The 144,179-nt window shown below is 38.4% G+C and overlaps 1 protein-coding gene across 4 annotated transcripts; it reads left to right on the forward strand.

The window, feature by feature from the left end:
• The first annotated feature begins 1,117 nt into the window (after nucleotides 1–1,117).
• CUL3 (cullin 3) lies at nucleotides 1,118–98,341 on the forward strand. 4 transcript variants are annotated; one of them, XM_061148626.1, is made up of 16 exons: nucleotides 1,118–1,297; nucleotides 30,230–30,427; nucleotides 49,710–49,823; nucleotides 67,712–67,872; nucleotides 68,524–68,638; nucleotides 70,827–71,055; nucleotides 75,776–75,921; nucleotides 76,667–76,843; nucleotides 78,240–78,410; nucleotides 79,026–79,133; nucleotides 82,543–82,667; nucleotides 83,256–83,352; nucleotides 84,859–84,993; nucleotides 91,573–91,759; nucleotides 95,507–95,652; nucleotides 97,864–98,341. In XM_061148626.1, the coding sequence occupies exons 1-16, from the start codon at nucleotides 1,232–1,234 to the stop codon at nucleotides 97,993–97,995; spliced, it is 2,307 nt and encodes a 768-aa protein (XP_061004609.1). In that variant the 5' UTR covers nucleotides 1,118–1,231; the 3' UTR covers nucleotides 97,996–98,341. The 4 variants fall into 4 exon arrangements, with proteins under 4 accessions (XP_061004609.1, XP_061004612.1, XP_061004610.1 ...); XM_061148629.1 differs by lacking the exons at nucleotides 95,507–95,652; nucleotides 97,864–98,341 and adding an exon at nucleotides 91,098–91,122 and having other exon boundaries at nucleotides 1,120–1,297; nucleotides 91,573–91,734; XM_061148627.1 differs by lacking the exons at nucleotides 95,507–95,652; nucleotides 97,864–98,341 and adding an exon at nucleotides 91,158–91,223 and having other exon boundaries at nucleotides 1,120–1,297; nucleotides 91,573–91,734.
• Nucleotides 98,342–144,179: the final 45,838 nt, after the last annotated feature.

Genomic DNA, 144,179 nt, shown 5'->3' on the forward strand with positions numbered 1-144,179 from the left:
GTTAAGGGAGTTATTTCAATGGCAACGAAATACAAATTTTAATACTAGTAAGTTCTAGGTCTCTCAGAAAATAGTGAATGAAGAGCTTATGCAGTTTAAGGAAATTTTATGGATTTCCACCCCTCAATCCTGACAGCTGGAGTGTGCACATCCAATCCGAATACCTTGTTAGGCATACAGGACTCTACTTTCTGACACTGCATATATTAATAACTCCTGCACAAACTCTTCTTTCAACTTTCTGGCTTCTGGTCAAGTACCCATCCCTAGTCCACATGCCCTAGAAAAACACACGAACCAGTTTCAGGACGTGGTTATGCATCTAGCACCCTACGCTCCACCCCGAGACTACCCTCCTCCCGCTCTAGCCCAGCCCAGGCAGGTCCGCCCAGCCAAGCCGAGCCGAACACTGCCTACTACAGTCCGGCTCCGGCTCTCGGAACTTCCCCCGCCCACTCCGTCCACGTGAACAGGACCCCGCCCCCTCACCCGGCGCTCCACCAATCAGCAGCCCCCTCAACCAGGATCCGGTCTCCAACGCTCCCCTTTCAAAAAGTCAGCTTACTCCTCCAGCCTCAGTCCCGCCCCTTTCCTACCTCTCCGCCCCGCTGGCCCCTCCCACCTCCCCAAATCCCCGTTCCCTTCCTCCTCTCCCTTTGCCCCCTCCCGCTCTCAGGCTTCGCCCCGCCCCACCCGGGAAAGCGCGCTCGCTCTCTTCTCGCGAGATTTGAGCGTCCCCCTCCTCCTGCCGCGGCCGCCCGCCTCCCCCTCCTGTCCCCCCACCCCCCCTCCCCCCAATCTCTCCACTCTCAGGCTCTCCTCCCTCCCTCCTCCCCCCTCCACCCTCTGGGCCGGATCTCGTCTCGCTGAGGCGGAGGAGGAGAAGGAGGAGGAGGAGGACGTTCGGCCTGCGCAGTGAGATGTTTGTCCGTCGCCGCCGCCGCCGCCATCGCGGAGGAGCGCGATAAAGGGAGCCGAGCCGGGCGTGAGGGGGACCCCGCGGAGCCGCCGCACCAGCGCAGTCCCCCAGCCGAGCCCGAGCCGCCGGAGGCCGAGCCGCCGCTGTCCCCGCCGCGGCCGCCCAGGGGCCAGCCAGCTCCCCAGCCCAGCCCGGGGCCCGCGTCGCCGCCGCCGCCCCCAGCGTCGCCCCTCGCCTGCCCGCCCGCCTTAAATGTGACACCGGCGCCTCGGAGTGCGACCCGAAGCCGCCGCCGGGGAGGGGACGAGCACCATGTCGAATCTGAGCAAAGGCACGGGCAGCCGGAAGGACACCAAGATGCGGATCCGGGCCTTTCCGGTGAGTCTCTTCTCGGCGCCTGGGACCCCGGGTCGGGGGGCCCGGCCGACAGCCGCACGCGAGGCCCGGGCTGAACTCCCCCCACAACAGGCCGCAGGCCCGGCCTCCCATCCCCCACGCCGCCGGCCGCGGGGCTCGAGCCTTCCCGACAACGGGGCGGCGCGGGGCCCCGGCGCGGCCGCCCTCCCGGGCCGTTCCCCGCGCCCCCGGCGTCCGAGGCCGGCGCCGCGCCCCCGCCCCGGAGCTGCGCCTCCAGTCGCCCCGCGGGCGTCGGCTGCGGCCGGGGCCCCTCGGCCGGTCCCGGCACCTCGCCGCGCTCCTGGGGTGTAGGCCCAACCCCTAGCACCCCGCTCCTGCTCGGTCCCCGGGACTCCCAGTCCTGCGAGAACGGGGACCGTCTACGTTCTCCCGGTGTGGGGCGTGTGTGTAACTTTTCACGTGAGGTTTCGCAGCAGTTGAAAAAAATCACCATGCCTAAAGGATGGCCTGGCAAAAGATGCCGGGGACGGACCTCTCCCGCTCTTCCCCTCCCCAGGAAGAGCTCTGCCGTCCACCTACCCTCGACGCGGTGACAGATGTTCCGCGTAATGCTCTGTAGTAATACACTAACAACGCCGGTGTGTTTACAGAATCTTTCATCCGCAACCTTCCAATGCACTTTACAAACTCCCCTGTGCAGGAATGGCCTAGCCACTCAAGGGGAAGTAAGAGAAAACAAATGGGACGATTGGTTCTTCATTTCCTAGCCATGGAAGCCCAAAAGAATAAGTAGTCACCACCGTGAGTTGCTTTACTCTAGGTTTTAGTGACAGCAAAAGTATTTTTGCTTATAAACTTTTTTGGTCTTAAATCATACCCCTTTGGTGTTAAGTATTATAGGGTATAACTTTGGATGTCATATCTGAATCAGATAGCCAATGGCAAGCAATTAGAGTGTACTCTTGGGACAGAGAAACTGGACATACTTGCTCATGTCTCTTCTGTAACAGGTAGACGTCAAGGTGGACAAACTAGCAATTGAATAGCAGATTTTAAACCAGGACAACTAGAGAAGAAGCTGTGGTTTCCTGTCTTAGAATCACAAGCACGTTATATTGTGTGGTGGGGGGCGGTGAAGAGAGGGTTTGTATTCACTTCTTAAAGCATGCTTTTTCTAAAGTGTAGTTTGCACTTTAGAGGAAAGATTAATATAATTGTCCTAGTTGAGTAAGAAACCGACCTAGAGAACTTGAGGACCTCCCTGAATTCTAAAAATTTAGAAGGAAAAAATACACCTGGTGCAGAATTCCCAGATGGTAATAAGAAAAATGTTAATGCCTATGTGAAGACTCTTAAGACTTTATGTAAATAAAGGTAGGATATAATCAGGAGAATTAGATGTTTTAATGCACATTAAAGGGATTTTGAATATCTGAAGTTTTTTCCCTAGGTAATCGTGAGAAAGTACAAAGAAAGTAACAAATGTTGACAGAAGAGCTCTAATGAAGCTCACTTGCACGTTTTCCTTTATGATAAACAATGAACTGGGTTTATGAATTTGTGAGTAGTGATAGTTTTCCTACTGAAGCAATTCCTACTAAATGAGCAGAATCTAGAATTATTCAGAATTTCAAATAGTTTTATACATTTTAAAGAAAAGTTTGATGTTCTTGAAGTCTGTCTTCTAACACAGATTACTGTTAAAAAGTGGAATAGCTCACATTTGACGTCAACTCACTGTTGTGGATATTCTGATTAATCAGCTCTACCTTTATCTATGTGTAATCAACTCTTTGATCTCTTGTTTTGCCTGTCCCTACCTGTTCTTCCACTCCTTCATTCATTTAGGAAATACTGAGGACTGTGTGCCAGGTACTGTTCTGGGGTCTTGGGATGTATCAGTATAGCCTCAGAGACCAATATCCCTCCTTTCTGAATCTTGTATTGTTGGGAAGAAGCTGTGGGAGAGAATTTTGTTCTTCTTTTAGCTAAAGAGTATCAGAGTATGTGACAGGTTACCACACAGCACTGAAACTGACTTTTTTTTTCAGGAGCATTATGGTCATGAGCTAATTTAGGCCTTTTCTTATCTGTAACTTGTTGCCCTCTTAAGTTTCTCTAAAATCCTTAAATGAAGTTTGCAAGTAGCTAGTGTTTGATATTCAGTACTTAGTATCTGCTAATTTTTAAAAGTGTCTAAGAGTTTTAAATTTTCTCATGGGTATTAACATCACTCATAAGTAGTTCCTACTGAAAGGAACCATTGCATTTTTTAATATATAAATTTAAAAACCGTAGTTCTTTGAACTTTAATTAAGGATGGCTACATAAAACATCAGTGGTGTGATATTTCACTGATTTATTTGGTAAATAAACACTTACAGAATTTCAGAATTTTTTTTTCCTTCCAGGTTAGCAGTTATTTACATAACTGTAGTCTGCATGGATTGCAAGTCAGAAGTAATAAATGCATCTTATGCCATAAAGAAAATATTTTTTGTGTATTCATGTGTGCACACTTAAATTACTGTATTTTACCATTTGAGATAAACAACTACTCTAAGGGAAATTGTAGTGTAAGCAGAGGCCTCAAATACTTCTTTCAGAGTGTGTTTTATAAAACTGATGTGTGAAAAAGTATAAAAATATGTTTGAAGATTGTTTTGTTATCTTTACAAAATAGTAAGTGATGGTACAGGATATTTTGTAAATGTGTAAACCTGCAACAGCTGCAGTCTCATCAGTAAAATCAGGTTCTGAGAAGTTGGTTCTTTTTAAGACGGAAAACAATGAAGGACTCTTTCTGTATGTAACAGATTGACGATGGAGGAAATATTTTATTCCAGTTTGTAAACTTTGCTGCAGTGGACAAAATACATAGTATCTCATATCTTTTGGGGGTTTTTGGTACCCAAAGTGACAGCAAGGGACACAAAACTTTTTAAAGAAAGGAAGCTGTAGTTGTGAAACTCCTGGAAACTGTGGCTTTGGACCAAAGAACGCTGACCCAAGAAGTTCCTGCCCTTTTTTCCTTGCTGTTGCCATGTGTCTCACTCCTGCACTTTTGTTTCACTCTATAGGATTAGTTGCTGTCAGGTGAACTTTTTGTTCTTATCTTTGTAATAGTCGTTCCTCACTGTCTGTACTGTAGTTGGGTAGTTTGTCCACATGGGCTTGAAAAGCTTGGTTGTATTGGAGGGGATATGGTTGAATGGGAATACTGGTCTCTCCTCTGATTTGCCTTTTTTGACTTAGACCTCAGAGTTTAGGAGACAAGTGGTGAAAGTGATTGTCATTAGAATGTGATCTGAAAATGGTTTCACTTATTGGTTTATAGAAGCATCCTCAGTCATGATAAGGAATCTGGCTGTGATGTGCATGCAGTAATTCTAGATGAGCACCACCTGTGTGGTATGGACAATTAATGGTAGAGAAGTTATTGTTAGATGGAACCCGCAGAATGACTGATACTCATTTGTTATATTCTTAAATACTTAAGAGCACAAGAATTTAAGGACAAGAGGGAAAGTTAATGTTTTTGTTTCTCCTAGCTGTAGTGATATTTGTTAGATTTAAGGGAACAGCTTTGATGTTCAAAATAGGTTTCTCTTACTTAGAGTAAGTAGCTGTTGCCTAAACTACCTGGACTGTACATACAGAAAGATTGAATGAGTTGTGCAAATCACACAGGGTGCGGAATTAACCTTTTAAGTTTGGTTTGTTTTTTATTTAATATTTTCTTATAGGGATGTTATGGAGATATAGCATTCATTAAAGTATTGCTTTCACTTAGACTGGTTTTTTTTCTATTTAATAGTTTCAGGCAGCTAAAACAGCTGGTTTTAGCTAGCTGTGTTATAGTTAGTACCTCACAGGCTTTAGAAGCTGAAAAATAAAAAGATACAGTAGTTATAAAGTGTCTATTTTGTATTGTCTTAGAAAGCAGTTCTGAGGAGCCAAGAAAATTATTACTACCAAATTATTAGTGCTCAAGTTATCGAATTTGAAACAGTTTTAATAGTATAGAGTATAATGTGAGAATTTGACTTGTTAAATAATACAGTAGTCACACAGTAAGTTCATTGAAACAAAATAGAGAAAGTTTCATTCATTAAATGTAGCTAGGTAATAATAGTGTTTTCTCTATTGCAACAAGATTATATAATTAAGGCTAGAGAAAATAGTGTATCTTCCCTTTGTGTTATAAATTGGGAGACCTCAGAGATATTTTTTGCTGTTATTTGAAAAAAATTATCTGTTAATCTTAACAGGAAAAAAAATTTTGCTGTTAATCTTGGTGTTAGTTTTGCTAGATTTTTATAAAATTTATTGGACAATTTGTAGCTTTAAATAACGGAACTTTGATAATAGTTCTTGTTTATCATTATAAAGTCAACAAAAAAGGTGCTATTAGTAAGAAATCACTGAGCTAAAACATGAATTACAGTTGGTCTATAAGTATATTGTGAAAATTATTCAGTTGTAGTCTAGCAAAGCTATGAATTCATTTTAGTAGCTTTTCTAGTTATAAAAGTGATGCATATTCATGATAGAAAACTTAATAAGTATCTGAACATCTAAGTAAGGTAATAAATAATCACCTGTAACCCTGCCATTTGGAAGTAAGCCGTATTAACATTTTGATGTGTTTCCTTGTGATCTTACATATATGTGTAAGCACACAGTAAGATTGAGGTACCATCTTTTTATATACTGCCTTTTAAAAAATACAGTATCTTACTGTGCATTTATTTCCATGTTAAATGTATAAAAAACATGATTTTGAATCACTACCTACTACTCTGCAGTACTCTGACTTATCCATTTCCTTGCTGACGGGTTTGACTGACTCCAGTGAATACATGCTTTCTGTATGACAAAGAATGCACCTGTGATTATTTAGGCGCTTCCCTGGTGGCTCAGACAGGAAAGAATCTGCCTGCAATGCAGGAGACCTGGGTTGAATCCCTGGATAGGGAAGATCCCTGGAGAAGGGAATGGCCTTCTACTCCAGTATTCCTAGCCTGGAGAATTCCATGCACAAAGGAGCCTGACAGGTTATACAGTCCATGGGGTTGCAGAGAGTTGGACCTGACTGAGGGACTAAACAGTTTCACTTTTTCACTTATATGATTATGAAATTACTGGACTCAACATAACTGATACATTGACCAACCACATTGACCTCCAGAAAGGTAGGAATAATAATAGTTCCACTTGCTGAATGCTTATAATGTGCCACACGCTGCTCTCTGTGCTTTGCATGTGTAAACTAATTTAATTTGCATAACTCTATAGGATTCTGTTATCATCTTTTTTACAAAAGAGGTCTTGAGACATTAAGTAATTTGCTTAAGGTCACTTTGCTTGGAAGTAGCAGAACCTAAGGTTCTTTTTAACCTAGGCAGTCTGGGTCTAAACTGAATGCTTTAGGAATCAATTACATCTCTCAAGGTTGTATCAGTTTAACTTCTACTGTATCACAGTGTCTTAGATAAGATATCTTTAATTTCATAGGTGAAAAATAGTACTTGAATGTTTTAATTTGTATTTCTTTGCCTACTTATAAGAGTAAAACTATGGATAGTCTGTAGGGAATTTTCATTTAGTTTTACGTTAGAGTATTCAGCATAGGTTTTAGAAACCTGACCAAAAAGTGAAGAGACTAGAGAACATAATAGTTAAGAGTGTGGGCTCATACACTATCAGAGTTTGAATGTCAGCTCTACCTCTCTCTAGTTATCTTTAACAAGTTACTTCACCACTTCTAACCTCAGTTTTCTCCTCTGTAAAATGAGATTGTAGGACCTGTCTTACATTAGAACAGGACCTAACACATAGTTAACAATTGTACCAATATTTAGTCATGATTCTGCCACAGTTTTGGAGAAGGGAATGGCACCCCACTTCGGTATTCTTGCCTGGAAAATTCCATGCAAAATTCCACAGAGGAGCCTGGTGGGCCTACAGTCCATGGGATCGCCAGGGTTGGACACAACTTAGTGACTGAGCACACATGCCACAATTTATATGTTAAAATTGAAGGTTATTTTTGCAAGTAATTTTATTTACTATACAGTTATTTTTTAAGAAGCTTACAGATTCAATTTGTGGACCACATTAAGAAATCAGTCTCAAAGTATATGGGTTTGTTACTGCTGGGGTGTTTCAAAAGAATGCCACTGGCTCTTGTGGGGTGGGGGTAGATTCAAAAGAGAAAATAGAACAGTGATAGTTACTTAGTCATTGGAGTAAGTGTATAACCTTTCTTGGATAACTTTATTGAAGGAGTAAATACTCGCTTGGTGTGTACATTCTAATATGTACATTAAAGTAAGTGTTAGTCGCTCAGTCTTGTCTCAACTCTTTGCGACCCCTTTGACTGTAGCCCGCCAGGCTCCTCTGTCCGTGGGATTCTCCAGGCAAGCGGGCTGCCATTTCCTATTCCAGATATGTACATTAAGTGTTTATCTAAAACTACATTTTGTTTTTATTTCCTTCCTTCCTTTTCTTCCACCCTCTTTTTTTTTTTTTTTTGTTTCACTCATGAACTAGGTTGTGGTCCCTGCCTGAAGTTTATACCAGCTCCCCTTTTCAATCCTGAAGTATTAGACACAGTGTGGATGATTAGTGAATGATTGATTCAATGAGAAATTAGTCCTTGAAGCCAAACCACAGTAATCGATGACTTAGCTAAGTCGATTCTGGGAGTATTCCAAAATATTTGAACTCTTTCAGCTGTAAGTGAAGCCTTAATTTGTAGGTCATTAATGATCATGTGGCACTTTTCCTTAAAGGTTAGTTAGCCTAGTCTCCTAAAAACAGTGACTTGAAAGTAAAGATGTAGGTGTGTATTGGCAGTTACTTTGGATTGCATGTCAGAAGACTTACTTGCTAGCCTAGTCTTTTCTGTTTACTAGCTTTCTCTACATTTTACTCCCTCCACCGTGACGCCTTCCTCCCAGCCAGTTAACCATACCTGGCAAGGCCCTTCTTTCACGGCAGATTGACTACCATCTGTCATCTCTACCCGTTCTGGGAATTTGTCACCCTCTTTTCATCTGAAATTTACCTTTGACCTGAGGATACAGGCTTATCTTCTTGAATTGAGGTGTCCTATTCCCTTGTAGCTCAGTTGGGAAAGAATCTGCCTGCAATGCAGGAGACCCAGGTTCGATTTCTGAGTTGGGAAGATCCCATGGAGAAAGAAATGGCAAGTCACTCAGTATTCTTGCCTGGAAAACCTCATGGACAGAGGAACCTGGCAGTCCATGGGGCAACAAGAGTCGGACACAACTTAGCGACTAAACCACCACCATTTCCTTATAGTCCATGAGTCTTTGGGCCCAGATGCTAATAATTGCTGCATCTATCACTCTTGTGGCTTGGGCCCTTCTGTACTGTTCTTTGAGTGATTCCTTTGACTGTCTCCTAACTTCTTACACATGCTCCCTTAGTCATTGAAGACTTGCATGCATTCTTCACAGATATTCTCTCTAGTTTAAATTGTAACTTTATCCAGTGCATGTGGGCAGACATTTATTCATTTTAATGTATGTTTATTATGTGTTCCTACTGGCACTAAATAGTAATGATGGGACAGATCTGGCCTCTTCTCTATTACTGTGGTCTTCACTCTGTCTTGAAACTTGTTATCCAGCTACTTTAGAAATCTTAAAACTTCATACCACATTCTGTCCTGGTTCCTTCATTTATTAGATGTAGGACTTAAGCAAACCACTTAACCTCTGCCTGTTTCCTCTTTTGTAAAAGAGAAGAAAACAACAGTACCTACCTCATAAGGTGGTTGTAAGGATAGAGTCAATACATATAAAGTTCTTACAAGTGGCACATAATAAACACTATAAATAAGTGCAACCTGTTATTATTGAATTATTCTATCCTATGTGTTGCTTGCTTGCTTCTCACATTAAATGTGCTCTGGGATCTTAAGAAGACTCTCTTCATTCTCCCAGGCTCTGGGGCCTGATACCAGTTGCCACTTCTTTCCTGTTGTCTCCCAGGGCAAGGCCAGAAATACCAGCAAAAAGCGTCTTGAACCATTCCATTCATCTGTCTTCATTGCTCATATATTTTAAGACTATTGGGCACTCCTGGAGAAAATTCCAAGATTGTGGTTTCTAACCTTGCTGGACTTTCAGCGCCTCTGGGGAATTTTTTGTGTCCCTGTAAGCTCCGGCTTACTTTTTCCTCCTTGAACTATTTCAGTCATTGTCCTCAAGCTCTTTATTGAGAATTCTCTTATCTCTCTTCTACAGGAAACTTAACTACCAGCGTTATCTTGTGTAAGTACCTTTAGCTTTGATCTCTTTCAGTTTCATTCATTAACCTGTGTCTTTACTTATTCTCAACTCCTTCCCTTGGGTCTCAGAAGTAAGATGTTCCTTTTTCTGTCTTCTCTACCATGGTAACTACCATTCCATCTCCTTTCATAGCCCCATCTTCAGAGAATAGTCAGTATCTCCTTTATTAGAATATGATTTTCTTTAGAGAAGGCAGCAGATCTCTGTGTATTGATTTTTGTCACTGCTTTACAGTAGCATCCAGCAATGTTGAGTGAATGAGCTGACAGACTCTTTATAGTTTGTTTTCTCATCTTATAGATGGGCACTATAGCAATCTTTCTCACAGATTAACTGTGAGGAGTAAAATAAATAATATTAGAAAGTGCTTGCTAATAAACAGTAACATCACTGAGACTGCTAAAATCATTTTCTAATCATAAAGTTAGTATTTTCAAGCATAAAAGTAGTGTGTTCATGTAGAACAGGTATTGTCAAACTCTTATAGGGTCTCTGTGCTTAGTTGCTCAGTCATGTCCAACTCTTTGTGACCCCATGGACAGTAGCCCGCCACGCTCCTCTGTCCATGGGGATTCTCCAGGCAAGAAGACTGGAGTGGATTGCCATTCCCTTCTCCGGGGATCTTCCCAGCCGAGGGATCAAACACAGGTCTCGTGCATTGCAGGCTGAGTCTTTACCATCAGAGCCACCTGGGAAGCCTAAGAGGGGTGGAGTAGGTATCTTCAAAGATCTCCTTCTCTAGCCATTTAGAGCCATTTTTGTATTGTTCTTTGTATAGAAGATTTCATTTTAAAAAGTTCTCTTGCTTTAAAATCAGTGAGCAATCCAGCATTTTTAAAGTTCAGAGTCCTACTTTCCCAAGTTGATGCCATTAATGAGAAATTGAGAACAGATTCTGAGGTTGCTTTAACCACTAATCCAGAGCCTTTTGCTACAAGAAAACATTCCTTCTTTCTGTTTTTAAATTTGAAAATATAATTAAAATTTCTTAATTTGACTTCCATTTATTTAAGTGAACTTTGGGTAGGGTATGGACCTGAATTTGCTCTTTAGATGAGAAAGGTTATGGCTAAGCAAATAAAGACTTCAAAGAGATATCTTTTACCTAGTTTAAGAAAATACAAGATTCCTTCGAGATGCTTTTCTGTAAAAGCAAGCCATCATTTCTAAGAGGAATGCTTTAACATACTGATTGCAAGTCATTCTTATCTAAAGCAGCTCTTAGCTGAGCAATACTTAGCCTCTTCTCTTCTCCCCATCCTCTTGAAAGTAATAATGAAAAACTCTTCCGTCTTTCCTTTTCAACTTAATAGTATGAGAAGTTGATTTATAAGATTAATAACTGCATCATGTTGAATGTCTACTTTGTGCTAGGCTCTGATTTAGGCTCTTTGAACTATAGTTATCTCAAATTTTCACAACAGTCTTTAGATGTTACTTCTGAAGGACTAATGTTGAAGCTGAAACTCCAGTACTTTGGCCACCTGATGCGAAGAGCTGACTCATTTGAAAAGACCCTGATACTGGGAAAGATTGAGGGCAGGAGGGGGAGGGGACGACAGAGGATGAGATGGTTGGATGGCATCACCAACTCAATGGATGTGAGTTTGGGTGAACTCCAGGAGTTGGTGATGGACAGGGAGGCCTGATGTGCTATGGTCCACAGGGTCACAAAGAGTCAGACATGACTGAACTGAACTGTTTTAAATCTGTCCTGTGGCTCAGAGTGAAGTGAAAGTTGCTCAGTTGTGTCCGACTCTCTGCGACCTCATGGACTGTAGCCCACCAGGCTTCTCTGTCCATGGGATTCTTCAGGCAAGAATACTGGACTGGGTTGCCATTTCTAGTAAAGTAATTTGTATTACATATACACCTACGGAAGGGCAGAGCTGGGATTCAGATCCCAGGTGTATCTGACTCAGAAATTCATGTTCTTTCCATTACATCACACTGCCTTAATTATATTCAGTCAAAAACTTGCTAGATTCTGAAGAAGGAAATGGCAACCCACTCCAGTATGCTTGCCTGGTAAATCCCATGGACAGAGGAACCTGGCGGGCTACAGTCCATGGGGTCGCATGGAGTCAGAACACAACTTAGCGACTAAACTGCCTTGCAGTATATAATAAAAGTACTGGTTTAAAAAAAAGAATTTACTAGTTTCTGAAATATTTACTTTCCTAATAGGAATATATTGGGAAGTTAATTCTAAGCTTGCCATTTAAATGATTACCCAGGGGTGGATCCAGGGCCCCTGAAGCTTATGCACTTCAGTGCTGTCTTTATAAAAAGAACTTAAAATTAGTTTCCAAGTCTTGGAAGGAGCCTTTGCAAGTTTAAACCTCACTAGATTCAAAGTGTGTGTACCTCTTGCATACAAGTTATAAGAACTTTAACTCAATGGAATCCTATGTTGTTCAGTAAAATTTGACTATATATATTGCTTAAGGGGGTCCTAGTGTGTATTGACTTTAATAAAGCAGTCAAAATCATAGCCTATAAGAAAGATACATTAGTTGATGTATTTCTAAGTTAACACTTTGATTTTTAAGTTAAAGATTCATAGTACACATTTTTAAACTTTTTTCAGTTATTAGAAATTTATCTTGTTAAACATTTTAAAAAGTGATTCCTTGAAATTAGTGTGTTTAAATACTTTTATATATAATTTTTTGTGTCTGAGAATATACTAAGAAGTAGTAGGTTAAACAGTGTATGAATTTTGGAGTACAAGGATCAGATACTTTAAAATAGTTTGCTTTTCTTCATGGTATATGCAAAGGAGATATGAAAGAAGTATATTATTTTGATGAGCGTTGTTCAGTCACTAAGTCATGTCCAGCTCTTTATAGAGGACATGGCTTCCCTGTCCTTCGATATTTCTCAGACTTTGCTCAGACTCACATCCATTGTGTGGGTGATGCCATCCAACCATCTCATCCTTTGTTGCCTCTTCTTCTTCCCTCGGTCTTTTCCAGAATCAAGGTCTTTTCCAATGAGTTGCCTCTTCGCATCCAGTGGCCAAAGTATTGGAGCTTCAGCCTCAGTCCTTCCAATGACTATTCAGGACTGATTTCCTTTAGGATTGACAGTTTCAGGAGACTCTCAAGAGTTGTCTTCAGCACCACCATTTGAAAACATCAATTCTTAGACTCTCAGTCGTCTTTATGGTCCAACTCTCACATTCATACATGACTTCTGGAAAAACCATAGCTTTCACTCGATGAACCTTTGTCAGCAAAGAGATGTCTGCTTTTTTTTTTAGTGTGTGTCGTTTGTCATAGCTTTTCTTTCCAGGAGCAAGCGTCTTTTAATTTTATGGCTGCAATCATGGTCTGTGGTGATTTTGGAGCCCAAGAAAATGAAATCTGTTATTGTTTCCACTTTTTCCCCATCTGTTTGCCATGAAGTGATGGGACTGGATGCCATGATCTTAGTTTTTTGAATGTTAAGTTTTAAGCCAGCCTTTTCACTCTTTCACCCTCATCAAGAGACTCTTTAGTTCCTCTTCGGTTTCTGCCATTAGAATGGTATTATCTGCATATTTGAGGTTGTTGATATTTCTCCTGGCAATCTTGATTCCAGTTTGGGATTCATCCAGTCCAGCATTTCACATGGTGTACTCTGCAGATAAATAAGCAATGTGACGGTATACGGCCTTGATGTACTCCTTTTCCAATTTTGAACTCGTCCATTGTTCCATGTCCGGTTCTAATTGTGGCTTCTTGACCAGGTTTCTCAGGAGGCAGGTTAGGTGGTCTGATATTCCCATCTCTTGAAGAGTTTTTAAGTTTGTTGTGATCCACACAGTCAGAGTCTTTAGCATAGTCAGTGAAGCAGAAGTAGATGTTTTTCTTGAATTCCCTTGCTTTTTCTGTGAGTCAAAAGATGTTGGCAATTTGATCTCTGGTTCCTCTGGCTTTTCTAAATCCAGCTTGAATATCTGGAAGTTCTTGGTTCAAGTACTGTTGAAGCCTTTCTTGAAGGATTTTGAGCATTACCTTGCTAGCATGTGAAATGAGAATTTGAACCTTTTTTGGAATTGCCTTTCTTTGGGATTGGAATGAAAACTGACCTTTTCCGACCTGTGGCCACTGCTGAGTTTTCCAGATTTGCTGGCATAGTGAGTGCAGCAGCACTTTCACAGCATCATCTTTTAGGATTTGAAATAGCTCAACTGAAATTCCATCACCTCCACTAGCTTTGTTTGCAGTAATGCTTCCTAAGACCCATTTGACTTCACATTCCAAGATGTCTGGCTCTAGTGAGTGACTACACCATTGTGGTTATCTGGGTCTTTAAGACCTTTTTTGTATAGGTCCTCTGAGTATTCTTGCCACCTCTTGGAAGCAGATCTCTTCTGCCTCTGTTAGATCCTTGCCGTTTCTGTCCTTTATTGTGCCTGTGTTTGCATGAAATATTCCCTTGATATCTCCAGTTTTCTTGAAAAAATCTCTAGTCTAATAATTTATTTGCTCCTGTTTGTTTTCATATTTTAATTGTTAAAAGCTAAAAAGACTAGAGAGAATCTGTTCTAAATCTTATGTAATAGACGGGGAAGCGGAGAACTGGAGAGGGTGATTTACCCAGAGGATTCTCATGACTTGAATTTACAGAAGAACCATGACTTAAAAGCCTGGTTTCTGGTTAAAAACTCTTTCCTCTAGGCCAGACTAAAAAAAAAGCATATAGCCTTGGTAGTTCGGTGTTAATATTAGCCTATGAATTATTAATTGATTGTGTAGTACCAGACACTCAGGTGATTTGAGTTAACATGGTTTAACAGAAGGATCCTTAGCTCAGGACACATGGATTCCTTCATTGCTTTAACTAACTGAATAATTTTGGATAAACTCTCTAGCTTCAGTTTCTTCGTTTGTAAAATTAAGAGATTTTAAATTGGGGTTTCCTTAGGCTCATTTCTGTTCTTAAAATTTCAGTCTCGAAACTGAATGCTGGTGTGTTCTCCTGTGCCCTAGAACATTCTGTGATGTTGCAAATGTCACCTGTCTTTTCAGCTTTAAAATTTCTTTAGAATAAGAATGGTATGTTTCAGTGATGATGATTAAATGATGATTAAATGCTAATACGAAGGAGTGGAAAAGTTGATTATGTTCTTACATACTTCTTTTTGTGTAAGTTGGTAGTTTTAGAGAAATTTTGAGATGTGTTGTCAGATTTTTGTAATAATTTTATGAGCTAGGCCTTTTGCTGCATTATCACATTTGGTTTATAGTTAGAGTCATTCAAAGACAAAACTAAGTAACTGTGGCAGCTTATACTGTTATACTTTTTTTCCCCCCCTCTTTGGATTATGTGTAGCTTATTCTGGTGTCAACTAATTTATTATTGTCTAACAGTTTGTACAGCTGTACACATTATTTCCCAACCCAGGGAAGGACCCCAGGTCTCCCGCATTGCAGGTGGATTCTTTACCAGCTGAGCCACAAGGGAAGTCCACACATTATCATAGTTTTATAAAAACTGGGTTTACCCACTAAGAATAAAACTTTAGAGATGAAGCTACAGAGAAGAAAGGATTGTCATTTTTTAATTAAAATTCATAGTTTTAGATTGTAGGATAGAAATATGAAACTCAGACATGCATTTAGACATGAAGTATTTCTGTCTGAAGCATTGCTCTTACTACTTTGAGATTCCATCCAAAATATATGATCCTTGCTTTTCTATTATTTTTGTTTTCCAGGTAGATGTTTAAAGAGTTAGTTTATACTCATGACCTCTTATTATTAATGTTTGGGATTTAATGGTATATTAAGAAAATAGGAAATGTTTTTATTTTAAATTGTTGATCTTATAGATGTAATAACTAATTTTCTCAACAAGGAGAGTCTTTGAAGAGTTCCAGTGAATATAAATATTGTATTCTCTGGATAAAAGGTGTTTCAGGATGCCAAGTAACATGTCTTTATCAGAGAAGTAACACCAATAGGATAGTGACAGACTTCTTGACTCAATGAAAATACATAACAGTTGCATCTTACTTGTTGTGGTCATTATCAGACTATGAAATGTTATACATTTTTTCACATAAAATCACTCACAGAGATAGCAGTTGAAAGAATATTGTTCATATTTGTTGTCATTTGTGACTTAACCTTACAGGCTAATCTGAAAACTTAACCTACGTTTTTGAAAGAAATTATTTCAAAATTTTAAATTGATTTTTAACAGCCTACTCATGTTGAGAACTGAAATGCGGATTATAATAATTGAACTTTCTGTTGATGATTTAGCTTTCTCATTATAAATGTTACTGTTCTGTAATTTAGTGATATTAGATGCCAATTGAGTGTAGATCAGACTTAATTTGTGATTTCATAGTATTGTTCCAGTCTACTGTGCTTTTCTAATTGATAATCTTTCTTTCCTTCCTTGACATCAGTCATTACTTTTGGCAGCACAATTCCAGCACAGAAGGCTGTGTGTTTCTTCTTTGTAGGAAAGAAAGAAATTTATTGAGCAAGGGTTATATGTCAGATGCTTTCACTAACTTTCTTAATTGCTACACAGTATACCATCTTCTCCCATTTCTCTTGTTACAAGCAGATGAGGAAAGTGAAGTTGGCAAGTTTAAATAACTTGCCCAAAGTCTGAGTGTGTCCCACTGCGCTGTTTTCCTTAAAGCTTGGATCTTTGACTATCTTTTTGGTGGTTGAGGATACTTAAAGATTAAGTGATGAGCAAATGGGATTATTGTAGACATCATAAGTCGTTCTGTAGCTGTGGGTCATCAAATAAAATTCATCATTATTACTAACTCTTAATGGGACTGCCTTCAGTCCCATAATTTTAAGGCATCATGACATGTATTAAAAAGGATATGGTAAAATAAGAGAATAGATTTGATATTACTTTGAGATACTTAAAATCTGGGAGGGAGTGTCCTTACAGAATTTATGGTTTTAGTTGTATTTGTGTAGAATATTGCCATTCCACAGATATTTGTACCAAAGCAACTTTTTTTTTTTTAAGCTGAAGCTCAAAGTTAAGATCAAGCATTTTTCCTTGTTTATTTTTTTCTAGCTGTGTCATTCTGAATTGCCTGGAATTTCAAATTCTCACCCTTTTCCCCCACCCACCCTGTTCTAAATTTCTTGTTGAAAATTATTCACAGGGGACTAAAGACTTCTTGTCCTTTGTGTGTAGTGAATGTGAAGAATACAGTTTTCTTCTTTTTAGTTTTAATTGGCTCATGCTGCAGTTCTCCAGCTCTCAGTAATTACAGAACTTTCAAGATGTGTAAGTATATAATAGACTGACATCCTTTTAAGTGTAGCATTTTGAAGGTTATGTTTTTATATCTTTAAATGTAGATGGAAAGACAGATGTTTGTGAAAGAAAAGAGATTGTTAGTGTTATTTTTCTTATTTATACTTACTAGTGGGGACATTATAATCCTGGATTGGGTACAGGTAAGGGAGTGAAGCTCACTATTGTTTTTCTTTTCTCTTTTTATTACTCTTTGAAGGTCACTTAAAAAAAATTAATTTATTTATGGCCGCACGGCATGTGAAATCTTAGTTCCCCAACAAGGGATTGAAGCCATGCCCTGTGCATTGGGAGCTTGAGTCTTAACCACTGGACAATCAAGGAAGTCCCTTTTTTCTTTTTTTTTTTTTTTAATATTTTATTTTATTTGTTTGAAGGTCAGTTTTAAAAATTAGTGTTAATTTGGTTTCTAAGAGGTCTCACTAAACCTTTCTTTTCTTGCTAAATGAATTTATTTTGCTGAACACTTTGTAACTTGAACTTGTTGGGGAAGCATGCAGTATGTTCCTAAAATTGTATGTGCTTAATTGTGTCTAACTCTGTGACCCCATGGACTGTAGCCTGTCAGGCTACTCTGTTCATGGCATTCTCCAGGCAAGAATACTGGAGTGGGTTGGACTTCCTACTCCAGGGGATCTTCCCAGCACAGGGATTGAACCTGTGTCTCTTCCATTGGCAGGCAGTTTCTTTACCACTGAGCCACCTGGGAAGTTCCATATACCTAAAACTAGCGAACATTAAATGTGTATATAGATGTGTATGTGTGTGCATTTTATTGTTTTGCTGAAGCATTGTTAGCACATTCCTTCCTGAGTGTATTTGCAGTTATTGCAACCTGAGTAAGTCGGTTTCTTCAATGGGATTAAAATTCTACTCAGATAATTTGGAAAATTACTTTAAAGTGTTAGGGCTTTTAAATGACTCTGGTGTTTTTTAATGGTTAACATTGATGACTTCAGAGTTTAACATTTAGTTCCTTTAACTTTCACTGACAGTTAAAGTTGTGTTCTCTATCAAAGAAAAGTTGTGTTCTCTATCAAAGATGGGTGAGACATTCATGCATCAATTCATCACCAGTGTAGTTATCTAGCCACTGTTGTTGACATGTTCACTGATGCTAAGACCAAAGCATGTAGGAACCTGCACTTGAAGTGTATTTCCTTGGGTGTATTGTTTTTGGACTTAACTTGATTTAGGGAAAGATTGTAGTTGTGGACTCCTCCTGAAGAGCTTTTTTATCCACTATTTTTCTCCTAGTTAACAAATAAAATTAATGATTAAACGTTCTTCTGAGGCATTTAGTTAGGTGAATGGGAAAATCTGAAAATACTTGATATATGAAATTTGAGAATCCTTTGCTCGTACATTATTGGAAAAAGATAGTTGATTACTTTAAAATTAAAATTACACTATTACATAAGCACATTAAAACATTTCTGTTTCATTGTGCTTAGTAAACTCAAATGTTTGTGTTTTCAAAATTGCATTGGTATAACATAGGTAAAACAGCATTCCCCAGACATTTGTTTATGGCCTTATAAGTTTGAAGAAAAATGCACAGTCTCTTAAGTATCTCATAGTCTAATGGAGGAAAAAGATTTGTAAATGGATAATTATGGAGTAGTATGTGAGTGTAGGGAGAAGGCAATGGCACCCCACTCCGGTACTCTTGCCTGGAAAATCCCATGGACGGAGGAGCCTGGTGGGCTGCAGTCCATGGGGTCGCGAAGAGTCGTACACAACTGAGCGACTTCACTTTCACACACTGGAGAAGGAAATGGCAGCCCACTCCAGTATTCTTGTCTGGAGAATCCCAGGGACGGGAGCCTGGTGGGCTGCCGTCTGTGGGATCACACAGAGTTGGACACGACTGACGTGACTTAGCAGCAGCAGCATGTGAGTGTAGTGATAGATATAACCTGAGTGTTATGAAAAAGTTGAGAAAGAGTTGTTAGCTTTACTTGAGGATTTCAGGGAGGGATTTTTGGAGGATGTGACACTTGAACTGTGTTCAGAAGCTGTGTAAGATATCAGGAGGCAGAAGAGGGGCGTGTAAAGAAGACATGAGAGGGTGGTGTGTGGAAGGGAGGTATGACAGTGCAGGAAGTGAATGGAAGATAGGTTTCAGTGAGTGACAGATGAAGTTACAGAAGTAGGCATAGACTGGATCATCAGGTGTTGTGTTTGCTTTTAAAAGAGCCACTGCCTCCTCCCACCTGTGCTAATAGGAGCTGGGTTTTGAACAGGACCATGATGCTCATGTGTTTTATTTTAAAGGGTGGATTTTGAGGAAAATAGATTCTAAAAGGTTATTAGAGTTCAGTTCATGATGCCTGGAAGACTGTTGCAGTGATCTAGAAGAAAGTTTTAGGGCAGCAGTATTCAGGATGAAAGATTGGAAGCATGTTTGAGAAATCTCTTGAGCCTGATGTTGGTAGCCCTTGATGATTGGATGAGAGAGAGGAAGGAAGAAAAGTTAAGGCTTATGCTTTCAGCTTGTATAACTAGGTGCTTTGTGTTGGCCACTACTGAACTAGAGAATACAGAAAGATTTGGGTGGGTTTGAAGAGTGAGTTTACCAGAAAGTTTGGACATGATAAATTTGATTTGTGTCTGGAGGATTTTGTTGGGCATGTCCAGCAGGTAGTTGAATACCATAGTTTAGACTTTGGGGTTACTGCTGGGCTGACAGTATAGATTTGGGAGCAATTAACATGTAAGCCACTAATTTATCTTCTTTGAGATATGGACCAAACTTCTTCAGAAATCTGGTAATGGCTACTGACCCACCATCCAGAAAAGAAGTGCGCACACAAAATTTTGCAAAATTTTCTATGCAGTTTTAGGGGACTCCAGAATCCATTGCCGGTCTAAAACTTTGTACATTTTAGAATCCTGGGAGTGTTCATAGTAGTTGTAACCATTATAATGAATGGAAATGCATGCATACCCAGTGCAGAGTGAATAGAAGAACCAAGGACAGAGCTCTGGGGATTAAAATCATGGAAATGACACTGGAAGAATAGGCGATATGAAGTAGGAGGATACTGTTTTTGAAAGAAGGCTGCATTTTATTGACTTGCATTTAGCATAGTTGTGCTCTTGTTCAGTCCCTTAAGTTGTGTCTGACTTTTAGGCTACCTTGTGGACTGTAGCCCACTGGAAACAGTGGCAGACTTTATCTTCTTGGGCTTCAGAATCACAGTTGTGTTCTTAAGGTACTTTTGTTTTAGCTGTTTATTTGCTAAGCTTGAAAAACTATGTTTTTTCCCTGACATTTGATTTCCATAGATGAGAGTTTAAGAGATCCTGTCACTGTTGGTCAGCATGTGAGGGATTATATAGTAGTCTGTCAGTGTCCGTGGGGGACTGGTTATAGGACCCCTGCAGATACCAGGATCTGAGGGTGCTCAGTGAAGTGAAAGTCCTCAGTCATGTCCAACTCTTTGCAGCCCCATGGATTATACTATACAGTCCATGGAATTCTCCAGACTGAAATACTGGAGTGGGTAGCCTTTCCTTTCTCCAGGGGATCTTCCCAACCCAGGTATTGAACCCAGGTCTCCTGCATTGCAGGTGGATTCTTTACCAGCTGAACCACCAGGGAAGCCCAAGAATACTGGAGTGGGTAGCCTATCCCTTCTGCAGCAGATCTCACCGACCTAGGGATCAAACTGGGGTCTCCTGCATTGCAGGCAGATTCTTTACCAGCTGAACTATCAGGGAAGCCCTTGAAGGTGCTCAAGTCCCTTGTACAGAATGCCAGAGTACAGTCTGCTCTGTATCTGTGAGTTCCATGGATATGGAGGGCTGGCTATATGGTGCCCTGGCCTGGGCTAAATTTACCAATATTTGCATTTAATCCTCATGATAGTCTTTTGAGATAGATGTTGTCATTAAATTAAACCCACTTTAAAGTGAGGAAATAAAGGTTTGTTGTTAGTCAGTCAGTCATATTCAGCTCTTCTGCTACCCCGTGTACTGTAGCTTGTTAGGCTCCTCTGTCTAAAGGATTCTCCAATACTGGATTGCCATTTCTTTCGCCAGGGGATCTTCCCAACCCAGGGATTGAACCCACATGTCGTGCATTGGCAGGCGGATTTCTTACCAGTGAGCCACTAGGGAAACCTCAATAAAGATTTAGAGAAGTTAAGTAATTTTGCCCAAGGTTGCGTGGCTTGTTCATTTAGCAAAGCCATGACAAATCTAGGCATGGTGGGTAGCAAAATCTATGTTCTCTACTATGAATAATAGCTGTACTGTGTTTATCAAGATTGTCAGTGATTACTGATAGTACTGCTTCACCCAGCTAGCACAGAGGGATGCGAGGTGAGTTCAGTGGTTTGGACTAGATTTGAAAATATGGATTCTGATTCCAGCTCTCTGATTTTGGGGTAAGTCATTTAACTTCTCTGGGTCTATTTTCGTCTTTGTTTGAGCATTTTTATGCTTCAGCAATCATGAAAAGAAACATTTTGTCCTGTGTCTTCACTTCTACCTATAATGCACAAATACTGAAGAAAATATACATAACATCTTGGATTTTTAAATAATTTATATATGTGAGAAATGATTCTGTCATTATAATATGAGTATTTGTACAATACTTGAAACATTAGTTTATCTTAGTAACTTCTATATTTTATACTACAAGTATCTTAAAAATACTTTACTTTCTAATAGAAAATTTAGTAATTCATGCTGAGTAGAGACCCTCCTATATGTTTTCTTTAGCCTCAATGGGATCTTCGTTACAGATCCTGAAAAGATCATTTAAGGTTTTTCTGAACTTTTATTTAGCAGTATAATTATCTCTGGCATTTTCAGTCCACAGTAACTGCTCTTTCTTTGAAAGTGTTTTGAACATTCTTCTTTATATGTTAAGTATTTAACTTCAGGAATAGTGTCTTAGTCTGCTTTATTGTAACCTCTATATATACTGTCAGCAAACTGTTAAAAAAAAAACCACATTTCACACGTATGGACTGTTCGAGGCCATCATTATCACATTGTCTTGTGGCCTTTATTTGTGCAAAGTTGTAAAAAGCCACATCTTATTTATATTTTATATGGATGGCATCCTCTGTATGAGGGTATCAAATAGGTTGTAGTTTAGTAAAGTAGTTTCAGTAAAGTCTCTTAAGTCTCTTAAGGCTGTTTCAGAGAAGTCTCTGATAGACCTGGATTTGAATAAAGTTTGAGAAACAAGATAGTTATTGTTTTCTAAAGAGTTCATTTTAAAGCTCTCCAGAAAAGATTAGAATAATAAGACTTAGTTTGAGTCGTCTGCCTAAGAATCCTCTTGACTGGGAGTTGAACTTGTTTGACTGAAAAAACTGTTTTGCCTACCTACTCCTTCCTCTTTTCACATTCATACCCTTTGGACAGGACTTGAAGAGGATTCTTTTTTCTTTTTTTTAATAATCTCTTTATTGAGATAAGCTGTACATATTAAACATATGCAACTTGATGAGCTTGGAGGTGAGTATTCATTTGTGAAGAGATCACAATATATGCAATAAATAGATCCATCACCTCCAAGTTTTCTTCCAGCCCTCTCTGGAGAGGATTTTATTAGTTAAGTATCTTATCCATTTCAAGTCAGAAGTAGACATGAATCAGATGAGTAATTGATGTAGTGTTTCCTTGGTTGTGAAAAAGAACTTGTAGGATTTATGTGGCATGAAAACAGCTGCTTAGTCAGAGATAAGTAGAAAATTTATCAACAAGTGTTTGTTAAATGCCAGGTATTATTTTAATGGCTGAGTTTATTCAGTAGTGAGGAAAATCCCTGCTTTCATGGAACTGATACTTGACTGGGAAGAGAGAGGCCAGGAAAAGAAATAATGTGAGGTTGGAATTTGATGGTAGGAGGGACAGGCTCCCCTGGTGGCTCAGTGGTAAAGAATCTGCCTGCCAATCAATGCAGGAGACACGGTTTCCATCCCTGGGTCAGGAAGGATCCCCTGGAGAAGGAAATGGCAACCCACTCCAGTATTCTTGCCGGGGAAATCCCATGGACAGAGGATCATGATGGACTACAGTCCATGCGGTTGCAAAGAGTGGGAGACGACAACAGCAAGTAGGAGGAGGCTGCTGCTTTAAATAGAGTAGATAGTTAAAACTTAATTTTAAGGTGACTTCATTAAAGGTTGAGCAGCGTTTGTGTTTGATAAGGGCATGAGCCACACAGATATCTGGGGGAAGACCATCCCAGACAGACAGAATAGCAAAAACTACCTTGAAGTGAACTTGTTATCATGTTCCAAGGAATAACAAGGAGGCTGGTAGGGCTGGAACAGAGAGAGCAAGGAGGAAGGATAGATGAAGTCAACAGAGATTATCAGGTCGATTAAGAGTTGGTAGGATAGTGTTTAGGACTTTTACTTTAACTCCAAGAGAAGTCACCCACCGAGGGTTGTGAGCAACCAAGTGACATGATTTGGCTTGTTTTCAGAAGGGTCACTCTTGATTGCTTTATGATAGTGGGCCAAGAGCAGAAATAGACCAATTAGGAGACTGTTGTAGTAATCTGAGAGATAATGGTAGTTTGGACTAGATTAGTAACAGGGGAAGAAGTGAGGACTTAGTTTTGGGTGCATTCTGAAGATCAGTTCAGTTGCTCAGTTGTGTCCGACTCTTTGTCATGCCACAGACTGCAGCATGCCAGGCTTTCCTGTCCATCATCAACTTGCAGAGCTTGCTCAAACTCATGTCCATGAAGTCCGTAATGCCATCCATCCATCTCATCCTCTGTCATCCCCTTCTCCTCCTGCCTTCAGTCTTTCCCAGCATCAGGGTCTTTTCCATTGAGGCATTTCTTTGTATCAGGTGGCCAAAGCATTGGAGCTTCAGCATCATTCCTTCCAATGACTATTCAGGACTGATTTCCTTTAGGAGGGACTGTTTGATCTCCTTGGCAGTTCAAGGGACTGTTAAGAGTTTTCTCCAACTCCACAGTTCAAAAGTATCAATTCTTTGGCAGGCACTCAGCTTTCTTTATAGTCCAACTCTCACATCCATGCATGACTACTGGAAAAACCATAGCTTTGACTAGATGGACCTCTGTTGGCAAAGTTATGTCTCTGCTTTTTAACATGCTGTCTAGATTAGTCATAGCTTTTCTTCCAAGGAGCAAGTGTCTTTTAGTTTCATGGCTGCAATCACCATCTGCAGTGATTTTGGAGCCCAAGAAAATAAAGTCTATCACTGTTTCCATTGTTACCCATCTATTTGCCATGAAGTGATAAGACCAGATGCCATGATCTTAGTTTTTTGAATGTTGAATTTTAAGCCAACTTTTCCATTCTCCTCTTTAACTTTGATCAAGAAACTCTTTAGTAGTTCTTCACTTTTTGACATAAGGGTGGTGTTATTTGCATAACTGAGGTTATTGATACTTCTCCAGCAATCTTGATTCCAGCTTGAGCTTCATCCAGCTGGCATTTCGCATGATGTACTCTGCGTGGAGGTTGAAAAAACAGGGTGACAATATACCAGCTTGACATACTCCTTTCCTGATTTGGAACCAGTCAGTTGTTCCATGTCTGGTTCTTACTGTTGCTTCTTGCCTTGCATACAGGTTTCTCGGGAGGCAGGTCAGGTGGTCTGGTATTCCCATCTCTTTGAGAATTTTCCACAGTTTGTTGTGATCCACACAGTCAAAGGCTTTGGCATAGTTATTAAAGCAGAAGTAGATGTTTTTCTGGAACTTTCTTGCTTTTATGATGATGTAACAGACGCTGGTCATTTGATCTCTGGTTCCTCTGCCTTTTCTAAATCTAGCGTGAACATCTGGAAGTTCTTGGTTTATGTACTGTTGAAGTCTCGCTTGGAGAATTTTGAGTATTAACTTTGCTAGTGTGTGAGATGAGTGCAATTGTGCAGTAGTTTGAGCATTTTTTGGCATTGCCTTTCTTTGGGATTGGAATGAAAACTGACCTTTTCCAGTCCTGAGGCCACTGCTGTGAAGTTACTCAGTCGTGTCCGACTCTTTGCGACCCCATGGACTGTAGCCCACCAGACTTCTCCATCCATGGAATTTTCTAGGCAAGAGTACTGGAGTGGGTTGCCATTTCCTTCTCCAGGGGATCTTCCCAACGCAGGAATAGAACCCAAGTCTCCCGCATTGCAGGTAGACGCTTTACCGTCTGAGCCACCAGGGACACTGCTGAGTTTTCAAAATTTGCTGGCATATTGAGTGCAACATTTTCACAGCATCACCTTTTAGGATTTGAAAGAGCTCAACTGGAATTCCGTCACCTCCACTAGCTTTGTTTGTGGTTATGCTTCTCAAGGCCCACTTGACTTGGCACTCCAGGATGTCTGGCTCTAGGTGAGTGATCACACCGTTGTGGATATCTGGGTCATAAAGATCTTTTTTGTATAGTTTTTCTGTGTATTCTTGCTGTCTCTTCTTAATATCTTCTACTTCTGTTAGGTCCATACTGTTTCTGTCTTTTATTGTGCCCATCTTTGCATGAAATGTTTTCTTGGTATCTGAATTTTCTTGAAGAGCTCTCTAGTCTTTCCCATTTCTGTTGTTTTCCTCCATTTCTTTACATTGATCACTGAGGAAGGCTTTCTTACCTCTCCTTGCTGTTCTTTGGAACTCTGCATTCAGATGGGTATATATATCTTTCCTTTTCTCCTTGCCTTTTGCTTTTCATCTTTTGTTGGCTATTTGTAAGGCCTCCTTAGACAACCATTTTGCCTTTCTTTTTCTTGGGGGTAGTCTTGATCACTGCTTCCTTCCTATACAGTGTCACAAACCTCCATCCATAGTTCTTCAGGCACTCTTACTAGATTTAATCTTGAATTCATTTGTCACTTCCACTGTATAATCATAAGGGATTTGATTTAGGTCATACCTGAATGGTTTTGTGGTTTTCCCTACTTTCTTCAATTAAAGTCTAAACTTGGCAATAAGGAGTTCATGATCTGAGCCACAGTCAGCTCCTGGTCTTGTTTTTGCTCACTGTATAGTTTCTCCATCTTTGGCTGCAAAGAATATAATCAGTCTGATTTTGTATTGACCATCTTGTGATGTCCACGTGTAGAATCTTCTCTTGTGTTGTTGGAAGAGGGTGTTTGCCGTGACCAGTGCATTCTCTTGGTAGAACTCTGTTAGCCTTTGCTCTGCTTTATTTCATACTCTGAGGCCAAACTTGCCTGTTATTCCATGTAACTCTTGACTTCTTACTTTTGCATTCCAGGCCCCTATGATGTAAAGGACATCTTCTTTTGATGTTAGTTCTAGAAGGTCTTGTAGGTCTTCATAGAACCGTTCAACTTGGCTTCTTCAGCATTACTGGTTGGGGCATAGACTTGCATTACTGTGAGATTGAATGGTTTGCCTTGGAAACGAACAGAGATCATTCTGTCGTTTTTGAGATGGCATCCAAGTACTACATTTCAGACTCCTTGGTTAACTATGAGGGCTGCTCCATTTCTTCTAAGGGATTCTAGCCCACAGTAGTAGATACAATGGTCATTTGAATTAAATTCACCATTCCAGTCCATTTTAGTCACTGATGCCTAAAATGTTGATGTTCCCTCTTGCCGTCTCTTGTTTGACCAGTTCCAATTTACCTTGAGTCATGGACCTAACATTCCAGGTTCCTATGCTATATTGTTCTTTACAGCATGGAACTTTACTTCCATCACCAGTTACATCCACTACTGGGCATTGTTTCCGTATTGGCTCTGTCTCTTCATTCTTTCTGGAGTTATTTCTCCACTGATCTCCAGTAATATATGGGCACCTACTGACCTGGGGGGTTCATCTTTCAGTGTCCCATCTTTCTGCCTTTGCATACTGTTCATGGGGTTCTCAAGGCAAGAATACTGAAGTGGTTTGCCATTTCCTTCTTCAGTGGACCACATTTTGTCAGAACTCTCCACCATGACCTGTCTGTCTTGGGTGGCCTTACAGGGTATGGCTCATAGTTTGGTTGAATTAGATAAGGCTGTGGTCCATGTGATCAATTTGGTTATTTTTTTGTGATTGTGGTGTTTCTTCTGTCTACCCTGTGATAGATAAGGATAAGAGTCTTGTGGAAGCTTCCTGTTGGGAGAGACTGACTGTGGGGGAAGGTCTTGTTTGATGTGAGAGGCTAAGCTCAGTAAATCTTTAATCCAGTTGTCTGTTGGTGGGCGGGGCTGTGTTCCCTCTCTGTTGTTTGTAACCTGAGGCCAAGCTATGGTAGGGGCGTTACAGTCTCGGTGGCCTCCTTCAGAAGGACTTGTGTAGGCACTGTTGTACTCAGTGTCCCTGACTCTGCAGCAGTCCACTGTTGACCCACGCTTCTGCTGGAGACTCCTGGACTCTCACAGGGAATTCTGGCTCAGTCTTCTGTGGGGACACTGCTCCTTTCTCCTGGGGTGCAGAGTTTTGTTTGTGCCTTCCAGGAGTCTATTTCCCTAGTCCGGTGGAAGTTCTATAATCAAATCCCACTGGCATCCAAAGTCAAATTCCCTGGGCGTTCTCAGTCCCTTAGCTGGATCCCCAGATTAGGGAGTCTGTTGTGGGTTCTAGAACTTTCTTAAGAGTGCTAGACTTTCTTTTGTATAATTGTTCTGCAGCTTGTGGGTCGTCTGCTCGGCGGCTCTGTGGTGGGGCTAATGGCGCCCTCCTCCAAGAGGGCTTAACATCACACGCTGTGTAACCCAGGTCTGCTTCATCCAGAGCCCCGTCCCCACGGCAGGCCGCTGCTGACCCGTGCCTCCACAGGAGACACTCAAACACTCATAGGCAGGTCTGGCTCAGTCTCTGTAGGGTCTGGGTCCTGGTGCGCACAAGGTTTTGTTTGTGACCTCTGAGCGTCTCTGGTGGGTATGGGGTTTGGTTATAAATGTGATTTCACCCCTCCTACCATCTTCTTGGGACTTCTCCTTTGCCCTTGGACGTGGGGTATCTTTTCTTGGTGGGATTCAACTTTCTCCTGTCGATGATTGTTCTTCAGCAGGTTGCAGTTTTGGAGTTCTTGCAGGAGATTAGTGCACATCCTTTTACTCTGCCATCTTGAAGACTGAAGATAGAGACAATAGAATTTCCTCTTGGATTAGTAGTGAGGTTATGGACTACAGAGCACTGACTGCAGACTTTCTGGCCTTAGCACCAGGAAAGATGGAGTGGGTGTCTTCTCAGCTGGAGAAGACTGTAGAGATGCCAGCTTAGGGGAAAAGATTAGCCATTCTGTTCTACATGTGATTGAGTTGCTTAGTAGATTTTCAAGGACAAATATTGAGTTAGAGGGCTGGATATCAGAGTTTGGTATTAAGCAGTTGGTGGGAGAGGGTGGCTCCAAACAGGATATGTAAATTTTGAGGTTGACTTAAAGCCAGGAGACCAGATGAGTTAACTTCACCTGAAAACTGAGTTTGGATAGATAAGAGATTCTGACAAGAGTTGGAGGTTGTGGTGATGAGTAAAAATCAGTAAGCAGGCTGGCAAAATAGGAGCAAGTGGAATAGAAAGAAAAAGAAGAGATGGTAGTGCTTGAAAGGCAAGGGAGGAATCTGTATCAATCTGAATAATTGGCTGTTTGAATTGCTACCAGAGTGGTCAAGTAAGATGAGAAGTGAGACTTTGTTAGAGATAGCAGTGTGGAAGGTCACTGCTGACCTTCTATAGAGTAATTTCTGTGAAATGGTAGAGCGTGCGTGCATGCGTGCTGAATTGCTTCAGTCGTGTCCGACTCTTTGCGAATCTATGGACTGTAGCCCGTCAGGCTCCTCTGCCCAAGGGATTCTCTAGGCAAGAATGCTGGAGTGGGTTGCTTTATTCTTCTCCATGGAATCTTCCCGAGCCAGGGATTGAACCTACATCTCTGATGTCTGCTGCATTGGCAGGCGAGTTCTTTACCACTAGCACCACCTGGGCTGGTAAAATGGTAGAGATGAAAGCCTTATTAGAATGGATTCAGGATACAGTGGGGAAAATGTTACCTGGGGATAGTAAATATAGAAGTTTTCTCCCCAGCTCTCCCCAGATTGTGTTGTAAATGAAAAAGAAGGTTTTCTGGTGGTGCTGGAGAAATAGGTGGGATTGTGAGGATTTGTTTTTAAGATGGGAAGTTGAGGATATTAAATGCAGATGGAAATTCCTTAGCACAGAGGAAACTTTTGATGGTGCTGGAAAGGTAGATTGCTATAGGGAGGTCCTTGAATAGGTGACTTGGGATGGACCTAGGGTAGTACTTGTTAAACTTTGTTTTGTTTAGGTACCACCTGGGGTGCTTGTTAAACTGCAGATGTGGTTACGTTGGTCTGGGACGGGGCCTGAAATTCTGCATTTCTGAGTCCCTGGATGATGTCTGTTTCTGGCCCTCTGCTGTAACTTGCATGTAAGAACTTGGCCCTTCACACGCAGCAGCTGGCAGGTCATGCTGGTGTGTGGTCACACGGGTTAGTGGGTGTGACTCTGTGCAGGCGCTTTCTGTTTTCTCAGTGGGACAGGAAGCAAGTCATTATCCTAGCGTTGGGGATGGAGGAGACAGTGTAAAGTCATCTAGGAAAGAAGAGCTAGACTAGAAAGGTAGAACCGCGGGCTTGTACCAATGGGCTTGTACTAAGGGCCCATTTACGGTTAGTGGGTATGAATTTAAATTGAGATGTATTGAATACGGTTGTATGTATGTATATCTGTAGTTACGTTCAGCTGTGTGGGTACTTGTGAGGATAGGTGGGCAGTTGGGGTATAGAATGGCAAGTACTTTGAAGTGGGGGAAAGGAGCAATTTATTTATGGCTGTATGCAACAGTGCTCAGAAATGACAGACCATGGAATCTAAACTGGGAAAGGAGGAAAATGAGAGAATACTAGGTTAAACAAAGAAAATGTGTGGATTTATTGTTGCTTTGTTTTTTAATTGCAGATGTCCTTATCATCTTTAATTTGCTAAGGAGCTCTGCAGATCTTCAGGAGAGGAAAATAGTGTTCATGTCCCCAATGTTTTTTCATCAGGGAACCTTTTCTGTTTTTCTGAGCTTGTATTCTACTAAATAAAGTTAGGGAAAAGATGTCTTATATTTTTGGCTAAAACAAGTATTAACATCAGGAATTATGATTTTATTTAAAGCAGAGAGTTGTGCTGCAGATAAGGAAGGAGGGCGGTCTTAAAATGATATTTTAAAATCGCTTCTTTCAGCTCTAAAAATTATTTTAAATGTATCCCATTGTTTCTGTTAAAATAGATTGTTAGCATCCTTGTAAGTCATGGAGATATGTAATCATAATCATATAATAAAATACTTACTATATGGACAAATACAGAAAGATTTTCAACCATTGGTTTTTTCTCTTTTTTTGTCTCTTTCTCTCTTGGATATTACAGATGACCATGGATGAAAAATATGTAAACAGCATTTGGGACCTTCTGAAAAATGCAATTCAAGAAATCCAGCGTAAGAATAACAGTGGTCTTAGTTTTGAGGAGCTCTATAGAAATGCGTATACAATGGTTTTGCATAAACATGGAGAAAAGCTCTACACTGGACTAAGAGAAGTTGTTACCGAACATCTCATAAATAAGGTATCCAACTTTTAAAGAACTGTTGCTAACTGTATTGAATCTAGAAGTATTATTTTTAAAGGTTCCAGGAAATCTATAGAAATAATAGTAGCTATGTTGTAAAACCTCACTTAAAAACTTACAATCAGCTAAACTAGAATTTTTGATAATTGAGGGAAGGTGGAATTTGTGATCTTTGATAAACATAATTTCAGAAATTAATTTACATATGGTTGTTTATGAATAAGTTAATTATAGATCATTATTTTCTTTAAAATGCTAATCAGCCCATTTTAGCTTTGTATTCTTTGTATATTTGAAAATAAGATGACTACATTGTTTTAAAAATATTGTCTAAGACTTTTTAACCAAATGAAATTTGCCTTATTTCATTTTAACTGAGTTTTATTACAATGAATAGGAATTTTTTAAGATAAATTAGTGTTGGACTGTTAACATTATAAAATGGTTCTTTGGTTCCAAAAAGATGTATTTGTTTTTTTAGAACAAGTGTTTTTTATAAAGCAGACTCTTCCACTACAAGTATGTCCTGCTTTAAGATTGTCAGATAAGATGTAAAATACCACAGATAAATAAAAACTTCTCAGAGTTTTTTCGTGGTATTAGGGTATTTGTTTTTTAAATTTTGTTTTGAAAAAAATGGAAAACTTGCATCAATAGTACAATGATTTCTTTATATTGTAGATTTACCAGTTGTCAAGATTTTGCCACATTTTAGGCAATCTTTCTATTGGTATTTGTTATTACTATTATTGGTATTATTATTATTGCTGGACAGTTAGAGAATTAGTTTTAGATTCATTTACACTCAAATGCTTTGGAATATTTCTCCTAAGAACAAGGAAATTCTTTCAAAATCAGGCAGTTTAACATGAATATAAAACTATTATCTAATATGATCCACATTCAGATTGACGAGTTGTCCTTTGTGGCAGTGATGTCCTTTATAGCAGTTTGTTTTCTGATCCAGGAACTTAATCCAGGATCACTCACTCAATTCCTCAGCCTGCTTTTGTCTTTCAGCACATTGACATTTTTGAGAGTATAGGTCAGTTGTTTTGTAGATTGTCCCTCAGTTTTTGGTTTGTCTGATTGTTTCCTCATGACTAGTTTCAGGTTATGCATTTTTGGCAGGAATTATACATAAGTGATGTTGTGTCCTCAGTGCATCACATCAGGAGGCACATGATGTCAGTTTATCCCATTATTGGTGATGTTAACTTTGATCACTTGGTGTCCGCCAGATTTCTCCACTGTGAAGGTACCTTTTTTCCCTTTGTAATTCATAAGTAATTTGTTCAGATATATTTTGAGACTGTGTAAATATCCTGTTCCCCAAGAAACTTTTCATGTGATGGTTTTAGCATCCATTGATGATTCTTGCATGAATCATTATTTCTACAATGGTTACAAAATAATCACTTTATATTTCTACTCTTCTGTAATTCTTTTCTCTTAAATGGGATTACATGAGCAGGTAGCTAGTGTCACATGAAGCAAGGTGATTATGTTCTTCATTCATTCAATAGTTTTGTTGTTGTTGTTGTTAAGTGCCTAACTGTATACAACTTTCTAAGAAAATGTAGTAGATGCAAAGAGATACGATGCTGTCCCTTTCCAGGTTTGTTTTTGTTTTTATTCTTATGTGAGGGATGATACACACATTTAGATAACAGTGTGAGGCATTACATAATTAAAGGGCAAATGAGTTGTATAGGCAATAAATGGCTTAGTTATTCAAATGAGGGAAATATTACCCTGGGCTGTAAGATTTCATAAGAAAGGATGAAATTGAACTGAACCATGAAAAATTTCGAATGTAAGTGAATGATGCAGAAGGTGTTCCCAGGATGTCAGATGTCTCATGATTATGCAGAAATATGCTTAGTGGTAAGTAGAGTTGGATTGAGATGTGTAATAATTTATGGGGATTAGTGGAGTATAGTGTTGCAGAGTTGACTTGGGAATAGATAGGAGAAAAATTTGAATGCCAAGCTAAGGAATTTGGACTTTACATTGGAGGTTTATTGGAGGTTTTTAAGTGGATGATAATATGACAGAATATTTTAAGATTAAGATGAGAGTGCTATAAAGTAGAATAGAGGGAATGTGTGTGCTAAAAACAGGAATACCTGGAAAAAGCTAATTAAGATGATAGTCTAAAAATGTGATGTCAAAAATTCTGAAATAAGATAAAATTTAGTTACTGGGAGAGAATTACGGTGCTACCAAGAGAATTATTGTGAACTTTGGTGGAAAACTGATTTGGAATGGGTGGAGGAGATGACAAATTTTGTTTTAGGTTAATATTGGAAACTTTTATAGTTAGAAGTCAACTTAGAAATCATTTTACATGTGAGGAAATTTGTGTGAGAGCTTGTAACAAGATGTCCAAGTAGAGATATGGTGGGTTTGGAGCTTGGCAGGAACTCAGAACTGGAGAGTGAGGTCTGACATTTGGTAGCCTGCACTGTGGAATACGTGTTGGGAGTTCAAAAACAAAAATCCCAGAGACACGGGATGAATCTTCAAAAGCAAACTATGGTAAACAGGTGTGAGAAATTAAGACTAAGAATCTTGGCATCAAAAGCGAAGAAAAGTAGAGTGGGAGAGGTTTGCTTAAAGCTGTAGCAGAGACGTTTGGAGCAGCTGAAGTTGTGGATATGAAGGGAATGTGAAATGGAGCAGTGGAGAAGTAAAGGTGGAAAGGGAGCAGATTCTCACAGGGCGTGATGATAACCATCCCAGCTAAGTCTTACTTAGTGTTTACTATGTGCTAGGTCCACTTTAGTGCTCTTGGGTGTGTTCACTTAGTTAATGGTCACAACCCAAGGAGCCAGATAGTACTATTATTACCTCTATTTAAAAATGAAGAAACCCAGGCACACAGTGTTGGTTATTTGTCCAAATACACGAAGTCAGGGACTTCACGGTACCTCAGATGCTAAAGAATCCGCCTGCAATAGAGGAGACCCATGTTCGATCCCTGGGTCAGGAAAATCCTCTGGAGAAGGGATTGGCAACCCACTCCAGTATTCTTGCCTGGAGAATTCTATGGAAAGAGGAGCCTGGGAGGCTACAGCCCGTGGGGTTGCTAAGAGTTGGACACCACTGAGCGACTAACACTTCACTTTCACAAAGTTAGTAAGTAGCCTAGCTGAAACAGTGTTCAAGCAGTATGGCTTCAGGCTAAATCCCTAACTTTTCTATAAATCTGCTGCTGAGGCATAATGAATGGATGAAGATGCAGTAAATATGCTGAAATTGAGGGTGCATGTGGAGTTTCATGAAAATTTCCTCAGTGTTTATAAAACTGTAGTCCTTTAAATTTTAGTTCTTGGTTTATTTATGGTTAAAATCAAGGAGTTGGCAGCAGTATCTTTGAAATGCTTTAGTTCTAAAACTACCGCAAATCTAATAATTAAGCAGTGTATCTTCTGAAAATGAGATGAAGAGTCTTGGATTAGCTCCTGTGGGGAATATACTAAGGAATTGGCAAGTGAGGGAAAAGATATCTCTGTGGGAGTTGGCCTGAATGTATATCTTTCTTCCTTCATTTTTTTTTTTTTTTTTTAAGAAGTGCTTTGCAGCTTGGGCACAAATGCAGGAAAAAAAACCTCTATATTTATGTGCTTTGATTTCAAAAAGTGAGGAGAGGCGGGAAGGTCAGAGTGAGAGGTCAGTGTTAATGTGACAGATTTTTGGACTCTGAAACATGGTTAGGTAGAAATTGGGGTCATGTGAACAATAATTCTGTGGTAACTGTTAAGAGCTTCAGTATAGTCTCTTAAAGTGGTCCCATATCTAAGATTAACTGTTATTTCAAAATATAGCCAGTTCTCTGCAGTATATGCCAGAGAACATATATTTGAGTTGATTTTGCTAAAGAATTAAAAAATGTATATGCTGAACTTTATTTCTCCTATAAGTATTAATGAAATAGCAGCAGCATCTGAAGATGTTCTTTAATTTTTTTTTCTTTCATAAATACTCATTTGACCACCTTAAGCTAGTTAATTTTTGACTAGGAAATGTGCCAGTATCGCATATCTGATGATTTCTTTGTCTCAGTTGAATTAAGTTTTTGAACCTCTGCTGGTATCTATGCTTTCATTTTTCTGTTTCCTGTTATCTTATTTCATTTTTACTTTGATTTTATAAGACACTTTAAAAAATCGTACAAATACAGTACTGTCTGAAGGGGACACTGTTACAAGAAGTCTTAACTGACAGAGCCATCATACAGTAGCATTATGTTTGTCCTCTGATGTAGGAAGTCCATTTGTTCTACCAAATAGGACTTAGGGATGTTCTATTGTGCAGAAAGATACTTTGCATGTAAATCAATAGTGCCTGTCACTACATTGCACCTTCTGTCTGGAAGGTAAGAGAATGGTTTAGGGTTCTGTGGTATCAAAGCTATATGTCTTCAGTCTCACAGAATATATCCCTTTTTATGGTTCTGGAAGCATTCCTACAGCTTTTTGTTCACTGTGCTTTGAGCAAGTTAGCTGAACTGCCTAGCTAATGATGTATTTTTTAAAGCAAAATTATTTTCCATTAAAGTGAACCTTTTAGTGCTGTGGTATAGATAGCCAGGACTATCTTTTCACATTGAAGAAATAAGTTTGCCACGTTGCAGCAGGCATAGAAGTTAACTGCTGTTTCTTACTTCTTTCTATCTGTAGAAGAATATTTCCCCAAGAAACTGAGACCCAAAGGAATTCAGTAAATTTCTCAAGATCACAAAAACAAAACCCACTGTGTGTTGTGGTCTCTCTGCCTTGTCATAAATGTGAAAGCATTTCAGAACTCTCAGGGGCTGTCTTTTTCCTAACTCAGATACCCTTAAAGGCATGATTATATTGGAGAAAAAAGGTTATGCTACTTTTAAGTTTTAAAGGATTTTTAAATTATAGGTCATTTTGTAAAAGCCTCAAAAGTATCCTTGTAACAATAATCATCACCAAATTTAACATTCAAAAGTATTATTTGCTGGACTGGCTTGGGTGTAAGAAATACTAAATAGAATGCATTTTATATCTGCATTCATGGAACAGATAAACAAGTAAACAAATGTTCTATTACTTGTGGGCAGGGTAGGTTAGGATGGAGCCATTTTTTTTATGTTTTTGATTTTATTTTTCAGCTTTATTGAGGTATAGCTGATGAAATTGTCAGATATTTAAAGTGTTTTGTTTGGGTTTTTTTTGAGTCATGTCCTTTTAGAAGATTCCTATTTGAGATTCAGACTTCATAGAAAGTCTCTACAGAGGACTTAGTTTTTCTTCTATACACTGCTAAGAACTCCATAATAATAAATAATAATAGATATAATAATAGTTTAATAATAAATACTTTAGAAATAGATGCAGTGAAAAAAAGTACTGGATAGAAAGTAGGGAGAATGAGGCATTAGGCCTGATTCTACCACTAAATCTTGAATAAATTACTAGATTTTTCTGGACTTCAGATTATTAATGTATAAAATGATTGGGATTAGTTTTGTTAGCTTGAATGAGCATTAAATTTATATAATGATTATGTACCTTGATAATTTGGGGTTACTTAGAAAATGATAGTTTTTGAGTTTATTGTTGTCCTTTCATGTGCCATAATACATGTTTAGAATTTTTCTATTTTTAATTGTTTCTTAAGGTCAGGAGAAACTCTTTGGTTTTAATATAGAAAAAACTTTATTATCCTAATCTTGTTATGATTAACAAGTTTCTCAGATTTGTCTTAAGGTTAATTTCCCTCCTTTTCCCCCAAATTTCTACTCTATAGTCATAATAATAAGACAGCCTCATAAGTGAGTTTATAAAAGCTGAACAGAAAAGATGTTGACTTTTCAACTCTACTAGAAAGTTGATTATTGCTAAAAGGAATAGTTATCCAGTGGTTTTCAAAGTCCTTCTATCTTGTTCTTCAAATAATGTCTTACTTTGATGGAATCAGTGCGAGGAAGGCAGATTAAGAGGAGCTTCATCCTCCTCACTTTTCATTTATTCAGAAAACTGCCTATTGAGGACCTGTTAATTCCAGGCACTGGGCTATGCATTTGTGTTGAATCAAAGATCTCCACCTTTCTGGAACTTAGGTTACCGACTTACATACTTGAATCTGTGCCTTGTAATCCTGATCAGTTCTTAGCACTCTGTTTTACAGGGAGGAAAAATGATGCTTTGAAGGAGAATAATTTCAATTTTTAAGTGACTTCTTACTGATTTTGTGTGTGTGGGTGTAAATTCTCTTTGTAGAAAAACATGCTACTGTTTTTATTTTGTATGTAGGGTGACCTTTGCTGAAAATGATGTTTCTATGTAAACTACTTGTTCAGTTTGTTAATGTTTTTCCTCATCTTTAGAGGGAGAATGGGAAGAACTGGAGTTTTAAAAAGGAATTGATAGAAACACTAGGGAATACGATTTTCATTAGCAAAGACAGATTTCAGCTCAGAGGTCCCACAGATACTGAGTCTTCCTGTGTCTTATGCACCAGAAAATAATTAAGACACAGTGCCTATCATCAGGAAACCTCACCTCCCAGTTTTAGTGAGGTAATCACATTTGAAGGGGAATTATTTTGCCTTAAGAATTCAGGGCAAAGTAGAAAGGAGAGGTCATGTTAGATGAGCCTTAAAGTATTATAGAAGATTCATCATGTAAACATAGGCAAAAGATAATCTCAGTAAGGAAAATGTCATGAGTAAATAAAAAGGTAGGTAGGTAGGAGCATAGTATGGTGGACCAGTATACGTTTAAAGGGAACATAAAGGACTTCACTTGGATTTGTAGGAAATGAGAATGATAAAGTTAGTTGGCCTAACTTTGTAGGGGATTTGGCTTTTATTCTGTGGGTGCTAGGAGCTATTGGGTTTTTAATCTTCAAAAAGCCTGAAGTGGAAAAGATGGAGTAAAAGGTTTAATAGAAGTTCCATTTTCAGTCCTTCATTGCTACTTACCTTTCATTCCTGTGCCATCTTGTCCTTTTTTTTTAAATTTAAAGTTGTTGGAAGAAACTAAGAACCCACTGAATATTAGAGTCGCTTAGGGTGACCCTGACAGGAGTCAGAAAGAAGAGGAAGGCTCTCAGCTAGGTGTACAAACCCTTAAGGAATAGAATTTGAAAGAATGACTTGAATATAAATAGGATGATCCTGAAAGAGGACGAGCTTGTTAGGGATAGGGTAGGAGTAGGGATTATTGGAGAGTCAGAAAGATAGCGGGCAGAATATGAGGGGGGTAGGAAATTGAGTCGTTTCTACTTTAAAAGGATTGAAAGAGAAATACTGGGGAAGAGCCAAGTTTAGAGTGTTCTTTAGTAAGTTCACCCATGTTAAATACCAGCTATTCCTACTTAAATTGTGGAGTAGACTATAAGCTCTGTGAGGGCAGTGCTCATAGTCTTGATTGTGTTTTCTAGTGATGTTCTTTTAATATTTATTAAGCTAGGCTCTGTTTCATTCATCCTTGTGTCTTCTGTTCTCCCTATAGTTGGCATCGATCATTGTCTGTTGAAATGAATCTCTAAGAATACTAGCAGTCAAATGGAAGCCATTATGGTTTATGTCTATGAACTGCCGAGATCTGTTTTGTCTTCTGTATATGAAGTAATACTTCTCCCCACCTAAGTTCATTACTGAATCTTAACTACTATAAAGCAGTGTTTCACCATTTTAAAGTGCAGTTTAGTTTTGGAGCTGACTACCTTTGATTTCTTGAGGTTGGAGTCTGTCAGTTTGCTGGGAACTCTAGATTGTGTGATCTTGTAGAACTGTGTTTTTTCTCTTCATGATACCTAGGAGAGAGTGGTTGCTGTATTGCCATGCTTTGTGTATGTTTTACTATTTACTTTGTCAGTGTCCCTGTTCAGAGTTGAACTGTGATATTAATGCTATAATGTACTGGTGCTTTTAATGTATTTCTTACTGTCTTAAACATTGGGAATGAAGTACTTGACAAATGATAATCATATTGTCCTTCTGTGGTATACTGCTTTGTTCTTTGTTTTCCTTTCCATCCATTAGATAAAAAGCTACCATTTTTCAGGACATGACTTCATCCTTAAATCCTGGTTTTCCAAGTTGTGTTATTTTTTAAAAGTTTTTAAGACTGTTTTTGAAGTAAGAATGTATTTTTTTTTTAATCCCAAATTTAGGTGTTTTTTTAAATCTTCTTTAACATATAGCAAATTTTCTTTATGAAACTATGAAAGCCTGTTGTCCTAATAGGCATCATGTGCACCTGCTTTGACTTCTTTAGTACTGTTCATTGAATTCTACTTTGTATTGAGGTTATATGAATGCTAATATTAGGCTCCTCCCTTCTACCCTTCTTTGTAGAGATTGTTAAGTGAGTGCATTTTATATTCCCCATGGTGCCTAACACCCTGGTTGCTTGTTGAAACTAATCTTTAAATATTAGAATTGTCAGCTCAGGGAAAAAGTATTATGTGTCCTTTTAAATTAAGACCTTCATTTTGGACACTTTGTGAAATTCTTAAACTTACGTTAATAACTATGTATGCATTAGTAAACTTAGAGAAGAATCTTTTGACAGCGGTCACAAAAAAAGTTTCCCTGGAATGGCTGTCTTTAATTTTGATGATACTGGTATGAATCCTCTGATAAAGGTGGCCAACCTTTATTCTAAAAATAAATGAAGATAATGAGAACAGTACTGTGAATCTAGAAAATATCAAAAGGGCAGTGAATTTTATTCCGTTCAGGAATCTCTTGTCATTAGTGATTTCTTAGACAATTTAAAGTATCTACAAAAGTTAAAATTAATTCTCCTAACCTTTAATAGGACAAACCTACTAGACAGTGTATTGAAAGCAGAGACATTATTCTGCTGCCTGGTCAAGGCTGTGGTCTTCCTAGTGGTCACGTGCAGTTGTGAGAGCTGGACTGTAAAGAAGACAGAACACCAAAGAATTGATGCCTTTTAACTGTGGTGCTGGAGAAGACTCCTGAAAAGTGCCTTGGACAGCAAGATCAAACCAGTCAATCTTAAGGGAAATCAACCCTGAGTACTTGTTGAAAGAACTGACACTAAAACTGAAGCTCCACTATTTTGGTCATCTGATGCAAGCAGCTGGTTCATTGGAAAAGTCCTGATGCTGGGAAAGATTTAGGGCAGAAGGAGAAGAGGGCATCAGAGGGTGAGATGGCTGGAAGGCATCACCGATGCAGTGGACATGAACTTGGGCAAACTCTGGGAGACGGTGAGGGACAGGGAGGCCTGGCGTGCTGCAGACCATGGGGTTGCAAAGAGTCGGACACGACTGGTCGACTGAACAACAGCAACCTTCAGTAGAAGTTTGCTTTGAGATACAAAAGTCTTAAGGTTGTTATATGTATTGTGGATTAGCTGCATCTGTTCATCAGACTTAATGGAGGTTGGCTGCATTATGAACTCCTCAAAATATGAAATAAAGTAATTCCTTCTAGTTACGGAGAGATTTTTGTTCTGTAAAAGAAAGGAAAGCAGTAATCAAGTGGAAATTGAGAGTTGAGCATCAATACTGTATAAAATATGTGAATATCTATGTATGTGTGTTTGTGTTGTTTCAGAAAATATTCTGAGCATGTTGTTAAAATGCAGATTATGATTCGGTGTGTCAAGCTCACACATGATGAATGTGGTGATGCGGATATTGACCATGATTCTACTCTGCAGACTACACTCTCTAGTGAGATTCAAATAATTTTATAAATAATGTAACAGTAATATTTTAATGGAAGCAAATGCTTATGTAGCATTTAATGTGGGCTAGGCACTGTTCTAAGTATTTTGTGCATGTTGACTTATTTTATCCACACAATAACTCCTTGAAGTAAAGTGCTATTTTATAAAAACTGATACACAAGTGAAGGCTTCCTTGGTAGCCCGGTTGATTAAGGACCAGCCTGCAGTGCAGGAAACCCCAGTTTGATTCGTGGGTTGGGGAGATCCACTGGAGAAGGGATGGGCTATACACTGCAGTATTTGTGGGCTTCCCTGGTGGCTTGGTAAAGAATCCGCCTGAAAAAAAAAAAAAAATCTGCCTGCAGCGCGGGAGACCTGGGTTCGATTCTTGGGTTGGAAAGGTCTCCTGGAGAAGGGAACGGGTACCCACTCGAGTATTCTGGCTTGTAGAATCCCATGGACAGAGGAGCCTGGCAGGCTACAGTCCATGGGGTTGCAAAGAGTTGGACATGACTGAGCGACTAACACACACTATCACTCTCACACAAACAAAGTCGCTCAGGGTCACACATCTACCTAATGTTGGGTCTATGATTTGAATCAGGCAGATGGGCTTTTTAGTATCTGTATTCCTGTGCTGCCTTTATTTACCATGTAGTCTTTTAAATCAAGAATCTTTGCATAAGGAGAAGAGCTGTGGAGCGTTTTTTCAAAGGATGCATCAGATTAGGAGAGATACCTTCTACACTTCATGGCTTGGCTTCTGTTGAGATTCACTTACAAAGCCACGTATATTGATAGGTTTATATCACATCACTTTGTATTTTGAGATCTTCAGGAATTATTTTTTAATGACATTCTTAGGAAATCCCTGCCTGCTTGCTTAGTTGTGTCTGACTGTGACCCTTTGGACTGCAGCCCACCAGGCTCCTCTGTTCATGGAGTTCTCCAGGCAAGAATACTGGAGTGGGTTTCCACTTCCTTCTCCAGGGAATATTCCCGACCCAGCGATCGAACCTGAGTATCCTGCGACTCCTGCATTGCAGGCAAATTCTTCACCTATTGAGCGACTAGGGTAGCCCATTTTTAGGAAAAACAGGATTTATGTAACTGGTAAAATTTGCAAAATGATAAGTTCCCAGATTGTATACATAGGGCTCTGAAAAATTCAAATGTTGTGAGAACTTAAATGCTATTTTTGATCATGGTAAATGTTGCATAGTTTGGTAAATACTTGGTTTCATCAGGTGAAACAAGCAACATGTTTTGGAATTTAGAGCCAAGAGAAGGTACTTGGTGAGTATGAAGTGGCTCTGGCAGTCCCAGGCACACCTTGTTTTACTGTGCTTTTGCTTTACTGCACTTAGCAGGTAACTGCATTTTTTTACAAATTGAAGGTTTATGGCAACCCTCTTCAGTGTGTTTCTGATGAACATTCCTGATAGGTGGGAAGAGGTCAAAATACCAGTATTGACACAAGTTTGGTAGAAGTTAATTCCAACCCTCTTGGATGACTTTGAAGGGCTCACAGGGTGGAAGAAGTAACTTTAGATGTGGTGCGAGTAGCAGAAAAACTAGAATTAGTATTGGAACCTTAAAGTGTGTTAGTCGTTCAGTTATGTCCAACTCTTTATGACCCCAAGGACTGTAACCCGCCAAGCTTCTTTGTCCATGGTGTTCTCCAGACAAGAATACTGGGGTGGGTTGTCATTCCCTTCTCCAGGGGAATCTTCCCGAGCCAGGGATTGAACCTCCATCTCCTGCGTTGCTAGCATCATAGGCAGATTCTTTATTGGCCGAGCTACCAGGGAAGCCTATGGGTGAACAAAGAAAATGGTTTCTTAAGATGAAATGTACTTCTGGTACAGATACTGTGAAGGCTGTTGACATGACAACAAAGGGTTTGTTACATAAACTTAGTTGATGAAGCAGGTTTGAAAGGACTGACTCCACTTCTTACTGTTGGTAAAATGCCGTGAAACAGTGTTGCATACTACAGAGAAATCATTGTTGAAAGGAAGAGTTTATTCATGTGGCACATTTCATTGTCATCTTATTTGAAGAAATTGCCACAGCCATCCCAGCATTCACCAGCCACCCCTGATCAGTCAGCAGCCATCAACACCTTGGCAAGATCTTCACCAGCAACAAGATTATAACACTTTGAAGACTCAGATGATGGTTAGCGTTTATTTGCATCAAAGTATTTTAAAATTAAGATATGCATTGTTTATTTAGACATAATGTTACTGCCCACTTAATAGCCTATATAATGTAAACGTAAGTTTAATTTGCACTAGGAAACCAAAAAATTCATGAGACTCGCCTTAACAAAATTTGTGTGACTTGCTTTATTTCAGTGCTTGGTTTATTGCAGTGGTTTGAAATCAGAACCATGGTATCTTCAATGTATGCCTATATTTTAAAAACAGTGGAAAACCCTACTTTTAAAATCACACAAAACCAGTATAAATCATATTAATTAGGGGAAACAGCCCACCCTGGAATGGTTCTAAGGCATTGCATGAGTGCCATTGATCTGATCAACCTGTCATATTATAGGAAGAGGAACTACAGAATATATAGGTTAAGTAACTTAGTCAAAGTCCTATTTTGTAACTGCCCTGGGTAACTGCAAATACAAATTTGATTGTTTAGCTCCTGGGTGAACACTGAAATGCTCCAGATTTCTAAGAAGTCACACCTCTTAACATGATAGTGTCTCTGTGGTACCCTTAAATGTTTTCTTTTTTTTTTTTTAAAGCACGTGCACCATATTATTCATGTACCATTTGATGTTTTTAATACATGGTGTAAATAGTGTCAAATACAAATGTCTGTATTTTTCAGAGGTTTATCTATGTTGGAATTAAGTTTTGTCCTGAGTTTGAAGATTTTTAAAAAAGAAAGTCCTTTTCAGTAGTCCATATCATCATTAATTATATGGCTCAGTTCTGGTTTCAGTAAAGTTGAGAATTAAAATCTTAATTATTACTTTTACTTGATAAAATTTCTTGGTGTTACCTAGACATTAGGATTGGCTCGCTGGGATTTGCCCTAGGCATTTAAACTTAGAGGGTGAAAAAGTTTTAATTAATGATTAAAAATAAATGTGTGTGTGTTAGAGGGTGGGGAGTTAATGTATAGATTATTAATATCCTTCAGCTCTTTAGCCATGAGCTCCTGGCCCAAGGTCAGCCTCCTTGTCTGTCTTTTCAGCTCCCACTCATGCTCCTACCTGTTAGCCTCTCCTGTCATACCCTTTCCACCTTCTTCCCCTCATCAGTAATTTGATTGATTTGAGGATGTATTTCTTACAGCTTGGATGTCAGTTTATCATTGAACACAGTAAACTTATGTTATGGCATTGAAAAATAAAGGTTTTGTTTTGATTTACTAATCCACTTTAATCTTTGCTGAGGGTGTAATAAAAAGGAAAGGGAAAGCTGTGTTCACAGAAGTGGAGGATGTAGTATGTCCATTTGAATTATTGCAGAGGCCTCAGTAAAGGTTGGTGTACTCAAAATAATGATTCTTCATTGGCATTCAGGTTGCTTTTTTGAATAATGATTGTGGCATCATTGCTTATGTAAATAATAACAGTAATGAAACAGGACCCAATTTGAGAACATAAACGTTGCAAATTTTAAAAAATCAATATACAATAAAATTAACCTTTTAATTTCATGTATGGTTCTGTGAATTTTAGCCCATGTATAGGTTTATGTAATTGCTATCACAGTCAGTATGGAATATCCTTCAGCCCCAGAAAATTTCTGTTTTTCCTTTGTAGTCAACATCCTTCTTCCACTCTTAATACTTGGCAACCACTGATCTGTCAGTGTAGTTTTGTTTTGTCAATAATGTTAGAGAAATGGAATCATACAGTTCGTAGCCTTTGAGACTAACTTCTTTCATTCACATAATTATTTTGTAATTGAGCCAGTCTGTTGTGTATATCAGTAGTTTGTTTCTTGTTATTGCTGGGTGATACTCTCTTGTTATCAGCGTATCAGTTTGCTTATCCATTTACCTGTTTACTTACTGCAAGACATTTGGGTTGTATAGTTGCTTCTGGTTGTGATAGAGTTGCTGTGAACATTTTTGTGCAAGTTTTTGTGTGCATACAGGTTTTCCTTTCTCTAGGATAAATCCCTAGGGGTGGGATTGCTGGGTCATGTGGTGAGTGTGTGTTTAACTTCATGAGATACTGCCAGACTGCTTTCTTGTGGGACTGTGCCATTTGTATCCACACTAGCAATGTATGAAAGTTTTAGCTGTTCAGAATCTTTGCCAGCACTTGACACTGTCAGTATGGTAGCCATTCTCGTGGGGGTGTGTAGTGGTATCTCATCATGCTTTTAATTTGCCTTTCCTTCCTACCTAAGGTTGGTTAACATCTTTTCATGTGCCACATTGCCTTTTTATATCTTACTTGGTTGAGTGTCTTTCCCCCATTTAAAAGTTCTGTTTGCTTTCTTTCTTGAGTTGTAAGAGTTTGGGGTTTTTTGTTTTTATTCTTGGTACAAGTCATTTGATACTTTCTCCCTGTCAGTAGTTTGTCTTTTTAATTGGTTTAACAGTACTTGCAGAACAAAAGATTTCAATTTTGATGGAGCCCATTTTATCGTTTTTTTTCTTTTATGGCTCATGCTTTTGGTGTTAGGTTGAAAATTGTTTAAATCTCAGATGACATTTTTTTTCTTACATTTCATTCTGCCATACCCATTTTCTTTGAATTACTGTGGTGCTTTGGAAATGAAATGATAGAGCAAGAAATTTGTCTCCTAAAGTAAAGGTTAATGTTGAATGTTAACGATGGCTTAAGAAGATCCGGACTTAGAACCACATATAGTATGATGATTATTATTATAACTATATAAAAACATTCGTATTGAGGAACTTTTGCACAGGGAAGGAACAAAAATCGCTGGTGTGGCTCTTTAAGTCAGTGGTCCCCTAATCCTGGCTGTTACATCAGAATCACCTGGGTAGCTCTTTAAAAACAAGAATACCCAGGTTCTCTTTTAGATCCTGTGTGGGCCCCCGACTTTTTGTGTGTTAGTCTCTCAGTTGTGTTCACCTCTGCGGCCCCATGAGACTGTGGCCAGCCAGGCTGTTCTGTGTGCATGGAGTTCTCCAGATAGGAATACTGGAGTGGGTTGCTATTTCCTTTTTAAGGGGATATTCCTGACCCAGGTCTCCTGCATTGCAGGTGGATTCTTTACCATCTGAGCTACCAGAGAAGCTTTTTAAGATAGAGTTTATTTTTTACAGCAGTTTTTGGTTCACACAAAATTGAGCAAAAGGTATGGAGATTTCCTGTATGCCCACTGACACATGTACAGTCTTCCCCCACCACAAGCATCCCTGCCAGAGTGGTGCGATTGTTACAATATTGAACTTACACTGACTTATCATTATCACCTGCCGTCCATCATTTACATGATGTTTATTCTTGGTGTTGTTTATTCTATACGTTTTGGCAACTGTGTAATGAAATACCATTACAATAGCATACACAATATTTTCACTGCCCTAAAAATCCTCTATACTCTGCATATTCATTTTTCCTTTCACCCTAAGCCCTGGCAGCCACAGATTTTTTTTTTCCAGTCTCTTTAGTTATGCTTTTTGCAGAATGTCATGTGGTTGGAATCATATCGTACGTAGCCTTTTCAGATTGACTTCTTTCACGTTGTAGTATGTACTTAAGGTTCCTCTGCATCTTTTTTTTTTTTCTCATGGGCTTGATAGCTCATTTTTTTCTAGCGCTGAGTGATATTCCATTGTCTGGATGTACCGCAGTTTGTTTATTCACCTACTGAAGGACATCTTGTTTGCTTATGAGTTTTGGCAGTTACGAGTAAAGCTGCTGTAAACATATTAGTGTGGGGAATTTTATGGCGACATAAGTTGTCAACTCTTTTGGTATTTATTCTGGGGAGCATAATTTTCTGGATCACATAGTAAGAGTATGTCTAGTTTTGTAAGAAACTGCCACTGTCTTCCCAGGTGGCTGTATCATTTTGTATCCCTCTCAGCAGTGATTGAGTGTTCTGTTGCTCTGCATCCTCACCAAATTTGGTGGTGTCCTTGTTTTGGATTTTGGCCATTCTAATAGATGTGTGGTGGCATCCCATTGTTATTTTAACTCAGACTGAACATCTTTTTATATGCCTGTTTGCTATCTGAATATCTTTCTGGTGAGGTGTCCTGGTCTTGCCAGTTTTAAGAGCTGGGTGGTTTTCTTTTGCCGAGTTTTAGAAATTCTTCGTGTATTTTGGGTAACAGTCCTTTATCAGGTGTGTGTGTCTTTTGTAAATATTTTCTTCCAGTCTGTCTTATCTTCTCATTCTCTTGATTGAAATCTCTTAGTCTCTGTAGGATTCTGTCTCTTTGCCAGGTTTATGATCTATTGTTTTAAATTACTGTGTCTTGCTTTATCCTTTGCAAGGCTAGATGCTTTGCATAGTCATCAGTTTTCAGTTACTACTTTAGCCTCTTGTCACAGCTGGTACATCATCCTGCGCTCAGCTTCCATGGTCTTGTTACTTGTTCTTCATCGTCTCATTCTGCACATTCCAACTCTTCATCTGCATAATGTTCATGTAGATTTTTAAAGTAATGGATCTGGTCACAGTATGATTGGCAGGACCCTTTGGTTCTGGTACCACCTTTATCTCAGGGTTCTTCTTCCCCTTTGCCTTTGCTAGTGCAAAAACTAATTATGGTTTTGGTAGGGTGTGAGATTAATAATGTTACATATCCCACACTTTCTGTTTCAAACTTTCTGTACTGTTACGTTAATAATTTGTAAGATAAAGGTTAAATCTTTTGTCACGTTGTGTATTTTGCTTTATATGCCAGCTTAGTCTTGAAAAAGCCTGTTTTGATCTTTGTAAACATTAAATTTTCATCTCATTCCTACCATTTTATTGTATGTTTGGACAAATAATCTTTCACTTTTCATGTATCAGTACAAAGATATTTTTCTGAAACAGTTTTAGAGGGACAATTTCTTGCTCATAGAGTGATCTGAATAAGAGATGATTGCAGCAAGTGTTTTTAAGGGCATTTATCTTTCATCTTTTAATCATGTCTGTGTGTGTGATCATTCAAAAATAAATATAACAAAATTAACTCTTAATAGCAACTTCTTTTCTACTAAGTAGAATTCACTATTACTGATTTGTGAGGATAATTTTTTGAAGTATAATGCAAATAAAGCAGTGTTATCATTTATGACACGTTGTGCTGGCTGATTGCATTTTAATCTTGCTGAAAGGCAGTATCTTATACTTGCTGATAATATTTTTAGTGTATAAATTAGTGACTTTAGAAAACATGCCTTATTTTATAGCTTTTAAATTTAATAGGTAAATTTTTCATTTATTCAGCTAATATACCAAGCACGTTTTTGCATTCCAAAATCAGAATGACTTTATAAATAGAGTTAACATATAACTTGATTTTATAACAAAGGGAATATTTTCATTTAAATCCTTTCAAATGATTAATTTCTAGATTTTCTGGTGTTTAGAATGTGTAATACAGTTTCTCTAGTGTTGTCATGATTTTAATTTAATTGCTACTCAGAATTTAGAGGGTCAGTGAAAGAATATGAAGCTTGATGAAGAATTTTGTAAATAGGTACATTTTCAGCTTGCTGGGTTTTTTTGTTTGTTTAGCATATGGGAGCTTGCATATGATGTGTGGTAGTCTTAATTACTTGAAGTAGGTTTTACCACTGCATGAAAGTGTTTAACATAATACTGTCAACTGACATGGATGTTTATCACTTTTAATATTGTCAACATATTTATGGAGTAATCTCTTCATGATATATTTGAAGTCAAGTAGCTGAGTCTTGTGAACAAGAGTATATGATACAATTTTGAATTATGTGGTATAGACTAGTGGTTTTCATACTGTATGTTTGGTAGAATAGATTAATTGTCCCAACAGTAAAATCTCCCACTGTTTTTCCTCTTCATGTAAGAAAAAATAAATTACAATTTTCTCAGCTTCAGCTTTGTCTACTATGTGTTGAGAATAATGTGTGTGTGTGTTTTTAATCTTTGGCACTTAAAATCACTTTATTCTAGTTCTAATACACAATGACTTTTTATTTACATGTGTTTATAATTTGAGTTTTAGGTGTCAGAAAGCACTGTGACTTCAGATTTCTTCCCAGCCTAAAAAAGTTAAACCACTGCTGTAGATTATCTATGGTGAAGAATGTTTAGAAATTAAAAAAAAAAAAAAAAAAAATGTCGCTTTAGGCTAGAGTTACTGAGAGTTGAGGTGGACCGTGGACGATTGGTTGGATTTTAAAAACTGGCGTTAATAGTTCCAAAGTGTCATAGGAGCTTAGAGGACAGATGCAGTACTTCATGACAAAGCTAAAACCAGAGTCTAGATTCTGTTTCCTAGTCAAAGAATTTTTCCATTGGACTGATAACATAGCAGGAAGACGTAATGGTCAGTAACCTTTACTAGAGAAGGTGTGAATATACTTGCGGATTGTGGAAAAAAATTCCTGAATTCTTATCAGAATTGCCTTTAAAGGGTATTTCAGACTGGAAGGAACTTTATGCAAAGGCAGATATGGTGAAAGAACTTATGACCTTGTTGGAGGTGAATCATGGTATTGGAGGGTGGGGATGAAATAAAGGGTCTTTCATACGCCAGGCACTGTCGTAGATGTGGGAGGTACACAACGGAGGAGAGAGAAGCCCAGCTGCCGTGGAGCAGTAATAAACAGATAAATATGTAACATACTGGTAATGAGTGACGGGTACTGGGAGGAAAAACAAAGTGTAGGCTGAAGAAGTAGAGGTCTTGGTATTAAAACAGGATGGTCAGGGAAGACCTTTTTGTGGAGGTTAAACTTGAGCAGAAGAGAAGGAGGGGAGTGAGCTGTGTGAACCCAGCAGAGGAGATGGCAGAGCACATCTGCAGTATGCAGCTTCATGGTGGCTGGAGTACATTAAGTTAATGTATTTTATGCTCATTGAGTGTTAGGCGCTGTCTTATGTGTATTTCAAGTGACAGTCCTATAAAATGGATACTGTTTCAGATGTGAGGAAACTGAAGCATGGAGATGAAGTAATTTACCCAAGGTTGCACTCCTAGTCGGGGAACTGGGATTCAAGCCCAGGTAGTTTGACTCCAAAATCAGTGTTTCTGACCATTTTTCAAAGATGGGGAAGGCATAGTGTAATAGGAAGTTTAATTGGAGTGATATAGCCAGGGACCAGTTCTGTGGCACCTTTGTAGTTCTTTTGTAAGTCTTTAGGATTTTATGCTGACAAGTTACATCATTGGAGGGTTGAGAAATGCCCAGGAGGTTGCTTTATGATTCTGGAGGTCAAGAGACCAGTCTGGACTGTACAAAACGCATTTGTTAGTTATCTGTATATAGGTTATATTATAGCTTAAAATATTTCTGCTGGTCTGTAACATGTTTCTTTGATTTAAAATCAAAGATTTCACTTCATTATTTTGTTGAACAGATAATGTGCATGTATACATATGAGTGTGTGTTGGGTGTATAAACAAACTGTAATGAACCCTTCTGTTAATAGGTGCGAGAAGATGTACTAAATTCATTGAATAACAACTTTCTTCAAACGCTAAATCAAGCTTGGAATGATCATCAGACAGCTATGGTGATGATTAGAGACATACTAATGTATATGGTAAGTAGAGCTTTGTTGTTTTTCCTTGAAGCATTTCAAAACACAGTATCTTTTTTTCTGTCACATTTAGTTGGTACAACTCTGTGGAAAGCTTTTCTTCTTTTTTTTAATACCGTTTATGTCATAAGGGCCAACTTCAGCTTATATGAATAAAATCTTAGTTGTTCATATACTTAATTATTAGAAGGGAAAAGATGTAATATTTTTCTCAATATCTAGCACTTACGCTTCAATATGGGAAATACTGAAAAGCCCATCTCTCTTTGAGTGAGGGGAGTTGAGTGACAACATGAGAGATGAAAGCTAAATATTCTCTTGCATATTTTTACCTAATGTCCTTATGTTTTCAGTTACAGGAGATACTGTATTAATGCAAATATTTTTGTAATAACTGTACTCTTAGCAACTGCCGTCTCTCTCTCCTAATAGTGTGCGTGTGTGCTCAGTCATGTCCGACTCTTTGTGACCCCATGGACTGTAGCCCACCAGGCTCCTCTGTCCATGGAATTGCCCAGGCAAGAATACTAGAGTGAGTTGCCATTTCCTCCTCTAGGGATGTTTGTGTATATGTGTACACACACACACACACGTATGTATTATTCTTCAGATATGTATTCCCTTTTTCACGTATAACTTTTTTGTTTTTATCATTCAAAAAAAACACCTTGTTGATCAAAACAATTAGGAAAACATTGACTTGAGCTAGACTGTTTAATAGCTTTCAAGGAGATTAAAACTCAGGTTTTAAAAAAAAAATACAATTACCAATATTCGTCAAGCTTAATTATGTCTGCAGAATCTTCAAGCCCAGTAGCTTGTTTCTTCAGTGTTTATCTTTGGGAATTGGACTTATGTTTGGGAATTGAACTTAATGATTTTCTCCCAAGATTTTACTCTCTGCTTTGGAATTTTTGTTTTCAGTTTCTTTAGTTTTTGATAATTAGTTGTAATGGTAAGAGTGGATCCTAGTTTCTTTACTTGGTAGAATGAGGCAGTCTTTGAAAAGAATTTCCAATGAGATCAAAGAACTATAAAATTTTTTGTTCTGCTGAGTGAATTCAATCAGGCCTGTTACCCCAGGATTTGTGATGCTGGGAAAGATTGAACGCGGGAGAAGGGGACGGCAGAGGATGCGGTGGTTGGATGGCATCACTGATGCGATGGATGTGCGTTTGAGTAAGCTCCGGGGGTTGGTGATGGACAGGGAGGCCTGGAGTGCCACAGTCCATGGGGTCACAAAGAGTGGGACATGACTGAGTGACTGAACTGATTGGCAAGAGGGTCAAAGAGGGGCTACTTCATTTTTCACGGTTTTGGGAAAAGATTTAGCAGATTATTTAGCCTTTCTGAGCCTCATTTTCCTCTTCACAATAGTTATCTTAATGTGGACATTTTGAGGTAAGTGAGGTAGCCTGTGAAAACATACCATAATGTTTAGAATTTAAATGTGAAATGACTTCGCTTATTGCTGTCTTTAAGTTCCAGATTTGTTGAGTCTGAGTTTCAACACAGACACTGAGATAGAAAATCACTTGTGATTTTATAGTCCATTGCTCTATTGATAAAAGGAGTATTTTGAAATAATATATACTTATTCTTTATACCATATGATTTTTTAAAATTTCTATTTTATTTCAGCACATACACTACATTTTTTGTTGGCAGGGGCACAAAAGAAATCTCAGACTTTGAATCCTAGCTGTTATGTGATTGTAGTCAGGGAACTAATTATCGTAATCAAGGAACTAATTATTATTCCTTAGCTTCATTTATAAAGTGAAAATAATATTGTACTCATGGGTAGAGTAGTCATGAGGCTTAAAGGAGCCCTTCACGTGAAGCACTTATATGGCCTGGACTGTAGTATTGTGTTCAGTAAAAATTAGTAGTATTATTTCCCTTCATCTTTTCATCAAATCCATCTGGTAGTATAACAGCCCTGGATAAACCCAGCCACTTGTCTTCCCTGGGCTTCTGCTGGTAGAAACCCCATTTGGGAAACCTTGTACTGTGTCCATTTTCATAAACTTCCTCTATTGACATTCCACGCTGCCCAGAAGTCTCACTCTTTGTCTAGTCAGCTCATTCTACCACTTTGAAACAATTATTTCTCTTCAAGCCTGGTCCTAAAAATGCTATCCTGCTGGTCCCCTTACTCTTAGTAAACAATCTCATCTTCTGCCTTTCAGAGAAAGAGAAAGCATCAGGTGGAAGCTGTATTCATCTGTTGCCTCTGAGTCTGCAAGTTTCTGTCTGTTTTCTGCCTCTTTCTTCTCAGAATAATATCCCGCTAAATTTTCTGTTGGACCCCTCCACTGCCGCCCAGGATCTCCCATTGCTGTTCACAGCCAAATTTCTCATAGGAAGTATTGACACTTGCTGTGTCTCTTTTTCTCCTCGGTTTGAATCCGCCTGCAGTGTAGGAGACTCAGATTCAATCCCTGAGTCGGGAAGATCCCCAGGAAGAAGAAATGGCAAGCCACTCCAGTATTCTTGCCTGGGAAATCCCATGCACAGAGGAGCCTAGTGGGCTAAAGTCCATGGGGTCGCAAGAGTCAGATACGACTTGGCGACTAAACCACCACCGTTCATTTTGAGTATGTTTCAGTCACGCTTCTACCTCAGCTCTTCTGTCTTGCTCCTACTGGGATCACAATGTCTGCACATCTCTGAAAGCAAAGCTCACCGCTTATCCTCACTTGCCTTGATTTTCCAGCAGCGTTGGCACACTTGACGACTATTATTCTGGCATGGTTGGGTCCTTAATTTCTGTGATCAAGTACTCCCTTGGTATGCCTCTGCCTTTCTGACTGTTTCTTCTCAGTCACTCTTCTTTCTCTTCTTGCCCCTTAAAATAGAGCCATTCTTGGGGCTTAACCTAGGCTTCCCTCTCCTGGTACATGGTATTTACTTACCTTGACTCTCTGTAGTGCCTCTGTGCAAATGATTCCCACCTTATCTCTCCAGTCTCATGCTCTGAGATTCAGACTTGTAAATTCATTGATCTAGCTGGTGGCTCCCTTCAGTGTCTAGAAATAGTTCAAACTTGGCATTTCCAAGTGAGCTAATAATCAGTGTTATTCCATTTGGTCATGACAGGAACCTGGGAATTATTCTTGTCAGTTTCTTCTCCCTTTTTTCCTACATCATGTATTTCTAGAATCTATAATTTCTCTGTTTTCATATCTGCCACTCAAAACCAGAGCACTTTGATTTCTCAGTAGCTAGTCATACAACATTCACCATGCTCCCGTCTCTTCTTTTTCACATTGTTCCTAGAATTATTACTTTAAAGTGCATGATTCTTTCTCATCCTTCTCTCTCATCTTGGAATCTTCACACTGTCTTCTGTCGGGAAATGTTTCCATGTTTCCTCACTTTTGTCATGTGTTCCTACTTATCCTTTAAGGCTTTGCTTGGATTTCTGGTAAGCGTTCCTTGCTCCATGCTTTGTACTGCCCGTGGCCCCAGCTGCTCTCCTTGTGCCTAGCGCTGCGCCCTCTGTAGTGTTTATCATTACTAACAGCTGCTTAATGCCTCTCTTCCCCGCTAGATTGGACTGGGAGGGGTGGGGATGGGACAGGGTTTGTGTCACTGCTCTGTCTCCAACACGGCACAGCCCCCTGCGCAGCCTGGGCACTCACTACATCTCAGAATTACTATACACGTTTTTTAATAGATAGTGCTTTTTTTCAAAATGCTAATTAAAAATGCAAAATTTTAGGTTTAGAAAGAGGTTAAAGTGTTGATAATGTATTTTCATATTCCATAGGTATAATTCTTTCATCCTTCATTCTCTTCATTTTGCCTTTTTATGTGTAGTATTCTGGGCTTAATTAAATAAGTGTTTTTTAAATTTAAAGTATAATTAATTTCAATTAACATTGAAAAGTGCAGAACTAAAGTGTACAAAGTTATTTTTGACACATGTATGCACATGTGTAACCAGTGCTTCAATCAAGATAAATTCTTCTAATTTTCCAAAAACTACCCCCCCGATTTTTTTTTATATTGACATCTCCATTATTTTCTATGAAGTTTTTACCCTCATTCCAGACTTATCAGATCACTTTACCTGCTACATAAGACATACACCTAGACAGATTTCTTCTTCCTGTGAATACTGGCTCTGACTGTTGGATTTTTAGAACTTAGGCTCATGGGAGAAGAGAAGATGCTGCACTGTCTTACCACCTTCCTCCTCCTCAGCTAGCTGACTTTTACTCTGACAGGGAGATGTCTGTGTCTAAAATGCCCTGCACAAGCCTCAGTGTATAGATATCGTGGGAAACACTGGCTCTTGAAAGTGAAAATGGAATCACAGGTTACATGGAGGCAGCTGTTGGTTGAAATTTGTCCCTGAACACTTTGTTGTTGGCAGGTTCAGCATTCTAGAAAGAAAAAGTGTACACATATCTCAAAATGGAACATGTGATTCTGCTACTATATTTTTTCTAACATTTGAGACTTAATTTACCTGTTTTGTCCCTGAAAGCGTTGGAGTGTGTAACCTGCTTTGTTTTTAATTCATCCTTTTCTTTAAGAAAAGTTAACATGTTAAACTTCTAAGATTGATTTGGGGCTACTTAGTATGTTTCCTTTCCAGTTTTTTAATTTTATGAAGAAAATTTGTTATAGGTTATATAATAGCTTTAATTATCAAAATAATCCACAGGTATATTAATATTCATGCATTTCTCCCCCTGTAAACTACAAAATAGCTATAATATCAAGGGGAAAATTAAATGTATGGCTGGCATTCTGTAGATTACTTTGGAGCAATTAGAATTCATGTCAAAAGAAATAGGAAAGCATTTCTTACTGTGGTATGGAAGGTTAATAGAAGAATTTTCTGCATAAAACTCTGTGATGATTTTTAAAGATATTTTCATGTTTTTACTTGTTTATCTATATTCCCAGTCATTTTTACAAATAACAAAAATACAGTTCTATTGAGGTTATCCTTAAAGACCAGATGCTATAAATTCAAAGTCATGGAGGGAGAGTTGACCCAGGGAAAAAATGGATCACTACTTCTGTGAGTTATTAGGAAAGTCATTAGGATGGGTAAAGAGGTGAGGTGGAATGTAGGAAGAACTTTTTGAAGAGGAGAGAAGCTGAGGATGGTCTCCTTAATAAAGTAGAACATGCAACAGTCAGTTAATAGGTCGCAGAAGCATGTGAGGTACTGAGGAATGTGGTAGGCTGAGTAATAGACTCCCAGATACGCCCACGACTAATCTCTGGAACCTAGAGATTGTCACTATATATGGCAGAAGGAACTTTGCAGAGGTGATGAGGTTGAGGATCAGGAGATGATAATTGTCTTAGGTTATCCTGCTGCAGGGTCTTTATAAGAGAGTTGCAGGAGGGTCAGAATAAGAGAAGGCAGTATAATGACAGACACAGAGATTGGAGTGATCCGCTCTGAAGATGGAAGAGGGGCTACAGCCTAGGAATACAGGTGGCCACTAAAGATTGAAAGAGACAGGGAAGTGAATCCCCCTCAGAGCCTCCAGAAAGAACCAGTGCTGTTGACATCGTAATCTATCCTACTGAAACTGTTTTCAGTCTTCTCAACTCTGGAACTGTTAGAGAGTAAACGAGGTACTGAAGCTGGTCATTTGTTCAGCAACAATAGGAAACTAACACTCGGGGAGGTTTGGAATATCCCCTGTGCTGGGTCAGCCATGTAAGTGGATCATCTGTAATTGTGAGGGGATAATTTAAGTTGGCACAAAGTTTGTATAGTGATGGCAGTCAGTAGCCTTCATACTTTCTTTGGCGGGACTTAGCCGTCTCAGAGAAAAATATTCAAAAGCTAAGGAAAACCTACTAATTCAATTTGGCTTATTGGGTACAGGGAAGAATTCTAAGGTCGTAGCATTGTTAAAATTGTTGATTGTCAATCTTTGCTGTTTTCAGAAGGGGGCAACTGAATCACAAGTTCCCAGGAAACAAGTATTCGGTGTTAGGGATCAGTAGACCTGAAGTTGTAGTTGAAGTGAGGAGCTGTTGAAATGTACACAGGGAGGTGGGAGGAAAAAGAGGATCTTTAATAACAGAGATATTTGAGGTCTTCTAATGATGAGGCTGAAAGTCTGTCCATCTCAATATGTGGGTGAAGGGAATCCTGATAAGATGGGAGATGAAAATTTAGGCATCTGTAAGGAGTGTGTCAAATTGGTCATTATTATGAAAATTATAGTTATCAGAGGTGATAGATATGAAGGAACCAAGTTGAGAGATAATATAAGCTGTTTGCTAAAGCTACCAAGGATTTCTATGTCCTTGGATACCAGAAGATAGGATGAGAACATGGAGATCACAGAATTTGAGAGTTTGCATTTTTTTTTGTAGATTTTGGTACTTTTTAGATTCAAAAAAAAATTTCTTCTTTACTGTATTCTAGATTGAGCACTGAGAAAAGTTTGAAAACAGCTGTATTCTAGAAGAGCACAGATAGGTTGTTTAAGTCTTCTTGGTACTTTCTCTGCTTTCAAAATGATATCTTAGAAGAAAATAGGATGTGGCTTTTGGGGCTGTTAAGCTTCACACTTTTTCAGTTTTTTTTTTTTTTTTTTCTTTAACTTCTTTTGCAAGAAGGGCCTGTACAAGACAGGTTCCCCATATGTGCTCTAGTTTTTGCATTTGTGACTGATAATATAATACCTTGGCATCTTTTTATGGTTAGTTCAAAAGCTAAGTACTGGGCCTTTATGTAAAATAAAACCAGGGCAACATCATAAATACTGTAAAGGTTAAGAGTATTGGGCTTGATAGTTAGGATTTCTTCCTTGCCATCCACTTAAGTTCCCCTTACAGCAAATTAGTAGAACCATAAACACTTTTGATTACTTATGCCCTGTGAACTGTGTTTGCGTCTGTGCAGTGATGATGTAGCAATCCATGACATTGAGTTTAGGGAGAAGGCAAGCAGGTATTAATCCATCATGGGTAGGTCCTGTGGAGGTGCAGTCACAGAGCACAGATATCTTGGTGTAGGAAAGGGAGATGAAACTTTTGTCAATAAAGGAGACTTCTCCACACGCACTCACACACACACTTATATGTTTATGATAGTTTATTTACACAGAGTTGAGCTAACATTTATTCACGTTTGTTGCTTATGTGGATAAATTGATTCAGCAGGTATGCAGTGAATATGTATTATGTATCAAACACTATTCTAAACAACTGGGTTTCTTTTTCCAATTTCTTCTGTCATTGGGCAATTTTATGATGTGGACATCGCACTTGGGTAAATAATCCTGTTTTCCCAAGCCTATAATTTAAGAAAAGTGATTTTTATCAATGATCCAAGTGTAAGCTATGAAAGCATATTTGAAATTTTAGCACTGTTTCTTTTCTCACTTTAAAATTTTGAATCTGACAGTAAAATTCTCATTAAAGAAGTGCTTTTCTAAGGATTTAGATACCTGTCATCAGAAGTTATTTAAAACCATTATTATTAGAATAGTTAGAAATTCAGCAAAAATATGATATACTATAGCAGTTACAGCAGTTATTATAACCACTAATTCGAAAGTCCCCTTTTAATTTTTTTTAAAACACTTTATAACAGGGAGAAGGAAATGGCACTCACTCCAGTATCCTTGCCTGGAGAATCCCATGGACAGAGGAGCCTGGCAGGCTACAGTCCATAGGGTCACAAAGAGTCAGAGATGACTGAACGATGAACACTTATGTATAACAAAATAAAACTACGCATTTGCCCATTTTTTTTTTAATGTGGATTTTCTGATTTTTTAAAAAATTTGTGAGAGTTCTGGATAAAAATACTTCATCAAATAATAAATGTATTGTGAGATATTGTCTTTCATTCTAGATATGTCTTTTCTCCTAATGGTGTCTTTGAAGAGAAGTTTTTAATTTCAGTTGATTTCAGTTTTTCAATCTGCAGTTGTTGGAGAAAGTGTTGTGTATTTATCAGTTGGTCAGGTTTACTAATCAAGTTCAGATCTTACACGTCTTTACTAATTTTTTTGTCTGCATGTTCTATCAAATACCAAGAAATACTAAAACCTTCAGATTTGATTTGGGTCTTATTTCTCCTTTTAGATTATATATTTTGAAGTTTTGTTACACAGTGAATATAAATTTAGGATAATATCCTTTATCTTTCGTAATACTTCCTGTTTAAAGACTACTCTGTCTAGTATTAATATGAGGTTTCTTATAATAAATGTTTTCATAGCAAACTTCATCCCACTCTTTGCTTTTTACCTTTTTGTCTGCTTATATTTAAGGTATGTCACTTGTAAGTACCAAACAGTAACATGCTTTTTAACCCCATCTGATTATCTTTGTTTTTAAAATGAAGCATGTAGTTCTTTTGCATTTAATGTGATTACTGACAAATTTGGGTTTATGTTTGCCATCCTACTGTGGTTTTCTTTTTTCTGTCTGTCTCATCTGTTCTTTACTAATTTTTTTCTTTCAGTTTTCTTTCCTTCTTTTAGGTGAGTCAAGTACGTTTTATTACTATACCCCCTCCCCCCATTAGTTATTATTTATATATGCTTTTATTATTATTGTTTTAGGGATTTAGAGATTACAACACAGACCCTTGACTTACAGTTTACTTATATTTGTTCGTCGTTGGTTTGTTCTTAAACACTTCTGGATAGTTTGAGTGTAGAATACTTTGACTTCCTGGGGCTTTTTCCTCTTAGTTTTTAGACATTGAATCCTGGGGTGTTTGTTTTGTTGTGCTGGGGACAGACCTGGTAACTTTTCCAAAATTGTATATGAAAATTTGTGGAGGCCCTGAGTGATGATAACCTTCCTTCTTAGGAAATGCAGTTTTCTTCCGGCAGACAGGCACAGTATGGGCAGATCACCATAATCTAGATGAAACTGGCTTTTAGCCTTTGTTAAGGTTGATCTATTTTTAGTTTGCATTTTGTTTTCTTCAGACCATATTTTACTCACAGGAAAAAACCCTTGTGGGGTCTCAGTCAAAAGCCTTGAGTTGTTTACCGGTTTGATCTCCACATTGCTGTGCCTGAGGTAATACTGACTTGTCCCGCCTGCACGTCTTCCAGCAGTCTGTTCAGCTCTTTAGTCTGCCTGCGCTGCTTTCTGTTTGGAGTTTTGGTGTCTCATCCATGCTTAGATGGTGTGTCAGTAAAAGTCTCAATGAAGTTTGCTTGCACAGCTTTGGTTCTTTTCTTTAGACTTTTGCCTCAGAAGCCTTAGCTACTTGATAGCCATTCCACCTATGACTTTCTGCTTGGCCTCCAATTATTGTGATAACAACAGATGACCCAAGGGAATGTGTGAAAGCAAATATCGGACTCCTCTCAGTATACTTGCCATTTTCCCAGAATCCTGGTCCCTCAAATCCAGGTGGCTTTTGGTGCTCTTGGATGCTTTTAAACAGTATTTGTTTGTTTTATTTTAAAATACATATAACATAAAAAATTTTAAAGTGCACAGTTGAAATTCCGTGATGTTAAGTACATTCATACGTTGCACAGCTATCATTGCCTCCACTCATCTCTAGAATGTCATCTTGCAAAACTAAAATCTGATACCCATTAAATGGTAACTCCTCATTCCCCCCACCCTATTCCTCAGTCCCCTGGTCTCCACCACTGTACTTTCTGACTATGAATTAGCCCATTCTAGCTACCTCATAAAAGTGGAATCATAGAATATTGTCCTTTTGCAACTTAAGTTTCATCCATGTTGTAATCTGAGTCCGAGTTTCTTTCCTTAACAGATTAGTGGTTTACAGAGGGAAAGGGGAGTGGGGGTAAGGCAAGATGGTGAAACTAAACTTTTGTTGGTGAGCAGGTTGTAGTGTATACAGAAGTCATAATGTTTACACGTGAAATGTGTTACGTCAGTTTTAAAAATTGTCTTTCTTTTTAAGGCTAATACTCAGTCATATGGGTATGCTACAGTTGCTTATCCATGCGCAAGTCAGTGGTCTCTTGGATTTCTTTCCCACCCTTTGGCTATTTTGAATAACACTGCTATGGATAGGTGGAGAAGGCAATGGCACCCCACTCCAGTACTCTTGCCTGGAAAATCCCATGGATGGAGGAGCCTGGTAGGCTGCAGTCCATCCGGTGGCTACGAGTTGGACATGACTGAGCGACTTCACTTTCACTTTTCACTTTCACACATTGGAGAAGGAAATGGCAACCCACTCCAGTGTTCTTGCCTTGAGAATCCCAGGGACGGGGGAGCCCTGTGGGCTGCCGTCTATGGGGTCGCACAGGGTCGGACGCTGAAGTGACTTAGCAGCAGCAATTATGGATAGGAGTGTAAGAATATTTCTTTAAGACCCTTCTTGTGAGTATAAACCCAGACAGTAGAATTGCTGGATTACATGATAATTCTATTCTTAATTTTTAAGTAACTACCATCTTATTTTCCATAGCAGCTGAACAGTTTTACATACCCAGCAACAATATTCAAGAATTCCAACTTCTCCATATTCTCTCTATGCGCTTGTTCTTTTTCCTTTCTTTCCCTTTTATTTTAAAGTTGCAGTATAGTTGTTCTACAATATTGTGTTAATTTCTGCTGTACCACATTGTGAATCAGCTGTATGTGTACATTGTATATTTCCTCCTGGGCCAAACTCTTTGCTATACAACAGCTTCTTGCTAGCTGTCTGTTTTACACACGGTAAGATATATGTGTCAGCGCTGCAGTCTCGTTATCCCACTCTCTCCTGTACCTGCTATGTCTACAAGTTCATTCTCTACATGCAAATAGGTTCATCAGTATCATTTTTCTAGAGTCTAGATTATATATGTGTGTGTTAACATACAGTATTTGTTGTTCTCTTTCTGATTCTTCACTCTGTATGACAGCCACTAGGTTCTTCCATATCACTTCAAATGACTTGATTGCAATCCGGTTTATGGCTGAATAATATTCTGTTGTATATACGTACCACATTTTCTTTATCCATTCATCTGTTGATGGACATCTAGGTTGCTTCCGTGTCCTGGCTGTTGTAAATAGTGCTGCAGTGAACATTGGGGTACATGTGTCTTTTTGAATTATTATTCCTTTTTAATAGTAGCTATCTTGATGGCTGTGAGGTGGTATTATTGTAGCTTACTTTTATAGTTATTTTCAAAGGAGTTTGTTTTATAAAGGGTATTCTTTCAAGATGATAAGTGAAAGTACATGATAATAGCTTTTTGAGATAGGTGTTATTTTATATTGAAGAAACAGACACAGATGTTAAGGTCACACCTAGTAAATGGTAGAGATAGGATCGAGACAGCCTGTCTGGCTCATAAATCTGTGCTTATAAACACTGAATTATATCTCTTCTCTGATACAGGTCTTCTTTTCTAAAAATCTTATAATCTCATTATTAAAACTCTCATCGTTCTAATAGGGACAGTATTCTAGTGTTGTTGCTTTATTCCCCACCATTACATTGGTGAAATTTTGGAATAGGAAACAGTGCTTTTATTTTGTGATTTGGTACAATTTATATAGCTTTAGAGAAACATGACTAGGGGTGTGTTTTGTCACATATCATAAGGTACGGTTCTTGAGATGAACGGGAATTATTTTGAAGAAGAATTTCTTCGAGACTTCCCTGGTCGTTCCAGTGGTTAAGACTTCATTTTCCAATGCAGGACGTGTGGGTTCCATCCCTCCTCAGGGGGCTAAGATCCCACAAGCCTCATGGCCAAAAAACCAAAACATAAAACAGAAGCGATATTGTAACAAATTTAGTAAAAAGACTTTTTTAAATGATAGAATTTCTTGCAGCTGCACAGCCTTAAATGGCCTTCACATTCCCAAGAGGGAGATTGGGGCTCATTTTATATTGGTGGAGTCTATGACTTTGAACTTTAGTTGTGCAGCTAAGTTTTCAAGCCAGGTTTTTGGACACTGTATTCTGTGCTTTTTCATTCACTTTATCCATAATTAACCAGTAACATTTCTGGGCAGTTTACTATTTCATATCTTATGGATGCCTTTTCAGCAGTGTAATCAGACACAAGCATTCTGTAAAAATATTGGGACACTTCTTCAAAGGTTGCTCTGATTAGACTTTTTTACTCCTACTGTAAACTCTGCCGTAGAATCTTTTTGTTGCTTTTCTGGATTTTTGTATTGTTTTTAAATTTTCTATTTCTATCTTCATTGTGTTAAACCATCTTAACTTATGGTTAGAAAGTGAGCCCTGTTTCTGGAAACACTTAAATTTATTACTTGTTGGTAAAAGATTGCCTGGTGATTAAATTTGGGAAAGTACGTTCAAATTTACAGTAGCTACTTGTTATAGCGGTATTTTCTTGTGTGTGTGTTTTCTTTTAAATGAGTTAATTTTTCAGGATTTACCTCTAGCTGATGAGTAGGATAAATATTTAGTATTTATAAAGATTTTTAACCTAATTTACATTCCTATTTTTCTATTCTCTTGTAAAAAAAAAAAATAAATGAAAGCAGTTATAGGTCATCTTGCCTCTAGGACAGAAAAGTGAAAGAAAAATTAAATTTTATTAACCATCTTGACAATGTACTTGATAAACCAACTTTCAGAGCTATTCACTTCGATTCAAAAAGTGATCTTTGCCTAAAGAGCTGCCATTGGTCATAAGTGAGATCAAGCAAGGAAGTGTAGACTGATGAGTACTAAACCATAACTGCCCCTAGTTCCTTAGTGTTGTTATCAAAAGTGTTGAACTACTGGAATTTGAAGCAAAAAAATGATGAAGATCCACCCTAAATTTTAAAATTGAGGCAAAGGAATGTTGTATATATATTTGTAGTACTAAGTTTTCAGAGTTGAATATTACCCAAAGGTTAGAATTTGCTCCCTGAGTACCCATTTAATCTTAAATAAGAAAACATTGTTCAGTGAGACTAGATATGAATAATACTGAAAGAGCTTATAATTTGTTCTTTCCTTGGCTTTTTCGTGACATGATGACTGTTGATTAAAAATATTTCCCAAACCATTTCTTGTGGGTAAATTAAATAGTATGAGTTACTTTTTGAACTTCATTACCAAATTTTTGTTACTGTTTTATTTTTATGTATCCCTGACTTATGAAACTGTTTAGCCCACTTACACAGTCATTCCTTGACTTTGCATAGATAGATTTAGCTTTCCTAAATTTTTTTTTTTTTTATTGGCATAGTGTGTCTTGGACCATCTGAGAATACTTTTGCATTCTGAGTTTGACCTTTTATGTATTAGTTAGATATTTAGGTATCGAGGTGAATTAGGTGTCTTGGTGAAGCCATCAGTTAAGGGGAAAAGGTTTGCTTGGCGTAGGAATAGCAGTTCCTGAGAGGGAACCATAGTGATTTTAAATGTAGTTTTATCTCTGTAGTGATGAAACATGGATTTTTCAGAACATTTTCGAATTCAGAATGCCTGTATTTTGGCTTTAAAAAGTCAAATAGAAGCAACCACCAAGTTTCTACCTCTGCTCATCTCTCTAGTAGATAACTGATTGAAGTGAACTCATACAAATTACATTTTGGTAAAATTAAATATCACACAGACACATATATACAAAATAAAAAGTCCTGCAGTGATTTAAATGATTACAGCTAAATAGATACTGTATTAACATAAAGTTAGCCATTTATTTTTTAACAAAGATTCCTATTAGAATCTGTTATGAGATGCTCTTGTGTACCCACAGGCTGAAGTCCTTCTGATAGTGCCTAATAAGCAGTGAAAAGAAGATTTAGCATGTTCATTCAGTAAATATTTTAATATTTATCATGTGCAGATCACAAGTTTATTGTGAATGTGTGCGTGCGTTATTGTTCATGCACATGTAAACACCTAGATGTGTGCATGTGTAGCTTTTATTTTGCTTGATGGCTATCAATCACATGTACCAAACAATATAAATGACCATTTGGTATTACTGATTTTAAGTAGCCACGCTCAAGGTTGCAGGTTTTCCTTCTGTATTTATTAGTTCTCTGGTATCCATAGTCAAATTTCAGGGTTAACAGGTTTTCTTAATATTATGTCATTTAATTATGATCATTATATACACCTTGACAGTCTCACGTTGAAAGATAGAGTTTAGCATCAGTATTTCCCTTGTCCTCAGTCATCTTCCATGGATGTAAATTCTGTGTGATTTCCTTGAATACCCCAGCCATGTGTTCCCATTATACCTGGCTTCTTTTACTCTGAAGCATTGTTCGTCTCTGTATGCAATATACCTGAAGAGCTTATCAGCTGCACCAGGCTCCCTTTCTGTCTTTTTGCCAGAAGACTCAAGATAGCAGGTTCTATAGACCATATGGTTATAGAATGATAGCATCACCGTGTTTAGGATTGAGAAGGGAAAAACCCAGGCCAGAGGAGACTAACAGAAAGAAAAGGAGTAATAGTGGTACATGTCTTGATCCCTAGTATATGCTAAGTTTTGATCAGAGAGTTAAGCTTCAAAGGAAATCAGAGTTTTAGAGAGTGTTTTTACCAGCCCTTTGTGTTACCCAGGACCAGAGTGGATAAATGATTTACTCAAAGTCACACCAGCAGTTAATGGTAGGGCCAGGGATCTTAAGAAGAATTCTGTAACTGACATGTCCACTTTAGAAAGCAATTTGGCTATTTCCATGTGGCCCAATACTTCTGCTCATAGAAATCTATCAAAAAAAAAAAAAAAATGAAGGCATACATCCTACAAGAAGATTGTACCCAAGTGTGCATAGCAACGTTACCTGTAGTAGACTGGAAAAAACTGGTAAACTGAAACAGCCCCAGATATCCTTAGCTGATAAATGGGTAAGCTAAATGTGGAATATCCATGCGGTGGAATACTATTTAGCACTGAACAGGAATGGAATACTAATATGTATTACATTAATGAACCTTAGCAGTCTTACGCTTAGTAAAAAATCAGACTCAAAAGATTACGTATTATATGATTCCACTTCTATGAAATGTCCAGGAAAGGAAATTCTAAAAAAAAAAAAAGCAGAGGTGCTCATGGTAACGATTGAAGTTCCAGAAGGGCTGGAGGGATTTTTTTTTTTTTTTTTTTTTTTAGTGATGGAAATATATTCTATAACTGGATTATTGCAGTCATTACACAGTATAGAAATGTACTGTGAATTATTGAACCATACTGTCACAATGAGTGAATTTTATGGCATATAAATTAACTACAATAAAGCCAAAAGGGGGAATGTTAAAATTTTTCACTTTAACACTTTTAATTTACTCTGACGGTTACATTGCTGCATCTTTTGTTGTGTAATTCTTAAAGGTAATTGCCTTTCACCAAAACCAATAAAATCTGATCTAGTTCTTTGATATTTCTCTTAGCCTAAATTAGAAACATTTGGTTTCTTAAGAAAGAGGTATTTTAGAAGGTATATGTTAAATTTGCTAATATGTATTATGTATGTCTATGCTATGAATCTCCTTCAAGATGTGCTGATGGTCACAGAGGCATGTAATACATTCCCGCTTAACAGCACCTGTCAGAATTGACAGTACTTTCTGCTCTAGCTGTGAAAAGCCTGATTGATAAACGTTCTCTCAGCACTGTCCCTCTACTTTTCAGTGTATCTTCTCTGTTTTGTTCTTTTCAGTCGAGCTTTCCTTACTGAGAGTCAGTGTATTTGTTTTTAAACTTGCTTATACTAATTGTACTTGTTTCTACATAATTTTATATTGTGTCAATCAATAGAATAGTGTGTAAAACAATACAGTTTGTTATTTGGCAGACTAGATTGAATGTTTTGGAAAGACTTGACAAAGGCAAATTGCTAAATATTGGGTTATTTGGCAATTTAAAGGTCTAGGGTGGAAACTAAAAATTTAGAAGGCCTTTTACAGTTAGATTGGTTCATGGTTGTCTCTGGTCATGATCCATCTTAATAAAACTGAAAGTGGAAGTGCTAGACAATTTATACTGAATGAGTATATTTGAGAAAGACAACATTGACCTCTAAACACAGGACTCGTGTTCAAATAAAAAGTATCTTAGTGAACACACACATGTTTTAAAATAAAATGTTTAAGGTTCAAGTGTTGGGGGGGGGGTATGTGTATGTATGTATGTATGTAATGGTTTTCCTGTTTCACCACTTTAATCAATCAGTTACTGGTTTTGGTGACATTGGGTAAGAGTGATTCTGTAGTTGGTACAGATTCTGTACCATAGAAGTTTATGTTCAAAATTGAAAAAAATCAAATTTATAAATAATTTATGCTTTAATTGGAGTGACTTTTTATAATAAAAATAATTCTCATTGCTTTATGAATTAACTAGGTTTTTGTCAGTTTTCATTGAATACATTTTGTTTTATGCTTAAAAGTAGGCCAGAATCAGGATGATACTGGAGGGTGGGGGAGAGTTGGACCTGAAGATTGTGAGTAAGCTTCAGTACAAGTGAGTCTGTTAAAAAAGAGGGATGTGAAACTTATTAAGACCTCAAGGAAAGAAGTGTGAAATTCAGGAATTTATTGAAGTGACTGGTGAAAATTTTAAGTTAAGAAAACTTAACTGAAGTTGCTACCACAGTTTGAAAAATGTGGTATAAAATGTAGAAAGTGAGCACCAAAGATTAACGAAAGAGCAGCATTCCTTGTAGCCATTAGGAATGGACCATTGTTTGAGATGAATGAAAGTTGGAGGAATAGTGTCTGTGAAGAGAGGCTATTCTTCTCATGAAAAATTAGATAAAAATGTTTAGAAAGGTCATCAGTAAATGCATATTTTATGTACAACTGTAATATTTTTATATGTTTGCATTTTGTGTATTTGTATTTTTACATAAAAACAAATAGAACTGTCATTTCCTGCCATTGGGGGAAAAAAGATGGTGTGTACCATTTAATGCCTATGTGATAGAACTTCTGTTCATGTTTCCCTCCTAGTTTATTTGGTATTGCTTTTAGTACAGTGTTCTTTGAAAGTTCAGAGATACAGTTTAGTGGATCTTGTTTGGGGATTACAGATTCCTTTAAGAATCTGGTGAAAGCTATGGACTCTTTCCAAAATACTTATGTATTAATATGAACAAACACGAAACAGTTTTTAAAATTTTCAGAAGTTTCCAGACCCACCAAAGCCCAGAAAGATCCTGGTTAAGAACAGAATGGAATTCTGTTACTAATACTTTTGTGAATGAAAAAGAGTAGTTTTATTTCTGTGTATCTTGGTGTAAATACAGATTTCTAAGTATCTCACAAAACGAGACTTTTATGACCAATAATTTTGGATTATCTGTGCTATATTAAGTGAAACACTGGTAACTATGCTGGTAAGAACTTGAAAGTAAGATGACTGACTGCTAGTAAATAATCTGAAATGGCATTAGCCAGGGGTGTTTTAATTATGTAGTACTGAATGCTGCTCTATTATAAGCATTTAGGAACTTTCAACATTTACCAATAAGCAGCCAATAAGTCACATGTATCTCTATTTCATTTAGCTCTCAGTTTTATTTAAAGAATATCACCTTCAGGTACAGTATTTAGTATTTCGTATTTAGGAAAATAAGAACCATGTTCATGCAGGGTATGGCTTTGGGGAAAAGGGAAGACCTGCCTGCCTGCTGTCTACCTTTCTCCTCTCTCCTTTCTGCTGACTTGTCTCTCTCCCTGGGTGGATTGCTTTTTTTCCTCCCTTTTACTTAAGGTAAATGGGTGATCTTCACCTATCGCCATTGTTTCAGTAGCCATTGTAAATTGTAAATACGTAACTATGTATAACTTTTATATAACTTGGGAGGTACTAGAAAACTCCATGCTGCCTGAAGTGTTTCTCACTTAAAAAATTGACCACTTTTGGAATTTTATTTCCTTTGTTTTTGTAAACCAAAATGATTATTTTTTTGTTCGCAAGGGTTGTACTAATGTTTATATTATGATTTTGTTTTAACTGCAGGACCGTGTATATGTACAACAAAATAATGTGGAGAATGTCTACAATTTGGGATTAATTATTTTCCGAGATCAAGTTGTACGCTATGGGTGTATTAGGGATCATCTCCGGCAAACGCTGTTGGATATGATTGCCAGGGAGCGGAAAGGAGAGGTCGTAGACCGGTATGACAGTCTTTCTACTCTTTGGGTTTCGGTTTTTAGTGGTTATATCCTGAGAATTGATTCACTGTCTTAATTTTAAGTTTGTCTAGCATGTTATGAAAATACTCAAAAACCTTATATAACAGTTAGCAAAATTAGCTAGATTTTAACTGAAAAGCACACATTTATTTTTAGAAGAAACCATCCTAAGCTTTTGTTTAATATATCTTTAAGAAGCAAATCAACCATTAATCTTTTTTGATTTTTCCTGTATTTTTTAATGCTGACATTTTTGTTCTTCTTTTTTCCTATTTGATAACGTGTTTGTCTCTTTGTCTTTTTTTTGAGAGGCTTTTGGTTAGCATTTGTTTTTAATGTGTTTGAAGAAACAAATGTCGAACGTAGTCTAAGATGACCGAGAACTGTTGCGCCCCTTTTGTTAAGTCGTGTTCTGAGTTACGGCAGCATGAGGACAGCTAGAGATAAATAGCTATACAGTATGCTTTCCAACTGAAATCGCTCTAAATTCTTATGGTATACATTGGTTGCTTATGGGAGATTGAGCACTTGCATTAAAGTTGTTCTGAAAGTCTTCCTAGCTACTTCTGTTGCATGTTTCACGTGAATCTTTAATGTGTTTTTATTATCAAGTGGTTTAACTTCTTTTGACAGAGGCGCAATAAGAAATGCTTGCCAGATGTTAATGATTTTAGGTCTCGAAGGACGATCAGTCTATGAAGAAGATTTTGAGGCTCCTTTTTTGGAAATGTCTGCAGAGTTTTTTCAGGTAATCAGTGAAGATATAAATACATACTTATAAGATGTTCTTAAGATTACCAAATATAGTTACTAATTTAAACACTTTGACCTTTTTGTCCTGAGGCCCATTGGGGAAAAGAGTGCAAATTTTATACCCTTCAGCACACCAACCCTACATGCTCACATTCCAGTGAAGGAGCTTATTGAAAATAAATTGAAGAGGTTGGACTTAAGACACATGATTTTTTTTAATTAATTTATTTTTTAATTGAAGGATAATGCTTTATAGGATTTTGTTGTTTTATGATTTTTTAAATTACATGCATATGAACTTCCCTAATGGTTCAGTGGTCGGGACTTCGCCTTCCAGTGCAGGGGGTGTGGGTTCAGTCAGCTGATATCCCACATGCCTCTCTGCCAAAAAACAAAACATAAAACAGAAGCAGTGTTGTAACAAATTTAATTAAACCTTTAAAAATGGTCCCCATCAAAAAAAAAAAAATTTAACAAATTTTATGTATAAAACATATAAACTTAGGAATAACCTTAAGTTTTATAATATTTATATGTTACTGTAATTTGCCATAAATTCATAGGCAGTACGTCACCAATGAAGTCTCATTATTCAGGCTTTTGGTAATTTACTAGTAAAATAAATATAGATTAGATAATAGGTATGATCCCATAGTGCACATATATGTCTTAAAAGCTATTGATGAGGAAATTATAAGATACAAATTTGCAGCTGTATATAAAACCCCAAACCAACCGAATGGCCGAAAGTAAGGATAAACTAGTACTGATTTGTAATGAAATAACAATGAGTACCATGACAGACGAGACAGTCTATAGGGTCATGGTAATTGGGCATTCTTCCTGAAAGCCTCAACCATCTGAGCAGTTTATAGTAGGAGCTTTGTAGTACTGCTGAAGTAGACTCAGTAAAAACTTTACTGTTCAATTTCAGTAGTAAGCTTTATAAAAATAAACAAGCAGAAAGTTAAGTTACTCTACAGTAGGTCATTTTTAAGAGCCATTGAATGTATATAAATGTGGGACTCCTGACATTTTTCTGTCACTTACCAATAAAGAAACAAAACAACGTACTTGCACACTGCCACCCACATCACCCTACCACCACGCCCGCCACAGTTTTTAAAAATCAGTTTGTAACCTATCAGAAAGATTTTTATGGCCTGTACTGGTGAGCCTGAACATGCTTTATGAAATACTAATTTTATGATGTAGGAAACAGTCTTTATTTTCTGATAACGCAGCAACTACTTCTGGATGTTTTTGACAGTGCTTTTACATTTGCATTTGTTTTAATTTCTTTCATTACAGTGTAGAAATAAAGTTGAAAATTGTCAGGTTTCCAAAATATATTACAGTGATATATGTATTAATGTAATAGTGAAGTGGTTGTCTCACCATGATTTTTGTTTGGTGTGATGATGGGTAGTCTTAGAGACTTTATTTCAAACTACTTTTTATTAAGAGAATGGAAAATACTATTAAATTTTTACATCATTTATATTAACATGTCTAATATTATGTAAGTCTTAGATATATTTGTTAATTTTACTACTAGGTTAAAGTCAATAGGGTCAGCATTTAAAATTTACTGAGATTTCTGTGTAAGACTGGTGTTAGCAGACAAGACTGATAGTTACTGAAAAGCCCTCTTTCTCAAACTTTATATATATTCCTTTGAGAGTAGGAGTAGGGTGGCAAGAGGACTTTAGTAACTACCAGTATGCCAGCAACACTGTATGATAAATGGGATGAATCTTTTTAGGCATACTTTTACATTAAAACAAAGAAGAATTTTTCCCTCTCACTTGGGGTCAGATGCTTCATTCTACAGTTTTGACTTTTTACTGTCCTGTGCTTGCTTTGTACTGTCACTTGGGGTCAGATGCTTCATTCTGTAGTTTGAACTTTTACTGGCATGTGCTTGCTTTTTCTGCTGTTCGGAATACACTGGCAAAGTTTGAAAAGCGCTGCTTAAGGGTAGTATGTTAATTTAGTTGTATGTAATGCTTTAAAGGATATCGTTCTGATGATACGAGTATGTATAGACAGTATATAAAATGTAAATAGCTTGGGATATTTAGTTTGGTTTATGAGAAACTCTGTAGAAACCCAGTTGAAAGCAGAAACACATTTTGCTGCTCTGTTTAAAAAAAGAAAAAAATCATGCTTTTTGATTGCAGATGGAAAGCCAGAAATTTCTAGCAGAAAACAGTGCTTCAGTATATATAAAGAAAGTAGAAGCTAGAATTAATGAAGAAATAGAACGAGTGATGCACTGCCTTGACAAATCAACTGAAGAGCCAATTGTAAAGGTGGTTGAGAGGGAACTCATTTCCAAGCACATGAAAACTATAGTAGAAATGGAGAATTCGGGGCTAGTACATATGTTGAAAAATGGCAAGACAGAAGGTAAGTGTTAGCAATTGAAAAACAATTAAATTCTTGTAGGTCTTCCAGGTTCTTGGAGGGTTGTTTTTTTTTTTTTTTTCTTTTTTCTGTTGAACATTATGTATATCAGTTTTCAAGAAGTCATGATATTTGATTACTTTATCACTGTTGTTACTTTGATAGGATTTTACAGTAAAGCTTTACACTTAATAAGGTTTCTAGATGTTGCTAGTGGATTGAATAGCTTCTTTTTTCTCTCATCTTCAGTCTCCTCACTTTGTGTTTTTCTTAACCCAGAGATAAGTCTAATAATGTTGATGAGGCCTGTGAGCTCCTGACCTGCTCCTATACTTTATTTTTATATGCCAGGGCATTTAGACTTTTTTTTCATCCACACACTCCACAGTCTGAAGTTCCAGTCTTAAATTTTTGTATGCATTCCTTTAGGGAGTTGGTTGTGATAAGGGTACCAAAAATACAAAAATTTACAAGTTTTCCATGTTCATGTGTTTAGAGGAACTCTTAAGTTATAGACTGAAAAAGGAGAAAGGAGTATTGCTTACAAGTAAACATTTTGGAGATAACTAACATTTACTCTTTTTTTTTTTTTTTTTTTTTTTTACTATTTACCTTATTTCCCTAAAGTGATACTTCTTGATGAATACCCTGGGACAAATTATGACGAACAGTCATGTTGTCCTCATTCTTAATTTCTGAAGCTTTGCATTACAACTATGACTTGCTAAGTCACTGATACTGTATTGAAAGGGCTTCCTAGGTAGTGCTAATGATGGAGAATCCGCCTGCCAGTGCAGGGGACATAAGAGGTGTGGGTTCCGTCCTGTGTCAGGGAAGATCCCGTGGACACAGGAGCCTGGCGGACAGTCTGGGGGGGTGCGAAGAGTCAGGCACGGGTGAGAGTCTGAGCACACACAGTGCCTGGTATTAAAAAATAAATCTGGTGCTGGGTGAAGTCTTAGCCATATTTTAGCCACGTACTCATAAAAGAAATACATACTACCTATGACGTGTGACCCTACCGTGACTGCCTAGGTAGGGAGTGAAACAATGTTTAAGTTAATAATTTAAAAGAGAGGAAGATGTAAAAGAAGGGAGAAGAAAGATGGTAGCAGAGAGGTTGTTCCATTCTTCTTCTAGGGGAGTCTTTGTCTTGTATTTTCAGATGATTATGTTTCTATATATGTTTTAACTTCCAGAAAGGTTGTATGTAAATTTGTTGTCTTTATTAAGCTAGAGGAGGTTACTTTTAAAAAAACCCTTTGAGGGACTTCCCTAGTGGTCCAGTGGGTAAGATACCCAGCTCCCAATGCAGGGGACCTGGGTTCTATCCCTGGTCAGGGAACTAAATCCCACGTGCCACAACAGAGACCTGGAGACAGCCAAATAAATAAATGTTAAAAAAAAAAAAACCCTTTGATAGAGCTTTTCTGTAAAAGCAAAACAAAACTCATTTTTAAGGATATTTTCCAAAATAAGCTACTCCTGGATGTCCATTGTCTAAGTTGGGGATTGGCAAAATTTTTTTTTTCTAAAAGGAGAGAATAAATATTTTACGGGTGTGGACCATACAGTAAACCACCCATCTCTGCTATAATAGTGAGAAAGTAGGCATAGACAGTAACATAAATGAATAAACTTGTATTCCTATAAAACTTCAATTTTTATTTTTCAACCATTTAAAATGTGAAAAGCATTCTTATTTTGTGAACTGTATAATAACAAGCAGTGGGCTGTAGTTGTTCCATGGGCTATAGTTTGATGACCCAAATCTTAATGATCCCTGGCAGATTAGGACTTTATGTAAAGCAATTTTCCTTACTTAAACAGAATGAGAATCAATTTTCTAATGTATTGTTTAGTTACTGAGTTAATGCTTTCTTATTCATGTTTGGTGGGGGTGGCTAAGAGTGGGGAGATTAAATGGGCTTGAAGATTAAGAGGCTAGGAAATGTTTGATGGAGAGATTATTGAGCACACCTGAATTATAGTATCTGTAGCCTGCATGGAGACTTGTGTCAAAAGCATTAAGTATATCTAACACATGGCAACTGCTTAATAAGCACCTAAATGATGGAGTATCAGAATAGCCACTTACCATAGTTTCTATTTAGTGCTTAATGTTCTCAGCAAGTAAGCAGCTTTCTGTGATGCTAAATTAAACTTAAAAATCATGGCTTCAGTTTTCCTGGCTTTCCACTAGAAACCTAATTGCAAAAATGTCTTAATTATACTAGGACCTGTTCTTGAACAGTATGTAAAGAATACGTCAGAGACGCAACTTCACCATTATATGAAGCCAAATGTTTTATAGATCAGAAAGGGAAAGTTTTTTCCCACCATGAGTGGAGGATTAGTTGGATTAATAGTGAAATGCATATAGCACTATGAAATTAAGTTCAGATAGTATCATTTTACTGTTTAAGTATAAACAAATAATATTTAATTTCTTGCCACATAATTTTTCTTCTCTTTCACTTTCTCCACTATGCCATCCATTTATTTACAGTGGATTACATACAATGAAATTTTATTAGATTATATACAGTTAAATATATAACAAAACTATAACAGCATAGGAACAAGAAAGACAAAGTTGGGAACTATTTTGTTAGAGGTATTTGATAACAAAAGCTTACTGTAGTACATATCCATAAATTTCTGTTGCATTTGTAATATTTATTTTTAACATGGGCAACTTGGTTATAATTTATACCAAATGTGAGAAACTATAAGATTTGCTCCATGTAGGTTATTTTGGACATATATTGTTGATGAGAATAGTTTGTCCAAAAACTTGGCTTTTGAAAGTCATTGAAACAAATTTTGAAGCCCTTCTTACAAAAGTTGCAGTCATGTATTTTTAGGATCTAAATTGATCTTATGAATACAGACAAGGTGGGTAAGTTTTAGCCTGTCTGTCAGATCTGGCCCATTACCAGTTAGGCTGGAAAAAAAGTCAAAAGAGTAATATTTCATTACACATGAAAACTGTGTAAGTTTTAGATCTCAGTGTCTTTTTTTTCCCCATTTATTTTTTATTAGTTGGAGGCTAATTACTTTACAGTATTGTAGTGGTTTTTGTCATACATTGACATGAATCAGCCATGGATTTACATGTGTTCCCCATCCCGATCTCCCCTCCCGCCTCCCTCCCCACCCCATCCCTCTGGGTCTTCCCAGTGCACCAGGCCCGAGCACTTGTCTCATGCATCCAACCTGGACTGGTCATCTGTTTCACCATAGATAATATACATGTTTCGATGTTGTTCTCTCAAAACATCCCACCCTCGCCTTCTCCCACAGAGTCCAAAAGTCTGTTCTGTACATCTGTGTCTCTTTTTCTGTTTTGCATATAGGGTTATTGTTACCATCTTTCTAAATTCCATATATATGTGTTAGTATACTGTAATGGTCTTTATCTTTCTGGCTTACTTCACTCTGTATAATGGGCTCCAGTTTCATCCATCTCATTAGAACTGATTCAAATGAATTCTTTTTAATGGCTGAATAATATTCCATGGTGTATATGTACCACAGCTTCCTAATCCATTCGTCTGCTGATGGGCATCTAGGTTGCTTCCATGTCTTGGCTATTATAAACAGTGCTGCGATGAACGTTGGGGTGCGAGTGTCTCTTTCAGTAGATCTCAGTGTCTTATGAATCAAGGGTCATTGGAGTACAGTCATGACCCTTCGTTTCTGTATTAGCCATGGCTTCTTTGTGGCTACAATGGCACCATTGAGTAGTTGGAACAAAAACCATATGATCCACGGTTTAAAACATTTACTGTCTGATGCTTTATATAAAACAGCCCCGATCTAGAAAGTGCTGTTCTAACTCCATTTTTAAAAGTTCTCCATTTTAAAACCTTTTTGTATCATTGTAAAGTTTTGACACTGTACTCTTCCAGTAAGTTCTTATTTCAGAGATATATTAGACGTATCGAAAAGTAGTATCTTAACTCCATCTTTTATTTTTGTAAAAGGCAGTCTAGAGTCTTCATTCTAAATAAAAATAGTGTAGTGAGATAAGCCAATTTTTCAAATACATATATTGGCTTAGATCACCACCTGAAAAATATTAGGGATTGCTCCAAGAAAAATAGTAAAACAGAAATTTATACTGTAAGTTTCACATGAATTTTACCATGATGTGTAATAAAATTTATTTCTTGCCACTACTGGCATTGAACTTTTGAGATAGACATGCTTCAAAATATCTGTAAGACTTTTCTTGGTTTTTAAAGTTCCTCGTTATTACATTAACTGCCAGTTATACCACATTGATTTTTTTAATTGGACATACCAAATTTAAAGTTATTCTTTTGATAGTTGTTTTGTAGTATTACTAGTTTCTAAGTTAGAATTATATTGGATAAATTATGTAGGAACCCAGAAGTTCAGTTTTCCTTTTTTGTGACTTGTTTCTTATGCTATTTGGACATCTCTTCCATGCAAACCAAAACTTGCTACAACTGTTTATTGATGCTTAGTATCTCATCTGTACCATGTATTTGGCAAGTTGCAATAATAACCATTAACTAGCTTTCCCCACTCCACCCCCATTTTGCTGGAGTTTTGTTTTGTTTTTTAGTAGTTTTTTAATGTGGTCTACAAATAGATCATAATGGGGCTTCTTTAAATATCACAAATGAACAGATTTTATTTTTTTCTTCTTAATCTTTAATGTAGCCAATTTGTATGTTCCTTCTGATTGCAGACCTTGCTTGCATGTACAAGTTATTTAGTCGTGTGCCAAATGGTTTGAAAACAATGTGTGAGTGTATGAGTTCCTATTTGAGGGAACAAGGTAAAGCCCTTGTTTCTGAGGAAGGAGAAGGAAAGAATCCGGTAGACTATATCCAGGTAAGTAAATACAGAAGATTCTATCATAAAGTAATTTTGATGTGCTAAAAAGATCACTTTTACAGAGTGATGTAGTATGTATTTTCACTGAACTGTTCCAGTGGTAGGTTAATATGTGTAATTATCATAAATATTTCAGGAATTTTGGAAAGCATGTATGTTTATATCAGGGAGCCAAACTCAGCCACTTCTTTTTATGTATTAGCTTATCTGATGAAGACCTTATTTAAATAGTGTCAAGAATGAAAGTTCTTTCTTCTTCTTTGTATGCCTTAGTGTTTATATGCTCTCATGTGTTAGAAAAAAATAACTGTTTTAGTGACTTTTTGTTTCAAGATATTTTGCTTTCAAGCAGTACTACGAATATATTATGCTCTCAAATTTTTCGTGTTTTAGTATCAACAATCAGCTTTCTCTGTGTGTATTTTTAAAGCTGATTTTCTCAGGCTCACCCATTCAATCAAGATAGAGGAAGGTAGGGAGAAACAGGGAAAAGGATCTTTGTTTCATCTTCAGTAGAGTAATACATAAATGGAAGATAGAATACATCTCTCACCACTGATGTTTTTAATACAGGCCTAGATATAGGCTTGAAAGTAACAACATAGAATCTGTAAGTTTAACCCTGAATGCACACATTTATTACTAGCGAAATCAAAGATAAATGTGTAGTCACGCATGTATTGTATATAGAAAAGTTACTAACATGTATCCTAAGTTTCTTTTCTCTTTTTTTATTTGGAAGGGCTTGTTGGATCTGAAGAGTAGGTTTGATCGCTTCCTCCAGGAATCGTTCAATAATGACAGGCTCTTTAAACAGACTATTGCGGGTGACTTTGAGTATTTTCTCAACCTCAACTCCAGGTCCCCTGAATACCTCTCATTATTTATTGATGATAAGCTGAAAAAGGGAGTCAAAGGGGTAAGTGTTAAAGCATTTGAAAGTACATTAAGTTTTATTTGTAGATGTAACATTAGGAAATAAAATATAAGATTAGACTATTTTGTAAATATAAAATTAAACAGCCTTTTGGGTTTCTTTGATGGCTCAGAAAGTAAAGAATCTGCCTCCAATGTGAAATACCTGAGTTCGATCCCTGGGTTGGGAAGATCCTCTGGAGAAGGGAATGGCAACCCACTCCAGTGTTCTTATATGGAGAATCCCATGGACAGAGGAACCTGGCAGGCTACAGTCCATGGTGTCTGAAAGAGTTGGACAGGACTGAGCGACTGACACTTTGACTTTTCACTTTTGCTGTGCTTAAATGTGCACTGTGATATTTGAAAGGATTGTTTTAAGTGCTTGAAGTGGTCAGAAGTACTTTGACATTTCACGTAATGTGTCATTGGCATCAGAAACAACCACACAGCCATAAACTTCAGATTGTGAGGGTTATGTATGTTATAAGAAGTAATAAGAAACTAGAGAACAGCTATGCATTGCACATAGAATATTGCTTACTCTTACCTGGTTCTGGAGGTTATCTATCCAATAGTACTTGAATGTCAAGAATTTGAAGGCCTCGTCTAGAATAAATATCAGAAAATAGTTTGATAGCCTATATGGAAGCTCAGTTTCAAGTGTTTATAATATATCTGGGATCTTGGAAGTGCAGTATAGCACAGAAAATCAAAATAAGCAGATTGTGATTATGTGTAAATTGGTTTTGCTGACTTCATCTTGGGATTTGTGAGACGTTAGGGCAAAGCAGCCAGTAGGTAACAATAACACAGAAACGGGGAAGATTACCAAGGATGCCGAATAGAAAAGACACATCTAAGTAGTCTTCCATAATTTTTAATATAAACTGAATACAACCTGCCACAGTATCATCTTGCCCTTGTTTAAAAGATTAGGGGCAGAGGCCTTTTTGCTTTGGGAAATGTAACATATTGTTATGCTTCTGTTTGAACAATTTAGATTTTGAATGAGCTCATATAAAAATAACTGTCTTTTGGCCAATATGTTTTACAATGCAAGGGCACTATAAAATTCTCTTATGTGATTAAAATTTAATTTCAGCTATTCTCAGTCATCCTTTAATCCAGCCATGTATCAACCTCTCCCTTTCAGAGTTAGCCCACTGGGGAGTGGAGCACCGTTCCAACTTCTGATTCATGCTGCACTAGTTGAGGATGTGAGAGCCGAGCTGTAGGAAGTGGGCTGGCCATATTTTCTCACATTAGATCTCTTTTCTGACCTTGGTCAACCAGATATTTATGTTTGTTATTAGTGGTGTTTTAAAACCAAACTGTGATGCTGTTTTTGTAGAATTAAAGCTGTGTAATTGTTAAATTGTCTTCTAATTGATTTGCAGCTAACAGAACAAGAAGTAGAAACAATATTGGATAAGGCAATGGTCCTTTTTAGGTTTATGCAAGAAAAAGATGTATTTGAACGTTATTATAAGCAACACTTGGCCAGGAGACTTCTTACAAATAAAAGTGTTTCTGATGACTCTGAAAAAAATATGATTTCTAAGTTAAAGGTAAGGTATGTTTAGGATGGGATGGAGTGCCCTTAACTAAGGTTTATCACATAATTGAGCACCGACAAACAACTAATTGGGAAATAATTGATTTAAAATACTTGTTTCTGTAAATTAACAAAGCTAGATTCTGAGGGACTTGGGTTGTTGTTTTTTGTTTTTTTTTTAAGAGAAAGTTGTATTCAGAGATTTGTTCAAGTTCTGGGGCATTCACAGTGTACTGGAATTTCTCTTGGTGATGCAGATACATTTATGGCGATCTGGGGGAGGATCAGTACAAGGGAAGCAGTAAATGGAATATGACATACACTTCTGTTTCACAGAGTGTGATCCACAGGCCACCTGTACCCATATCACCTAAGTGTTTCTTGTTAAAAACACAGAGTTCTGGGCCCTACCTTCAGTTGGGTTTATGGAAATCTAAGAGAGAGTCTGGAAATTTACATTTTAAAATAAAATTCTTAGGTTATTAATGCCACTAAAGTTGGTGCCTACAGGCATAGAACAACTATTAGAAAGATTTAGAAAGGATGGCAGTAACAAGGGAGAATTTGTATGTTTCCTCATAACAAAATCCATCATTTGTTTGTGTATATTTGTGTTTTTCTTCTACAGACTGAATGTGGATGTCAGTTCACATCAAAACTGGAAGGAATGTTTAGGGATATGAGCATCTCAAACACAACTATGGATGAGTTCAGGCAACATCTACAGGCCACTGGGGTGAGATTCTTCATTAATTTCTACTTATATAAAATTTTTTTATATGCAGTCTTTTGTAATAGGCATTTTCATCCATTTAGATAACTGAATTGCTGGTGTCATTTCTTTAAACGTCACTAGAGACAACATATGTATTGTCTGTGAGTGCTTTAAAAATTATTTCCCCTGGATAACCTATTTTTCTAACTTTTCTAATCTTAAAATATATTCTCTTATTCTTAAATTAGTTTATCCTCCCTACTTGAAGGAATGCACTGAATATTTAATAAATGGAGCTACTCTGCTGTTATAACCATTTATAGGTCATGGAAAGAATATCAGGCTTAGGCAGACTTCTTATTGTTGGTCACTCGGTTGTGTCTGACTCTTTGTGACCTTGTGGACTCCAGCCAGCCAGGCTCCTCTATCCAAGGGATTTTCTCAGGCAAGAAGAATGGGGTGGGTTGCTATTTACTTCTCCTGGGGGTCTTCCTGACCCAGCGATTAAACCTTCTTCTGCATTGGCAGGCAGATTCTTTACTGCTGAGCCTCCGGGGAAGCTCCCTAGGCAAGCTTACTGAGTTTTAATACTTTTTCTTTACCCCAGGATGGTACTGCCTTATAATTGTTACCTGAGCTTCTTGTACCTCAGTATTCTTCTTCATGTGAAAGATCAGGGTAAAAGGGCCTGACGTCTCGGGGTTGGTAAAGGGTGACCTGAGCACAGCAACCCTGATGCTGGTGTGTTGTAGGTGTGCGTTTGTATTGTGGTTGCCAGAAGGAAGTGAGCTGCAACTCACAGTAAGACTGTGGAGTCCAGTGAAGTTTTTGAGAAGATTTCAGTGGGGTATAATGAAGTTCAGAGTTTTCTCTTTTCTTTTTTGTTAAACTGTTTCTCAACTTTGTATTTACCTTAAGTTTTTTTTTTTTCAAGTGTCCAAGTACCTTTTCTGTGATAGTTGAAGGCCTTTTGATTGAAAAATTACCGTCTTTATTTACTGTTGACCATTCTTTGGAGATCAGTCCTGGGTGTTCATTGGAAGGACTGATGTTGAAGCTGAAACTCCAGTACTTTGGCCATCTGATGTGAAGAGCTGACTCATTGGAAAAGACCCTGATGCTGGGAGAGATTGAAGGCAGGAGAAGGGGATGACAGAGGATGAGATGGTTGGATGGCATCACCGACTCAATGGACATGGGTTTGGGTGGACTGCGGCAGTTGGTGATGGACAGGGAGGCCTGGCGTGCTGCGGTTCATAGGGTCACAGAGAGCTGGACACGACTGAGCGACTGAACTGAACTGATTATTTTGCACTGGGATTGTTCAGTATGATCATTTCATCAGATTCTGTTTTCTTTCTATGAAGTTTGTATATTTTCTGTTCTTTCGTTTTGACTGTTCAGGTATATCCTGCACTTTATGGTGGAATATTCATTTCATAATTTGTTAACCATTAAGTAGAACACTTGTTGAGATGAGTAACAGAGTAATCAAAACAAATCTTGAACTCTCTGAAATCTTGGAGCCCTTTTAAAACATCACCAATCCTCAGATATTTCTGTTACTTTCTTAAAGGTTCTTTACCTGTTGAAATAGAATGACTCTTCTGTTTACTTTCAGAAGTCATATAACAAGTACTCTCTTAAAATTCTGAATACTTGTAGTATACTTTATTTAGACAAGTCATATTTATTATGCTGAAGGAAATTTAAGTATTTGTGCATTATTTCCTGTTTTACTTTTTTCATGGGGATAAGGACAGGAAAACAACCTTGCTGTCATATTTCTGTTCATTTATATCAACAAATTACATCCAGACAGACTTTTTCAGTATCTTTGTCTTTGTGTACTTGTCTCTGTCATGTACTGTGTTTGAAACTAAGCTGAATGGCTTAAAAATATTACTACAATAGCTAGAAATAAAAGGTCCAAACCATTAGAGCAATAGTTCTTTGAGGTTCTTTCTCTTTTTAATTTAACAAATAACTCACTGTTTCTGTGCCAAGCATTGTTCTAGGCACTGGGTATATAGCAGAGAATAGACAAGAATCCCTACCATGATGGAGCTTGCTTTCTAATCTGGGAGGCACGATGGTAAACAAGTAATTACAGAGCACTTCAGCTGGTGATAGGATATGTAGAGGAACACTGTAGCCAGGAGGAGTGGTCAGAGAAGGCCTCCTTTAAAAAATGACATGTTGAAGAAAGACTGAAAGATTAGGGAGCAAGATATGGGGATATGAGAAAAGAGATAAAAGACATTATTATTTGGGTGCCCCTTCTCTGCTTGCAAATGTGTAAACAGTTCTCAGGCCTCTTCCATTCATCATCTAAGCATCTTTGCTATGATCTTTCCTATGTGTCATCTAAGGTTTCTGGGTTCAGTTCTTTAAAATGGAGTAACTCATTTAAGATACATTTATGAAGAAATCTAAGTGTGGAATACTTCTTGATATTTATAAACTTGTTTTTCTTTTTTAAAAATTTCACTGAATCATTCAGGATACATAAAAATGGAACAAGCTGTGAATCTTAATGATAAAGTTGAACAGTGATTGTTGTTCAGCTGACTATTTGCGACCTCATGGAGTATAGCATCCCAGGCTCCTCTGTCCTCCACAGTCTCCTGGAATTTGCTTAAACTCATGTCCATTGAACTAATGATGTCATCCACCATCTCATCCTCTGTTGCCCCTTCACCTTTTGCCCTTAATCTTTCCCAGCATCAGGGTCTTTTCCAGTGAGTCAGCTGTTCACATCAGGTAGCCAGAGTATTGGAGCTTTTCCCCTTTAATAATTTCTGTTGATGTGCTTCGTTTCTGTTTTCTTAAAAAATTATCTTGTTAAAGATCTGTTTAAAGGGGAAAAAAAACCTCATTGTGACAGTAATGCTAGCATGTATTTTATAGAGGTAGTCAAACATTATGCAAATAGTTACAGAGCACCTACTGTGTAGAACTGGGCCTAGCGTCCTATGCAAAGATTGGTAGAATGTGAGCTACCTGTGAAAACCTGAAAGTTTTGGTCAGTTTAGTAGAAATGTGATTGAGATGTTAGAAATATGTTGTTTCTGTACTAAGATGGCAAGAGTACTTAAAAACAGAGATGAAAGGTATTCTAGAATTTTCTCTAAAATGATACTGATAAGACCCCTTGGCATTTTATCTGGAAAAAATCTTAAAGGCCACAAACTTTGTACATTTCAGTGACACCAGTAAGACTAAGCAAGCATTAAGCAAAAAAATTTGCCATAGTTAAAACATGGAAAACATTGGATGAGTCTAACTTTCAAGAAGATGTGTTTTATTTGCTGGCTGTTGGACGTGGAGATAACTACTTTGATAGCTCTGATAATTCTCACAGTGTCTCGGCAACAGATAGCACATCCTAGCTAACTTGTAGGGGGACGTTTTCTTCTCGTTCCCGCAGGTATCTTTAGGTGGTGTTGATCTCACAGTCCGGGTGCTCACAACAGGGTACTGGCCCACTCAGTCAGCCACACCAAAGTGCAACATCCCACCAGCACCAAGACACGCTTTTGAGATATTCAGAAGGTAAATGTAGATCAAACTTTGTATTTCTTAGTACAAATTGTCCAGAATTGAGATGAATTGGAGCAGTTAGTAGTGTCCCTGATTGAAGAGGAATATACTCCCATTTTTTAATCTCATTTACCCTTTATGCTTTCAATATGTAAGGATGAATTGCACAATCTTTTCAGAGGAATACGAATACCCTTCTTCAGCACTAATGCATAGTTAGGAGTATATTTTGTATTGTTGATGTTTGCCACTAGCTGGGGGTGAACTGTTTTGGGGTTAATTTTGGAGAAAAGTCATCTTATGAACCGTGATGGCTGAGCAGCAGCCAGGGCAAAAACTATACCAGTAGGAAGTGCTTAGTGCACTGCTTTATCACTGGCTGTCGGCTAGGTTTCTTAGGTCTGCCTTTCTCTGTCTCTTTTCCCCCACCCCTTAATTTATGGTTTCTTATCTATAAAAAATTGGAACTGAACTTGATTTCTAAGATTTTATTTAGCTTTTGAAGTCTCCCTTACATAAATGTTTGTTAAAGATTGGAAGTTTATAATTTCAAATAAATAAGTTACGTAATTCTCAAAAGCCTGGTTTGATTTGCTGAAGGTTTTACTTGGCCAAACACAGTGGCCGACAGCTCACACTCCAGCATCACATGGGCTCTGCAGACCTCAATGCCACCTTCTATGGACCAGTTAAAAAGGTAAATGTTAATAGTTTGGGCATATTTTTATTTAATAACTTAAAATTAGTCTATAGAACTGATGAGTGAGTTTTGTTGATTTTGGTAAATTATTTATTTCTCTTCTTTCCCTTCCTGTTTAAAATATTTAGAAGAAGGAAACATCAGCTTTGATTCTTTACTTCTATTCCTTCAGTTGGTAACTTCCTTTGACATTATGAAGACTATGCCAGTAGCCTTCCTTATGGAATAAGTAATATAGTTTATATGTTTTATTTATGCAATTAGACTTGAGAATTGCATAAGATAATAAAATGCAAGTTGATTTGAGAGCATACAAAAACCACGAGTCCCTTTTCAGAATTCTCAGTCTCCTATAATCCTTATTTCCAATAAATTGAAATCAGGAAAGCTAACAATTAAAATTTGTGAAATCTGCAAAATGTTGCCAAAGTGATTATTTAAAAGTTAGCAATACACTAGTAAATTGCCTTCATTTAAAAAAGTAATTCCTTTTTTGTATGTAAAATTGTGAGCTTTAATTTACTTTCATTGCTCGGTATAAATCAAATCACAGTCATTTGCCTTAAAATGGCAAAATAATAAAAAGAGTTTAATCATTGAAGAAAAAAATACCTAAGTTGTTATCTAGGCAGCAGGTAAGTTTCATTAAACATTTTAATTAAAATCTTAACTTTTATATTATATTGTAACACCAAAGTTTTTTTTTGTAATATTACTGAAAATGCCTACAGTTATAAAAAACTACAATATGTAGTTTTATATTTAATTGAAGTGGAAAATATTCCTTCTTAGAATTCATTCAGTTGGATTACGTTTAAGACTGTTACATGTTTATTTAGCTGTAAGTGGGAAGGTCAAGGATATTAAGGAACTCACTCAGCTTTTAATTCTTGGTTGCTTGTTTCTGTTTTAAAGGAGCAGCTTTTTTCTTAATCATGTTAGCTTCTGAAGTTTTATTAAACATATAAGTAGGTTTTGAAAGATAATTCATATGTTAATTATTGAGGACTAAATTTGTACTTTTAAATCATAGAGCAGGCAGTAGGCTTTAAGGATGACAGAAATTACCCCCTCTCCACCCTATGCTATTATTTAATCTCTTACAGTGATCAGATCACGCAAAAAGAAACCTAACCCTACTACTTTGGGTGGTAGTATAATGGCAGTGATATCTTAAAAGTGCAGTATTATCCTCGTGTGTCCTATTACCATAAATTTTAGCTGTAAATAAAAGGAATTATTGATTCGTTACTTGTTCAGATACATAAGCGTGTTCATAATGGGAAGAAATAAGACAGTTCCAAATAAAGATTGTGTGTGGTTTACACACGTATATATACATATACACTTTTAAAATAACATTTCTTTTTTGTGTAGGAATGAGTCCTGTCGTTTTGCTAAGGCGGGTTTGGGCATTGCAGAGCTTATTTCACAAACATACTGATAAAGTTATCAGAAGATAATTATATCTTGGTTCTATTTTTATGTTTAAAAATTAAACAGGAAGATGGATCTGAAGTTGGCGTTGGAGGCGCACAAGTAACTGGCTCTAATACACGGAAGCATATATTGCAAGTCTCCACTTTCCAGATGACCATATTAATGCTCTTCAATAATAGAGAAAAATACACGTTTGAGGTATGGGTTGGTTGTGTGGATTTTACCTTGTTGTGTTGTTACTTGAGTCTTTTTTGTTTGAATAACCTAATGTAGAATTATTATTGAAAAGGATTTGAGTAATAACCTTTCAGAATATAATTAGAGAAAAATGTATAGCGTAAAATTGGACTGTGGAACCATGAAGCTATATGAAGGTCATAGGCTTCTTGGGTCATGTTTCATTTGGTTTTTTAAGTCAACTTTGTTGAGTATTAAGTTTTATATAATAAAACATAACTCCATCTAAGTTCACAGTTTGATGAGTTTTAACAGATATATGCACCTCTGTAACAAGCATCATGAAATCAAAATACAGAATATTATTTTGTTCAGTCACTGAGTTGTGTCCAACTCTTTTGCGACCCTGTGTACTGTAGCCTGCTGGACTCCTCTCTCCATGGAAATTTCCAGACAAGAGTACGGAAATGGGTTTGCTCTTTGCTTCTCCACAGCATATTCCTCACCCAGGGATGGAACCCACGTTTCCTGCATTGGCAGTTGGATTCTTTACCACAGAGCCAGCAGGGAAGTCCCCATAGAATATCCTCCCCCAATTTTTATACTCTGTTGCAGTCATTTCCCTCACAGTATCTCCAGACCTCGTCAGCCAGTTGTCTACTTTGTATCACTGTAAATTAGTTTTGGCTTTCTAGAATTTCATATAATTGGAATCACATGATACATATCACTTTTGTCCAGCTTCTTTTACATAATCTAGTATTTTAAAGATTCATCCATGTTGTTGAGTGTATAGTTTCAGTAGTTTATTTTTTTATTGCTGAGTGATACTCTGCTACATGGATCTGTTATGGTTTCTTTATCTACTCACCTCTTGATAGGCATTTTGATTGTTGGGTTGAATTTAGGTTGTAGTGAATAGGCTGTATGTTTAATTTTTTTTTTTTTTTTGCACTTTGCATTACTGTGCTTTGCAAATCCATTTTTTAAAAATGATTATTTTTTTAATTGAGGAGTATAATTGCTTTACAGTGTTGTGTCGTTTCTGCAGTATAGCGTGAATCAGCTATATGTATACATAGATCCCCTACCCCTTGAAAGCCTCTCTCTCACCCCCATCCCACCCTTCTAGGTCATCACAGACCACCGAGCTACCAGGCCCATCCTGGAGTGATTTTAATGCTTGCCATTTCTACCAGCAGTGTAGGAGGGTTCTGGTTGCCCCACGTCCTCTCCAAAATCTAATATTCTGTCTTTTAAATTTTAGCCATTTTAGCTAGTGTGCAATTACACCTATTCGTTGTGGATTTAATTTCTTACCTTGACTGCTAATGGTGATGAGCAGTTTTTTGGTAATTCACATGCCACTTAATGTGTCTTGTTTGATGAGTTCTTTGTTCGTATAACTTTATTGGGTTGTTTAAAACTTCTTTATAAGGTTTGGATACAGATCCTTTGTCACTTCTATGTGCTGTGAATATTTTCTCACAGTCTGTTATTTGCCCTTTTATTTTCTTAATTTTACTAAGAGCAGAACTTTTTAATATTGACAAGGTCCAGTAGCCACTGTTTTATGATTTGTGCTTTTGATAGTCTAAGAAATTATTGGCTGGTGTGTGGTTTCAAAGATGTTCTTCTACATTTTCTTCTAAGTGATTTATAGTTTTAGCTTTTTACATTTAGGTGTATGATCAATTTCAAGTTAATTTTTTTGGTATGGTTATAGGCAGGATTAAGAATTATTTCCTCCACCCACATATATTCACTTGTTCATTCAGCATCATTTGTCAAAAGCACTAACTGTTCTTTTCTCTGAATTACCTTAGCCCCTTTATTTAGAAAACATAAAGTCAGTTGACCATATGTATGTATTTCTACACACATCTCTGTTTCATTAGTTTCTCTGTCCTTTTGCTAATTTTATACTATCTTGATAGTGTCCACTTTCTTTTTTTAGAGTAACTATAAAAATATACATTTCATTACTTTTTTTCTCCCATTAAGTCATGATTTGATTGAATTACATTCAGTTAGTCTTTTCCCATATGTTTAATGAGTAGGTTGGAGTTTAAATGAGGATCATGTGATATTTTTAAATGAAAGATAATGAATATTTTAAAAGCTGTAGAGTTACTGCCATATTTATACTTAATTGAAAATGAATTTTCAGATACAGGTGAACATTTTGGAAGTTTTAAATTTGGAATGAAGAGCAATTAAATTCTAGGCCTATTTTAATACTCATCTTCATATTCCCTCTATGTGATGATAATATAGTTGAAAGGTAACTATTTTTACGTGATAATACTTCAGAGAAATATTTTGAAACCTTAGTGTTTTAAGTCAGTGGCTAAGCCGAGAAATTTTGCTCTTGTAAATATCCAGGTGTGTATTACCTCAGGAATAACTTTAATTTCCAAACACAAAATTGTATCAAAATTGTATGTGATTGAATCCTAAGAATATTGATTTCAAGTAAGCATTAAGTACCTTACCCAAACATTGTAAAGCTTTTCAGGCAGGTCGAATTGAATTATATCTAACAGCTTGTATGTTTTAGTCAGGAGCTATCATGGATAATATATTTTAAACAAATAAGCTACTTAATAAATGCTAGATTTGGTTTTCAGAGTCCTGCTTTATAAAGAGCTGGTAAAAAATAATGGGATAAATAAAAACATAAATGCATTTTCTTAAACCATTATTGGAATTGCTAGTAATTTTAGTGGTTCAAGCTTTTCTCCTTCCCTGTCTGGTTGGGATCATTGAGGCTAACAAGAAGTGATTTAGATAGAAGGAAAAATTAAGTAGAAAATTACTCTAATATTTTAAATTTTAGCTGTGTCTTACCAGAATCCTGAGCATACGTGGCATATGTAAAATGCCATTCGTATGGCTCCAAAACCTCTGCTTGCATCTCGAACCAGACAATGGTGAAAAGGCACACACATTCACACTGTGTGCTTATAGTCAGCTGCATAAGTTCTATTAGACAGCTATTTTGCAAATATCTTCACATATTAGAGAAGATAGTTAAAAGTATTTAATAATTATTAAATGAAGCTGATCTCTTCAAATATTCTTTCTTTATGAGTTCAGTAAAATAGAGTATTTTTTATTTAATGCTCCATAACAAATCTTAGCTTCATGTTGTAAAACAGCCACTAACAATTTGTTATCTTTTGTGGTTTCTTTGGGTTGGGGATTCAGGAGGGGCTTGATTGGGTGGTTGTGGCTTGGAATCTTTAATGAGGTTATGTTAAGATGTCAGCTGGGGCTTCAGTCATCTAATGTTGTCAGGACTGGAAAATACTATTGGTTTGCACCTTTTTCCACATGACTGGAAAGTTTGTTTTGGCTGTTACCAACCTTAGGGGGTGTTAGAGCCTCTCCATGTGGGCTTTACCAGGTACGGCTGTTTGATTGTCCTTGTATCCTAGTGGCTAACGTTCCCTAGAGTGAGTGATCCAAGAGACCCCGGTAGAACCTGCAGTGCCTTTATGATCCATCCTTGAAAATCACATATTGTCACTTCCTTATTTTGTTGGTCACTAACGTCACCCCTGATACAGTGAGGGGACCACACAAGATTAAAACGTACCAGGGTCACTGTGGGCCATCTTGGAAACTACCTTCAAAAGGTAGCATTTATTACAGTATCACATTTAATCCATAGTGGTCAGGCTCCAGAGACTTTTTCCTCTTTTTATATATTTTTTGGAAAGTAGTCCATATTGAGATTTAGAACAGCTAAAATACCAAAATATATATTTAATGGTAGTCTGTACCGTAGATTTTAGTAACTAGCATTTAATTTTTGAAAGAGGTATGGATATTAATACATGTTTTTCTGAATGTTCTTTATTAATACTTATTTAAAATTTCTGAGAATGAGACTAAAAGCTAATTATTGACAGTAGCAGAGTTAATGTCAGACAGAATTTGCATAGAAAATCATTAGACACCAGTGGTATTTCATCGAGAAATTAAATCATTATTGTGACATAACGCATAAAGGAAAATGATTGAAAGTACAAGGAGAAATAGGTAACTCCATTGCTACAGAACGCCCTCACATATGTACTGACTATACAATAAAAAAGAAGGATATTAAAGATCTGAATTAACACAGCAAATTAAAATTGAAAGTTATACTGGGAACTTTGAACCCGAAAACAAAATACACAAATTGTTCTTGAGAAATACCTTAGGCTGCATGACCTTATTACTAAAACTGAACTAGGAAAATACAAAAAAGATAAGGAAGCTATAGGTTATTCAAAATAAATATATAAATCTTAAATAAAATATTATTAGCAGGTTATATTCAGCAGTGTTTTGATATAATAATCCACCCTGTCCAAGTAGGGTTTCTTCCTGGAATACAGAGGAGTTTGTTAACAGAGAGCTATTGAAATTTTATAATAATAATAGAATTAACCGAATGCCTTCCATATTACCAGACATCAGTTCAAGGAGAAAAATCAGTGATGTCTACGGATGTACACAAAGCATATGAGAAAAGTCAGTCCTGATTTCTTATTTCCTGATGGTGCACTCTTGACCACCTAAGAATAGAAAAAATGCCTTAATGGCGAAAGGGTGTACCTAATGAGAGACCTAATAAGCAAGCAATAATTAGTAGTAAAATATTAGACACCTTCCCCTTAAGGTTTGGAATGATTTATACCTGCCTTTACTCCTACTGTCCAGCCTTGTTCTGCAGGTCCTAATGAACACACTAAAAAAGAAAAAGGAATGATATTTACAGATATCAAGAGTTGACAAAGTTTACAGACAGTATGATTGTCAAATATAATAGTCAACTAAGAAATTATTTTTTGAGAATTTGGTTGAAAAATCTTTCTATAAATCAGACTTGCTTTTAGTAAGTCCCTTCTCTCTGCATCAGAATTAATCGGAAAATGACATAAGAAAAGGGATATTTTAATAATCATAGTCGTTTTGGGAATCATTCTAACACAGAAAGTGTAAGACTTAGACCAAAAAGGCAGTAAGAGTAAAGACTATGGAAGGGTAAGTGTACCTGAATGAGAAAGCTATGTGTTATAAAGGAATTCGTTGTTTTTTTTTAAGTCACCTATAAATTCAGTGTCTCAATCCAAACCTGTAGATTTATTTTCTGTGAAATTTGACAGCTGATCTCAAAATTCATCTGGGCAAGAGAATGCACAAGAATAGGCAAAGAGGGGCTGGCGTTTGGAGATGGGAAAGCCCAGTAAGAAGGAAAGGAATGTGTCTTAATACTCAAACATAACTCAAAGTTAAAATTGTTTTTGACATGTGTGACTAAATAGCTCATTTAAACAGAGAATCCAGAAACAGAGTAGTATATACAGAAGTGTTTGGGATGTGATAAATTTGCCATTTCTAATAAATGGAATTGAAGTAACTGCTAATTCATTTGTGGGAATGGAAAGAGAGTAGTTCCATATGTCATATCATTTGCAAAATCATAATCATATTCCTCTGATCTATCATGATAATGGAGATTTGAGACTCTATCAAATTTTTTTGATGGAGCATGAATTTCTACCTAAGAAGGCATTTCTGGTTCTTTGACTCTGGTTAAACAATAATGTAGGTAAATAAGTCACTTTTAGCATGTACATAATAGTTAAAACTAACATTGTTTGTTAAGAGCACATATTTAATTTGCTAGGATTGACATTGATGTGTCTAAAGTATGCAGACGTACTGAGATCATTGGAAGCTAAGGAATGGGCATCATCATCATCATCACTAAAACTGACATGTCTCTCAGTCCTCACCTCCCTGTAGTCCTCTGAAAAAGCCTGAAACTATTCCTCAGAGTCTTGTGAAGGGACTTGGCTCCAGATCTGTTACATAGTCTAAATAACACCATCTTTATGCCCATTCTTCCTGAGCTCCATTTGAGGGGAAAAAACAGCCTTATACAGTGAATCAAAATGATACATCCCATTGTGAAGACTTGAGCCACGCAGTACCTGTTGATGTATATCATATACATGTACAATTCTCTTCCTGTCCCATTGACATAAAAAGTATACGACGAATTTACTGCTTTTCATGTTTAATATAAATTACGAAGTATTTAAATTTTTTTTCATTTGGTTATACAGGCGGTAAATATGGTCAACTTGGATTGTAAGTCTTTGATACTATACTTTGCTTATTTCTAGGAAAAAGTTGCTAAGCAAAGAGTAGTATGGATGAACTTGGGAGGAAGATTGTAGAGTATTTCTAAAGTGAGCATTTGTTTGTTGGTTAACACTTTATTTTTACTTAAATATTAAAGCAGGCCCCTACTAATCTCTGTTGGATGACATTTTTAGACTGGGCTTTATATCCCTGCAGGAAAAAACACAGCTTTTCGATGTTCTGGGACTTGGACCACCTTTTTCTCTAGTGTGTTCAAATAAGTGAGATTTTAGTGAAGTGTCAGAAAGTTTTTTGTTGTGAATTATTTCTTAAATGAAATTACCTCTCTTAACTACTGCCTGGTCAATTTGACTTACTAATTAACTAATTTAATCTTTCACACAGTCTGTTAATTCAGAGAGTCTGTTAAACTCTGTTAATCTGGTGAAATTTCAGGAAATTCAACAGGAGACCGATATCCCTGAAAGAGAACTTGTTAGAGCCCTGCAATCCCTCGCCTGTGGTAAACCAACACAGCGGGTCCTCACCAAGGAGCCCAAGTCAAAGGAGATAGAAAATGGTCACATATTTACAGTTAATGATCAGTTCACGTCCAAACTACACAGAGTCAAGATTCAAACAGGTATCTGAAATTATCTTTTTCTCTTAAAAATTACATTCATATTTTTTCTTAGAAGTTCTTAATGTTGAATTTCTATTTTTTAAAAAGTAATGTTTTAATGTGTGCTGCATGATACATAGACTTAAGAGATAAAGCGACTTTTATCATTGTATGTTCCTGTCAAAATGCAGTTGAATCCAAGTTCAGTAAGCATTTGAAAAAATAATTCATAGTGTGAACAAGTATTTATTTTCATATGGTTTTCAGCAAGTGAAATACAGTTTTATGAATGTTTTCTTATAAAAAATTGTTTTTAACTGGTTGAATTAACAAATAGTCAATGAAGTCTGTTTTTAAAACTGATTTACAAATTTTTCAAAATTGTGAGTTATCTATTTAAAATTTAATCTTTAGATGCAGCTATTTATATTTTGATAAATACTTGTTAAATTTCAAAACTTTAAAAACCCATATTATTTCTCTAACTTAAAAACAGAGATAACCCTGTTGTGAACAGTTTTTGGTTCAGCTTTTTTTAGGATGACAGTAAACATCCTGTCTATTGTATATTTAACAATGTAAGGTGTATATTTCCTGTGTATTTAAGAAGGCAAAAAGGCACTTGACCTTTGCTGAATGTTTAAAACTCTTAGTGTAGGTATGCTACCTAGTTTTTAGATGAGCTTCCCAGTGATAATTCGTCCAATACAGCTAATATATCTGTGTAATAAAACCATATTTTAAAATGTTAAGCATTTAAAATGACTTCAATTTTCTGATTTTTTATATATTAATAATAAAAGAGTCTTTTAAAATTTTTAATATTAAGTATACAGTTGGCTGCCAGAATACACTGATTCAAGAACTTTGTATATACACTTTAGTTTTTCTTTTTGACTCTAAATAGGATATTTTTTTCACAGCGAAGTGGTATCTCTTTACAGCCGTGACTACTTTGTTTATTCATTGGAAACCATATCATTGATCCATATCTTTGGGATACAGATGTATGTTAAAAAATAGAACAGTGCTAAAGGGTGGCTGTGGAATAAAATATCTTTTTCACTAGTGTAAGACATAAGACTGCAATTTTGGGCAGAGATAGGTTTTGGATTTCAGAACTTACTTGTATCTCAGATTTGGAGGATGTGTGGTGATACAGATCTGAATTACCTAGCCTCAACCTGCTTAATCCTAAATAAATGTCTTTGTAATTCAAGATTCTATCATGCCCAGCTAATATTGTCAGATAGTATTATGATTATCAAAAAAAGTCATCTTCATAAATTTTTAATTTTTGGTGTTAAGTATATAGTATATATGTGTGTAGTATTTTAGGTTTCATTAAAAAAGAAATATAGTTAAATGTGATGAAAAATTTGACTAGATGACCTTTTTTAAAGTTCTTTTCAGCTATCAAATTCCGTAAAGAAAAATGTGTTTCTTTTTTGAAATGGTACTTAGATTATCTTGGCTCTTACTGATTTTTGTGGAAGTGAAAATTTTCTCTCTGGTGCTAAGTATATTCCTCCTGATACATCTAGATACTTAAGTACCAACTTACGCAGCAAATATCCTTGTTATGCTTCTCTTAAACACATAATATTATGCCAGGCTCTGGGAGTGACCTCCGTCCTCACATTTTTAAAAACATAATCCACAGTCTTGGAGTATATTTATTTAGGTGACCAAATTTAGATGAACTAAGTGAGTTGTTAAAAAAATTTTTTTTCTCTCCACTGTTTTATGTATTTTCACCTCAGCGGAAAAAGTGAAAAATACTGTAATAGATACTCGATAAAATTTTGCCACGTTTGCTTAAGCACCTTTATTTCTACCTTCCCATTCTCCCTCTCCCTTCATGTATGTTTATAGTTCCTACAGCATTTGGACTTAATTTGCAAACATCATAACACTTATCCCTTAAATACTTGAGAATATACTTATCTCAGAATTAAGATTTTACCACAAAATGGTACTATATCAGACCCAGAAATAAATTAATTAATTAGAAATCAATTCCAAACATCTATATGCATTACCCATATTTTCATGTCCACGGTTGTCTCATTTTCATATCTTATTTTTTGGGTCCAGGATTCACTCAAGAGCTCCACATTACAGTGATTTTAAGGTTTCTTTAGTTCTATTTAAACCAGTGCCTCTATCTTTGTTTTTCCCCTTACAGTATGGAATTTTTGAAGAAAAACATTTTTCCTTTAGTTGAGCATTTTAATCTAATTTTATTCTCTGTTTTGTTAAGGTGTTGATTAACTTGGGAGAAGACCCTGAAAGTAGAATTCTTAACCAAGGAATTCTAATTAGAAATAACTGAATGGGCACACCAGAATGATCTTCTAAATTGTAGTCTGCTGTCTCATGGGTGTGCCCAGGCCTAAGTCAGCAATATTTTATGTGGTTCTTTGTAATATTTCAGTTTTTACTCCAGAAACTTCACATCTATCTACTAGTGATAACCAAGTAAACTGCATCAGTTACCGCTTTTCTGTCTCTGCTACTTCAGTTAGAGCAAGGTTATAAGAGAAAGAACTTTGATACTTAATTCTTGAGAAGTTGGCTTGAAGACTGTGGGAAATAACAGAGTAAGACTACTCTGAAAGAGTGGGATGTAGTTTGCATTGTTGTTCAGTCGCTCAGTCAGTTCCGACTCTTTGTGACCCCACAGACTGCAGCATGCCAGGCTTCCCTGTCCTTCACTACCTCCCGGAGTTTGTGCAAACTCATGTCCATTGAGTCAGTGATGCCATCCAACCATTTCACCCTCTGTCACCCCCTTCTCCTCCTGCCCTCAATCTTTCCTAGCATCAGGGTCTTTTCCAGTGAGTTGGATCGTCACATCAGGTGGCCAAAGTATTGGAGCTTCAGCTTCAGCATCAGTCCTTCTAATGAATATTCAGGGTTGATTCCTTCAGGATTGACTGGTTTGATCTCCTTACAGTCCAAGAGACTCTCAAGAGTCTTCTCCAACACCACAGTTTGAAAGCATCAGTTCTTCAGTGCTCAGCCTTTTTTATTGTCCAGCTCTCATGTCTGTGCGTGATTATGTGGAAGAACCAGAGCTTTGACTATACGGACCTTTATAGGCAAAGAATGTCTCTGCTTTTTAATGTACTGTCTAGGGTTGTCATTGCTTTTATTCCAAGGAGCAAGTGTCTTTTAATTTCGTGTCTGTAGTCACCCTCCCCAGTGATTTTGGAGCCAAATTATTTGGAGCTAAATTCTAAATTAATTTAGGAATTACTAAGATAAATGACAAGAAATTGTTGAATAATTGATGAGGTGTCCAAATGGAGTTTTGTTAAGAGACATTCTGGTGGTACTGTAAAATTTTTTTATTTAGCTTGCTAAATCTTGGCAATACATGCTCTTTTGTCCTCTTAAAGTCCCCACATTTCTCCCATTTGAGGTGTTTTTGGTGAGGCTTAACTTGAAGTCATATTGGTAAGATACTAGTTAACCTTTGGAAGTCACAAGCAGTGAAACTTATTTACTGATACTTTTACTGCTAACTATATGTGGCTGCCATTTTTCTTCTAGGAAAGGAATCATTCTAGTCTATAAAAATAAAATTGGTTTTATTATCTCGATAAAATGAAGCTCCTAATATTTAAAAAGAAAAATCTAGAATTATATATTCAGAGGTTGAAATTGGTTTTTTTAGGTTAAGGTTGCTTATAAACAGTTTTTCATTGTGTGTGTGAAATTTGCATGATAATCACATGGTAAATGTCTTTGTTTCTCTTTTAGTTGCTGCCAAGCAAGGTGAATCTGACCCGGAAAGGAAAGAAACAAGGCAGAAAGTGGACGACGACAGAAAACACGAGATAGAAGCTGCTATAGTGCGGATAATGAAATCTAGGAAGAAAATGCAGCACAATGTGTTAGTAGCAGAGGTGAGGACTCTTCCAGACAGCACTGATGTGGAAAAGGCAAAGTTACTTTAACAGCTTAAATTTAGGAAAGTACTGTTGTATTTTAAAATACAATTTTCAAATTTGAAAACTGTAGTCAATTAACACAGTTTTAAAAGCCTGGCACTTTCTTGATAGTTAAACACAGCTGAGCATCAAATTATGTGCACACCTTAAAAACAAACATGCTTGTAGTAAAGATGTAAGATCATTGTGAGGCCACTGACATAGTGAGGAAAGAGGTGATTAGGGCTGAATGAAGTATTGGGTGAAGATAGAGAACTGGATGAAGACAAATGGGAAGAGAAGTTGACAGCATGGGAAATGAAAAAGAGGAGCGGAAGATGACTCCTAGGCCCCTAGCTTGATTGGCTAGATAGAGGTTGGTTTCTTTAACTGAAAAGGGAGGGGGTATGTACTGCTGTGTTCCACAGGTCAGTTAAAATCATTTTTATAAGTTGACTTTGTATTACATGACAAAGGAAGAGAATTATGGGTCAGTGGTCAGTCAGTAATTTCAAAAATCATTTAAAAACTAAATCAAGTAAATATTTAATATGTGTTGGCAGTTAGGTGACTGATTAGTTTTCCCGTTTTCATTGGACTGGTAAGAGTGAGCATTTGGCGGCCGTGCCTTGAGAAGTAAATGGAGCTAAAACTACCAGGTGAATGGCTTGTCCTTTGGGATGCTGTCTTGTGGGAAAGGGCATGAAGAATAACACTTGGAGGATTATGTGTTGAGTTTAGGGCGTCTGAACATTTTTTTTCTAGATGGGAAGACCTTGTCTTGCATTTATAGTCTAAGGATAAGGAAAGGATGCTTAAAAACAAAAGGAAAGAACAGGGATGAGGCATAATTGATGTACTAAAGTCTAGAAAAAGAAAGGCAAGAGAATTGTGTAGAGAATGCACAGGCAGTCGATGTGTTAATGGATGCTACTGAACACCTCCTCCTGAAACCCAGGGCAGGATGCAGGGGTGGTTCTAATGAAAGTGGATACATGCTTGGATAAACAGGTTACGTGCAACGTGGTGGTAGTTAGAGGAATTTCAAATGAAAATGACTTCTTTTCATATGTAAAACAGGATGTGAGGTTATGGTGCTTGGAAACTTGCTATACTTGAATACTATAAATTTGTGTTATCAGTCTGTACCAGAGATTGGCAGTCTTTTTTTAAATGGCCAGTTACAGCATGAATGCACTCATAGATAAGAAATGAGGGTGGCTGTTCCAGGAAGAATAGATAACAGGCAGTGGGCTGATTTGCCTGTAGGGTGCCATTTGTTGACTCCAGGTCCACACAAATGGTATAAAAACTACAGCTTAGTAAAGAACGGAATAGTGGCTTTTGGGGTGTTGTAGAATGGATGCTTATGGGATAGAACCAGAGGAATCAGGGAGTTGAAGGTACTGTTGCAAGTGCATCCAGAGTGATCTTACATGAAAGAAGGAGGTAAGATCAGAAGGATTTAGATTCTCCTCTCTTCTGGTTCTGTTTGCTACTTACAACTTAACCATTTTTCTTCTCTGGCTTATTTTCCACTTTTGTAAAGTGAGACCGCCAACTTTGCAGAGTTAAGCGTATCAAATAAATATATATAAAATTGACATATATATAGAGTGCATAGTCAGGTTGCGGCTACTGTGCTGTAGTTACTGTTTCATTATTACTGATGTAACAAGACCTAGAATCCTGACCGCTGTTGAAGAAAAGAATACTAACAGTAGCACTTAACTGTGGGATGGCGCATTATCTGCATCACATCTGTTAACTCATTTAATATACACAACTTCGTGAGGTTAATAATTTCCCAAGGACCCAGAGCTAGTGAGAGAGCTGGAATTTGAGTCTCTGAATTTGGATAGTAACTTAGAAGGCATTAGATTATAGCTTCAAAGTGGTTAAACTATAGGGTGGTATAAATTGATAAGAATATAGTCCAACTAATTCATCTGTTAATCCACTTGAGCATTCACATCCTCATATGAGGATATATGTTCTAGCCAGCCACACAGGACGTTTTCAGTAGTTTCTTTTTAATTTTCATAACCAAATTACTGAAGTTTGCTCTGAGTCTTAAAATGGTACATCATTTCTTTTCAAAGATAATTGTTGTGTGTTTATATGGGGATATTTTTTGTTTCTGATTTTCTGATAGAAATTAGTTTATTTTTTAACCTTCTCTTTTAGGTAACTCAGCAGTTGAAGGCGCGATTCTTACCAAGTCCAGTTGTTATTAAAAAACGTATCGAAGGACTTATTGAGAGAGAATATTTGGCACGAACACCTGAGGATCGCAAAGTATACACATATGTAGCATAAAATGCGTTCAGAAACTTGATTTATTATTGGACTGTACTCTTCGCATGGACTGGGAAGTTCTTTTAAATCATTAAATATTAAGACGACCATCTCTTCTATTAAATTACAGTACATGTTCTAGACCATTCAGATCAAGCCTTTACTCCCTTTGAGAGTTTTCAACATCAATTGATTGAGCTTCAGGCTTTACAACGTTTATCCCTGTAGAGATCATCTTTACAGTTCCTCGGGAAAATGTGAATGTGCTGAGTTTTGTTTTCAATACTGTATGAAAACAGGAAAAAATAAAACAAAATTTAGAAAATACAGCTCATTAAAATAAAAATTGTTGGATTTCATTTCCCCAGGTCTTCAGTGTTCATGTAATTGTGTTTTTGTAGTGTTGCTTAGCACTTTGCACATTGTATAAGTTGGGTAACCATAATGGTAAAAGCAGTGACACGATTCCCAGTTATCTCGCTCTGCTTAAGGCATTTCTTTAGCTCGTCTTGTTTAATTTAAAGGTTTGATTATATACAGAGACCCAAGCATAAAATTTGAGCATGCTTTATTCTACCACTTGCACTTACTAATCTAATAGCCTTATGACCAGGAACCTTTGTTTTGGGCTCAGTACACACCCTGATTTGATTTTTCCCTACTGTAATTTGAGATGTCCCAAATTCTTAACAATGATTAGGTTTTGTTCTGCATTATTTCTAGAGAAAGAAAATATTTTAGTATGTATAAATTGTACAATAATTTTTTGCTGTTGTACTCACTGCTAATAGTGGATTGTATAGGGCAGTGTTTATTTCATTTATTGTAGGCAAACATAAATGAGTTTAGTATACACATACTCACTAATTCAAGTATGTCAGAGCACAAAGTTGGCAGCTGGTTATATTTAATTCAGCCCCTCTGAAAAGCACATGTGGTCTACACTTTGTTTCTAAATATCTTAGGTTCCCCCTCTCAAATATATATTTTGGTGAAGCTGGGATGCACTGTTAATTTTCCGCTTCAGAATGCATTCTAAAGATGCAATAAATATGATTACCTTAATATTTTTTAATAAGATCTTCAGTTCTTGCAGCTGCAATTTGGAAAGTGATTAAGCAATATTTTTCAAACCTGATGATTCTTGGATGTTTAGCTCTTACAATCCAGAGAGTCATCATTTTATGTTTTCAGAGACGTGCTTTGTGCTGAAGATTCTCGTCAGTTATCCTGTGCTTCCAACTTTCACCAATATTTTTTACCTGACTGATCTGCCAAGGATTATAGTTCGCTTTATTTTAACTTCAGAGTATTTTTATCTTCAATTTTATTTAATTTTGTTTCATTTTGTTTTCATAAGACAATGTTTCAGATATGTAATTGGGGCAAACCACTATAGAGTTCTGTTGATAGAAGAATGGAATGTTACTAATAAGTTTGGGTAACCAACTGACCCTTGGTTGACTATGATAAACTGTTGATACATTTATTAGAATGTATGTCTCAGAAGATGGTATCTGTTTAAATTTATGGTCAAGTTAAAACTGAATTCTAATATGGATTAAAAACTCCACATAAATATTTTTCCCCATGCGTCTTGGGTTATAATTTTCCTTTCAAACTTGGAAATATGCTCTTATTGCATTTACTTTCGTCTCCATTTGTACTGTAGAAATACAAGCCTTATGCTCTTCTCAGTGCTTTCCAGTTTTGCATGATATAGTTAAGATACAAGTGAAAGCTATCATGAACATTATTCTCAGGATACTTTGACCATACTTGAGCAGTAGTCAGTCAGGTGTAACATGGGAAGGTGAAAGGTTTCCCTTTCAGACTTTACACAATTGGAATTTCTACAATGATAGGGTGTTTATCTACAAGAAAATGCTGGTATTGCACATTTCATTTTTTTTATTGGTCTCAGTTTCTAATTAAATGATTGATATATATATATATATATATAACTTTAGGGAATAGAATACTTATTGTCAAGTTAATAAATATGAAAGATGTAAAAACTTCCATTTGAAGTCTGAGACATAAAACAAAAATTTAGGTTGTGGTTTGAATTATTAAAAATCAGTCAAGTTAAATTTGTACCATTGTCTCAAGTATGGATATATACAAATCACATGTAGAATTCAGAGACACACTTGTTAGTTTTGGAGAACAGGTTTGATATCTGTGCTTCTAAATGCTTATAAATACATTAAAACATTTCTGAATTGCAGTTGAACGATCAGCGAATGCAGCCATTTTGCATTCAGTTGCATTTCAGTCAATTGCAGTTGAGTTGAATGGTCAGAAAAATGATGCTGTACTGAAAGACAAAATTGGATCACCCAACATGTTTTACATGTTTTAGTGCATTAGCTTTATTTTAGTTCATAAAGCTCATAGGGCTACATTTTGACGTTACTTTCTTTTCAGCGAGAGGTCATTCATGCTGTTTTTCTTTGTTTTTTAATGTCTTAATCTCAAACAATGATCCTAACCATTCATTTAATCCTGTTGATGTGAATAGATTTTCGTGACTTACTTGAAGAATTTTAAGGAGGATGGATACATAGTTTTTCAACTGCAAAAATGATGTACTCTTTGTTCATTTGTTTAATTGTAATTCTCTGCTATCATTTTTGAATCCAGGACAGTGTTTATTTTGAATTGTTATATAGTTATATTATTTAAAGATTGAAAACTCATTGCAATTAGGGAACACACAGCCTCACAAAATAAACTGTGGTTGTGATTGTAAGGTTCTTTATGTCAGTGAATTTTAAAAGGGGGCGGGAGAGGGATGCATGTCTTGCTAAAGGATGTGTGAAGATCACCTGTGTAGCACTGTAAATGTAGAGAGGTACCACCACCACCCCCAAAGATGCTGGTGTACTCCCTTGGCAAAAATCTTGGCGTAGCAAAGCACTGATGATGCTCCACCCCTCGGAGTGTACATTGGGTGGCAGGAAAGGCTTAGGTGACAGGCAGTGATCTTAGAATTATGTCTGCATCCCTAGGAGACTAGTTTGCATGATCTCAGCCTTCTAAGTGTTTAGTTGCCAGTTCTGGAAAATAGCTGTATGTTCATTCCAAATAATGTTGGTTTGTTTACAGTTTAAAATACAGATTTTGAATAAGCATTACAGGGTTTTATCTTTGCCTGCCTTGTAGCCTTGTTTATCACATGGTATCTCATGAATGCTATTTTTGTCCAGGTCTAGGGAGGAGAGCAGTTAATGTACTACGATTGTAGCTCATGTATTCAATATGGCGCGTATAGTCAGGCAATAAGTATTTTGTACACTATCAGTAAGAATGTCAAAACATTTCAGGTTAGCAAAATAGTTTAAATCATTCTGTTCCCCAAAGTAGAAACAAATATATGGGTGTTAAACAGTGATGTGATACTTATCACCATGTGCCAGACACTATTCTGAGTGCTTTGTGTATGTTATTTAACTTGGTTGAAACATGGTTTCCATGAGTTGAGAACTGTTGATTATACTAGTGTTGCCCAAGCTTAATACTGCTTGTTCAGTCACTTAACGTGCATCTGTTTCTTTGCGACCCCATGGACTGCAGCACGCCAGGCTCCTCTGTGTTCCCTTATCTCCTGGAGTTTGCTCAGATTCGTGTCCATTGAGGTGGTGATCTAACCGTTTCATCCTCTGCCTTCTTTTGCCTTCAGTCTTTCCCAGCATCATTGGAAAAATGAGTTGGCTCTTCCATCAGGTGGCCAAAGTATTGGAATTTCAGCAACAGTCCTTCCAGTGAATAGTCAGAGTTGATTTCCTTTAGGATTGACTGATTTGATCTCCTTACAGTCCTAGAAACTCTCAAGAGTCTGCTCCAGTACCACAGTTCAAAAGCGTCAATTATTGGGCACTCAGCCTTCTTCATGGCCCAACTCTCACCCGTACATGACTGCTGGAAAAACCGTAGCTTTCACTATACAGACCATTGCTGGCAAAGTGGTGTCTGTGCTTTTTTTACACATTGTGTAGGTTTGTCATGTCTTTCCTTCCAAGGAGCAAGCATCATTTAAGTTCATGGCTGCAGTCACCATCCACAGTGATTCTGGAGAAAAGAAAATCTGTCTCTGCTTATACTTTTTCCCCTATGTTTGCCATGAACTGATGGGACCAAATGCTGTAATTTTAGTTTTCGGAATGTTGCATTTTAAGCCAGCTTTTTTCACTTTCATCAAGAGGCTCTTTACTTCTCTGATTTCTGTCGTTGGGGTGGTGGTATCTGCATATCTGAGGTTATTGGTATTTCTCCCGGCAGTCTTAATTCCAGCTTTAGCTTCATCTGGCCTGGCACTTTGGATGATGTACTCTGCATATAAGTTGAATAAGCAGGGTGATGATATACAGCCGCCTTGTACTCCTTTCCCAGTTTTGAACCCGTCTGTTTTTCCACATTTGATTCTAATGTTGCATCTTGACCTGCATACAGGTTTTTCAGGAGACAGCTAAGGTAATCTGGTATTCCCATCTCTCTCAGAATTTTCCAGTTTGCTGTGATCCACACAAAGGCTTTAGCATAGTCAATGAAGCAGACGTTTTTCTGGAATTCCTTTGCTTTCTGCATGATCCAGTGAAAGTTGGCAGTTTGATCTCTTGCTCCTCTGCCTCTTTGCAACCTAGCTTGTACATCTGGAAGTTACTGATTCATATACTGCTGAAGTCTAGCTTGAGAGATTTTCGGCATACCTTGCTAGCAGGTGAAATGAACACAATTGTACAGTATTTAGAACATTCTTTGGCATTGGAATGAAAATTATCCCTTTCCCATCCTCTGGCCACTGCTGAGTTTTCAAAATTTGCTGACATATTGAGTACAGCATGTTAACAACATCATTTTAAATAGCTCAGCTGACATTCTGTTACCTCCACTAGCTTTGTTCATCCTAATGCTTCCTAAGGCCCACTTGACTTCACACTCCAGGATGTCTGGCTGTAGGTGAGTGACCACACCATCGTGTTTATCTGGGTCTTTAAGATCTTTCTTGTATAGTTTTCTGTTAGGTCTTCACTGTTTCTGTCCTTTATTGTGCTCATCGTTGTATGAAGTATTCACTCAATATCTCCCAATTTTCTTGAAAAGATCTTGTCTTTCTGATTCTATTGTTTTTCTTTATTTCTTTGCAATGTTCATTTAAGAAGGCCTTAACTTCTTGCTGTTCTATGAAACTCTACATTGAATTGAGTGTATCTTTCCCTTTTTCCCTTTCCTTTCACTTCTCAGCTATTTGTAAGGCTTCCTAAGACAATCACTTTGCATTCTTGCATTTATTTTTCTTTGGGATGGTTTTGGTCTTTGCCTACTGTACAATATTTTGAACCTCCATCCATAGTTGAGGCACTCTTAAATCTAATCCCTTGATCTACCCATCACCTCAACTGTATAGTCATAAGGGATTTGACATAGGTCATATCTGAGCGGCCAGTGATTTTCCCTACTTCCTTCAATTTAAGCCTGAATTTTGCAATAAGGAACTCATGATCTGAGCCATAGTTGGCTCCATGTCTTGTTTTTGCTGACTATATAGACCTTCTCCATCTTTGGCTGCAAAGAACATAACCTGATTTCAGTATTGATCATCTGATGATGTCCATGTATAGAGTCATCTCTTGGGTTATTGGAAAAGTGTTCTTAACGAACACTCAGCATGTTCTCTTGACAAAACTCTGTTAACCTTTGCCCTGCTTCATTTAGCACTCAAAGGCCAAACTTGCTGTTGTTCTAGGTATCTGTTGACTTCCTACTTTTGCATTCCAATCACCTATGATGAAAAAGACATTTTATGTGTGTGCCTGTGTTCTAGTTCTTTGACTGCTTAACTTCAGCTTTGTCATCAGTGGTTGGGGCATAGACTTGGATTACTGTGATGTTGAATGGTTTGCCTTGGAAATGAACCAGGATCATTCTGTTGTTTTTAAGGTTGCACCCCCATAACTCCATTTCAGACTCTTGTTGACTATGAGGGCTACTCCATTTCTTGGGATTCTCTCCCACAGTAGTAGATACAGTGGTTATCTAAATAAAATGTGCTCATTCCTGTCCATGTTAGTTCACTGATTCCTAAGACGTCAATGTCATCACCGACTTGACAATGTCCAGTTTACCTTGATTCATAGACTTAATATTCCAGATTCCTATGCAATAGTGTCTTTTGCAGCATCGGACTTTACTTTCACCATCAGACACATTCACAACTGAGAGTCGTTTCTGCTTTGGCCCAGCCACTTCATTCTTTCTGGAGCTATAAGTAATTGCCCTGCGTTCTTCCCCAGTTGGAGAAAGAAATGGCAACCCACTCCAGTATTCTTGCCTGGAGAACCCCATGGACAAGAGGAGCCTGAGAGGCTACAGTCCACAGGGTCAAAAGAGTTGGACTCGACTTAGTTGGACACCACCTTTGCCAATAGCATGTTGGACAACTTCTAACCTGGGGGGCTCACGTTCCAGTGTCATATCTTTTTACCTTTTCATACTGTCCATGGGGTTCTGGAGTGGTTTGAATACTGGAGTATTCAAGAATACTGGAGTGGTTTGCGGTTTCCCCTCCAGTGGACCGTGATTTGTCAGAACTCTTCACTGTGACTGGTCTGTCTGGAGTGGCCCTGCACAGCCTGGCTCATGGCCTCATGAGTTTGACACCAACTCCCTCATCAGGACAAGGCTGTTACCCATGAAGGGAAAGTGAAGGTTACTGCTAGGAAATGGCAGAGCCTCGAATTAGATCTGGATTTGATCCTATGTCTGGCTCCTAGCTTATCTTCCATATTGCAAATTGACATTTTCTACTTAAAAATTTGTCATTTATTTTGTACCTCATTCACATGAAAAAGATGTTACAGAAAGCTAAAGGTAATATACAAAGCATGAAACTTAGAGACTTTTTTATTGTCTATATTATTTGTTGATGGAGTCGGAAATAGCAACCCACTCTGTATTCTTGGCTGGAAAAAATGCCATGGGCAGAGGAGCCGGCAGGCTACAGTCCATGGGGTCACAAAGAGATAGACTGAGTGACTGAACATTATTTGTTGATCACAGTTTTTAGTAGGAAGGGTTATAGGGAAGGTAATGGCTGCTATTCTGGAGTCTCAGTGAATTTCTTATATATTTCAGTGGGCAAACATGCATAGATGCTTTATTTAAAATTAAATCTCGGATTTAAAGAAACATTTTACCTTTTGTATGCCTGCCCTGTACCAAATCATTTAGCCAGAAGTAAAAGGAGACCTAAGAATTAACGAGTAATAATAGTCATGAAACTAACTTGGGGAAACATGAGCAGTTACAACAACTTAAAACCCCATTCATTTAATAATTTTAGATATAGCCAGTTTGTGAATGAGTCGTCTGAGTGATTTTACCCTCAGTATTGAGGTCTAAAGTGAACCTCCAGTAAGCCACACCAAAATAACTCTGTATGTGAAGAGCTCAAAGTAATCTTACGTACGTTTCAGTCACACTGAAATTGTCAAATTTCAATATTCAGGTAAAGTACAGTTCAATAATACATAAAACTTGAGGAATTTTTACAGTGTGGGAAAATTAAAATTTTAAGCCTTAAAATTCTTTCTGTAGCTGTGATTCTTGAGGAAATGCCTCAGCATAATGTCTGGCATGTGGTGGGTGTAGGCACTCAGTAAACCTCAGATGAATGTGCATAACGATCACGAAATGATTTGAAAGAAAGTCTTAGAAGAATTGAGCTTTATAAAATTGAATCTTCATACTAGAGATACGACAATATGGCATGAGTGTTATATATATATATATTTTACTTCTATAAGTGAAATCACTTGACCTTTGATTTTTAACTAGATAAAAAGTGGGAAATGCAGACCAGTTGCTGGGTTGCTCCAGATGGTATTAAATGCTTATTTTTGTCCTCTTGACTCAACATCCTATGGAAAAAAACTCAGACTAGTGATCTAAAAACGCAAGAGCCTACTTAGAGCTAATGAGGAGGTGCAGGAATTTAGGCCCAAGTTTCTGAGTCCAAAACCCGTGCTTCCAAGTGAGTGTTCATGTGTCCTGAGTTGCGGCAGGCAGTGGACAGAGCTTCATGGATTTGGAGCCGAAAGGTGATTGTTTTGGTGAGTATTTTGGTGAAAGTTTGTGTTGGCTTCTTTTGAAAGTGTTCTATGGAGAGTTTGATGTTGTGAAACGTCTACAGATCCTGCACAAGAGAAAAATTGGCAATTATCAGCTGTGCATATCACTGTATGTGGTATATGTGACTTATTTTTGTCTATAATAAGTTTATAGAACCAATGTCAGGTATCAATATCTGTAGAATTAATCTTTTATTTCCTGCCTGATGCCATATCCTCTGTATTAAAAAAAGATAGCCACTGGACTGATACTTTATTTAATGGAATAGAATTGTAAGTGGAAAGAGAAAACTTACCTAAGGGGCGTGGAATTGAGTGAGGAACAGGACTGCATTTTGTTCCAGTGTAGCTCTAGCAGTTGGCAGCCAGTGTATGTCACTAGAGACTGTCAAAACATTGCAACTTCTACATCTGAGTGAGGGGAGAGGTAGGAGGAGAAGACCCTTAAGGAAGTCTAGAAATACTATGTTTATAGTATCACTTTAAAAGAAAATTCCCCCTTAGGCATTTTACAGTACTCATAAGAGCATTCTTAGTATTCTTTGACTGAAATTAGTATTATCGAAATTTGTAATAAGACATCTAATTCACCAAACTGACTTGAGCTGATTAAAAAATAATTCGATCCATTCTCAGAAGATGGAAAGGTTGTGGTAGCTTTTAAAAGCAGTTCCAGAAGAAGAATGATTACTGCTTCCATGTTTTAAAGCCTGACTGCACACCACAGTTTCTTAAGGAAGCTTTAAACAAAACAAAAACATAATGCCTCTTGTAGATTATGATTTGGTAGGCCTGAGCTGATTCTTCGGTGCAGCTAAATTTGGAAACAATTGTTTTAGGTTACATGTGTTACAATAAAGCATAAAATCTCCCAGTTTTACTAAAGAGAGAAAACATTCCCTTGATAGGTTATGCAAGTTATGAGATGTTCTTACACATCTTTCATGCGTTTATTGAGCCTCAGCTGATTATGGCAACATGTTGGTCAAGTCAAGAGGTTTGATTACCAAGTGGACCAGTTCATTTCAAGCTATGCATGCTCACAGATCACAGTATTAATTGCAACCAATCAGTTGCTAGTGAATCCTCATAATTGCATGGGGCGGGGAGGGGACATGGGGATGCATCAGTAACAGTGTCATAGTCAAAGGGAAGGCTGTGGTCTTAAAATTTTTTTTTAAATTAGGCCTTTCCACTGGGAGAAATTAAATTTAGAAACCAAGTGTTCAAAGCCCAATGACCTCTATCCCATTAGTATGAGTTTAGATAGCAACTTAAAGAGTGATCCTAAGAAAAAAGTCAATGCCCACTGAACCTGAGTTTTTTTCTCCCATAAAGATTGATGGGTTGTGAATCAATTTAATGAGATCTGGGTAACAAAGAATTGGTATGTTTGTGTTGTCAGCCTTGTAAGATCACACGCAAGGGTAAACCATAGTCTGGCCATCGTCAGCATAATCCCAATGGTGCCAAGTATTTCCAGGGAGAGTTACTCTTTGGTTTAAGGAGCATCCACTTAGTCTGATTGAGGTGCCTCCCTTAAGGCCACAGGAATTGCTCCTTCAACCCCAGCATGGATACACAGCCTGTTAATGTTTATTAATATTTATCATGTTTACTTCTCCATTGGCCTCAACTGTGAATACAGTGGTAGAACAGAGTGCCAAATGGCATTATTTCTCCTGAGGGAGATTTTCCCCTCTGTAGCTTCACTTAGAGTTATTTGGAGCTTGAATTTATCAAAGGCATGCTTGCTCTCACTGTAATACCTCATAGCATGATACCTGCCACTCAGTTCTCAAATTCTAACTTCATTCCACCCCTTAATAGCAGCATTCACTTAAGAGACAATGGGTACATATACACCATGGAATATTACTCAGCCATTAAAAAGAATTCATTTGAATCAGTCCTAATGAGATGGATGAAACTGGAGCCCATTATACAGAGTGAAGTAAGCCAGAAAGATAAAGAACATTACAACATACTAACACATATATATGGAATTTAGAAAGATGGTAATGATAACCCTATATGCAAAACAGAAAAAGAGACACAGAAATACAGAACAGACTTTTGAACTCTGTGGGAGAAGGTGAGGGTGGGATGTTTTGAAAGAACAACATGTATATTATCTATGGTGAAACAGATCACCAGCCCAGGTGGGATGCATGAGACAAGTGCTCGGGCCTGGTGCACTGGGAAGACCCAGAGGAATCGGGTGGAGAGGGAGGTGGGAGGGGGGATCGGGATGGGGAATACATGTAAATCTATGGCTGATTCATATCAATGTATGACAAAACCCACTGAAATGTTGTGAAGTAATTAGCCTCCAACTAAAAAAAAAAAAAAAAGAGAGACAATGGGCTTCCCCAGTGGCGCTCGTGGTAAAGAATCTGTCTGCCAATGCAGGAGATGCAGGAGACTCAGGTTCAATCCCTGGGTAGGGAAAATCCCCCGGAGGAGGGTATGGCAACCCACTGCAGTATTCTTGTCTGAGAATCCCATGGACAGAGGAGCCTAGCTGGCCACACTCCATGGGGTTGCAAAGAGTCAGACATGACTAAGTAACACACACACAACTTCCTTCTTTGGTAAAAAAAAAAAAAAAAAAAAAAAAATGTACATACTAGAAAAGCATAAACATACAAATATGTCTACATATATATATAAATGCTGCATCAATCCCGAACAGCCAAAGATTTACAAGATTTGTATTCATAATTTCTGGTGTCAGTTTTCTGTAACTGTGTTACACTCATGTCTATACCTTTCTGAGAAGAAGTGAGTGTATACATAATCTGACCTGTCTCTGATGATTCTGGGTCAATGGACAGCTGTAGTAAAGTTTTGTGCCTTTTGTCTGGGGCTTGTCTATGGCCTCCCTCCAACTCTGGCTGAGTCTGCCTGCAAATTGCTCCCTCGTTCAGTGGGCTTGCCTGTTAACAGCTTCCTTGCTTCTCCTGTGCTAGAGATGGAAAAAAATAACTGCAGTGGCACAGTTGTTGTTCAGAAGTAAATGAGGCTAAGACACTATGAGGGAAGGAATCAAGAGCCTGGCTTTGCTAGAGCTTGCCAGGCAATTTGGGTTTGGATTCCTGTTGGTTCAGATGGTAAAGAATCTGCCTGCAATGCAGGAGACGTGAGTTCGATCCCTGGGTCGGGAAGATTCCCTGGAGAAAGGAAGGGCAACCCACTCCAGTATTCTCCAGTGTGATACTCCAGGTATCACGAAGAGTTGGACACGACTGAGTGACTTAACACTTTCACTTCTAAAGTGAGGAAATCTAACCTCCATAATGTGTATATGGTGCCTGTGCTCACTCCATCGTGTCTGACTCTGCGACCCTGTGGACTGTAGCCCTCCAGGCTCCTCGGTCCATGGAATTCCCCAGGCAAGAAAACTGGAGTGGGTTGCCATTTCCTTCCTACTCCAGGGGATCTTCCACACCCAGAGATCAAATCCCCATCTCCTGCATTGCAGGTGTCCCAGATGGCACAGGAGTAAAGAATTTTCTGCCATAATAATGGTGTGTAATTGTATAACATGAAATTGCCTCTATATTGACTTCTAATTCTTTAAAAGTTTGCCAGTCCAGGTTTACTAAAAATAAAAACCTTTAAAAAGTAGTGAAGGAGTTAAAAGGGGACTGTGGAGGATAGGGTAACAATAGCAAATCCCAGAAAGAGATGCATTATTGAATTTATTCAAGACAGGGTCTGTGCAGACAATTTATAAGATGTGCATATTTTCAGAAGTTCCCAGTATTGGCAATGAGAACTCCCTCTCACCCACAGGTGGAATTTGGTATTGCTGTTAGGTGAGCATTCCCAATGTGTCACCTAGTTTGTATATCACATAACTTACTAAATTTCAGAATGTCAATGTAATGAAATATATTTAGATTAATTGAATAATATTTTGTTTTACACAGAATTAATTTTTTTATATTATGTGTCTATACACAGTTAACCATATTTAATATGTATCTTCATTCACATTTTGGTATATATCTTCTATATGACAGGTAGAGTTTTATTTAGGCCCTTGAGACTCAGAAGTGAACAAAATAGACAAAAAGCCTTGCCCTCAAGAAGAGTGCACTTGGAACTTCCTGGCAGTCCAGAGGTTAGGGTTGCACACTTCCACTGCAGGGGTTGCGGGTTCAATCCCTGATTGGAGAACTAAGATGCTGCATTAGGCATGGCATGGCCAAAAAAACGGAGTACACCGAGGAGAATTGTCACATAAAATTATATAACATGCATAATGTGATAAGCACTGTGAGGAAAAATAAAAGCGACTCGAGGGCATGAGGAGGAATGATGGGAGAGAGTTCTAATTCTGAATAGAATGATCAGTGTAGGTCTGCCTTACTGAGAAGCTCGCATTTGGGCTAGATAATGATTTGCAAGAAGTGAAGGAGCAAGCATACCATGTCGCTATTAAGAAAGAATGATCCAGGCAGAGAAATAAGGCAGTTCACAGACCAGATTAAAGCGTCAAAGCAACAGACACGGGGCTGACTTCACTGTGCAGAGTCTCAGGGGGGGAAAGAGAGAAGTGAGAAGTAAGAAGGGGCCAGATGGCGGAGGGCTTTGCAGGCCTCGAAAAGACTGGCTTTTATTCCCAAATGGAGTGGAGAACCATTGCAGGGGGCCAAGCAGAGGAATGACACCCTCTCATTCATCCTTTAGAAAGATCACTCTCGCTGCTGTATTCTCTGGCTACTCCATCAATCTGATGGGTTTACAAGTAGCATCTGATGGATAGGATGTGGGCAGAGAGAGAGAGATGACACCAAGGCTTTTGGTCTGAGGAACTGAAAACATAGACTTGCCATTTGCACCAGTGGTAAAAAAAAAAAAAAAAACAAAAAAAAACCACTTGCCAATGCAGGAGACATAAGAGATGCAGGTTCGATCCCTGGGTCAGGAAGATCCCTCAGAGGAGGGCATGGCAACCCACTTTTGCCTGGAGAATTCCATGGAATTCTGTTGCCTGGCGAGCAACAGTCCATGGGTTTGCAAAGACTCAAACACAGCTGAAGCGAGTTAACAGGCAATAGCGGGAGAAGGTGATAGGGTAGGTTTTTTTTTCCATTTTGTTAGTTTTTTTACATTTATCTTTTTTTTTTTTAATTAATAGCCTTTATTTTTCAGAGCAGTTTTACGTTCACAGCAACGTGGATCATTTTATTTTCAGGGAGGGGTGAGTTGAGTTCAGTTCAGAACCTGTTCAATTTCAGTGTCCAGCACACAACCAAATGTACACAGTGAGTTGGATATGCACATTTGTGGTTTAGGGCAGGGCTGTGGGGTGGCAATAATGAATTTCAAAGTTGTCAGTGCGTGCTAAGTCACTTCAGTTGTGTCCGACTCATTGCGACCCTATTACCGTAGCCTGCCAGGCTCCTCTGTCTATGGGATTCTCCAGTCGAGAATACTGGAGTGGGTTGCCATGCCCTTCTCCAGGGGATCTTCCCGACCCAGGGCTCGAACCCTCGTCTCTTGTATCTCCTGCATTGGCAGACGGCTCCTTTGCCACTAGTGCCACCTGGGAAGCCCAAAGTTGTCAGTGGGTAGATGGTATTTAAAGCCTTGAGACTGTAAGGGGGCACCAAAGATGTGTGTCGGTTTTCCACGTGTTGCCTCTCAGCTCCAAATACACCCTTCCCCTGTGCCAAGGGACCTGCCTCCTTTCTCCTTCGCCCGCTGACACGGTGTTGCGCTCTGCCAGTGGAAGGTGCCGAAGGGACATTGCAGAGGGGAGAGTGTTATCGTCCTGGGTTTGCTGGTCCTCTTTGCTCTGTCTGCTGCTCGGCTTGCACTGTTTCCCCGGTGCCAGGTGCCCCAGGGTGTAGCCCGCTCCAGCATCTGGCCACCTCCCCCAGTGCTTTCTTAGGCCCCTGACTCAGGCTTAGCCGCTTGACCGGGCCCCCCGACGGGGTGGACCTGCAGTCTAGCTGAGACCACTGGCCCCTCACCCTCTCCTGAGTGAACGAGCCCCCTGGCTGTCCTGCCATGCAGCATTCTAGCCATCCGGGCCCAGCCATGCGGACAGTCACGAGGGCTCGCAGCCCCTGGATCCAGCAGTCTCTACGGTGGGCCCCCGGCCCCCCCGCACAGACCGTCCCCTCTGTGCACCAAGCCCCGCTGCTAACCCAGCGAAGCACCTGCTCAGCCACGCCCTGGGGCTTGTTTCCCACGGCCTCGCTAACACGGACACTACATTCCAGCCCGGTACCTGCAGCGACACGACTCCCTCCGCACGCCTGCCCGTCAGTGTCGGCTTGCCCGCACCCTAGAGGGTTGTTCCTGCTTTGCCAGATGCTAAAGGGCCGGGAGATTTCTCCTCCTCGCAGTGGGCTGCAGCCACGCCTGCTTCACTAGGTCTGAACGCCCTTCCGCAACTGTCCTTCGAGCACACTTCCTTAGCTCCAAGGTGCCCTTGAGGGTTCTCTAGCAATCTTCACAGTTACTTTCCCCAAATGGCTTAATAATTCCTCATTTTATGCTTGCCCTGTTTAAGTTCCTGTGTGGCGTCCGTCACCTGATTGGACCTGGGTTAATACCAGGGTTGAAAGGAAAGAGAGAAGTTTAAGGATTTGAGCTCCAAGTCACCTCGCCAGTAAGAGGCTGAGAAGAGAGGCTAAAGATAGTGTTAGCAAGTGGCCAGGAAAGGAGAAAAAGCAGAATATGGCATTGCATCACAGAAGCCAAGTAAAGAGCATATCTATAAAGAAGAAAGTAATCATGTCATGTATAGACGATGGAATAGTATTCAGTCCTTTGAGAAAGAACAGAATTTTGCCATCTGCAGCAACTTGGATGGACTTGGAGGTCATTATGCTAAGGAAACAGTCAGACAGAGAAAAATAAATACTGTGTCACTTATATGTGGAATCTAAAAGATACAACAAACTAATGAATATAACATAAAGGAAGCAGACTCACAGGTGTAAAAACCAAACTAATGGTTACCAATGGAGAGAGGGAGGTGGGAGGGCTTTCCGGCGGTAGAGAGTTAGGAGGTACAAACTACTACATAGAAAATAAGCTACAAAGCATGTATTGTACAACTTGGGGAATATAATTAATATAACTATGAATGATGTATAATGTCTAAAACTGTGGATCACCATATTGTACACTTGTAACATATAGAATATTGTACAGCAAAGGTCTCTGAATAAACAATTTTAAAAGGAAGTAATCAACTATATTAAAAACTGCTGGTTAGTCATGTTTGCAGAGAATTGAGAATAAAACACAGGATGGAGCAACGTGGAGATTATGAGATTAACCTCCACAAGAAGCAGAAAACTTAGAGCATACAGTTCATCTACCAACCTCCTACCCAAAACACCCTTGACAGATCTTTTATCCATGCATAACTTCCCAAGTTCGCTTCAAATATCATTATTTATTAGTTAAGCCATTGTATATGTGAACTTTTAGGGCTTTATAGTATTTTTTTTAAAAAATTAGAAGTGTCAGTTATTGTAAATATAGAATATTGAGATAATTCTTCTTTTTATCCTTCTCTTTATGTATTAATAACATTTATTGAGCGCCTATTGTGTGGCAGGTATTGGTCTAGGAACTGGGACATGGCCGTGAAATAGGGAAGCAAAGTGCACTTCATCATGAAGCTTACATTTTGGTGGGAGAAACAGGTAATAAAGTAGTAAACGAACACCTAAACTGGTGTGTTTTCAGAACTGTGTGTGCAGTGAAAAAAAAACAGAGTGACAGGAATAGTAGGGAGTTGCATTAGGATTACACCAGTGGGTTAGAAAATTCTCTCCAAAGAAAAAGCATTTGAGATAGGACCCAAATATGGAGAGAGATGAACAATGATCTGGGCAAAAAGTATTTTAGGTGAAGTGTGTGGCAAATAAAAAGGACCAGAGAGCAGAAGCTGTATGGATTCAAAAGATAAGAGGGGAGCAAATAACTGAAGCACAGAGTGAAATTTGGGAGAGAAGTGGGAGACAGAGGAAAGAAAGATAGGCAAGGGGACTTCCAGTTCAGCCATGATGGAGTAACAGGGATAAGATTTACACTCTAACCCTAAATCCAGAACTGTGATCCCTGAGAAAAGGGAAAAAAGCCGAGTGAACCCTGAAATTGCAGTAGGTTCTTATGGGGAGATAGTTTCCAGGCTGAACTATGGGGAGAGAGCAACCCAAACAGAGCCTGGCAACCTTTCTAAGTTAGAGAGTCCAAGATCAGAGTTTCAGGAGGTAAAAGATAGGCTAGAATTGGGGGGAGAGGAGACAACTTCACCAAGAGAGCCCCGGGCACCTGCAGACATGGCCTCTCAAGTCTTTGGTTGAATATTGAGCTGAGCATTCCTGAGAGGAAATACCCAGGGCTGGGGAAAAGTCCATCGGAAAGGAGAAGGCTGAACAGTCCTGCTGCCCACACAGGACTGGGAACGCTCTGTGCCCCCATCAGCCAAGGGGAAGAGTCTCATGAAATTCAGGGCACTGGGTCAAGTCCTCAGAAGTGTACCAATGTACTAGTGAAGCACAGTGAGCTGTTGACAAAGACCTACACCAACAAAGATCAGAAGCAAACTTCAGAAAAATCCAGCGGAGTCTAAGTATCTTAACTGTGAACCAGTATTTAAAGGAATGCAACAGTATTTGTTATCGTTCAGTCACTGAGTCATGTTCAACCCTTTGTGACCCCATGGACTATAGCACACCAGGCTTCCCTGTCCTTCACCATCTCCCGGAACTTGCTCAAACTCATGTCCATTGAGTCGGTGATGCCATCCAACCATCTCAATCTCCGTTGTCCCCTTCTCCTCCCACCTTCCATCTTTCCCAGCGTCAGGGTCTTTTCCAGTGAGTTGGCTCTTTGCATCAGGTGGCCAAAGTATTGGAGCTTCAGCTTCAGCATCAGTCCTTCCAATGAATATTCAGGACTGATTTCCTTTAGGATGGACTGGTTAGATCTCCTTGCAGTCCAAGGGACTTTCAAGAGTCTTCTCCATGACAATGACAATTCAAAAGCATCGATTCTTTGGTTCAACAGTACTTAAAGAAATATAGCAAAATCCTTTAATCAGTGAATAAAATTCACAGTATCTGACATCCAATGAAAAGATTATGAGATGTGCACGGAGTGTAAAATGATCTATAAATGGTAGAAAAATAAAAGAAACAGACCCACAAAGCAGTGATGATGAAACTAGCAGACAAGGTTTCTAAAACAGCCATTGTGAATATATCCCATGTAGTCAACAAGGAGAGAAAGACAAGATTGTAAAAAGAAGAGAATTAGAAGATTTGTAAAAAAAATATATGTCAATGGAACTTTTAGAGATGCAAAATACAACATTTGAAATAAAAATATGCTGGATGGTGATTAAATCAGATTAGACAGCAATGTGACACAGCGATAGAAACTATCCAAGAAGAACAGAGAAATGAAAAACAAGTAACAGCATAAAGCATCCACAACCTGTGGGACAATATTAAGCTGTCTAACATCTCTGTAATTGGAATCTCAGTGGGAAAAGGAGAGGGAAAAATATTTGAACAAACAATGAAAAAATTGTCATAATTCTAGGAAGATTAGAGTGATTGGAAATCAGTGGTTGGAAAACTATAACTTGTGAATGAATTATTTCCTGGAGCCTATTTTTTTCAAGTTAGAAAATTTATAAACGTACATTTATTCAGGAAATACAATTTACTAGAGTCCTTGATATTTCAATGATCATTCCACATAATGAAATATTCACAACACATAGTCTTGTAAGTCCACACCAACTCATGCTGACATTCTTTTCAGATAAGCCATAGCCATTTCTTCTATTAAATACTGTAACATCCACTTACATTGTAAACAAAGTACTTGAGTCAAACTATTTAAGTACTTGAGCAAAATAACTTTCAAATATTTAGCAGAGGAAGACAATGATTTTTTTTTAAAAAAAACACATCTGGATTATCAAACCCCAAAGAATGAGGCCACTATAACCTAGTGTTTATACTAATGGATAAAATGGCCGTATTAAGACAGTTCATAATTATCAATGAAAATATCATTAAATATTATCTGCAATTTTTAAACATGATGTCTCAAATAATAGACATTTATTTTTAAAATTTTAAAGGCAAAGGGGACAGGCATTAAAAGCTTACATTTAAACTACTGGTAGGAGGGAGGAGCCAAGATGGCGGAGGAGTAGGACGGGGAGACCACTTTCTCTCCTACAAATTCATCAAAAGAATAACTGAACGCAGAGCAAACTTCGCAAAACAACTTCTGATCGCTAGCTGAGGTCATCAGGCGCCCAGAAAAGCAGCCCATTGTCTTCGAAAGGAGGTAGGACAAAATATAAAAGATAAAAAGTGAGACAAAAAAGCTAAGGACGGAGATCCGTCCCAGGAAGGGAGTCTTAGGCAGCATTGCTTGGGGTAGGGTCCGGGCCTGAGTGCCCTGAGGACAATCGGAGGGAGCTTCTGTGAGTTGCCAACTTGAACTGTGGGAGACCGAAAGAAAGAGAGAAAATTAACCGGCCTGAACACACTGCCGGCCGTTCGCAGAACAAAGAGACCGAGAAAGTCCAGGGAAGAGCTCGCAGGCTGCGGACCGGCCCAGCCCCGCCGGAGGCAGGAGGCAGAGGGGAGGGGAAGGTCGCGGCGAGACACAGGGCGCAGGCACCCGACCGGCGCGGGCGGGGACTGGGGCTGGGGACGCGGAGGGCGGAAGGCGCGCGCACCCGACTGGCGCCCGCGGAAACTGAGACTGGGTCCGCGGAAGGGAGGGGGCGCGCCACACCTGGGGAGAGTGCGCCCACCAAGCCCCTGGCTGCCTGGACCGCTCTGACGGGGAAGGCACAGAGAGCAGGCGCAGCTTTTCGTTCCGTGCTTTTGTGGAACACCCGAGGGCTGGAACCTCGCGCAGCGCGGGGCGCGCTCCATATGGAGCAGTCAGGAGCCTGAGCAGCGCAGACGGAGAGAGCAGCGTCAGCCCCTCCTGGCAGCGCCAGCCCCTCCCCGCGGAGCGACGGAACTAGCTACCTGAATAAGAGTCCACCTCCGCCCGCCTGTGTCAGGGCGAAAATGAGGCTCTGAAGAGACCGGCAAACAGAAGCCAAATAAACAAAGGGAACCGCTTCAGAAGGGACTGGTGCAACAGATTATAATCCCTGTAGAAAACACCGACTACACCGGAAGGGGCCTGTAGATATTGAGAAGTGTAAGCTGGAACGAGGAGCTATCTGAAACTGAGCTGAACCCACACTGACTGCAACAGCTCCAGAGAAACTCCTAGATATAATTTTACTTTTCTCTCTCTTTTTTTTTTCTTTTTTCTTTTTTATTTTTTCTCTTTTATTTTCCTTTAAAATCCCCTATTACTCCCCCATTACTCCTTAACTTTCATTTCCATAGATTTTTATGATTTTTTTAATTAGGGGAAAAAAAAATTTTTTTTTCTTTTTTTTTTTTCTTTTTTCTTCTTTTTTTTTCTTTCCTTTTTCTCTTCTATTTTCTATTTTTCTTTTTCTCTTATTTCTTTTAAAGTCCTCTAGTACTCCTCTACTACTCCTTAATTTTCATTTTCAATACACTATAACCTTACAAAAAAAAAAAAAAAGAGAAGCCCTATTTTTAAACCGAAGATTATTCTCTCCCAATCTTGACTCTCTGTTTTCTACCTCAACACCTCTATTTCCTCCTTTCCCCTTCTCTTCCCAATCCAATTCTGTGAATCTTTCTAGGTGACTGGGCTACGGAGAACACTCTGGGAACAGACAGCTGTGTAGATCTGTCTCTTTCCTCTTGAGTCCCCGCTTTTCTCCTCCTGCTCATCTCTATCTCCCTCCTCCCTCTCCTCTTCTTCATGTAACTCTGTGAACCTCTCTGGGTGTCCCTAACGGGGGACAATCTTTTAGCCATTAACCTAGAAGTTTTCTTATCAGGGCTGTATAGTTGGAGAAGTCCTGAGACTACAGGAAGAATAAAACTGAAATCCAGAGGCAGGAGACTTAAGCCCAAAACCTGAGGACACCAGAAAACTCCTGACTACATGGAACTTTAAGTAACAAGTGACTGTCCAAAAGCCTCCATACCTACACTGAAACCAACCACCACCCAAGAGCCAATAAGTTTTAGAGCAAGACATACCACACAAATTCTCCAGCAACGCAGGAACATAGCCCTGAACATCAACATACAGGCTGCCCAAGGTCACACCTAACACATAGACCCATCTCAAAACTCATTACTGGGCACTCCATTGCTCTCCAAAGAGAAGAAATCAAGTTCCACGCACCAGAACACTGACGCAAGCTTCCCTAACCAGGAAACCTTGACAAGCCAATCGTCTAACCCCACCCACTGGGTTACTCCTCCACAATAAAAAGGAACAACAGACCTCCAGAATACAGAAAGCCCACTCCAGATACAGCAATCTAAACAAGATGAAAAGGCAAAGAAATACCCAACAGGTAAAGGAACATGAAAAATGCCCACCAAGTCAAACAAAAGAGGAGGAGATAGGGAATCTATCTGAAAAAGAATTTAGAATAATGATAATAAAAATGATCCAAAATCTTGAAAACAAAATGGAGTTACAGATAAATAGCCTGGAAACAAAGATTGAAAAGATACAAGAAATGTTTAATAAAGACCTAAAAGAAATAAAAAAGAGTCAATTAAAAATGAATAATGCAATGAATGAGATCAAAAACACTTTGGAGGGAACCAAGGGTAGAATAACAGAGGCAGAAGATAGGATAAGTGAGGTAGAAGATAAAATGGTGGAAATAAATGAAGCAGAGAGGAAAAAAGAAAAAAGGATCAAAAGAAATGAGGACAACCTCAGGGACCTCTGGGACACTGTGAAACGCCCCAACATTCGAATCATAGGAGTTCCAGAAGAAGAAGACAAAAAGAAAGGCCATGAGAAAATACTCGAGGAGATAATAGCTGAAAACTTCCCTAAAATGGGGAAGGAAATAGCCACCCAAGTCCAAGAAACCCAGAGAGTCCCAAACAGGATAAACCCAAGGCGAAACACCCCAAGACACATATTAATCAAATTAACAAAGATCAAACACAAAGAACAAATATTAAAAGCAGCAAGGGAAAAACAACAAATAACACACAAAGGGATTCCCATAAGGATAACAGCTGATCTATCAAGAGAAACCCTCCAGGCCAGAAGGGAATGGCAGGACGTACTGAAAGTAATGAAAGAGAATAACCTACAACCTAGATTACTGTATCCAGCAAGGATCTCATTCAGATATGAAGGAGAATTCAAAAGCTTTACAGATAAGCAAAAGCTGAGAGAATTCAGCACCACCAAACCAGCTCTTCAACAAATGCTAAAGGATATTCTCTAGACAGGAAATGCAGAAAGCTTGTATAAACGTGAACCCAAAACAACAAAGTAAATGGCAACGGGACCACACCTATCAATAATTACCCTAAATGTAAATAGGCTGAATGCCCCAACCAAAAGACAAAGATTGGCTGAATGGATACAGAAACAAGACCCCTATATATGCTGTCTACAAGAGACCCACCTCAAAACAAGAGACACATACAGACTAAAAGTGAAGGGCTGGAAAAAAATATTTCATGCAAACAGAGACCAAAAGAAAGCGGGAGTCGCAATACTCATATCAGATAAAATAGACTTTCAAATAAAGGATGTGAAAAGAGACAAAGAAGGACACTACATAATGATCAAAGGATCAATCAAAGAAGAAGATATAACAATTATAAATATATATGCACCCAACATAGGAGCACCGCAATATGTGCGGCAAACACTAACGAGTATGAAAGAGGAAATTAATAGTAACACAATAATAGTCGGAGACTTTAACACCCCACTCACAACTATGGATAGATCAACTAAACAGAAAATTAACAAGGAAACACAAACCTTAAATGACACAATGGACCAGCTAGACCTAATTGATATCTATAGGACATTTCACCCCAAAACAATCAACTTCACCTTTTTCTCAAGTGCAGACGGAACCTTCTCCAGAATAGATCACATCCTGGGCCATAAATCTGGTCTTGGAAAATTCAAAAAAATTGAAATCATTCCAGTAATCTTTTCTGACCACAGTGCAGTAAGATTAGATCTCAATTACAGGAAAAAAATTGTTAAAACTTCAAACATATGGAGGCTAAATAACACACTTCTGAATAACCAACAAATCATAGAAGAAATCAAAAAAGAAATCAAAATATGTATAGAAATGAATGAAAATGAAAAGACAACAACCCAAAACCTATGGGACACTGTAAAAGCAGTGCTAAGGAGAAGGTTCATAGCATTACAGGCTTACATCAAGCAACAAGAAAAAAACCAAATAAATAACCTAACTCTACACCTAAAGCAATTAGAGAAGGAAGAAATGAAGAACCCCAGGGTTAGCAGAAGGAAAGAAATCTTAAAAATCAGGGCAGAAATAAATACAAAAGAAACTAAAGAGACCATAGCAAAAATCAACAAAGCTAAAAGCTGGTTTTTTGAAAAAATAAACAAAATTGACAAACCATTAGCAAGACTCATTAAGAAACAAAGAGAGAAGAACCAAATTAACAAAATTAGAAATGAAAATGGAGAGATCACAACAGACAACACTGAAATACAAAGGATCATAAGAGACTACTACCAGCAGCTCTATGCCAATAAAATGGACAACTTGGATGAAATGGACAAATTCTTAGAAAAGTATAACTTTCCAAAACTGAACCAGGAAGAAACAGAAGATCTTAACAGACCCATCACAAGCAAGGAAATCGAAACTGTAATCAAAAATCTTCCAGCAAACAAAAGCCCAGGACCAGATGGCTTCACAGCTGAATTCTACCAAAAATTTAGAGAAGAGCTAACATCTATCTTACTCAAACTCTTCCAGAAAATTGCAGAAGAAGGTAAGCTTCCAAACTCATTCTATGAGGCCACCATCACCCTAATTCCAAAACCAGACAAAGATGCCACAAAAAAAGAAAACTACAGGCCAATATCACTGATGAACATAGATGCAAAAATCCTTAACAAACTTCTAGCAAACAGAATCCAACAACATATTAAAAAAATCATACACCATGACCAAGTGGGCTTTATCCCAGGAATGCAAGGATTCTTTAATATCCGCAAATCAATGTAATAAACCACATTAACAAATTGAAAGATAAAAACCATATGAGTATCTCAATAGATGCAGAGAAAGCTTTTGACAAAATTCAACACTCATTTATGATTAAAACTCTCCAAAAAGCAGGAATAGAAGGAACATACCTCAACATAATAAAAGCTATATATGACAAACCCACAGCAAGCATCACCCTCAATGGTGAAAAATTGAAAGCATTTCCCCTGAAATCAGGAACAAGACAAGGGTGCCCACTCTCACCACTACTATTCAACATAGTGTTGGAAGTTCTGGCCACAGCAATCGGAACAGAAAAAGAAGTAAAAGGAATCCAGATAGGAAAAGAAGAAGTGAAACTCTCACTGTTTGCAGATGACATGATCCTCTACATAGAAAACCCTAAAGACTCTACCAGAAAATTACTAGAGCTAATCAATGAATATAGTAAAGTTGCAGGATATAAAATTAACACACAGAAATCCCTTGCATTCCTATATACTAACAATGAAAAAACAGAAAGAGAAATTAAGGAAACAATACCATTCACCATTGCAACAAAAAGAATAAAATACTTAGGAGTATATCTACCTAAAGAAACAAAAGACCTATACATAGAAAACTATAAAACACTGATGAAAGAAATCAAAGAGGACACAAACAGATGGAGAAACATACCATGTTCATGGATTGGAAGAATCAATATTGTCAAAATGGCTATTCTACCCAAAGCAATCTATAGATTCAATGCAATCCTTATCAAGCTACCAACGGTATTTTTCACAGAACTAGAACAAATAATTTCACAATTTGTATGGAAATACAAAAAACCTTGAATAGCCAAAGTAATCTTGAGAAAGAAGAATGGAACTGGAGGAATCAACCTGCCTGACTTCAGACTCTACTACAAAGCCACAGTCATCAAGACAGTATGGTACTGGCACAAAGACAGAAATATAGATCAATGGAACAGAATAGAAAGCCCAGAGATAAATCCACGAACCTATGGACACCTTATCTTTGACAAAGGAGGCAAGGATATACAATGGAAAAAAGACAACCTCTTTAACAAGTGGTGCTGGGAAAACTGGTCAACCACTTGTAAAAGAATGAAACTAGAACACTTTCTCACACCATACACAAAAATAAACTCAAAATGGATTAAAGATCTAAATGTAAGACCAGAAACTATAAAACTCCTAGAGGAGAACATAGGCAGAACACTCTCCAACATAAATCACAGCAAGATTCTCTATGACCCATCTCCCTGAATATTGGAAATAAAAGCAAAAATAAACAAATGGGACCTAATGAAATTTAAAAGCTTTTGAACTACAAAGGAAACTATAAGTAAGGTGAAAAGACAGCCTTCAGATTGGGAGAAAATAACAGCAAATAAAGAAACAGACAAAGGATTAATCTCAAAAATATACAAGCAACTCCTGCAGCTCAATTCCAGAAAAATAAATGACCCAATCAAAAAATGGGCCAAAGAACTAAACAGACATTTCTCCATAGAAGACATACAGATGGCTAACAAACACGTGAAAAGATGCTCAACATCACTCATTATCAGAGAAATGCAAATCAAAACCACAATGAGGTACCATTACACGCCAGTCCGGATGGCTGCTATCCAAAAGTCTACAAGCAATAAATGCTGGAGAGGGTGTGGAGAAAAGGGAACCCTCTTACACTGTTGGTGGGAATGCAAACTAGTACAGCCGCTATGGAAAACAGTGTGGAGATTTCTTAAAAAACTGGAAATAGAACTGCCATATGACCCAGCAATCCCACTTCTGGGCATACACACTGAGGAAACCAGATCTGAAAGAGACACGTGCACCCCAATGTTCATCGCAGCACTGTTTATAATAGCCAGGTCATGGAAGCAACTTAGATGCCCATCAGCAGATGAATGGATAAGGAAGCTGTGGTACATATACACCATGGAATATTACTCAGCCATTAAAAAGAATTCATTTGAATCAGTCCTAATGAGATGGATGAAGCTGGAGCCCCTTATACAGAGTGAAGTAAGCCAGAAAGATAAAGAACATTACAGCATACTAACACATATATATGGAATTTAGAAAGATGGTAATGATAATCCTATATGCAAAACAGAAAAAGAGACACAGAAATACAGAACAGACTTTTGAACTCTGTGGGAGAATGTGAGGGTAGGATATTTCAAAAGAACAGCATGTATACTATCTATGGTGAAACAGATCACCAGCCCAGGTGGGATGCATGAGACAAGTGCTCGGGCCTGGTGCACTGGGAAGACCCAGAGGAATCAGGTGGAGAGGGAGGTGGGAGGGGGGATCGGGATGGGGAATACGTGTAAATCCATGGCTGATTCATATCAATGTATGACAAAACCCACTGAAATGTTGTGAAGTGATTGGCCTCCAACTAAAAAAAAAAAAAAAAAAAAAAAAGAGTCAACGATGTCCAAATAATAATAATAATAATAAACTACTGGTAGATTTTATTTATAAAAGAAAGAAAAAGTTAAGCTGTAGTTACTTCCCCAGTAAGGAATGCCAAGTACCTTTTGTTCCTAAAGAAGTTACTAAGAAATATAACCGACCCTTACATTTGTAGCTGTTTAGTAGTAGCTGTAAACTGAATTATTCTGACGCTTCCAAACGGAATCCTGGAGCCTATTTTTGTGAATAAAGTTTTCCTGGAACAGAGCTCTGCTCATTTTTGTATTGTTTACGTGTTATGGCTGTTTTTTAGTATTGTGGCAGAAATTATCAGGCAGAAAGCTTAAAGTATTTATTTACTATCCAGCCCTTTACAGAAAAAGAAAAAAAAAAAAAAAATGCCAGGAGATTGGGAGAGGAAATTAACTTTACAGGACCTGGAGGAAATTTTGGAGGTGGATGGTATTGTTCTGTATCACGAGTGGTCATTACATGATTTATCAAAACTCATTGTCAAATTTGTTGTCAAAACTCATTGAACAGGGCTTCCCTGGTGGTCCAGTGATTTAAGAATCCGCCTTGCAATGCAGGAAAGACTGGTTTCATCCCTGGTCCGAGAAGATCTCACAAGCTGAGAAGCAGCTATACCCAGGTACAATTACTGAGCCCTTGTGCCCTGGAGCCCATGCTCTGCAACAAGAGGAGCCACCACAATGAGAAGCCTACACACCGCAACAATGAGTAGCCTTGGCTCGCCACAACCAGAGAAAAGCTGCGTGCAGCAAAGAAGACCCCGCACAGGCATAGATAAATCTTTTAAAAATGTTTAAAATGAATTAATATAGTGAAGGTAGATGTTCAAATCCCTCCCACCCCAGTTGTGAATTATCAGGTGCATGGGACAAAAGTGTAGCCTAGGAACATACTAGGCTACATTTTATTTTCACCCGTTGCCTAGTTTCTCACTCCGGTGTCTCAGCTAATGTGGAAAAAAATGCTTTCTCACCACTGACAGCTACAGGTGGGGCCCATTTGCAACTCTGATGCCATAGGTATTAACTGAAGAATACAGATGAGACTGGCAAATTTGCCATCAGTTATCTTGCTGTGAGAAACTCCCCTAACAAGTGAATTCCCTCTGGTCATTGTGAGAAAACAATTAGCCCCACTGGCTTCCTAAGCTCAGGAGGATCACCTTTTAGCTTCTAAGAGATAAAATCACCCCAACATCCTCCTGCAGTGAGACCAACAAGGATACTAACAAGAGTCCATGGTCTCCGGCCATACAATCAGGCTCCACCATCCTAGGTGAACGTGGAGACAGACAGTGACATAAAACTTGAGCAGCATCAGTCACTTGAAAATACGAAGCCAAATCAGGTAGTTGATAAATGGTCCCAGTAGATGGTTAGATGGCATCAGCAACTCAATGGTGATCAGTCTGAGCAAGCTCTGGGAGACAGTGAAGGACAGGGAAGCCTGGTGTGCTGCAGTTCATGGGGTCGCAAAGAGCTGGACATGACTTCGCAACTGAACAACAACAAGATAGAATTAACACAGAAAGCAGAAGAGAATTTAACAGTATTTCATCGTGTATTTTTGTGTTGATTTCAGGGCTACTGCAACAATAGATCAATCTTGTCATAAAAAGGACTAACTACAAAAATAAGAAAGACTTCTTTCAAATGAAAAGATGGAACTGTCAAAAATTTTTAACTTATTAGAAATGCTGATGGGAAGAATATTCCCCAAAATGAAAATAGTGATTTATATTTATAACTCACTGAATGAATTATTTACCCTTATAAATAACAACTGAACAAAAACAAACTCTTTCAGAGTGCAGAGCAGAAAGACCAAGAAAAAGAATTCATAAAAGGAAAGATGAGACATAAAAACAGAGCAAAGAGACCCCATATTCATGAAACAGGAATGCTAGGAAACAATCAAGCAGATGGCAAATAAGCCCCAAAAAGAAAAACAAAAGCAAAACAGAACAGATACCCAAAGGAAATTTCCCCAAGTCTAAGAGTCATATGAATTCCAATTCAAAACGCCTCACAAATGTCTGGCAGGATTATTGAAAAAATTGAAAAATACATTTGATTTCCAAGGATAAAATAAGCCTTTTCCAAAATAAATACAAAATATAGTTTGACTACAAAGGGAAGAGAATCATGCTGACATCAGAAATCTTATTTGCAATACCAAACGCCAAATGCAACATGCAGTAGGATTAGCAAATTTCTGAGGACCAAACAGTTTCTGAGAGTTCCATATCAGACCAGGAGTCATCTCTGACTGCAAAAGAAAGACATTTTTTAGACCAGACATGTAACTTTCTGGAAAGAATTATTTTGAGATTCTCCAGCTAAAGGTAAACGTGAATCTGAATTCGAAAAACAAGTGTTCAGTCGTGTCCAACTCTTTGTAACCCCATGAACTGTAGCCCGCCAGGCTCCTCTGTCCATGGGATTCTCCAGGCAAGAATACTGGAGTGGGTTGTCATTTCCTCCTTCAGGGGATCTTCTCCACCCAGGGATCAAACTCCTGTCTCCCAAGTCTGCTGCATCGTCAGGAGGATTCTTTACCATTAGCGCCACCTGGGCAGCCCTTGAAAAACACAGGGAAATGAAAACACGTTATCCAACAAACTAGTGTTGAGCAATGAAACTCAGGCTCCACCCCAGACCCAGTGAATCAGAATTTTCAGTTTGGCAAGAAGCTGTGCTCTTAAAATAATTCTGAACTCCCTTACAACCACCAGCTGCTGAGGAGTGAGTGGGAAAAGTTTTAAATTTTAGTTCAATTTCATTTGATCCCAATTTGCTTAAAACAATAATGTATATGGTCTCTAGATTTAAGTCAGTTTATTGGGGAGAAAGAGGGGCTAATGGCAGTCCTGTTTCTCACCGCCCACTCCACCTTGTTTTTTTCTAACATGCTATCTGGAACATGGGGTGGGGCCAACAGGGTCTCATGTTATTTGAAGGTGAACGGAACCCCCCTGATCTCAAGTCCGCACTTGGGTCTTCTGAGAGGTGGATGGTCCTGTCCCACCCTGGGCTTCCTGCTGGTGTCTGGCCTCTGGAAGTGATGAATTCAGTGTTCTCTGTAGGATCTGTCAGGGTCCAGCTGCCCCTCCCTCCTGTCTCATCAGCTTCCCTTCAGTTTTCACTGAAGCTGAGACCCTCACGCACACCCTGTATCCCAGTTTCAGCTCAAGCAATCCATCATGGCCTTTATCTGCTGGTCGTCAGCTCCGATTCCTTACCTCAAAGGATGCAGATGCAGGTTGGAGCCACAGGTTTAGATCTTCCGGTTGTATAACTACACTGTCCTGCCTCTCAGCCTCCTTCCACAGTCCCAGGGGGACATAGAAGAAGCCTTGCCATCCTGTTAGCACAAGTTTCCCTCAACAAGCCAAAGCTGCAGGAGAAACTGGGGCACACACGTGACTCCTTCCTCCCAGGTCACAATCTCCCCTGACCTCTCTGTCTTGATTTCCAGCCACCTCCCCAGCACCAGCAGGGACTAATTCCTTTTACTCCTTCTGTTTAATATCCTCAACCTTCTGATTCCAAATTCTTGGCTAATCTCTAGTGGCAGACCAAATTATTTTCTATGAACTTTGGGAGAAATACTGCTTTGTGGTTCAAGCCTAGCATTTGATATATTATATAGAAGCAAAGGAATTTAGACATTTCTTTGTTTTCCACTGACTTTCAAGCATATTTGCCTATTGTCTTCCTGCAAAATGCCATTTAAATGTCAGAAACTGAAAACTCTTTGTTCATCATTACATTTCTTCTCTACAAATGAATCTTAATAATTTTCACCAACATCTCTTGTTGGCAGATGAACACCTTGGTTTTGTATACGTAGAAAAAGCATTTTTCGTGAAGAGTTGGACACGACTTAGTGACTAAACAACAACAAAAACAATTTTTAAAATAGAAGGGCATAATATAAAAAATAAGCAAAAAATTTAGTAAAATGTTTTGAGTTCTGCTTTTTCTGATGGCCAGTGAAGCAAGATTGAACATTAATAAATAAAAAGATAACAAGATTAATCCCTTTCAGAAACTTCAGATTACTCTTCTAAGTAATTCCTTTCAAGAAATCAAAATTGAAAGTTTAAGCTCTTTAGGACTGAATGACAATGGGAATATTGAATACAAATAACTATGGAATTCAGCTACAATCATACACTGGAGAAAATTCAGGATTTAATGCCTTTGTTATTAAACAAGAGACTAAACATTCAACTCACTCACATAATAAAAATAACACCATAAGAAATCTAAAGAAAGGAAAAGGATATAATAAATATAAAACTTGAAATTAATTGATAAGCAAGCAATAGTAGAAATAGTGGATAAAACTAAGAATCTGACCTCTGGTGGAGTGAAGGGATTAATAACAGACACAGTTTTAGAAAAACAAATTGGTTACCAAGTTCACCTGAAAGAACAAATAAAGACCACTGGTTAAAGATGCAAGACTGAAAACATGCATTTAACCTTCACTCCCTCCTGAAATCCTACAAAAATGAGAATAAAGGTATTTTTCTCTTTGTTTGATTTTTGCGTAAATTCTCAAGGCTGGAGAGGCAGAAGAAAGCAATAACCAGTGTTAGGATCTGCAAAGCAGATGGATTATGGCAGCAGACTTAGCAGCTGCTAAAAGCTGAATCCTAAACCTGGCAGTAGAGAAAAATCAGGAAGCAATCTGACTTACATTGTGTGTATGCGCACGTGCACTCAGTCCTGTCCGACTCTTTGCGACCCCATGGGCTGTAGCCCGCCAGACTCCTCCTCTGTTCATGGGATTCTCCAGGCAAAAATAATGGAGTGGGTTGTCATTCCCTTCTCCAGGACATCTTCCTGACCCAGAGATCAAGCCTGCATTGCTTGCGTCTCCTGCACTGGAAGACAGATTCTTTATCAGCTGAGCACAGATCTTTCAGTTTTGGGAACTGAATATATTTGGAACCTATGAAAGTGGATGAAGAGGTGAAACAAAAAACTGGAGAGAATGGATTCCTTATCTCTTTAAGAAGTTAGAATTTTGATACGATCTCCGCCATCTCCAAAGTCTTTTTACTGGCTCCCTCCCACTCCCAAAATTGGACTGGAAATTTTTGCTTTTCTGGAGAGAGCAAACAGAAAGTAGGAGAACAAGTCTAGGGCGGGAATATTGTGCTGAAGGCAGGAGAGTAAATAAATGAAAGCTGAGACATTGAAGACGAGACTTGCAAACTTCCTCCCCGGCAGAACCCCCGGAATGCCAGCAGCTAGGCAGACATCCTCCAGGCAGGATGGACTGACTTCCTCCAGGCAGAAAAATATGCAAAGTGAAGGAAGAGACAAACAGGTATTGATGTCAGGGGTGACTGAAAGAACTAGCCTAGTCAGAGCTTCTTAAAGTGAAAGCCACGCTGGACAAGACTGACACTTGCATTCCGAGCTTCCAATCTTCTTTTTGGTTATGTATTCTAACAACCAAAGAGAAGAGTGTATCATATGAGAAAGCAAGACCAACAGGGAAAAGTTACTTGAAAGTCACAGAGAGACTGTCCAGGGAGAAAAAATTTTTACAAGAACTGTCAGATCATCAGAGGGATAAGAGAAGATAAAGTGCATGCATGCCTGGGTGCTCAGTCACTCCAGTCGTGTCCTACTCTTAGCGATCCTATGGACTGCAGCCCACCAGGCTCCGCTTCGATGGAATTCTTCAGGCAAGAATACTGGAGTGAGTTGCCATGCTCCCCTCCAGGGGATCTTCCCAACCCAGGGATCGAAGCCGTGTCTCCTGCATCTCCTGAAGACTCTTTTACTCACTGAGCCACCTGAGAAGCCCGAAGATACAGTATTAACAGAATATGAACAGCATACTCTAAGAAAAAGAGCATTGAGAGAGCAAAGAAAGACTATTAGAAATTAAAAATATCACAGAAGTGAAAGACTTGATAGAAAAATTGGAAGATTCTGTTGAGGAAATCTACTGGAAAGCAGGGAGGAAATAGGGGAGAAAAGATGATTGGAAGACTGGTCCAGGAGGTGGGATATCCAAAATAAGAGAAGCTCCAGAATGGGAGGGCAGAAACGAGCAAACAAAAATGGAGGGGAACACCATCAGAGAAAAAATTCAAAGAAATCTTCCTGGGATTGGATGAAATTTTCAGGAATGGGCTTACTAATTGCTCAAAATAGATCCAACCCAAAGTATATCATCATATAATTTGAACAGACTGATCACTAAAAGTGAAATAGAATCTATTAAAAAAACAAAAACAAAAATCTCCCTACAAATAGAAGTCCAGGACCATATGGCTTCATAGGTGAATTCTACCAAGCGTACAAGGAAGAACTTAAACCAATCCTGCTGAAACTCTTCCAAAAGACTGAAGAGGGAGAGAACACTCCCAAAGATAGTCTGTGAAGCCACCATCACCCTGATACTGAAACCGGATAAAGACACCACCAAAAAAGAAATTTACAGGCCAATATCTTTGAAGAGTATAGATGCGAAAGCTCTCAACAAAGTATTAGCAAACCAAATCCAACAACACATGAAAAACATCATATACTGCAATCGAGTGGGATTCATCCCAGTGTTACAAGGATGATTCAACAGAGCAAATCAATCAGTGTGATGCTTCACATCGACAAAAGAAATGACAAAAACCAAGCAAGTATCTCAATAGATGCAGAAAAAGCAATTGACAAAAATTCCAAGTATATCATGAAATTGCAGAATACTACAAACAGAGAAAAGAGCCCACAAGTTTCCAGAGAGAAAAAAAGTTTTTACCCAAATGAAAGTGAAAGTCGATCAGTCATGTCTAACTCTTTGCCACCCATGGACTATACAGTCCATGGAATTCTCCAGGCCGGAATACTGGAGTGGGTAGCCTTTCCCTTCTCCAGAGTGTCTTCCCAACCCAGGGATCAAACCCAGGTCTCCCACATTGCAGGCGGATTCTTTACCAGCTGAGCCACCAGGGAAGCCCAAATAGCAGAAGGAATTTTATTTCTTGATGGCAACATCGGAAGTTAGAAGACAATAAAGAGGTGTATTCCAAATTCACGAAAGATAATTTTCCAATAAACGTGAGAAAAACTACATAATATCAGCAATAAAAGAGGAAAATTTAAATATCAATGCCTATTTTCCATTTGTATAATGGAAAAATAAAACATATTGATGCTATTCAGTGTTGGTAGAAACAATAGGAAAACAGGGACTTCTCAGGTGTTCCATCGAGTCATTAAGACTCGGTGCCTCCACTGCAAAGGGGTCAATCCCTGGTTGGGGAACTAAGATCCCCCATATTGTGGGGCATGGTTTAAAAAAAAAAATAAACAGCTCACTGTGCAGTTTTTTTATGAGATCGGGCATGTTCAGGGTGGTATGGCCCTAGGCCAATGAGCTGTTTTTTGTTAATAACTGAAATACACCGTGGTCCATGCTTACCTGATGGAATTACCAAAGGTCATTCTGGTATCAGACTTATTCTGGATCTGATAAGGGATATAGGAGCTAGAAAATACAGCAGTTACGTAATTCATTCATTATCCATCCACCAAATCTGATGTGTTTAATACGTTTATTGTACTAGGAGTGGCCTAATATAAAAAATAAACAAAACTTTTCGAAGGATTATGCACAGGCTTGGGAAGATGAGTCAATCTCATCCTCAAAGAGGTCCTGAGATTATTACAAGTTTGGGCTTCATTTATCCCATCTGTAAAATGAAGGTATTGAATGACTCAGCGTCTAAAGTCTTCCAGCCCTATAATGTTATATTCTTCAATAGCTAAAGTATGTTTTATAAGTGCTGTACACCAATCAAGCCTTTGCATCACTGGCATAAAGAAACCACGTATGTATTAGTCTGACTCATAGTCAATCAGGCTCTAGGTGGTACAGTGGAGTCCAAATGATTCACATTTCAGTTGTCTGATGAGAAGGTTGAGAAGGTAAGTTTATGTAAAAGTTCTGACATCCATTGTTTAAGGGATAAAGACACTTTTTTCCCCCAGGAATTCCCTGAAGTCCATATGACACCGAACTTCTCCAAACAACGGAGCATACCCAATTAACATTCCAGAATCAAGGCAATTCCAGTATTTGATTACCTATTCTAAGTCCAACGGAAACATACCAAGGAAAATGAATAGCAAACTTTTTTTTGTAAGTTCAGGAGTGTTCCTTGTTGGCACATTTTAAAAGAGGGCTCTAACATGAAATTAAAATATTTCTGAGAATTAAGTGACTGTGTTTAACGGAGGAAGAAAACCTCCTAGGTATTTTAATAAATGATGAAACTATACTGTAAATAAAAGCTTATTTAAGAGAATTTCAAGTCGCATCTAAAAAACAAAATTAAATGCAAATATTAAAAAATCTAAAAACTAGCAAGACTGAAGTTTTTTAAATTTATTTTTTGATTGAAAGATAATTGCTTTACAGAATTTTGTTGTTTTCTATCAAACCTCAAGGACTGAAGTTTTTGAAATTTACATTTTATATGTTCAGAATTTTGGTTACAGAACCAGCACATTATTTCATAAATATAGAAATAAGAAAGAGATTGCTTTATTTGGGGAAAAAATTATTCCTTCCAATAGTGTATTTCAAAATGTCATCTGTTAGCTGCCTCTCTCAGAATTTCTTGTGATGTTTGCTGAAAAAAAGAAAAGAAACCCTGCTGTCTGTACTTCCCCTGATATCACTAAAACAGAATTTCTGAAGAGTGGACCTGGGAATTTTCAAATTTAACAATATCCACAAAGTTTTCTGTCACACATTAACATTTGAAAATACAGTCTTACAAAGCTTTTCAAGTTTGTATGTGAATGTCCTGGGCAGTTGTATTATTTTTCTAGATTCCCCATGCATGCATCAATGTACCATGTTTGCTTTTCTCTTTCTGACTCACTTCTCTCTTATGACAGTCTCTAAGTCCATCAAATAGTACAAATAGTACTCTACAAATAGTACAAACAGACGTATTTCCAGGGTAGGAATGGAGACACAGTCATAGAGAGTGGACATGCGGACACAGGGGGGAAGGGGTAGTTGTTGTTACCCAGTCTCTCAGTCGTGTCCGACTCTTTGCAACCCCATGGACTGCAGCACGCTAGGCTTCCCTTTCACTGTCTCCTGGAGCTTGCTCAAACTCATGTCCATTGAGTCGGTGATGCCATCCAACCATCCCATCCTCTGTCATCCCCTTCTCCTCTTGCCTTCTATCTTTGCCAGCATCAAGGTCTTTTCTAATGAGTCAGTTCTTCACATCAGGTGGCCAAAGTATTGGAGCTTCAGCTTCAGCATCAGTCCTTCCAATGAATATTCAGGACTGATTTCCTTTAGGATGGATTGGTTTGATCTCCTAGCAGTCCAAGGGATTCTCAAGAGTCTTCTCCAGCACCATGGTTCAAAAGCATCAATTCTTTGGTGCTCAGCCTTCTTTACGGTCCAACTCTCACATCCATATATGACTACTGGGAAAACCATACCTTGACTATATGAACCTTTGTTGGCAAAGTAACGTCTCTGTTTTTTAATATGCTGTCTAGGTTGGTCACAGCTTTTCTTCCAAGGAGCAAGCATCCTTTAATTTCATGGCTGCAGTCACCATCTGCAGTGATTTTGGAGCCCCTCAAAAAATAAAATCTGTCACTGTTTCCATTGTTTCCCCATCTGTTATATGCCATGAAATGATGGGACTGGATGCCACAATCTCAGTTTTTTTGAATATTGAGTTTAAGCCAGCTTTTTCATTCTCCTCTTTCACCTTCGTCAAGCGGCTCTTCAGTTCCTCTTCACTTTCTGCCATAAGGGTGGCATTATCTGCGTATCTGAGGTTATTGATATTTCTCCCGGCAATCTTGATTCCTGCTTGTGATTCATCCAGCCTGGCATTCCTTATGATGTACTCTGCATATAAGTTAAATAAGCAGGATGACAATATACAGTCTTGACATACTCCTTTCCCAATTTGGAACCAGTCTGTTGTTCCATGTCTGGTTCTAACTGCAGCTTCTTGACCTGAATACAGGTTTCTCCGGAGGCAGGTAAGATGGTCTGGTACTCCCACCTCTTTGAGAATTTTCTACAGTTTGTTGTGATCTACACAGTCAAAAGCTTTAGCATAGTCAATGAAGCAGAAGTAAATATTTTTTTTGGAATTCTCTTGGTTTTACTATGATCCAGTTGGTGGGTGGGATAAATTGTGCAATTAGGATTGACATATATACACTACTGTGTGTAAAATAGATTGCTGGTGGGAACCTGCTATAAGGCACAGAAAACTCAGCTTGGCACTCTATGATGACCTAGAGGGGTAATAAGGGTAGGGGGTGTAGGAGGGACGTCTAATAGGGAGGGTAATGTATGTATACATATAGCTGAGTCACTTTGTGGTATAGCAGAAACTAACACAATATTGTAAAGCAACTATATTCTAATAAAAAATAAAAATTAAAGAAGTCATGGGCAGCTGGCATCTGTACATCTTAGAGTTTGTATGTACATATCATGTTAAATATAGAGATACTTTTGAGTCATAATCTTATATAAAAATTTGTATTTTATATTTAATAACCTCTCAGACCATTATTTCAAGCTATCAAAGATATGTGTATATATATGTGCACATGTGTATGTATTTGAGTTTGTGTGAATGTGTAAAGATGTAAGTACACACAGAGGAAGTATTCACCAAGTTTCTTATGCTGCCATAAAGTTTTGTCAGGAGCTTGAGTGGCTGTGCTTGAGTCCGTCTTGTAGAGAACAAGGCATATCAAGGGAAGAGAATGTGAGGGAAGGACTGGAACCAAGAATCCCATCTTGGTTGCCATAAAAGACTGAGCTGCAGATTTGCCTCGGGGATGCCACAGGCTATTTATGCACATTCACGTGAGACATGGGGCAGGCTGGGGTGAGAATATCACCTGAAAGCTGCAGGCAGATTTACTTGAATTCCGGAAATATGGTGGTTAAAGCAGAGGGAAGGATGGCGGGACTGACAGACTGAAAACCCTTGATTCAACATGGTAGGTAACAGGAAGACACTGCAGTTTCCAAGAGCAACATCAGACAGATCCCGGAAGAAAACTGGGTAAGTTTAAATTAATCAGGAGGAAAAAAAAAAAAGAGTAAATGCCCTTTAATGATTACCATTAAAATTAATTAAAATTTCCTTTGTAGAAATGCTATTTGGATTTTTCCAAAGCAGTTTGGTTCTAGAATATCACAACTCTCACCACTGTTACATGATTCACTCTTATTCTCTCTCATTATGCTCTCCAGTTAAAAATACAGCATATTGGGACAAGTGTCTGATTTTAAACTCTAAGCTGACTCCGTAAAAATGTAGAGAAAAAATTTAAATTTGTGTGACATTTAATGTTTTAATTAATGACTTTCTCTGTATAATGTCTCAAATAATGTATAACACAAACAGTTTTCTGCTTAAAACACAGAAATAATACATGAATTCACTTGAAGATTAATGTTTTCCACCACTGAGTCTTGTCAACAAATGTTTAATCCTAATTTAAAATTAAAAATAGCTCCTTATAGCACTGTTGAATTTTTGCTACATTTTTGGAAAGTAAGAGTAAATTATGGAAGGAGTGTTATTTACTTACAAGCCAGGTTTTAGTGTGACCTCAGGCCAGATAGAGGGGTAAACTATTTGTTGTGGGCATGCATGCCAAGTTGTTTCAGTCATGGGCAACTCTTTGCGACCCCATGGACTGTAGCCCACCAGGCTCCTCTGTCCGTGGGATTCTCTGGGCAACAATGCTCAAGGGGGTACCCATTTCCTCTTCTAGGGTAACTTCCTGACCCTGGGATCAAACCCAAACTTCATCGCAAGTGGATTCTTTACTATCTGAGCCACAAGGGAAGCCCAACCTATCTGTTAAGCCTTATATATGGAAGGTTGACCCAAACTGATGAACCCGGTCAAGCTCCTGCTCTGGGTTTTGCGTGTGCACGTGTGTGTGTGTGTGTGTGTGTGTGTGTGTGTGTGTGTGTGTGTTTGCATGTATTTTGCCAACATTGAGTTCATATGCCTTTGGTGGAGTCTGTGTTCTCCAGTTTCACCACACTTGGCACCATGATCTATTGTCAGACACCTGGTTACTTGGCACATTTACATAACCTGTCTGGCTTCTGAAGGCATCTGACTCTGTATCTCCTGATAAAATCTATTCCAACTCCAAAATCTGTAATAAATAGGCACTTGCTGAATCCACCAGGGGTCAGCACACCAAGACTTATCACTCCTGTATCAATACAAGTTGAACCAAGAAAAAAATTATAAAGATTGGAAAAGCCAAATACCTTTTGAAACTTGCATATGCCCATAATTTTATTTTTCCCCTTTCAGGCAAGTTGCCACACTTGCTGGCTTTGTGCTGCTTTGATCCTTTCCTCTGAGGACTAGGAACTTAATAGCCATTAATTCTAAGTTCCAGTCTAAGATGACTCCATAAGTTAACCTTCAACTCATCCCCCTTGCTCCAAACCCAAAGCAATGACAGCTAGGTCATAAAAAGGAAAAGCCATTAACATAGATTCAGGATCAAAGACAAGACAAACTATTTCTGGATAAAAAATGGATCAGAAATGCAATGCTGTTAAGAGCCAATACCACACAAAGTTCTTTATTTAAGTAATTACTGGGACTTCCCTGGCAGTCCAAATTAAACTCCACACAGCGTGGGTAAAACTCCACACTGTCAATGCAGGGGGACCTGGGTTTGATCCCTGGTGAGGGAACTAGATCCCACTTGCTGCACCTAAAAATCCCATGTGCTGCAACTAAGAAAGACCTGGCACAGCTGAAATAAATAAATAAATACAAATAAATATCTTAAAAAATTATTGAAGCATATACTTTATTGGAAGAAAAATGAGCTTAGAGAAAAGGTATGGAAAACAAAAAAGCAAAACAAAACCCAGAAGCACAGAAACTGATAAAATGTAAGCAAATATTTATAAACTATTAACTGTAAAAAAAAATCTCATTTTTTTCCTTTTTTTTCAAGAAATACAAAACCAAAACTCTAGATAACAATAAACTGAAGAAGTACTGTCAATGGCCAGATAAAGTATGCTAAAGGCTTCTTTGCTATTATTGTTCAGGACAAAAGCGAAATTATTGAACATTTTGGATTATTTAGAAAAATGTGTGGTCTAATGTGTATGTTAAACAACAAAAGGGGAAAAAAAACTAAAGACAAATAGTCAAAATATAAAAACACTATTAGTAGCTTCCTACCATAAATGGGGGAAATATAGAAAAGTACTTAGTTCAAATATACAAATAAAAAAAAAAAGAAAAGTACTTAGTTCAATAAAATGCAGAAAAGAGGGAAGAAAAACATAAATGAAGATGAACAGAAAATAAAAACTAACAGAGTAGAAATAATTTTTAAATCAATCAATAATCGAAAAATGGAAAATAGAATAAAATATAAAAAATAAGATTATATGATTAAATTAAAATTTAAGAGCTAGGTATAAGCAAATAATCACTTAGTCGTGTCCCACTTTGTGATCCATGGACTGTAGTCCACCAGGCTCCTCTGCCCACGGGATTCTCCTGGCAAGAATACTGGAGTGGGCTCCTATGTACTCCTCCAGGAGGTTTTCCCGACCCAGGGGTTAAACCTGGGTCTCCTGCATTGCAGGTGGATTCCTTACCATCTAGTCTTTCTAAAAAAGATATAAATAAAAGAACTCAAATAAACTTTTCAGCTAAAGGAACGGAAAAACTTATCTTCAGTTCAGTTCAGTTCAGTCGCTCAGTCGTGTCTGACTCTTCACGACCCCATGGACTGCAGTGCGCCAGTCTTCACTGTCCATCACTAACTCCCGAAGCTTACTCAAACTCATGTCCATTGAGTCAGTGATGCCTTCCAACCATGTTATCCTCTGTCATCTCCATCTCCTCCTGCCTTCAATCTTTCCCAGCATCAGGGTCTTTTCAAATGAGTCAGTTCTTCACATCAGGTGGCCAAAGTATTAGACATTCAGCTCCAGCTTCAGATATTCAGGACTGATTTCCTTTAGGATGCGCTGGTTGGATCTCCTTGCAGTCCAAGGGACTCTCAAGAGCCCTCTCCAACACCACAGTTCAAAAGCTTCAATTCTTCGGCGCTCAGTTTTCTTTATAGTCCACTTCTCACATCCATACATGACTACTGGAAAAACAAAAGCTCTGACTAGACAGATCTTTGTTGGCAAAGTCAAGTCTCTGCTTTTTAATATGCTTGTCTAGTTGGTCTTAGCTTTTCTTCCAAGGAGGAACCTTCTTTTAATTTCATGGCTGCAATCACCATCTGCAATTATTTTGGAGCTCCCCACAAAATAGTCTGTCACTGTCTCCATTGTTCCCCCGTCTATTTGCCATGAAGTGATAGGACCAGATGCCATGATGTTAGTTTTCTGAATGTTGAGTTTTAAGCCAACTTTTTCACTCTCCTGTTTCACTTTCATCAAGAAGCTCCTTAGTTCTTCACTTTCTGCCATAAGGCTGGCATCATCTGCATATTTGAGGTTATTAATATTTCTCCCTGCAATCTTGATTCAAGCTTGTGCTTCATCTAGCCTAGAATTTCTCATTGTGTACTCTGCATGTAAGTTAAATAAGCAGGGTGACAGTATATAGCCTTGACTTACTCCTTTCCCAATTTGGAACCAGTCTGTTGTTCCACAACAGTTCTTACTGTTGTTTCTGACCTGCATGTACATTTCTCAAGAGGCAGGTCTGGTGGTCTGGTATTCCCATCTCTTGAAGAATTGCCCACAGTTTGTTGTTATCCACACAGTCAAAGGCTTTGGCATAGTCAATAAGCAGAACTGGATGTTTTTCTGGAACTCTCTTGCTTTTTTGATGATCAGGTGGATGTTGGCAATTTGATCTCTGGTTCCTTTGCCTTTCTTAAATCCAGCTTGAACATCTGGAAGTTCACAGTTCATGTACTGTTGAAGCCTGGCTTGGAGAATTTTGATCATTACTTTGATAGCATGTGAGATGAGTGCAATTGTACAGTAGTTTGAGTATTCTTTGGCATTGCCTTTCTCTGGGATTGGAATGAAAACTGACCTTTTCCAGTCCTGTGGCCACTGCTGAGTTTTCCACTTGTGCTGGTATATTGAGTGTAGCACTTTCACAGCATCATCTTTTAGGATTGGAAATAGCTCAACTGGAATTCCATCACCCCACTAGCTTTGTTTGTAGTGATGCTTCCTAAGGCCCACTTGACTTCATATTCCAGGATGTCTGGCTCTAGGTGAGTGATCACACCATCGTGGTTATCTGGGTCATGAGGATCTTTTTTGCACAGTTCTTCTGTGTATTCTTGCCACCTCTTCTTAATCTGTTCTGCTTCTGTTAGGTCCGTACCATTTCTGTCCTTTACTGAGCCCATCTTTGTGTGAAATGTTCCCTTGGTATCTCTAATTTTCTCGAAGAGATCTCTAATCTTTCCTGTTCTACTGCTTTCCTCTATTTCTTTGCATTGATCACTGAGGAAGGCTTTCTTATCTCTCCTGGCTATTCTTTGGAACTGTGCATTCAAAAGGGTATATCTTTCCTTTTCTCCTTTGCCTTTAGCTTCTCTTCTTTTCACAGCTATTTGTAAGGCCTCCTCAGACAACCATTTTGCCTTTTTGATTTCTTTTTCTTGGGAATGGTCTTGATCACTGCCTCCTGTACAATGTCACGAAACTCCGTCCATAGTTCTTTATACACTCTGTCTATCAGATCTAAGTCCTTGAATCTATTTCTCACTTCCATATAATTGTAAGGGATTTGATTTAGGTCAAACCTGAATTGTCTTGTGGTTTTCCCTACTTTCTTCAATTTAAGTCTGAATTTGGCAATAAGGAGTTCATGATCCGAGCCACAGTCAGCTCCTGGTCTTGCTTTTGCTGACTGTATAGAGCTTCTCCATCTTTGGCTGCAAAGAATATAATCAATCTGATTTCAGTATTGACCATCTGCTGATGTCCATGTGTAGCGTCTTCTCTTGTGTTGTTGGAAGAAGGTATTTGCTATGATCAGTGCATTCTGTTGGCAAAACTCTATAAGCCTTTGCCCTGCTTCATTCTGTACTCCAAGGCCAAATTTACCCATTACTCCAGGTGTTTCTTGACTTCCTACTTTTGCATTCCAGTCCCCTATAATGAAAAGGACATCTTTTTTGGGTGTTAGTTTTAGAACGTCTTTTAGGTCTTCATAGAACCGTTCAACTTCAGCTTCTTCAGCATTACTGGTTGGGGCATAGACTTGGATTACTGTGATACTGAATGGTTTGCCTTGGAAATGGACGGAAATCATTCTGTCGTTTTTGAGATTGCATCCAATGCAAGTACTGCATTTTGGACTCTTTTGCTGATTTTGAGGGCTACTCCATTTCTTCTATGGGATTCTTGCCCATAGTAGTAGATATAATGGTCATCTGAGTTACATTCACCATTCCAGTCCATTTTAGTTCACTGATTCCTAAAATGTCTATGTTCACTCTTGCCATTTCCTATTTGACCACTTCCAATTTGCCTTGATTCATGGACCTATGGAACAACAGACTGGTCCCAAATAGGAAAAGGAGTACGTCAAGGCTGTATATTGTCACCCTGCTTATTTAACTTATATGCAGTGTACACAATGAGAAATGCTCGGCTGGAGGAAGCACAAGCTGGAATCAAGATTGCCGGGAGAAATATCAATAACCTCAGAAAAACAGATGACACCACCCTTATGGCAGAAAGTGAAGAGGAACTAGAGAGCCTCTTGATGAAAGTGAAAGAGGAGAGTGAAAAAGTTGGCTTAAAGCTCAACATTCAGAAAACTAAGATCATGGCATCCGGTCCCATCACTTCATGGCAGATAGATGGGGAAACAGTGGAAACAGTGGCTGACTTTATTTTTCTGGGCTCCAAAATCACTGCAGATGGTGACTGCAGCCATGAAATTAAAACACGCCTGCTCCTTGGAAGAAAAGCTATGACCAGCTTGAACAGCATATTAAAAAGCAGAGACTTTAGTTTGCCAACAAATGTCTGTCTAGTCAAAGCTATGGCTTTTCCAGTAGTCATGTATGGATGTGAGAGTTGGTCTATAAATAAAGCTGAGTGCCAAAGAATTGAAGCTTTTGAACTGTAGTGTTGGAAAAGACTGTTTGGAGTCCCTTGATGTCAAGATCAAACCAGTCCATCCTAAAGGAAATCAGTCCTGAATATCCACTGGAAGGACTGATGCTGAAGCTGAATCTCCAATACTTTGGCCACCTGGCAAGAACTGACTCCTTGTAAAAGACTTTGATGCTGGGAATGATTGAAGGTGGGAGAAAAGACAACAGAGGATGAGATGGTTGGATGGCATCACCTACTTCATGGACATGAGTTTGAGTAAGCTCCGGGAGTTGGTGATGGACAGGGAAGACTGGCGTGCTGCAGTCCATGAGGTTGCAAAGAGTTGGACACGACTGAGCAACGGAAATCAAAAAGTTCTCCTGACATTCTCCTTCACTCCCTCAAAACACCACCAGGCCAGTTGATTATTATGGTGTTGAGATGGAAGGGTGGTTTTACTAAACTTTCAAGGAGCATTTATTTTATTTAAACTACTTCAGAGGAAACAGAAGAAAATTATCTAGCTAATTTTATGAGGCTAACAGAACTTTGGTATCAAGACAGGATGAGAACAGTACAAGCAAAGAAATGCACAGGCAAAGTACATGTATGGTTTAAATGCAAAAATCCTAATTAAAATGCTAGTAAATTGAATTCAGAATTAGATATATCTAGGAGGATAAAGTGGAAACTAAAAAATGCCTTTTTTGAGACTTTCCTGGAGGTCTAGTGGTTAAGACTCTGGGCTTCTGCAGGGGGCATGGATTTGATTCCCTGATCAGTAAACTAAGATCCCAGGATCCCACATGCTGCATGATGCAGCCAAATGCACAATAAAGAAAAAAATATTTAATGCTTTTTTTGATATGAGCTCAGATGTCACACCCCAGTTTTCTCCTGGTCATGCACACCAGCCCTGATTCAGTGCCTCCATCACCTACACCAGGGGCATTATAGCTCAAGGTGAGGACCCCTGGGGGCCAGCTTGGGGCTGGCTACCACCTCCAAGTGCCCTTTTGGAAATTAAAGAACTACATAGGATATCAGTTTCTCTAAGAAGTGCTACTGTAGTATAATTTTTTAAAGCCCGCGGTTTGTTTAATCCATATCTGATCATTGTTGCTGTTGTTCAGTCGCTCGACTCTTTGTGACCCCATGGACTGCAGCACGCCAGGCTTCCCTGTCCATCACTACTTCCCGAGTTTGCTCAAACTCATGTCCATTGAGTCAGTGATGCCATCCAACCATCTCATCCTCTCTTGACCCCTCCTCCTCCTGCCTTCAATCTTTCCCAGTATCAGGGTCTTTTCCAATGAGTCAGCTCTTCGCATCAGGTGGCCAAAGTATTGGACCTTCAGCTTCAGCATCAATCCTTCCAAAGAATATTTAGAGTTGATTTCCTTTAGGATTGACTGGTTTGATCTCCTTGTTGTCCAATGGACTCTCTAAAAGTCTTCTCCAACTCTTCTATTCATCTAATACCTACTGATTCCTCCATACCACACACTGGGAAATCTGCTTTCAGTTGTTTAGTTGAAGGAAGTATTAAGGAACCCAGTGTTCATAGCACCTTAGAAATTGGGCCACATTTTGTAAAATAGCTTCCTTTTGAACTTTTTGAGTGTTTGGGATGTAATGGAACATCTGATTCATTTCTTGAGGCTAGTCAGTGAGAGCCCAGTATGAGGAGGTCCTTTCTGCTCAGGTGTTGGTGGCTCATCTCTTTAGACTCAAGATTAGATTTGGTTCTCTAGCCTCCAGGTGTAGGTACAGGTCCGAAGGGAGCCCTGGGGGACACCATCCTGGGGAAAGGGCGGAAGGTAGAGACAGAAACTCCTAAGTCTCCTTCAGCTCCTAAAATTCCCTTATCTGACTTCAGTTAATGCCTTTGGGCTTCTCTCTTTAAACTCCTGGCCTCTTGTTTGTTCTTCAAAAGGTATCAGCACTTTGAAAGAAACACTGGGTGGTCCTTTACAGCATGTAACCCTAAAATAAATTAATAACCCCCATTTAGCCTGGATCTTCCCTAGTGGCTCAGTGGTAAAGAGTCCGCCTGCAATGCAGGAGACTTGGGCTTGATCCCTGGGTCGGGAAGATCCCCTGTTGTAGCAAATGGCAACCCACTCTAGTATTCTAGGAGAATCTTATGGACATAGGAACCTGGCGGGCTACAGTCCATTGGGTGGCAGAGTCGGACTGGGTTTAGCGACTAAACAACAACTAGGCCGCGGGTTTTATATGTGGATAATTCCCAAGACTTCTCATGAAACAGGTAGTTCTAGGGTAGAGGAGGTCAGAGCCAAATTGGCATGAAAAAGTAAAGCGGTGTTACATCCGGTGAATCGGGAAATAATCGGTCTGAAAATGAAAAAGGGGGGCCAAAAGAAAATACTAGGCTCCGTTTAGAGTGAGAGCTTCACCCGTTCGGCTCTCGCCTCCAGGAAGCCTTCCTGGAGAGCGCCGCCTCTCCGCGGCCCCATCAGATCCTGGATGGACCAGGTCCCTGGTGGCCCGGCCATCGGTCTCGCTCTAAGCGCCCCCGGGCACCAGGCCCGGGCCGGGCGGGGGGCTTGTGCCCGCGGTCGGGCTGAGGCAGGCGGGGGACCGCGAACGCGCGCAGGACCTGGGCGCAGCGGAGCGGCGCCCACATCCAGTCCGGTGGTGACCAGGTGGAACAGCTCGAGGGGGACCCAGGGGAGCGCAAAGCCACGGCGGCGGCTGCCCCAGCAGATCCGGCGGAGTGGCACATCCTGCAAGGCCTTTTGTGCCAGGGGTTAGTGGGCGGCTTCCACGTGGCCCGGGCCGGGATGGTGGGTGGGGGAGGGGCGGGCAGGGCGGGGCCGTGGAGGGACACGGCCGGAGCCTAGATAGGGCGAGGCCAGAACCTGATGGGGCGGGGCCGGAGCCTAAGTGGGGCGGGACCGGAGCCTAGGTGGGGCGGGGCCAGAGTCTGGGATGGGCGGGGCCGGAGCCTGGGTGGGGCGGGAAGCCGAAGTCCCCGTCCAGCCTTCAGGGAGACTAGCCTGGCACCGATGGAACCCGAGTCCCTGGACTCACCCTGCGAGAGAGACGGGCTAGAAGCGGGATGCGGGTGGGCTGGGGAGACCTGGCGTTGCTCGTTTCTGAATGCGGCCTGCGAGATTCCCTGGACGTCGGCTTCTATTTCCTTCCTCTCTGTCATTGACGATAGGTCCCGGGTCTCTGAATGGACTCACTGATTGCCCCGTTATTCTGCTTCCTGAATCCTTAGTGCCCTTTCTTTGGCTTCCCATTTTGGATTCTCCTGATACCGTCTCCCATGAACTGAACTCCCGTCCTCACCCCCAC

The sequence above is a fragment of the Dama dama genome, chromosome 8, assembly GCF_033118175.1.
Source record: "Dama dama isolate Ldn47 chromosome 8, ASM3311817v1, whole genome shotgun sequence".
Taxonomy (NCBI): Eukaryota; Metazoa; Chordata; class Mammalia; order Artiodactyla; family Cervidae; genus Dama; species Dama dama.

Bases quoted from the DNA above. Each gene is read 5' to 3' on its own strand.
- CUL3 (XM_061148626.1), top strand. From the start codon at position 1,232: ATGTCGAATCTGAGCAAAGGCACGGGCAGCCGGAAGGACACCAAGATG. The intron at 75,922-76,666 runs GTAAGTAAATAC...TTTATTTGGAAG, and splicing joins ATCCGGTAGACTATATCCAG to GGCTTGTTGGATCTGAAGAG. The intron at 79,134-82,542 runs GTGAGATTCTTC...TCGTTCCCGCAG, and splicing joins AACATCTACAGGCCACTGGG to GTATCTTTAGGTGGTGTTGA.